Source organism: Blennius ocellaris, assembly GCF_963422515.1.
Source record: "Blennius ocellaris genome assembly, chromosome: 3".
Taxonomy (NCBI): Eukaryota; Metazoa; Chordata; class Actinopteri; order Blenniiformes; family Blenniidae; genus Blennius; species Blennius ocellaris.
Window position 1 is genome coordinate 16,088,378 of NC_137652.1, and position 144,179 is coordinate 16,232,556.

The following is a 144,179-nucleotide window of genomic DNA, read 5'->3' on the forward strand; positions in this document are numbered from 1 at the left end:
TAAGCTCTTTGGCTGTAAAACTTTGCACTGTGTGACTGGTGAGGAGATACAATCAGTAGCTACGAAGGCCTGCAAAGTATTTTTTTTTCTCTCCTAAAACGAAATAATAACCCGTATTATTGCGACCTGAGCTGTTAGTAGTTTGATTGTTGCTGTTCGTCCTGCAGTACCGCTATCTGCCGCTGAGTGCCGCTGATGGAAACCGATAGTTTCCACTGTCCGTGGTGCTGAAATGCTTCGCACAGAGGTATATCCACAGATACACTATCATAATGTAGATCTAAACTTGTCATTCAAGGTTTTTTTTAAATTTAATTTCACAATTGTATGAGATCTTGCTATAGCCATAACCTAATGTGCCTCTGAAAGAATTCATTTAAGCAAGTTTTATTCAGAATGTTGGACCCCCTGGAAGCCACCTTGCATTGTGAGTGACAGCTTCCCAAAGAAATCACCTTTGGAAGGGGCCGCAAGGGGAGCAGATATACTATAGAAAATTGGTTAATGCTTGACGCTGAGTGAAAGACAAACACAAAACGTTGAGGTTTTGAGTGCCGTTTAAGTGCTTTTCGTGTCACAACCGAACAGCCGCGGCCGGCTTCATGCAGCGGTGAATTCAGCCGTGGAGGCTCTGAACCCTCAGGATCTGTCCGTCACTGTGTGGCTGGTCCAGAGTCAAGTCAGCCAGAGGGAGCTGGATGCATGCAGGAAACCAGAGGATTGGGCCTTCCAAATAAAAGAACATGTTGAATTTTTGTAGCACTAATCTCAAAATAGTTATCTCACTGACAATTGCATGAATCGATCCGATGCATGTGCAATCATCACAACATGTTCAGAGCAAGAACTCGGCAGCTCTGCCATGTTGAAAATGAAACGCAATAAACAGTTTAATGCTAGTAATTTGACAATATATTGGAACATCATGCAATGTATATGGTAAAAAATATATATTGTACAGGCAATGATTACTCGTGCGAACAGACTCATCAGTGTAACAAACACATTTGGTAGAGCTCTCTAAGTATTGTTTGCAAGTTCGTTGTTCGTGCGTTTTGTTTTAGAAAAAAAAACAACAATTGCTGTTTCAATGACACATAAATGTTTTTCTTGGTGAACATTACATTAATACATTAAATAATTCATCCAGCCACCCGTCTTGCTGTTATGTTTATTCATTTGTTTGTTTGGTATTTATAAGTATTGCGGCCACGGACGGAAATGTAATATATTGTTTGACATCACCTGATCGGCTTATATTTAATGATTTGCGGTGTTTGTGCGTAGAATGGATGTTTAAAAAGTGGGCGTTTTGAGAAAGGGGGTTGGATACTCGTAATGTGAAGGGACGGAGCGGACGCGTCGTGCGTAATGAGCGCAGCCTCTCTTCGCGGAGAAGTGAGGCAGTCGAGAGAGACTGTCGGACTCGCCACAGTCGCGCTCGCTTCTCTGGGAAGTTAAAACGTCCGCAAACCCGACTCTCCCCCTTTTAAACCCTCCGGGGGGAAAAAGAAACGCATATTTTACGCGACCGACACTTTTACGCACATATGTGAGCACAACGTTTTTTGTTTTGATTTGACTCCAGCTTTCGCCATAACCGGCGGCGATTTCTACCCACCGATTGTCTTTATTTGTCTATGGAATAAGGCTTTACATGACATTTCCGCACACAGTGAAGGAGTGTTTCTGAATGAAACTTTCTTCCTTTTCTCTTGGAGGACCGCAGTAGCGCCGCTGGGAGCTCTTTCTTGTTTGACAGCACCGCTGTGGACCGCTGGATGGGACGCGGATAAAATGTTTGGTCACCTCAGGTTCGGGGGGTTAACAACCATGTCAGGGGTCGTTCGTTTTAGAAAATGATTACTGGCAGAATCGACGGTAAAATAATGGTCAGAAGATGTCTCGTGACGTTCAAACCGTTCAGGTAAGAGACAAAGAGACGATTCGCTTCACACTATCCCGTCACCACTGGCATTGTGACTGCTTTGTGTGCATTCCTCTTTACTGATCACATGTCCCCCAACCACATTAAACCAAGTTACCTCTCATCAGGCTACACTGAAGCCTATTACTATGTGTAGACTACATCATAAGGTGTGTGTGGGTGTGTGCACGTGTGCTGTTACTCAACAAAGCAGCCACACACCAGATGTTTTGTCTCCCAGATGAACGAGATCTGGATAAAGAGACAGCTTGCATCTGTAAATCTTGAAAGAGCCATTGTAAATAGCTCTACCAACCGAGCTCTAACTTAGTTTCCTGCTGCATGGATAGCTACATTATCACAGTGCAGCCACGCTTTGTTTGAGGATATAAATCGGAGACTTTAGGGGATTTCTTACACATGTTAACCACAGTGAGAGTTGATACTTTTCACTCCATTGAGCTATGCTCAGTCAGCTTGCTTTATTTGATTTACTGTGACAGAGGAAGAGTAATGGCAGAATTTAAATCATAAAAGTAATTCATCTTTTTTCCCCATTTTTCCCTGGAGGGTGGAGATTAAATGTAGTTGAGAGTCACATTGTTGCTCCAGCCAGAGGACCGCCACCACTGATTACTACCAGGTTTCATTGTCTAACATTGTTACATTTTTAGAAAAAAAAAAAGTGTTTATGTGAGGCTATCAGAGTGCAAAAGCTCTGGAGCAACATTTATGGGGGGGGGGGGGAAGCAACATGGTTCATGCAGTACAGTAAAAAAAAAAAAAAAAAAGCAGACCTGGCCTTTCAGTTTTTGATAAAACTGTGCATGTTTTGACATCACAGACAAATAATTGTTTTTGATTTTCACATTAAAAAACAAACCAGATCTCTGGTTTAGAGCTTTATTTATTCACTCCATCTAGATTTCATTACAGACAAAAACAAATCAGGAAACTCAGTTTTCTGGCCGGACACATTTCGTGGTGTGATGCACTTAAGATTATAGCAACAGAGGTGTTGAGTTTTGGTCATTAAACACAGATAACTATGGCTTTTTACAACAAGAATGTTAACTAACATGACTCATAGTTTGATAAGCCAAAGCACAACACTGAGGAAAATCACTCTATTTATGAAGCACGTTAGATAATCTTTCCCAGAATTTTTTTGGTAAGTTTATGTGCCAGAAAGGAAAAAAAAAAAAAAAGTTTCTTGGAAACACCACAACTAACAGCTCACACCTCCACCCAAGCTCCAGCACGTCGGCCAGTATTGCTCTCTCTTCAAAAACCATCTACCTCGAGGCAAAATCAGATAAGTCCATATGTGTGAGGAAGCCAGTTAGCTGATAGCACATCTCTCCCTCTGATCCAATTAGAAGGAGCAGAGCATTTACTTTAAGCCTGTTAATTAAAGACTCGTCAGGCAGGACCAGCACATAATCCTCTGATATCACCCACCTAACGCCACTTCGGAAAAACGGCTAAATGATAAGAGAGGAAACGATTGCCCTAGGACAACATCAGGCCAACTTCTACACACCCACACAAGCTGCATATCTCATTTCCCTCTTTTCTCCTCTACATCACTTCATTTCTCACTCATATTACTGCCCTTGCATCTGTTCTGCACGTACATAAACACACACGATTATTAATTCTTTGATCGATGAAAAGAAGAGATAAAGTGGATTAGAAAAAAAATAGCTGCAAAATAGCCAATTTTCTCTCTTGTCCTCTGGGTAACCTCTTTATCTCTTCAAACCTATCACTGGTGTCTTTCCTCTTTCTTTTCTCCCCGCATTCATACAAGTGATTGAATAAGCCAATGAAAAATAAATAGCTGAAGTAAACAAATCCAGGTCACGTCATTCATTTTGATTTTCTTCTTCCTCCTACTTGGAAGGGTGACCACATGGTGGTATTGTAGTAAGTGTCTAATCTCTGGCTCATACTCTCATATTAATATTAAATAATCTCTTGATCGGAATTAGTTCATGTGATTGTATTCACATGTTTTGTTAGTCTCAAGTTCTCGGACAATGATGGAGCTATTCTAGTACAATCCACAATATGCTAACAGATGGAGGGACTATCAAATGTAATATTATTACATTTTGTGGGAGATACATAGAGATGAATGAGAAGGAGGAGTGGATGACAGGCAGCGCTTTGAAACGCAGTCTCTCATTTCTTCATGTTCTATTGTAGAAATTGGTAATGTAATGCTGCATGCAAGAGCACTCATTGGCAAGTTAGCGCCTCATTCTGAAGCTACTTGCAGTAATCCTGATGGTCATAGTAATGTGAAAACGCTGTTTGATTACCCGCTTCTGCCACCAGAAAATGAAGTTATTACTAAGAACTGAGAAGCCTAATTTCAATACTCACAAATTACTGTTCTGCTTCTTCCAAGTACGTCCTCTATTATAATTGATTTAATATAACTACGGCTCAGAATGTGTTCTAACCTCTCACTTCTAAAGTGTATGGCAAACAATTGAGACAGCTTTTCTTTTTGGGGTAATTTCGCAGCATTTATTAGTGTAATCGGTTAGACTCAGGTCTTAATTCTGATTATCAGTCAATGCCATATATTTTTGTGTTGGGAAATTTTCCTCCTCAAGGAAACTCTGTTGGCCGTCCTTGAAGTCTCCGAAGTGTATCATGGCTCAGAACAAGACACGTTGGCTCTATCCTGGAATATAAACTCACCCTGGGGGCTTGCCAAAGCACCGTGCTCTATACTTAACAGATTATTTGCCATCATCTTGATCAATTTGGGTCAATCACATCAGTTCAATAAATGTCCTTTTAAGTGGCTATTCTTTCTTGATGTTGATAGAAACGTATTTCTTACGGTTTCATCCATATTAAGAGGTTACATTGAAAAGTGTGCGTGACAGGAGCTACTTACCATTCCAAAAAGGGCTGTCAGACTCCCCACTGGCTAGGCATTCAAGCAAACAGCTCTTTGCCTTTCCTTTGGAGGGAAAGCAACAGTTATGAATAATTCATTCATTTGTTACGCTAAGATTAAATTTCTCAACCTCTAGTGTGCAAGTTAAATGGTTACCTTCACAGCTGCCTTTAAATTACATTTACATGAATTTGGATAATTAGATCATCTCAAAATAGAATACCTTTTTATTGCATATATCTTCTGGATATGTTTCTAAGTTAATATGAGAAAACAAACTAGTTTCGGCCTCTTGAATCGAAGTCAGATTTCTTTATTGTCACATGCTGTCAGTTCGTCTTTGTGCTGCACTATTTCCTCAAAATGTCTCATGAAATTTCCTCTGGGAGTGAGCAGTGGTGCAGAATGCGTTTTTAAAGTAGGACTTGACTTGTTAGTCGTGGAGGCCAACTGGTATTTTGTCCACTGGATGAAAATCGCAGATGGCTTTTCCTCTCGGTTTCCCCAAAGAGTCTTGGAATAATAAGATAACCCCTGATCCAAAGACACTGAAGAGAGGAACTTAACTAGGGCAGGATTTACATGGACACAAAGACCTGATTTTCAACTCTTTTAAATGAGAGATCTGCTTCAATCACAGCTGTCTAAGAGCGAGTCGACACTGAGTCGCGTTTTATTTTTTTCCCTTTGAGGTATGCTAGCATCTCAAACATCTGTGCCACAAAGCAGGGTAAAGCAGAAGCAGCGTGCTATAAAACTGGGCCCGCAAAATCAGATTTCAGTGTGCTTTCTAGGTGTATTTCAAAATTTGACTGCATAAAACCTCGATGCTTTGTCATTGTTTAACATGGAGCATAGATGTGACCCAAGAAGTGCCCTCTGAAAATGGTCGTACTTAATAACTCAGGATGACACAATCTTGACGGTATTACATAATCTGCTGACCTGGTTGTATGTGGCTCAGGACTGAGGGGGTGACTCGGACTAATCTGTGTTTTCAAAAATATACTTAGTATTATAACACTGTTTTCCTCCTAAATATCTCATGTCTGGATGCCATCTGTCCTCTCCTTTCTTTATCCCCCAGTACACCTTCTCATATTACATATTTCCTTTCACTTTGGCTACACTTAGGAAAAATTGCTCTGCCTTCTGTTGACACTTGTCTCCCATGTTCGGCAAGTGATATCATCACAACACGAGTTTGTTTCAAGTGCCCTCTGACTTCCAAGATTCTACTTTTCTATGTGCGATCATTGCTCTATTTATGCTCTGCCTTCAGGAAGTGATACTTCTTGCCTTTTCTTTGCAGACTTCATTTCTCACCTCTCCACTTTTCTTATTGTCTCATCTTCGCATCTATATTTTCCCTCTTTTCTGCGCTGTCAATCATTTTGTCTTGCAAGTGTCTCTTCTATTTCTCATTGCTTTCAACTGCCTGCATTTCTAATTTTGTTTTTCATTTATCGCTCATTCATTTATCCACTCCTTTGTCTGCCTCCACCTATTTCCCCTTCTACCTCTCTTCATTTATTCCAACTAGTCACCCGAAGCATCTATTTACCTGCCCTTCCCAATAAATTTGTCTATCCGTCTCAACTTTCCTTTCATCCATAGCCTCTCTCCTCCCTCTGTGTTGCAGGATATTCGTGGTGGGAATAGGCTTCTTCAGCCTGTGCTTTCTAATGACCTCTCTGGGGGGCCAGTTTTCAGCAAAGAGACTCGGGGACTCCCCCTTCACCATCCGCACAGAAGGTACTGACATGTTTTGTATGTGTGAGAGAGACTGCATCTCCGTCTGTTTATGTAAACACCTCTTTCACCCAGATTTAAAATGCTGCGATGTCACTGTGAATTGCAACTTGGTAACGCTCCATGGTATGGTGTATATCCTACTAACAAAGTTGAAAAGTCAAATTTTTATAACCTTTATATGAAAAAAGAACTCTGTTAAAATAATTACTCACGTCAAGTTGAGTTTCGAGTTATTGAGTTTTAATGTCAAATATCTGAGTGACAGTTTTTGACCTGCCTAGTACTCACTGATGACTGACATCGACCTAATTGACTCCATCAAACATTGTGAGGTTGGGAAAATGATCCAGCATTAAATCTCCACTTGTTGTTTGGTGTAATTAATTCCTTACTTACATGTCGAGAACTGATCTTTTATTGGATTAATGCATTTTTAACATACATGTAACATTTTGGTAGTTTTATTACAGTACTAGTTTTTTGGGTCTATTTTTAAACATTATTTCAGTATGACACCTTTTTCAAATTGGAAATATAATATTCAGAATAATACAAAAAACATTTGATGATAGCAATTTTATTTTGAGTATTATAATTATATTCTGTCATGGGGGTCGAGCTAGTTTCTTATGATAATTTTGCATGTTCACCATATGCCTGAAAGAGGTTTTCAAGTTTGTTTTTTTTCCCACAATCAAAAGACTTGTTTGAATGTGAATGTGTCCAGTTGTCTGTCTCTATGTTCAACACCCGATGAACTGGCAGCCTACAAAACCATTTCATAAAGGAGACATTGTTGTTTTACAGAAAATATTTAGTTTGAAGAAATGTTTTTCATAAAATTGTACAGCTTAATATTATTCAAGTCCACACTTGACAGAGGTGAAGTGTTGATAAACCTGCTACCACTGTGGCACCCTTGGAAAAATCATCATTCTTCTAAACATCTCTTGGTCTTTGCATCTGAGAGCTCAACTGGCTCTCAAGCTGATGCATGCACACCACAGTCAGTCAGTCCCACTGGGACCTTGAACCCTTATTACCCTTTGCATTCCACATTCAGGAATCACATGCTTGACCCATATGTGGGTTCACTGTATGATCTTTCCGTCAATAGCAGGAGATATGCCTGAAGGACTGGATTAAATTTATATTAATAATCATGGGATTATGTTATTATTTGTGAAGCTGAATAGGTAGTAGCAGTAACTTCAGAGCAAACAATTTATCTAACCTACTCAGTTATTGCAAGTATCACACAGTCTGAATTTGGTGATATAAGGCATTTTCTTCACAGCTTCTATGTTCTCTCCTGCAACAGAGACAGACATGACTGTAAAATCCAGTAGATGTTTGTTTTCATCCAGGAAATGTGCAATCAACCAGCCCTGCTTTTACATTCAGTGTTTCATGTGCCTCAATGTAGATTCCCCCATTGTCTCTTCAAAGATCGCAATGTTGTTGGTGAGGTCCGGATCAGTAATTCATTGTTCCACAAATGACAGACCTTCCTACCCAGCACTTCATAGTCCAGTCACTAACAAGTGGCAGCGCTCGCACAAATCTGTACCTCACTGCTGTAATAACTGGAAAGAAGTCTGAGAAGGTGTCACCACACTTCATATTGCATTTGAATACAGAGATGAAATGAGAAGGAGAATTCACAGGAGGATCCCATGTTGCTGGAGAACCCTCCACAATATGCTAATACAGACTCAATCGAATGGTCTCCTAAAGCACTTGCAATCAGAACTTTACTATTGTCTTGTATGCCAGATATATATGACAGAAAATATAGAGATATATATACAGGTAGTGGCTAAAAAAACTACTATGAAAGCCTGTTGTCATTGCCTGGTTTCCTTCATTAAATGTAATCTGGTTTTATGAGTTTATTAAGTTCCCTCAAGACATTCCCTCTTGATATGGTGCTCTTTGTGTTCTCAGGGAGCATTACATCTTTGGTCTTGTACTTGTCCACAGTACGAATGTGTCACTACTTACCTTGCTTGCAAAAGTAAAGGACATGTTTTTGTCGACTTGTATTTTTTTCTACATGCACACAGTTTATCTTCCTCCTTATTCTGAGATCTCTTTTAAGAAACATGCCTTATATTTATTAGTATTGTTGGTAGTGTAGCCAACGGAATTTGTTTGTCAAAGTAGCTTTAACAGACACACCCCAGTTTTCTTTTCATTGATTGTACTTTTTCCTTGACTTGTGAATCCAATTAGTTTTTTGGTTGATGTCATTAGCCCCAGGTTGAACATATTTCTCCAACTTACATTATACATGTATTCAAAGCCCATAAGATTTATAACAAAGTGTGGGCTTCTGTCCACAAACTCGAATAGATCTGATGCCATTATTAATAAATTCCCATGTCATTACCCCCAGAACATAGGCTGCTGCATGGACACTCACGCCTGTGTCTGGTAAAGCCATATCTCACCAGTGAATTGCCATTATTACATTGACCACCCAGCAGTATCACATGACACAGTGTGTAGGCTGAGCGCCAATGGCAAGGCAGGAAAAAAAAAAAAACAGTGCCTTTGTAATCTCTTGCTGTACAGGGTGTGAAGATTGAAAGCCAGAGGTCATTTTGCAGAAGCCAACCACTTCCCACTCCTGCGAGAGTTAAAATAAGAAATTCTGTGATGTGAAAGTGTGTGTGTGTGCGTGCGTGTGTGTGTGTGTGTGTGTGTGTGTGTGTGTGTGTGTGTGTGTGTGTGTGTGTGTGTGTGTGTGTGTGTGTGTGTGCGCGCGTGCGTGTGTGTGCACGCATGCTCTACAGCAGCTGAAACTGGCCATGTGTCAGTCTGTGTGGGTGTGCAAGCAAGTGAATCTCAAAGCACAGGTTACAGGAAGTGTGAATCACTCAGGTGGTCCTGCACATTGTTGTGTGTTCGCATTTCTAGATGGATTTTCCCAAAAGGAAAAATGAGCTGTTGAAAATGGAAAAGAGAAAAGACAGGACGTAAATGACGAAAGAGACACAGAGGGATATTGAGACTGGAGCTGCGTGTCAGGGATAATGGGGGTGGGGGTCATATGGGATTACTGTGTTGGTGATGAATTGAGATCACTGTGTTTGTGTAATAAATTAGGATTTGTGTGTACATGCTAGTGTTTCTTCGTAAAATGTACTTGATTAATCAACTACTCATGCATTGTAGCCGGGGAGGACATCTGGAGCAAGCTCATTAAAAGCTGTATAGTGTCCAACTGTGCTTACCCAGAGGAGTTAACTGTGTGTGCGTGTGTGCGTGTGTGTGTGTGTGTGTGTGTGTGTGTGTGTGTGTGTGTGTGTGTGTGTGTGTGTGTGTGTGTGTGTGTGTGTGTGCACGTGCGCGCAGGCGTGGTTGCATGTACTTTGCATTGTTTGCATTCTTTATGTATTTAAATATCATTCTGCTTGTCTGTGCATAAACGACACCCCTATCTCCATCATCTCCGCTAGCTGCATTAGTTTGTGTGTATGCCTTTCTCCCCTTGATGCCCGTCTCTGTGGTCTGTTACCTCACTCTGTTTTTGTTGCATATTCCCATTGTGTGTATTTGTGTGAGTGTTAATGTGTGTTTGTGATGAGCTGGCAGGAAATTGGCTGTTAAATGGGGCGACAGCGGCAATGTGGGACAAGATTGAAACCACAGAGACTGTGAGACCGCTCCATCTGCTCTCTGCGAAATCGGCCCCGCAAAACAACTGGCCCTTTCATTAAGCCTTCACTCGCCACCTGCAGAGAGCACACACACACACACACACACACACACACACACACACACACACACACACACACACACACACGCTTTCAGAAAATGTGCAAAGTCATCATATTATAACTTTCCTATCTGATATTGGACTTTATTTTTACTGCACAGCAAAACTGTTACTGTACATCCGTGACAGTCTATTTTTCTTTTTTTTTTAATTAGTATTTTATTGTGTTTTCCAAAATGTACAACAGTCAATCCTTCACAATACAAGCACATTTCTCCCAAACTCAATGTCCTTTATAATATCCATACTTGTAATAAAAGGGAATACTCACACAAAACAAAGGAAAAATAAACAGACAAGAAAAAGAAAAATATAAATAATACAGAAATACAAGAAACAGTTGTAGCTCAGAACCAGGGGTAAAAATTAAGAAATACTTTATGTATATATATATATATATATATATATATATATATATATATATATATATATATATATATCTACCTGGCCTCTGTAGAAAGGATTTCCGTCCTCAGACATGCATCACTCAGACAAAAATAGTCCACAAAAGCATACATACATTACAGTAGGTCCTAAACAAAGTCAGGTCTATGTTGCTGAATATATTGAAGCCATCCTTTCCAGTTATCCTTGAATTTGTCAACTTCCAGTCTAAGAGACGCAGTCAATTTTTCCATATTATAAATGTTTAACATTACATCCATCCATTCATCAACAGTAGGCACCAGATCCTGGCGCCATCTCTTGGTTATTGCCTTTTTACCAGCCAACAACACAATCCTCAGTAATTTACCATCTTGTTTATTTTTCAAATTCAAAGTCTTTAATAATACAAAATACAAAATCTTAAAACTAGTTAGAATCTTAGTTCCAAAGACCTCCTCTATTATTTTTGCTATATCTACCCAGTATTGATTAATCAAGGGGCAACCCCAGAATATGTGGAAGTGATCTGCTTTAGCTTCCCCACAGGATCGCCAGCATTTGGTGTCCCCGTGTTTTCTCTGTGCCGGGGTCGCAAAGAACCTTATGGTATTCTTCCATCCATACTCCCTCCAAACCAATGAATTTGTAGTTTTCCACTGGTAATTGCTTATCTCCTCCCATTCCTCTCCTGACAAAACTATGTTAGCTTCCCTCTCCCATTTTTCTTTTACATATTCTGTGCCATCTGCCTTCAGATCCTCTATTGCCTTATAGAGTCTGGCGATTGCTTTCCGCACTACCTTGGAACTACATGCATCCATTAAAACCTGTATGATGCCTGACCATGGTGTACCCAGATTAGCTTTTTTAATTTCTTGTCCTAAATAATGCCTCAGCTGTAGATATCTGTGAAAGTCCTGATTCTTGAGGCCATGTTTATCCTTTATGTCCTGAAAACTCATCACTGTCCAATGTTTGATAACTTCCCAATGCATTTTTGGACCATTCTCCCATAATTTAAACTACTATCTAATTTGTTGGGAGCAAAATCCAAATCGTACGCGATCCATCTGAGGAACCTACATTGACTTCCCAAACTATTTTTCCTCACAATATTCGACCATATTTTGAGTGATACCCCTAACCATGGATTTAGATATTCTTTCCACTGGGACCTCAGTTTCTCATCATTTATTATTGTTTGTACTGGGAGCCCCTCAAATAATCGTTCCTCAATATCTTTCCACCTTGCGGAGTATCCTGGGTCACAGAGATATATCAACACCTTTAACTGTGTGGCTTGGAAATAGCTTTTTAAACATGGAAGGGCTAGACCGCCATCTCCCTTTGGCAATTGTAATGTTCTATACTTTATTCTGGGTTTTGCACCTTGCCATATGTATCGAGATATTATTTTGTCCCATTCTTTAAATTCTTTCGTAGTCAACTCAACTGGGATGTTTTGAAATAGGTATAGTAGCCTGGGTAGTATGTTCATTTTGACCACCCCTACTCTTGAAGATAAACTCGGATATGGTATTAGGTTCCATTTGTCCAAATCGTTTTTTATCTCTGATATTTTGTGATCATAATTTGAGTATTTTAATTTTTAAAGTTCTTTTGGTAAAATGATACCCAAATATTTTATAGTGTCCCGTTCCCAATTGAAATTGTAATTTTGTACTACTTCTGGATTAGGCTCATAATTAAAAGACTCACCGAACACCCCTGACGACACTCCCGTTCTAGTTCGATCCGATCAGACAGGCTTCCATTAATCGTGATTCTTGCTGTTGGATTTGTGTACAAGGTTTGGATAGCCCCAATACATTGTTCGTGAAAGTTAAACTTCTTCATTACCCTGAATAAAAATTCCCACCTCACAGAATCCAATGCCTTTTCCGCGTCTATCCCCATTATAACTGCTTCCAAGTTCTTATCTTTGATGTGTTTCATGACGTGTAAGGTCCGACGGATATTATCATGTGTTTGTCTATGCTTAATAAAAAACCTGTTTGATCCAGACTAATAATTTCTGGCAAAACATTTTCCAGGTGACGTGCTAGGATTGCAGTAAGCAATCTATAATCTACATTGAGCACACTTATTGGCCTATAGTTTGAACACAATGATTTTTCCTTGCTCTCCTTTGCAATCACTGAGATTATTGCCTCCCTCCACGAATCAGGAATTGCTCCTCCTTTCATTATCCAGTTAAAAGTTTTATACAGCATTGGGGACAAGGTTTTCCTATAGGGTTTATACCATTCCGAGGTATATCCATCAGCTCCCGGGCTTTGATTGTTTTTTAGTTTGGAAATTGCTTTGTTAATTTCTTCTTCTGTAATTTCTGACACCAATAGCTTATTCTGTTCTTCTGTTACATGAGGCAAATTTAGACCATCCAAAAAGTTATCTATTTGGGACTCATTTTGGGCGTCTCCCTGAGAGTATAGCTGTCTATAGTAAGATTCTAAGCACTTATGCATTTCTTCTGTTTTGTAAACTATAGAGTTTGTTTGTGAATTTTTTATTTTGTAAACATGGCGCACTTCCTGCTGTCTTTTAAGCCTATATGCCAGTAATTTTGTGGATGCACTCCCAGCCTCCCAGTACCTTTGCTTAGTGTAAATGAGTTTATTCTGGATTTCTTGTGACAAAATGTCATTAATTTCTGCCCTTTTCTTTTTAATTTCAGCAGTGATTTTACCATCTAATGTGTCTTTATGTTCTCTCTCCAATTTTTCCAAGTCAGTTTGTAAATTTTTAAGTGTTGCCTGTTTCAATCTTTTTTTGTATACCGATCTTGCGATTAGTGTCCTCCTCATAACTGCTTTGCATGCGTCCCACAGTACCGACGGAGACATCTCCCCATTGTCATTGTGTTCCATATATTCGCAAATCTCCCTCTCAATTTCATCCTTCATTTGACCATTAAGTAAATTTGAGTTCAGTCTCCACAATGTTGTTTTCTTCTCTGTGCTCATAGTTAACTCCAAATACACCGGACAGTGATCTGACAAATCCATCACTCCGATGTTTCAGTTTATTACCTTATATCGATCCTTGGTATAAATTAGAAAATAGTCAATACGTGAATACATTGAATGTGGTGCTGAAAAGTAGGTGTAGTCTCTTTTAGATGGATTAAGTTCCCTCCATATGTCCAAAATTCCTAAATGCGTTATTGTTTTTTGAATTTTGTTGCCAACAACATTTTTATGCTGTACTTTTCCAGATTAATCCAGATGTGAATTCAGCCTCTGATTCAGATCACCTCCCCCTATCAGCATCCCTTGTCCCTTTGTTGTCACCATAGTAAAGATTTGTTTAAAAAAAGTCCAATCTGACCCCGGGGGCGCATAAACATTCAGTAAGGAAACCATTTCACCGTCTAATCTTCCTACCACCAAAATATATCTCCCCTCTTTATCTTTGAAAAGCTTCAATTTTTCAAAATTAATTTTGTTTGATATCAGTATAGACACCCCTCTTCTATGACCTGATTTATTTGATGATGAGTATTCCTGATTATAGCCGTATCTCTTTAACTCTTCATGTTCCCTATTTGTTAAATGTGTTTCCTGTAGGAAGATTACCCCAACATCTTCTTTCTTCATTTTACTGAGGACCATGCTCCTTTTAATTGGGTTACACAATCCATTAACATTATAGGAGGCTACTTTCATATGACCATTTTATATATAGTTTTTTTGACACAGCTCTCTGAACAAAAACACTTTTTACCCCATATGCTACAACAACTGAGAACCAAGGAACAATAGTTAACACAAGAACATAAAAAAGAAAAAAGAAAAAAACAAACAAACAAGATTTCCAAATCTGAGGTCTCACAGTTTCCAACCTTTTTGAGCCATTTCCCAGCTCAGAGGGAATATCCCCACCCAACTGGGGGCCCTCGTGACCTTTTTTGGTCCTGTTCATCTACACAGTCTAATAGAAAACAAGTTTTCCCAATTGAACTTAACTTGGAAATCAGAAAATTGATCCCATCTATCTTGTGCTGGAACACTTGTGCTAAGGGTTGCCGTACGTATAGCCTCCCCTTAGTCCTCCTCCGTAGGTCTTCTAAAGGCCTGTAGTTTCTCCTTGTATCCTTTTGAGGAGGTTTGCCCTCTCCTTTCTTTTTTCGCCACATCAGATGCAGGATCTTTTCCATTGGGTCCTCCGCTGGTTTGATGATGTTCACCCGAAACCCTCTGTCCACCATATCTCTGGTAGCCTCTGCTGCTGTGGTGTACAGACGCGTCTCTCCCTCGTAGTAAACGCGAAACTTTGCTGGGAATGGTGTTTGAAATCTGATTTTCTTCTCCCTTAATGCTCTTTTTGCTTCAGCATACTCCTTTCTCTTTTTCATCACCTCAGGGGCATAATCATGATCCACGTAGACCCTCTGTCCATCACAGAGAAAGCCCTTTTTTTCCCATGCTTTCTTTCTAATTTCTTCTTTACACTTGTAGCTTAAAAATTTTACTGCAATTGATCTTGGAGGTGCATTGATGGGCCAAGCGCTCTGTGGGCTCTCTCCACACTCAGCACATATGAGGTGGGTAGGGCCAGGTTCTCTCTGAGTAAGGCTTCGACAAAAGCACCCACCGACTCTGCTCCATCCTCAGCCCCTTCTTTGACCCCATGTAGTCTAATGTTATCTCTCCTGGCCCTCCCTTCTTGATCAACTTGCTTCTCTTCCAACTTTTTATGAAGCTTAATGAGTTCACATGTCGCTCCTCCGCCTCCTCAATCCGACTCTCTGCTACGTCAATCCTACCGTTAGCCGTTCTAAGGTCCTCTCGGATGCCGTGGAGGCTGTCCACCATCTCACGTCTAAACTCTCGTATCTCGTACAGGACTGCGTCCAAGTCCGACATTTTCTGGTGTGTTTTGGTCGTTTCGGGTGCATTCCCCTCCGCCTGCTCAGGCACCTCCGACTCACTCTCCGTCGGGCACGTTGTTAGCTTAGCATGCTCCTCGTCGTCGTCATTTACTGCTCCGAGTCCAGCCTTCGCCGTCAACCTTCTGTGTCTCCCTTTTGACATGTTCACAGCCCCTGATACTGATGTAAACCATCTATTTTAACCTCCGGCTGTAGACTTAAGGGGCTTTTTCTGGATTCGTATCGGGGAGCTGTGCTACTAAGCTGCTGCCATGCACAACCCGGAACCGGAAACAACAGTCTATTTTTCATAACATTACTATTTAAGGTTTGTTTATATATTTCAAGGGTTATTAAATTTGGGGTGAACCTTATTTGAAAAATATAATAAGAAAATCATACAAGTGGTTTGAACAGGTTTGAGTCGAACCTGAAGAGTTTGCATGCTCTCCCTGTGGATGCATGGATTTTTCCACGGACTCTGATCTGCAGTCCAAAAACATGCATTTGAAGTTAACAGGTGACTTTAAATTGATTGTAGTAACAATGAGAAAATCCGACTTCTTTTGGCTCAAGTTTGGCTCATCAGAGTTTTTTTTCCTTAAAAATCATCACCAAAAATAATGTAACATTTTGTGTTAAATGAATGATGTAGAAATATATTTAATGAATATTCATCTGTTATATAACTTAGTATATACAGAACGAGAACAAGAACAAGTGAGAGAGTGGGAGGGAGAGAGAGAGAGAGAGCACGCTAAGGGAAGGATCCCTGTGTTGACTTGGAAAAATTACAGTAGAAAAAACAATAACAAAAATGGAAAAGTACTGCAAATGTCCAATGAAAACATTGGGAATTCTATTTATTTGTGAATGTCGACTTGGTTTTTAAGTTCCATCGACTGTTGACTGATCTGTTTGCTGTGTTGATGATTCAAGAAAATGTTCAATTTACAACAGAAGTTCTACAGAAATCTTTCGAAGAGAAAACTCTCAAGACACAAAACCATGGTAGAAAGCCAACAGATTGTGTTCAACCATGTATTTGTTTATTTTTATTTTTTGGTTTATATTATTTGATTTTGAATCACCAATTCTGACATCACTTATTGTAAGCAGTTCTGCAACATCACTTTTGTTTAAAGTACAGACTCGAGAAATGAAATGACCGGTTTGTGTTCAGAAATATTTGCTCTGATTGATTGTGGAATTTGTTTTTTAGTTTTGTCTGCAATAGTTCTTAGGTCATTTCGTATTTGCTCAAATGTATGGGACAGCTGTCATCTAAAGTTAATCATTTTACACCTTTAAAATAATTAATCGTTTTTTGGGGGGGAGGGGTTTACTATATGAAACAAGTTCAAGAGAACTCATCCTGCTTTGTGTCATAGTCATTTGTACACAAAAATTAGCCTTGCTGCTTGCACACAATAACAGCCAAATTCATGTAAGTCTTTGTCACCTTCCTGAGAGCTGCACTGATAGCAATTGTTTGGGTATTAGTGGGATTTCGGCACCACCTCTCGCTTTGTGGATTATCAGCTTCCACTGGAGGTTCAGAGCGGAGGGTTTTCACTCAAATCCCCGTCTCCTCAAACTCTCACTGACTCATCAAGGTCTGCGAGCCGAAGATTTAGAGCCTGCATGGTGAAAATGGAAAATTGGGGGACGGAGTAGGAGGTGAAAGAAGATTAGGGATTTTATGTACAGTATGAGGGTCTGATTAAGCAAGAAGAATTAGATTTCCGGAGCTGGCATTGCTCACAAAAGAAGCTGATGAAAAAGGATAAAAAGGTACATAACCAGATTTTTGTCCCTCCAGATTAAAATAAAGAAAGAAAATGCGGGAATGGAGCTTTATCGGAGGCCCTCCCTATGGAGCTTTTTCATATTCTTTTTAGTGTTTGTACCCTAAGCACATTTCTCACATTGACACTCTTTGTTGTTGCAAAAACAACAAAAGAACTTATTTTCTTACTATTTAAGTGGGTTCTAAAGCAACAGCAAATGTAACTTAAAAATGTTCCCTAGGTTTTTAATTTCGCAGCTTTCTTTTTTATTGTATATCAGTTTAAAAACCACCAGCTTAAAAACATTTTTAAACCATACAAAATGGGAGATTTACAATTGTCTAGAGGAGAGCTGTGCTTGGAAATGCTGCTGTGCTTAGATCCAGGCAGGGGCCGAGACTAATGGTTGCTTGACTCGCATTAAACTGAGTTCAGTCGTGTTTGCCTGAAAGTTTTCAGGCCGTCAGTCAGTTAGAAAAAGACTCATCCCAATGTGTCACATTCCCGAGAGATGTTTTTACTGCCGACCTAAAAGGACCTCAGATATGAATTTGCCGTTGGAAAAGTAACTCCGGCTTGCACAAATATTTGCTCTAATTATGCTAAAGTCTGTGATTCAGTGAGTGAACATTTCAGCACATCAGTGCACAGTAGCCAGTACTAGTTAAGCACATCACACACCCCCGCTCTGTGGTCCCCTTTCATGTTTTTTTTTTTTCCAAGTTGGATGTTCGTCTCTATCATACATTCCCCGCAGTTATGTTTCCTTCCCATCGCTTCATGTTGAACAAATCTGCCATGACAATCTTCTGCATGTCGCTGGTGCTAGGTGCAGCTGGGAAATCAGTCAGGGAGTACACTTTATCGGTGCACTCGTAGCCTGTGGAGTTTAAAGGGAGTGTGTGTGTGTGTGTGTGTGTGTGTGTGTGTGTGTGTGTGTGTGTGTGTGTGTGTGTGTGTGTGTGTGTGTGTGTGTTTGCATGGGTTGGTGAATCTCTCTGGATGACACCATCAAGCAAGTGCCAAAAATATCAAATGGTTTGGAAATGGATGAGTGAGCATAGTGAAATATACTCATTTAATCTAAGTATGTGTGCCAGTGTGGAGTCAGTTTTTATATTTACAATCATCTTTCCACATAAAATGAATTATTGGATCAATACGTTTTCAGTATAAACTTTCTGAAGCACATGGAAACATCTCTGCATGTGCTTAATTCATGCACTATATATCAAAAGAGGGAGTATAAAAAATTTAACATCGCCTGCACTCATTCAACACGTTTTTGTCAGCAGAAATCTGTAATCCTTCTCTAAATGTATAAACAGAAATACTCAGTATCTTGTGGCAGCAGCAATGTATATATCACAAGTTTGAAATCAGTCTTTTTTATGCAAATGTGTGACTTAACGAATGTGTAATTCACAACTTTAAGACTACTTAATGCCATCGGAGAAGATTTATGAGTATATTCTTGTTAAGCGAGGAACCCCATCCATAGACTGAGCTAAGAAAAGCTACAGTAAATGTTCAAGCATAGAGTCAAACTGTACCAAAGGATATGAGAAAAGCAACTACTGTTTTTTGGGGGGTTTTTTTTAGATCATGTGTAAAAACAAACAACTGCTTCATATTTAGATAAACATGACGTTAAAGGGTGAGACTAGTGGGTGGTGTAGAGATACAAAAGAATCAGGGATTGCTGTCAGATTACTACTGTGAGGCAGGAGCATATTATGGGAGTCATTCAGACCCATACAGACACACGTTGAGCCGTGAGATAATGTAGGCATTTTAAAATACATGTGAGCAGCAGGACACTGAAGAACGGTGCTGTCACTGTGATGCACAGTGTTCAAGCTATGATTTGAACCCTGTACGTATGAATTCCTTTGCAGACGTATCTCAATGGAAAATTGGAGAATGGGCGCTTACTAATATCCACCACCCTCTGTCATGCGTTTTTGAGAAATGTTAAGAACCTGCAGCCGCGCTCATGAAATTGCACTGTGGGGAGGCATAGGATCTTGTGTTTTGTACTTAACAGCTTTGAGGTTTGAATATGACAAATAGCTGTACAAGTACGGAGAACGGCTGAAATGGGAGCGAGAGAGCTCCGTTTATATTATGGAGCTACACAAAGTGCATTTAAATAGATAGCATTTATTGGCATTCACAGTTTTATTGCTGGATAGATAAACAAAAAGGACCAAATAGCTTCCATATCATTATTTTTTATGTTCAACTTGCGACAAGGAACTGACCATCCTTCATAGAAATAAACTCTGAGTGGAGTTTAAACAGATCTCCTGCAGTTCTAAGAACAACAATTCCTCAAGCTAAGAGAAATAATCTTGTCTTATTCTCCCATTATTTGTAATGATCGAAATCTTATTATTATTATGTTAATAATAGTAAACCATGTGTCCGGCATGAATATTCCATGGGGCTATTTTCTGTTGTGTATTTTTAGGCAAAAGCAGAGACAAACATTTCAGATATATTCAAGCATTGTTTTTCATCTCTGTTACACCCAAAAAACTAACTCAACAAAACTAAACTAAACTAAACAGAGGGGTTATACTTAGTGAAATAATAACTTTTCAAGTAACTGTTATGTAAACTGTGATGTAATGTCATGTTTAACTAAACAAGCCAGTAGTATGTAACCTGAAAAAAGCAGCTGCAACTTCAGTTTGATATTTTGTTGATCTATCCATATACTCCAATCCTTTATTTACACAGAACATATGACTCTATATCCAATATCCAATATTGATTTCAATCTCATTTCAAGTGGTAGCCATTGTGTTTTCTGCAGGGACCTTGTAAGTCGCCAACAGGACTTCTTTGAAAAGTTGTGGTCAGTACAAACAACATATTCCAATAAATACATTAATAAAGAAGCCCTTTGTATTATTTGGCACAATTAAAATAGTTCTTACTTTCCAAAAGGTCAACAATCCCTTCTATAGAGTTTTGTTTGTCATATACAAAAGAAGAAGACTGAAGAAGGGTGTAGCTGAGGAGAAACTTTCTCCGCTACCCCGAAAGCTATGCGATGCGCAGCCTGCATCTATTTAACATATCTGTACAATCTGCATTGATAAGACCGATGCCCAACTTTGTTTTCTCTTCTCTGTAAACTTCTGGCCATCCACTGTTATTCCATCCTCAGCCCATTTCTAACACCAATACATATTAATGAAAAAGCCTATCTAATTTCCAAGTAAAAAGGGCCATTGTTCTGACCTAAGTGCTATTACCCTGCAGTAAATGAGAAATTTCTCCACAGCACATTATATTATGGTTGTGTGTCTCAGGGAAGGTTACTCTGCAGCAATATGCTGTCTCAATTACCCAGCGTGCATCATGCTTTGTCTATAGGTCGCCATCTCATCATTTCCAATGCCACAAGCTGGTTATTTCCCCAACTCCTGATAATGTCATACTCAAGTGTGCTCATAGTTTCTTTCTGCAGATATACACTAACGCTGCAGAGCCATAGCCCCTGTTACCTGACAGTTTGGGAAGATGACTGAATGTATTGTGTCTGTGTTGACAAAAAAGCCCGTATTCGTCTCATTTCCTTATGGGTATAGGCTGATAACAACAAGCAATATTCAAGATTGCTCCTTTATAAAATGAGAAAAGAAAATGGAAAAGGTTCCATTTTTCTTTCTCATTCTATCATTTCTTCCATTCAGAAATTACTGTATTATGTCTCCAGTGTGAGGCTGAATAATTGCATGCCACGTGTAACTGTTTCCTTCTTATTTCCGCTTTCTCTTCCCCATTTCTTCCAGCTTTCACATATTTATGTTGATTGCCGTTAGACCTCTTATCCACAGCCAAGAAAAGACTTCCTTGCCATTGTCTGAAAAGTGTCACTAATGATCCCCTGTGTGCAACAAAGTAATTTTATTCAATGTAAAGTGTCCTTCAGCCTTTGATTGGACTGGTACACCTGTAATTTTATCATTGTGTTGCAGATTCTTAACCAGACTGGAAAATGAGTGGCCCCCGACTATTTATCTTGACAGATCATCTGTTAATGCTTAAGTAACTCCTACCTTGTGCTATGTTTTAGCCCTGGTAAAATAGTTTCACTGACATGTTCTGAAGAGGGAATCATGGGTAAAGAATGAATAAATTAATCTCATTTGAATTAAAGGGACACATAGAGCCCACTGTCTCGTTGGGCTTTATGTGTCGTGGCCAATAAAATTAAATATAGATAATGGCTCTGAATGTTTATTCTTGTTTTTTTATGCAAATAATATGGGTATATTATTAAAAAAAAAAAAGTTATAGCTATATTTAATTATCTTTTTATAAAAAATGAATAAGATTAGATAGTTTAAGAAAAATATTTGCAATTTCACCATTATGCTATTTTTCACAATCTCTGCTCAATTCGGTGAACAATACACAACTAGCAATCGGCTCGCATAGTTTTTCTCATATTTTCTCAAAAATGTAGATTTTGACTCGACTCTGCTGAAGATCTGAAATCCTGTCTGCTGCTGCATTGCTCTTCGTGATTAATTTTTTTATGCAGCTTCAGAGATTTCTGCAGGATTTGTGCAGCCTTTGGCATGCATGTTTAAAAGCTTCACCCTCACAGTGTAGCGTTAATGAGCTTTAATGAGAATTCAGAGGTTCAGTTTCATTTGGCTTTGCACACAGTCAACTAGCAATTAAATGATTTGGATAAAAATAACCGGTCCAAGCACTGTTCAAATTATATAGCTGACAGAAAAATGCTACACACGGAGGAGCAATAAGTGCAAAAATATAAGAGAACGTCTCAAAATGAAGGATTTGAATATCACAATTTTGAGTTTATGTGTATGAAGTGTTTGAATACAAATGTGGTGCAATGTTGCAGCATATGTACAGCCAGAAGAATTAGGGCCTAACAGTCTGGTGGGACTATCAAAGTAATGCTACTGTTTTGTTATGGTATGTCTAGTTTGCATGGTCATCAGATCATTTGGTCGGCCAGTTTATCTCTTTCACTATTGGCAACAAACAGCATCAAGGTTGAATGTGTTATAGGAAACAATCACTTTAATGTTAAATAGAAAGAAACATTAGGCGCACGACATACCGGCAGTCATTGTCTACATTGTCTCACAGGCATTATGGCAAGTTCTTTATCTTCAATAATTCAATAATGTCTGACAGTGTAAAATATCTATAAGGGCAAGCAAAAAGGCTAAGTGCTTCATTAATGCACATTATTGTCCTATTCACAAAGTAATGCACACAATGGAAATAAAAAGAGCCTTTAAGGAACTCATTGACCTATAATACTGACATGCATGCCACGCTGTGACCTTCTATGAAACAAAAATAAAAGTGGGCCTGGTGGAAATGGGTAGAAAAGCAGAACTAAGCTGATGTGATAAATGCAGGCATAAGCTACCATAAATAAATGATGTGCCCAACACAGATTTTAGATTAGAGGCCCAGTAAATCCCACACACTGTATGCACTGTATCTGAAAGGCTTTTTGTTGGATACTGTGCCTATGTAGCCGTTCAACGCCTAGGAGGGCACAGTTGCTATTTCAGGAAAATGCTGCAAGGAGGAAGTGACACGTCTCTCAGGGCAGCAGAGATGCAGTATAGATAGACAGATGAGGAGAAAACAAAGGGATGAGAGCGATTGCTCAAATACCAGTTAACTCGGCTTGTTTGTTTCAGTATGCAATACATGCTCGTTAAATTTGCGCCAGTTCCTTGATTCACACAACAGCTTTCTTTTCATCTCTGCCTCTGTCCCTTTCTTTCTCTTGTCCTTGTTTTTTTTTTTTTTCTTGGTTTTGTTTTGTTTGCTTGTAGTTCGAGATCATGAGCTGTTAGTCAGCAGCTTGCCACAGCTTGAAATTAGTGTGGAAGTCTGAATAAAAATGTCAGCTGATTCGATTGATTAAAAATAATTAGCTTGCAGTGGTTGTCTGTGTGCTTGTCCTCGAAGTTAGTTAGCAGGAACAAGATCGCTATTTCAAATCAATAAAGTTTCAAACAGTCAATGGCTTCTTCCCTTTGTTGCAAAACAGCAGCTCAGAAATATTTTCCCATAAAATTGTCAAATTAGTGATCCATTGGTTGGCTGGCAGTGCATGGACAAAAGAATACCCTTCTCTATTTTCAGCTTGTGCTTTTCATGTGGAGTTTGCATGTTCTTCCTGTGTGCATTGATTTTCTGCAGCTATTGTGGTTTTCTCTCTTATTCAAACTAATTTAACATTTAATGATGTGATGTACTGCCCCTTCACTCCAGTAATGAAGCCAAGATGTTTTCTCTGTTCTGGTTTCATTGTTTAGGATTATATCATTGTAACCCGCTTAACTTCTGCTTCTGGTCTTGTACTTTTTTCTTTTTAATGAAACTGACTTTTCATTTTTATTTGTACTAATGATGTTTAGGAAAATATTTCATGTTTATTGTTCTACCTTGCTGCAACTCACTAATTCACAGTTGAACAACAAATACAGAAGACATTTATTTTTGGGAATGAGGGAAGCAGTCTGACCATAGGGGAAAAAAGAAAGAGAGAAAGGTGAAATTGAGCTCGTCTGATTCTCGCCACACACCAGAGAGGTGGTTTTAACCTCATCCTGAAGTCTGTGTGCGCATGTGTGGAAGGCTTTGTCTGCAGCACTGAAACCGATTAATTGTGTCTGGATTGAGTTGTAAAGCAGAGCTCACATAAAGAGAGATGGGCAGTATCAGAGTTGAGAAAAGAAAGCAAAAACTGGATGGTTTTTACTTTTTAACATAGATACATATGGAGGATGTATGTTAAAAAAAAACATGAATACAGAGACTGCACAGACAATGTTCACTTGTTTCAGTTTAAATTGCACTCAGGATTTCTGCTGTGCTTCATTCATTATCCGTTTACCACAGAACTCAAAGATAAACAAACCACCCAACCTTGATGTGTATAATCATGTGCCAGCATCATTTCCATCCAGTAGGATTGATATTATTTTGCTGTGCATCTCTCTGCAGTTTTGTATCATTCAACAAATATACCAGCAAAAACACCTCCTGATACTTATCAACGTGAGCATCCAGTTACTGAATCTTGTCTCTGCTCCTATTGCACACAAAAAAATGTAAATTAAAATGGTTATGAAGGCAATTTTATGCAAACCGTAAGAGTCAACACTCATAGTTCAATTATGTTAATTTTGTCATTCTGACTACGTATGTTTGAATTCTTTTTTAAATGAGAGATAAATACAGGGAAAATGTTTTTATCTTGCTCACATGTTTCGGCTGCAACTGCAGCCTTCCTCAGAACGTCATCTGACGTGTGATGACGTGTCACGAGATCAAAAAAAGGCACAGCAGAACAAGAAAACGCTAAATCAGCCATCACGGACCACTGCAAAACACACAACCACATCATGAACTGGGATGAGGGAAGGGTCATCATATCGGAGGAGAACAAGTTCAATGGGACACCATCAACCAGGATGGGGGGGCCTACATCCTGTCACACATCTGGGACTCCATCCTCCAGAGACCACTGGATGGCGGGTACCGTGGCCCGACCTGACAGAATCTGACAGATCTGTCAGGCCGGTCACTTGATAAAGACCGACATGTCATCACATGTCCGATGATGCTCTGAGGAAGGCTGCAGTTGCAGCTGAAACATGTCAGCAAGGTAAAAATGTTTTCCCTGCATTTATCGTTTAAAAAAGAATTCAAACATACAGAGTCAACACTCCTCCGTGTGATTAAGTTACAGATGTAGGAGGGCAGTAGACCAAGCACGGCCTTAAAAATTAAAGCGTACCAATGACTCAGCCTCCTGGAGGACAAAGAAGGCCATCCCACTCGAGGATACAGTTCACAATGATGGGTCAAGGTCCTACAGTTAGTAGAGAAGCATGATAAACAGTGTCAATCAAGGTATATGAACGTTGCGAAAACCACTTGATTGTAAAGGAGTATAACCGTTGTTTTTTTTTATAAAAAAAAAAAAAAGAAAAGGTAAGTCAGCCTTTAACTCACTTATGTCGCAAAACTACTAAATTGGACCGTTTACATTAAAGAAATATCATTTCATTAAAAACATGTTTTTAAAAAATTCATTTAAAAGTTTCTCCAATATGTGCAAAAGTAAGCTCAGCAAGTAAGAAGCGTGAGAGAAAATTAGCGGTGCATCAAAGATGGGGTGCAGTTTAGCCGGTCGAAGGCTGTGTTAGTGTTGAAGCCATACTTGTTTCCAATCCATCCATACATTGCATCCAGGGGCACTGGGTGTAATTAATTTTCTCATTAACTTAGAGTAGATGTAATTTCAACATTTTATTAATACCAAACACTATGCTGCTCTACCTTGTGTACATGCTTTCTGCTGACAGCTTTCTTCTTGTCAAGTATTTGTTTAGAAGCCTACTTTGCTGATCGCGTACAGCATGTGTTATACTGCCAAGCCTTGAGCTCTTTCCCTCTCTCTGAGAAAGTATAAATGGCATTACCTGTCAGCTCGGATGATAGGGCCCATCCGTTTCTCAGTAAATAAAAGACACACTGAAGCACAACAGTAAAAGCAATTTCTCAAAGGTTTTCCCAATTCTCTCATTCTTTGTTTCATGTCATGTAACATTCAGTGGTCTGGTCTGCTGAGAAATATATCATGTTTAAATGAGTGTAGCTTCAACAAGCACATCCATTTTTTTTCCCGCTGGAAGAGCTCACCTTAGAAATCGATGCAGTTAAGTACAAACTCTTTCCTGGGCTTTACAAGTGAAGTCAGGAGATTCCTCTTGTTCTCCCGACTTCAAACAAAACATGTCAACCAAAACAATGAAACATCAGCTATCGGTGCCATCTTGCTTAAAGTTGTATCCTTTTAGACTTGGTTTGCTATGAAGAACAAAAAAGTTGGTCTGACATTTAAAACTTAGGTGAAATATGCATGAATTACGTTGGGTGAAGAACGCATTTTTAAATGTCAACAAAAAAACTCAATAATTGCTTTGACTGAAAGAAAATTTTACTGTACATGGTGTTGATATCCTAGTTCCTGGAGGGAGAGTAACACACTACAGTACAACACAGTTTTCAAATGAGAATAATTATAATCATTTTGTTGTCACAAACACAAATACATTGAGTGGTAAATGGTAATTCATTTCTGATAAAACTGTTTGACGCATACTCAGGTTTCTTTTTGGGTTTTTTTTGTACCGTACTTAAGTAACAATTGCTGCAACAATAGAGTTGAATTTAAGTCTTTATTTGTAGCATTTTGAATGCAATTTCAAAGGCATTTGAGCTTTTAAGGCTTCCCCTGCACACAGTTCCTAAGACAGGGTGTTCTGGACAAAAGTCTACCAACCTAAAACTACCCTAATATGATACATTGCAAATACAATGAGTCTGTTTGGTTCAATAGTGTGAACTGATTTAATAGATAGAAAACATGCCAAGGACACTTCTAAAAGCAGTCGGGGGGTGAAGCCATGGCTTGAAAACCACCCTATTCCAGTGGGTTTAAAGTACTTCATGGCTTTTGATCAGTCCTCCCACCTTTCTTCTTGAGCAGCTCCAAGCCCTTGATAATTAGCAACATGCTGCTCCACCCCTGCTGTCCTCTACGTGTCTCAATGTACAGTACACATACTATAGGTGGGCATGCATGTGAGAATGAAGGTCCTGATTTGAATTTCTTTATTTTCCTTGAGAGATCAAGTTGAATTAAATATTTTGATTGATCACTCTCATTTCGTTAATGGAAGCTCTCGAGGCAGCGTCAGTACTCTGCGGCTCCCACCAGGCTATCAGTTTAAGAAGAATGAAATGTGTCCGACTCAGCAGCTCGTACATCTGGTACCTCATAACAACCAACGGGTCTTATTATAGATTGTAAACACATGCAAAGAATTTAGGATATATGAAATGTGTTGGGTGGAAAATATAGGACTATATAAGCAGCAGCAGCAGCCACTGTGCTCTCTCTCTCTCTCTCTCTCTCTCTCTCTCTCTCTCTCTCTCTCTCTCTCTCTCTCTCTCTCTCTCTCTCTCTCTCTCTCTCTCTCTCTCTCTCTCTCTCTCTCTCTCTCACATCTCAACGCACCCGCCAGCTTTCGCGACGGCTGCACTCAAGACAGTTTAGCAAGTCAAGGAAAATCGCCTCATACTCCTCAGCACAGCTCTGCTCAAATGAATTCCATGTTACATTCATATATGTGAAAAATGGTTACAGCAATTGTATGTATTTTCCATCTACATTTAAAAGCAACCAGCTGTCAAGTGGTTTCTGTATCTCCTTTCATCATCCCTTGAGATTGTTTTGGCACCAACAATTATACATCTGTTTAATTGTATCTTCCCCATCGTGGTCATGAAGTCCATATTTATTTTCATAAAAGTCTGTAGTTGTCCCTTTTATTAATTAATGTACACTTTGCAAATGTGCGTGTGATTCTGCGGCTCTCTTAAAGACTTAGAGCTATGTTTTTGGTCAGACTTGTATTGGCACAACCTATAACATTTTTTTTTTAATTCCACGATCCATGTCGAAGTATCTTAAAAATCATCACATCCATTTTTTTCTGACTTATTAGAGTGCTTCATGTATTTCTTTTTAATTGCTGCCGTCATAATGGAGGAAAAAATCTGCGGCCGTAAAGTGGACCAGTGTTTGCTGTCTGCAGCTGAGCAGATGAATACTCTACAATTTGTACCAAACCAATCAGTGTCATCACCCTTAATGACGAGACAATAACTGTTGAGGTGAAGCAGTTTTATGTTTGTGAAACTCATGGTGCAAAAGACATTATCCTCTCAATTTATACGTTGGCGTTCTCTGATATGTTTGTGTCCTTTGGGAGCAGATGGATGAGTTTTGATGTGCGACAATTTTCAAAATCAAAGATGACCAACTTTAGGTGAGTTGGACTATTTGTTCTATACAGCGGGCCCACAGTCATGGGTCGTGGTTTTGTGAGGTTGTTTTTTTCTCTCTCTGCATGTATGTATGCATAATCCTGCACAGAACCGTACAAATCAGATCCAGCACTATAGAATATGGATGATATAAAGAGATCTACAGTGTGTTCCCTGCTTTTCACTTAATGTGAGCTGGTTTAGGCTCCAGGACTCCCCGTGACCCTACCTGTTACAGATGAATAGATATATATGTACTTCTCAATTGATGAGTGTCATAGCAGTTTGCTAGGCTTGTTTGAGAAGCCACGATGGCCTGGAAATGAGTGAAGTGAGCTTGTAACTGTAAGGTTTAAATTTGGTGTTGAAAATAAAGGCTTTGTCCTCGTCTTCATATCACCGGGCCCTTGAGCAATGCTCCTTAACCAATGAATGCTCCCTGAGCTGCTGGCTGCTGTTTTGAGGCTGGGTAAATGCAGAGGATAATTTTCACTTTACTACTGTGTACATGTGATTAAAAAAAATGATTTTCTTTATTTTCCTCTTCTTTTTTTCTTACACGCCAATGAAAGCAAGCAAAACAAAAACCGTACTATCCTTTTCATGTCATCCCTTCACTTTAATGAATTATTACAAACAAGCAGAGTAAAAATTTAATTCAAGTTAGACATATATTATTCGTAGTTTATGTGTTTATGTTTTGCAGTAACAAAAAAAAAACATACAAGCAAAATCTTTTTAAATATTCCACACTGAAGAAACTGGTAATATGATTATATATTTATTGTCCTTCGCATTCCCACACGTAGGAATAACACAAACTCAGTTGGCACTGTCTCATTGCAGTCATCAATATTTCAACAGAACATCATCATCAGCACTGGGGAATAAATAAATAATTGATTGGCCATCCCGTGGGGTTTAATATGTGTGTTGTTTTCATGCATGGTGTGAGAATCCGCGTGTTGTGTTTTCTGCTAGCTTGTGACTAATGTGCACATTTTCAGTTTTTCCCTCAAAGTCGCCAGTATTGTTTGTCAGTGCAGGACACAGATTACGTTTTGAGTTTCCTCCCTGTAATAACTAACATTGTCTCCCCGCATCACATCATCAGCAGTATAAAACACAGCGGTGTCTCAGGTAGTTCGACGATAATGCAATTAGAGGGCTACCGCAGAGCCTCAGCTGCAAACAGAAGCTTACTGAGGCTGACATGACTGTCAGATTAAGCAGGGAGGGAGACAGATCAGAGTTTGTGTGTGTGTGTGTGTGTGTGTGTGTGTGTGTGTGTGTGTGTGTGTGTGTGTGTGTGTGTGTGTGTGTGTGTGTGTGTGTGTGTGTGCGTGTAGGCAGACACAGCAGCCTGCCACAGATTACACAATGCAGTGTCAATTGGGAACAGAGGTCACTCTTGTCTTAGTCGTCTTGAACACACACCTATTAGGACCTCTGTCATTTGGCCTCATTTCTGCTTCATAGTTACCTCCGCTTCTTTTGCTTTTTATGTTCACTGGGATTGTTGTTTTGTTTAGTTATTTACGTCAATACCCGTAACCACAGAGGATTCACTGTGACTCTTGAGAATTTTAGAAATCAAAGAACCATCATAAAGGTGGAAAATCTGTCCAATACACAACGCATTTCAATGGTCTGTATGAAACATATAAAAGAATATCCTCACTAGAACCTTCATTACCATAAGAATCAACAAAAACAGCACTGATAGCCTCAATTGGTCAAAGCCTATATTTGTCATGACAGAGTGTAAAATATACAGGGATGAATGTTGCTTCTGTGATGCATAAAATCAGCTTTTGAGATGCTGTGAGCTGTGTTTCCTAAAAATTTAAACAATGTGCTCCGTTTTCTGTTTTACTTGCCTTTGAGAAAAACATTTACTGCTTTAAAATTCCATCAGTGACTACAACATTAGAAGCTGGTGCTTGCAAAAATCAGTCATGGCTTTTCCAACAGTCTTTAGTTTTGGCAGTGCAACAAAAGCTGAGTGCTCACTAGTAAAATGTGAGTTCTTTAAAAGTATTCAGGAAGTTGTTTTTTTTCTGTTGTTATTTCCAGTCCACATCAAAAAAAAGAGTACACAATGTGCACATGCCCAGTGTATCATTAGAAAGAAAAACCTATTTTATGGGTTAAAAAGTATTTTTATTTTTATTTTCCTTTTCAGCTGTGGCCCTGTAGTCCTCTGTTATTACCATTGGCTGGAAGCCTTCGGCCCTTTGCAATGTTGACCTGCCCAAGCTGTTCATTTTGACCGTAAACATTCAGATGCCCCCAGTTTGCAACTCATCCACCCAGTATCACAAGGCCAGATGTCTATTCTGGCTGCAAGGGTGGCATGTCTTTCCCCCTCTCACACACAATTTCACCAGTCCTTTGCTTCATTACCTGTGAGTCAGAGTAAATAACAGGATGAGCAAAGGTGCCAGGGTACTGAAGTGTGCCACTGAGCAAAAAAAGAAAGAGAGAGAGAGAGAGAGAGAGAGAGAGAGAGAGAGAGAGAGAGGGAGAGAGAGCAGCTTTCTGCCAAAGCTCTTAGGACAGAGGAAAGCCTTGACAGATGCTAATTTATCTGCCGAAGGTTGATTTAGAGACAAACATTATAGAGCCACGGAGAGAAAGAGTTGTACACTGTTGGATAAGGATGTAAGGGAAGTGACAGATGGCAGAAGAAAACATCTGGAATGGGAGAGGGAGTCAGAGAGCACAAATATTTGAAGGAGAAAGAGAAAAATTAAGGCAAAGAAGAGGTCACAGAACACAGTGACATTAGCGAGTGAATGTACTAAAAGTATCACACTGTCCTCTCGTCTATTGTGCAGAATGAATATATGGTGTAGAGGTTGAATGTGAAACTCAGGGTCTTTTGAAAAAAAAAATGTAATTAAAAAACTGATACAAGTTGAACAAAATATGTACTCTTGCAGTACATAGTAAGTCCAAAATGGAGGAATGAATCACTGTAATTCATTAACATGAAGACAGAGTTCATTGACTGGCTGACAGATTCTAATTAATACCAATTTTACAGATCATTTTCTGCCATGACTGCTTGACAATAGTAAATGTGACATTGTTCTCTCGAATGTTTCATATTGTTTTACTCAAATACCGTAACCCTAACCCTTGAGGCTGACCATTGAAATCTACTCGTCCTAAAACGGTCTCAGAGTCTCCTCCATCTTTTCCCGATCCTTCCCTCGGGGCTGCAGTGCAACAATGTTTCATTGTGATGTTGATTGATGTGATGGCTTCAGGTGATGTAGTGAAAGATAATGGAGAGACGAAGAAGACACAGCTCGTACAATAATTGCCTAAGGCATGGACATCATCCCTTCACACAGCTGTATACGATGTGTCCTGAACATGAACAGCTTTACCTTTTTCCACTCTGATTTCATCCTTTATTAAACCCGCTAAACCTATTTAATGTGTGAAGTCCATTTATGTCTTTCCAGACATTTTATTCTTAGCCACATGAGGTAACAGGACGCGAGTAGGAGTACATGACTCCTAATATTTTATGTGTGCACATAGATTTTCACTGAGGTAATTTGACATGCCTACCATGGCCAGGTTATCAGTGAATGAATGGATTCCACAGTTTTTAAGATGGTGTGTTACTCATTGGGTGCTTTGTAGTCACAAAATGTTTGAGCTTTCTTTTCTTCCACTCAGCCATTAATAGACTTGTGAATAGGTTAATTTGACCACATTGAAAAGAATATTTGTCTCATCAGAGAAAGGTTCAATCTAAATATCAGGATTTGTCATGTAATTCATTCATTCTTATTCATCGTTAGAAGGAGGTAATGCCATTTTCCTGGTGGACGGCTTCCAAGTTACAAAAAAATCATAAAATGAGAGTTATACATGACAAACCTTAACACCGGTGACTGCACAGACGAACAAGTTGAATTGCTATTACGGGACTGTCAACTATACTACCAAGGCCCAGGGGAATATTGACTGGGAGTCATTCCACTCTGGAGGCAAACATTGTTGTTATTGCCCATCTGTTCACGCATGTGCATAATGCTTTTTTGCTACGATTGCGGTGCGCATGCACAGTACCGGTGTTTCAGAAAAGTTGCATTTTCATGGAGCCGGAGTATTTTCAAATAATTCCACATTGGAAGCTATTTTCAAAACATTTTTATGTAAACGGACACCCAACATGCTAAAAAAGTCCTTCGTTTTCATTAACCCTAGCTAATGTTAATGTAAACCCATCCAATGCACTTCAGAAGGTGTTTGTCATCATTCATTAATAGTAAAAAAAACAACTGTTGAATTGTGTACATTTTGTCATTCAAAATACATATGTAGAGACTCTTTTTTTAATGATGGGTAAACGCAGGAAAAGTGTTTTGACAGATCTGTCAGGCCAGTCACCTGATAAAGACCGACACATCGTCACACGTCAGATGATGCTCTGAGGAAGGCTGCAGACGCAGTCAGCCAGGTAAAAAACTTTTCCTGCATTTACATGTCGTTAAAAAACAGTCTATACATAAATTAAACAAAAACAACAACTTTAAAATGGTTTACTTCAAGAAAATATTACACAATTTTATAGTGTGTGTAAATACTAACAGAAGCATGACTTTGCTTTACCGAGACTTTAACTCTAAATAAGCCCTGCAATATATTTTTGTACTGAACAAGGCCTGCTTAATTTGTTCCCTCTCTATTTCACTGGAGGCATGTTGGGAATGGATATTTTAACTTCCATTGTGAAAAGGAGGAATGATCACAGCAATCAAAACCTCCTTCACTGTAGCCAGAGGCCTCTCACTCTCAGATTTTCATGTTGGTTTTATAAGCTCATACTGTCATTTAATTAATGTAGCATAATTCCAACAGTCTTCTGTGTCCTTAACCTGTTTTGACCAACTGGGGAATTTTACGTACTTCAACAAATAGAAATTCAAAAACAGGAATGCATTTTGTCTGCCCATCCTCTATGATTGGAATTTGCAATTAATCTAATCTTCATTCCTTAGCACTGTGTAGCCAAATATACATGTAGAAAAAGCTCGTGTTTAACATATTTTCCATGTAAATTTTGTGATGTCTCCTCACTCTGAGTCTCTGAGCCCCTCCATCTGAGTGCACAGCAGAATGGCCTGTCCCTCCAACATAAATTGACATGGTGGTGGTGAAAGCAGTCCCTGCAGCTGTATGCATATGTTCTCTGAACAGCTCAGCTGTGCTGTAACCGGGAAAATCAACAGAGAAATGCCGTCTGAGAGAAAGTGGCTTCAGTCAGGAGTGGAAATGGTTTGGAGGGCCACAGCTTGTGCCTGTCCAGCTAGTGAATGAAGATTAGTGTGGCTGTATATTTTCAAAGAGTCCAAACTAATTGTCTCACAAGGAGCACATATTTTCTTGTTTACTTTGCTCATCACTGTGGTAGATGAAGCAGAGCCTCTTCCAATGCCAAGATTGGTGGTTGAGTCCCTCTAACTCGCCCTGTCAACATGTCGGACGCCCGTTTGCAGAAGAAATGGAAATTGTGGAGGAAGACAAACACCAGAAATGGATGAGCTAACTCAGACCAACAAAGGCTTTGTGCGACATTTTACAGCAGGATGGATTTAATCTATAAGTGATGGGTGAGTGCTAGTTTTTTGTTTTTTTTTACTTTCTCGAGATTAGATTGCCGACTTTTGGCATTTGGTGCTGTTTTTGATTGTAAGTGGTGTTTCCCATACAACCGTGCACACAGACAGACAAGCACGCATGCATGACAGTAGTGTGCATGAGACTCATCGGATGCTATGAACCCCCCCCCCCCCCTTCGTGCCAACCTGTGGGAAACACTGGAAAGATGATCTGATGGTGAAGCTGCACAGTGGTGTGTTGTAGTTGTTGCTCAGCTGTGATGTTGGTGTGGATTAAGTACTGATGCATAATAGTTGCCTTACATTGGATTCGGATTGTTTATTTACTGTCATACATAATGTGTGGCGGGTTTGTGACTGCTGGCCCTAACTGAAACACCACCGCACGCTACGAGCTAAGACACAAAAAGTGCAGAGGTACAAAAATAAAACACAGTTGAACCCAGAAGACCAACCCATTCTGTCAAACATGGTGGTCCTTCACTTATGGTTTCTACAGGCCTGTGGACCTTGCATGTGACATTTATTGATGACCTCACTGTTCACAGGCATAAGATGAATGTAGAAGTATGAAGGAGGTTTCGGCGTACTCTGAGTGAAATGCACCAAAAGTCAGCGATCAGCATTTCATCATTTTGCAAGAAATACATTCAAACACATACAGCTAAAACAAACAAATGTTTCCCCGAGTAAATGGTAGAATATATTTGATCAGTTGGGCAACATCTTACTGGATGTAGACTACTGAAAGCAGAGTAAACCACAGCTTAGTGTTTGTAGTCGAAATCTGGTACCGCTAATCTCTGGGTTGATCTTTAGCCCAACTGATTTTTCATAAACCTTTTGCTCATTTCTTCTCGTGTTGAGAAAAACCTACCTATTATTGCACCTTGAGTGTAATCTGCTGGAGCACAGAGCCTGGACACAGAAAAACATGGAACTGACAAATATTTTATGTCTAGACTCTAGTGTGTGTGTGTGTGTGTGTGTGTGTGTGTGTGTGTGTGTGTGTGTGTGTGTGTGTGTGTGTGTGTGTGTGTGTGTGTGTGTGTGTGTGTGTGTGTGTGTGTGTGTGTGTCCTAGAGGAGAAGGCCATCCCTCGACAATGTCACCCTCCAGTCCAGCAGATAAGTACTGCATTTCTCATGTGTAATTTCAAGCACAATAATGATATCTGATGAAGAAATTCATTGTTTTGAGGTCCATTTGAAATTGTGGTCTGAAAAATGGATCCTATCACACCATTTCATCGCAGTTTCATCAAGAAACAAATACAGACACACACACACACACGCATACACGGACAAATGATAAACAATATTTGAATAGAGACTAAATTGCATCCGGGTATATGCAGCCTGAAAGGCTAATCTTTTGACAAGCTCTGTGTGTGTGTGTGTGTGTGTGTGTGTGTGTGTGTGTGTGTGTGTGTGTGTGTGTGTGTGTGTGTGTGTGTGTGTGTGTGTGTGTGTGTGTGTGTGTGTGTGTGTGCGTGTGCGTTCGTATGTGTGCGTGCGTGCGGGCGTGCGAGCAAGCTCCCTCATGCTGTTTTTCATCTTATGTCATCATCATGAGATAAACTATGATAAATCAAGATGACAGAGAAGGGAAAAAAAGATAAAAATTAAACAAGAGTTAATGCAGAAAGATATGAGAAAGAATACAAAAAGGGTGCTGCCAAAAAAAGGGTAGAAAATACAGAGAGACAAGAAAGATCTTGCCCACTTTGAATGTGACATCTTCAAAACAAAAAGTGAAACTCAAATGGAGCTTACAAACTCTGTGAGGAGATTAAAAATGGAGAAAAGAGAAGAAGGGTAACAAAAGAACTGAGTCTGAACTGTTGAGACACAAAGAGATGGATTGCAGCTATACAGCAAGTCTTTCTTCATCCTCTTCTTGATCACTTTAAAACAGGGAACTACTCAAAAGTGAAGTGGCAGAATCTGTCAGTATTAATAGGCATTGTGGCTGTCTTTCCTTCGTTCTGTCTTTTAATATCCTCTCATCTGTTCAATCTTCTTTCATGGAATCCAATTTGCTTTGACATGGCAAGATAAATGGAGGGAAAATGTCAAAACCAAATGAACAATAAATATTTCAGAAGCCCAACCAAGAGAGGGAATTATAGGGGAGGATAGTATTTTCAGTAATTTATTCTACCATTGCCAATTGGTTTTCTTCTATTAAACTCAATTCTCTTCAGTTCTGTAGGGTACAAAATAGTTTATTGATCATTCCATCATTTTTGGTCTTACATCTTATTACATTGTCTTTTAGATCATTGGTATTCATTGTGTTTACTTTATTGCCAGTGCAATATTTCACTTCCTTCATGCTTCATTTGCTGCATTTTCATTTGGCTGAGCTCTGCTTCCACCCTATACCTCATTCCCATTGTTCTGCTAAAGGGGGGGGAAAAAGAGCATCCCACTCTTTTCTGTCCACACTCAGTCCTCGTGTTTTTCAGCTAATGAACAGTAGATCTTCTACACCATAATAATTAAACTGCATGTAATTTGTAGTAATTGAATGTGGGTGTGGAAATGTGGAGCGGAGATGTACTGGAAATTGGAGTGGTAGCGGCGCATTAAGCACGAGTCTCTCTCTGTCTCTACATCTGTCTGTCTGCCCACTGAGTCAAGATAGTCTTTTTTATTTGGATGACTGTTGTTGTTTTCCTTTCTTCCTACTGCTGCAGTGGAGATGGAGGGTGAAGTGGAGGGGCGGGGTGGGTGAAGAATTAAGTGAAGGAGGGAGACTAATAAGGTAAGAGAAGGGGAGATTTGTGACAAAAAAAGGGAATTCAAGAAAAGGTGGAAAAGATCAAATGAAATGGATCGAAAAGTAAATAAAGGATACAAAATAGTTTCATGTGTGCCAAAAGTGAATGTTGTATGAAGTACATATGTACATTATATGCATAACTGAACATTGTTAGGTTTCACTGATATCTTACGAAAACATTTAGCACAAGGGCAGCAAAATATAATGCAAATGTATTGTCAACATTCATGATATACTTGTCACATACCCACCATACATTCATGCTCTGCATGTGAACATTTGTGGCCAATCAGATCGAGCCTTGCTTTCCTGGACATGTGACAAGTGTGACATGTCCACCTTCAGTGGGAACTGAAGGTGGACATGTCATTGAAAAAAAAAAGGGAAAAGGATAATAATATGCCTGTGTTTATTTTCATTTCAAACCACATTGTGGTTGCTATACTCCACAATATTGCAGCTTTAATCAATATCCTGCAGCCCTACTGAGCATGTTCCCCGCACAGGGAGAAGACCCTGGTCTGAATCCACTCTCTTGTTGTTTCTTTGTGGAGTGTTATTCATCAATACTTCAGCTTTCTCTCACAATCTGAAGACCTACTTTGATTAAATAATAACAACATGTTGGCCGTAGATGTGTATGCGGTTGCTTTGTGATGAACTTGAGACCTGTTCAGGGTGCACCCACTTAAATAAGTTTGATAAAGTGAGTGAAGAAGGCACATTAAGTCTGTGTGTTACCCCAGGTGTTGAGGCAGATTTTGGTGGTGATGTCATCTTAAGGTGAAGCTGAGAGCTGACAGTGAATAATAGGGAACAGCAGGCAGGACACCGTCACAGTACCCATGGCGATGCTATGATGTGGTTGCTTTCTGAGTCGCAGCTGGACACACTCTTGTCAAATTACGCTCTGTGGGATAGAATATCTCAAACAAAGCACTTATATGAGGTTGCAAGCTATTTGGCACTGGTGAAATGTCTTTATATTGTATCCTACACCATCTTTAACTCAGGCTTTAATGCTCTTTTTGTTGTGTTTGAAGGTGGGAAACAATATCTAGCTCTTGTTTCAAGGTGGATTTTCTTGTTTAAGTCTGTCTAGCATGACACAATCTATGTGTGCTTGTGTCCCCTTTGTGTATGTGTGGGTCTGTGACGAAATGACATCGGTTTCCAGTTAATTTAGCTGTGTCAACTCCTATCCAGCAGGCCCCTCTGTCAGCATTCATCAAACCACAAATGGTTTTCGTCTCATGAATATGCAAACACCCCTCTAGCCAATCAAAACAGCATCCTGTTCTGGCACTCATAACTCTGTGTGTGTGTGTGTGTGTGTGTGTGTGTGTGTGTGTGTGTGTGTGTGTGTGTGTGTGTGTGTGTGTGTGTGTGTGTGTGTGTGTGTGTGTGTGGGAGCACACACACACACACACACACACACACACACACACACACACACACACACACACACACACACACACACACACACACACACACACACAGGTGTGTTCCTTGAGGAACAATCATTCTGTTATAATGGAGGCAGCCCATCTGTTTCCAAACCATTCTTTCATTTGCTCTTCTTCCTGTTAGCTTGTTTTTGCCGAGCATTCAACTCTAAATGAGGGCTCTGTCGTTTGTTGCCCTGCACTGGTTACAGTTCATGCTTTACTGCCTTATTTTTCTGCCGGTGCAGTGATCAGTGCAAGCAGTGCCATGACTGTTGTAATTAGAGCGTCTATTGAAATCGACGTTATGCACATCTGTTGTATATCTACGTAGGAAAAGAGTGCCAGGCCAGACGCTGCTTTAAAGTAATTGTGAACATGTATATATAGGTCACATTGCTGTGTTTGAATCAGTATTCTGTCTTTTTTTCTTTTAATGTTGATAATACTGCTTGTCATCATTTTGTTTCCCACTTCCTTTTTTGTATAAAAGCACAGTTCTGACACCATACATGTTTTCTTTTTCTTTTTTTACCATTTATGGCATGAATTAAAATAAAAATGAAAAAGAAATGGTTCCATCGATGTCGTGTGTAAAATGTGCAAAATACGGCATCAACATTCATTTCTAATATAATTGTACACTATCTGCCTCCGGCTACAGATTTAAGGAATCGTATTGTCAGTTTGTACCATTCAGCTCAATTCAGACACTAATAACATTTCCTTGAGAAAGCATTGCCATTTGTTGACTCGCTGTTGTCATAAATCACTGTGATTGGCACTGCTGTCAGAAAGTGGTGAGACCCGCTACATGAGTGGCTGAAACTGAATTTGTACCTCACCATGCCATCTAATCTGTTTCGCATTCCAGTCAGCATGTTTTCACTTAGTGCTGCTGTATTTACTGAACATGTAGCAGTATGACAGGTATATTTGGAGCGTGAACACGCAAACAGTGATAAGTGTGATGAGTCAACAACGGTGCAGATGCACTAAATGCACCTTTTTACCAGCCTTTGTTAGTTTTTCACTTTTCTCATGTGATCATCTACCTCTGGCAACAGTGTCCATCTGCAGCTCAGAGGCTGTGTTCTTCCAAAGTTTAAGTTTAAGTTTAAGTTTAACAGAAAGACCTGCCTACAGCCCTTGCTGATTTGCATTGTATTGCTTTTGTCTTTTCCTGACGGCTTCACTCATCGAGTAAATGCAATGACAAAAAGTAAATGGAAAAGACAAGACAAAAGACAAACAGGGGAATTATTGACAAAGTGGAATAAGCAAAGACAATACAGAAAAAGAATATGACGACTTTGTATATTTTTTGTATTATTGATTCTCTTTATATTTCCTTTTCCTGTGATTCCATAACGTGTAACGGCGAGTGTGTCTGTTTCTGTCTGGTGGCACCATGAGCTACTCCTTGCAACATGCTCAGGAAGTACCCCGCCATCGCCCATGATCAGCTGGATAAAGCAGTAAAGAAGATGGATGGGTCAATGAAATAATGCTCGAGCAATTAATGTAAAGCAGGATCACAACTCTTTGGTATTCTTCAGTCTGTTATTATTTCTTTTTTTTTTTGGCAACATGTATCTAGCTGAGCAGATGTCTCTTAAACAATGTCACAACTAATAAAACGCATAGTAAATGATGCGGTTATATAACATAAGACCTTGAAGACCTTTTACTGGGGTCAGCTTTGCTCCGTACCTTCTTTCTCCTCTATTATTAATCTCAGCAAAGCAAAACTGGCAGCATTTCAGGGACACTAGCAGATGAAAGAGGGCAGAGTGATTGATGTCAAACATCGCGATTGTTACATTATCACACTTCTTTTCTGTTGTTGTTGTTGTTGTTTTAGTAAGTTAATATATCGCAATATCTAAGTGGAGCGTTACAATTGTGAAGAATTTGATTTTTCATGGCTCTTCCATTGAGACAGTGACATCAACCTGAATCCATATGGGAGGACATCTAATGTTGGAACGGCTTCACTACCTCCAGAAATGTGGCATTCAAGAACTGCACCTGTGCTACCTGCAGCACACCATGATGCCCTCACAGACTGATTTGTTGCATCCTCTGGTAATGTACTTGGTAAACAATATAAATAGATGCCGAAATTGTTCTTTGAAAGTAGTAGTTGCATACTGTATGGGCCCAATATTTGTATTTTAGCCACTTCTGATCAAGACATATGTGACACATTTGCTTACACAGATGCAACTATTGTGCCCTGCTCGCAATACAAGTAGTTTTGTTTGGTAGCAGTTTAACAGTCCAAAATTGCCGTGATGTTGAAGCCAGCGGCAGCGATTTAACCGATCTTTTCCAGATGTATAATATTTAAATCAAAGTGCTGGTTCTGTGCTCTTTTATCGTTCCATCAGTATGCTGCCACAGCCACTTTTGGAGAACAAAATGACTCACTTGCACAAAGTAGTGGACGACTTGTACCCGTGACCAGCTTTTCAAAATGTACTACGCTGACCACAGGATGCTCACTTACTGATTGTAATCATGCAGTTCTCAACATGCCAGAGTCCTACAGATTCCTTCAACCCTTCTCAGCTGCTCTGCGTAGTGCTTGGCTTTTTGAGTCAGTCAAAGTACACACATCTATCTATCTGGTTTCTGAGCAGAGATGTTGATGGTTTTGTTTCTGACAATGTCCACTAACATTACCAGAATGGTCTCAAACTGTCTCATGCATCCTCCTCTATGCAGAAACAGTACATTTGTGTTCCTGCAGCATTGGAAACAATATCCGTCATTTGGAACGACGTATCAATGTGGTACTATGTGGATGGTTGGTGTGAAATATAACTGGATTCTCTGCTTGTTTAATTTTAGAAGTGAAAAATATGAGGAATAGTTGATGATGATGATCTATTTAGGTCAATATGCATTCATATGCAGATTTTATTGTGTGTTCATCCTAGATCCACACTGACGTCTGTATAAATACTTTGATTTGAAACATTCGATGGTGAATATTTCACACAGATGTGTCATCGCTCTGTTGTGCTTGCAGTGTGTAACCAGGCTTATTGTCTGCTGACAGCTTGTTTTTACTCAGTGCATACAGTGTTCTCGGCAACGTATAATTTTCCATCGTGGCTGCGAATGATAGATATCTGAAAGATCATGAAGGGAAGTCAATTGTTTTTCAATTGGTTGACTCCTAACATTATGCCCTACTGTTAAATCTAATGGTTGGGTGGACAATGCATATTTGACCTCATTAAAATAAGGTGCATTCATTATTACATGTATTCATTGCTGCATCCTTCAGCATTTCCAAGTGAAGTGGAAGATTTAATTTTCTGTTTTTTTTACACGATTTATATGCAAACAAGGTGAGTTGTGTGTGTGTGTGTGTGTGTGTGTGTGTGTGTGTGTGTGTGTGTGTGTGTGTGTGTGTGTGTGTGTGTGTGTGTGTGTGTGTGTGTGTGTGTGTGTGTGTGTGTGTGTGTGTGTGTGTGTGTGTGTGTGTGTGTGTGTGTGTGTGTGTTCAGACTTCACATGCTTGCTCGCATTCACACATGTAGTACACAGACCGTCTCCATCTCACTCATTGATGGACTATTTAGAGATACTAACAAGGATTATGTTTATGCTTCATGCATTTCAGTCTTGAGGAGTAATGTGATGTGGTGCTAAATATTCAGCACAATATGGTGGCTAATGTTAGTTGTGTGTCTGTGTGTACAATATGTGTGAGCTGATTTCTTTCCACCTGATGCCCACAGGGGAACAAGGTCACAACATGTAATCATATGCCACAAATAAACTCATGTTGGCTAACTAACTGCTTTTAGTACCATTTAATCTTATACACAAGTTTTTAGTCGTTTAATCAAGGTGATTCTTTCATGTAAGTTAAGAATCCAGCAGCAGAAGTCCGACAAAAACAAATATCTGATTCGATGCCGGTTCAGAATTCTTATTTTCCATATCTGTTCGTTTAATTGGTATTATTTGGGTCTTTTCTGCATAATTGGAACTGGAACTGAAACATCACACTGCTTTTATTAAATGTGTGCATGCATTGATTAGGAGGCACCTTTGACAGGTTGTCCATCATTTCAGTATGTCACGACACATCAATCATAACTTCACAATTAATTTACTGCTGCATGTGGTGTTTCCTGACATTCTTTTTCTGATGGAAGTGATGAATGTCAGAATGTAATGACATATGTTAAAACTAATATGTCTGGCAAGCTTTGTATTTTCCTAAAGATTTGAAGTCACAGTGTGTAATAGAGCAATTAAAACGTTCATATTTGAATACATTCATAATAAATGCATCCATTACTTTTCCAATATCAGTCCTTTTGGAATCAACACAATATATCATTGATATACAGGCTATCCATTGTTTGTTGTCATTTTGTATTCTCCTTTGATAGTTAGTGAAATGATTGTGATGCACTAGTTTTTACCGAAACAATAAATTAACTTGTTACAGACTGACGATGCATGGATGGGTGGATAAATTCACTTATAGCATTCCTTTTTTTCAACCAATGGGGATGGCTGCTTTGCAAAGTGCTCAGCCTCCATTGAGAGACATTATGGATTCAGTGTCGTTCCCAAGGATACATGGGTGGGGTGTCATGGGGGCTGAAATTATCAACCTTGTAATGGAAATCAACCCACAGTATCAACTAAGATTTGAGGGGTTTCATCAGATGACAGATGGCAGCAGTTATTATTGTGGAAGCTACACTTACGTTGAGTTTCTTTGTAAGAATATTTAGAAAATGACAGCCAGTTAGTTTTGTCGGACACATTATAAAAATATATTGTATCTCCAATTCAATTTTTTTATTTTTTTTTAAATTAAGAAACCACATAAAGCTCTAACAAGGATTAGGCTTTCTAAGAGAGTCTTGATTTATTTCACTTGGTCATTTACCCTCTATGGGAGTGAAACTTGAGTGACTATTTCTGACACTATGATTTGTCAAGAAACAGACTCACTGTGAACAATTAGCCCCCTGACTTGAAATGTCATTTGATGCATTAGACCGTGGGAGCACATGAAAGATCTATTCATTAACTTTTTTGATCTTTCATACCTTAAGGCTTTGTTGAATCATTCCCATTTGCTCCCTGTGCAGCTCTGCTGAACATCCCAGCAATTTCGGGCTAATATCAGAAATTTAAAAAAAAGAGTACTGCAATGCAACTTGGTAAGCTGTCACTGAAATTTGCATAGCCTCATTTAGTAGTTCATTACTGGCCAAGACCAAAAGGAATGAGCAATTTAAGGCTAATTCACAATCAATTTCGTGATGCAAATCAAGTCAGATGAGTGTAAAATATTTAGTTTTAACCTCTGTCAACACTATAATGTCTATGAGGATTGTTCAATACACATCTTCTCATTAATTTAAATCTTATTTGAATTAGCATGTGGGATGATGGGTAACACTGATATGGATGTTATCCATAATAAGCCAATCACAGAGATGCCAACAGAGCGACCCACCAAGCAAACCCTGACATAGGAATCTATCATCAACAAAGGACATGACACCGTCAGTCTCAGATGAATACATCTGTCGCCATGACGATAACTCACTGAACTTAAGAATCTTCCTGCTGCTGCTAGAAACCAAGGCAGACAATGACCTTGTGCTGGATCTTTTTGCACCGGAGCCCATTGGCTGTAATTGCTTGTCAAGCAAGAGACGTGTGGTTTGACAGAGTGGTCGGAGAGCATAATCCAGGTGTTTGCAACATCAATGTGAGCTCTACTGAACACTGATTGAAGACTATAAGAATACACCATGACCTCTATGCTTTATAAACTGCATCATATTCACTGCTGCATTTTTACTTTAGATTACAATTTGTAGGACAGTTTAGTATATATACTTGAGAGCATCTTAGGAAAGTTTGTTTTATTTTCACAATTTCAGCGATGCTTCCTTTTATCTGGACAACATGACCCAGCACATATAACTTCAAAACCTGCTTATTCTACAGTTCAAGTTTTTTAATATATATTTTTTTTCACCTGGCCTTGGTTTAGTTGAATTTCAGAAATGCTCAATAGAAAGCTTTTTATAAAGCCGGAGGCAATGTTTATGTCTGCAACCCAATGTTTTTAATGTGATGTGTTCAAAATGCTATATCAGAATTTTTTAATCACACACGTTAATTCACTCAAACGTGATTAGGTTGTGTGACTAAACTCAAACCTTCAGTGTCACATATTTATAAATGTTAAGTCTTAAAAAAAAGCTTACTTACTCCAGAGCACCTTGACAATCAAATAGAAATTTAGCACACATGCTATTCATTCAAGACTGCTTGTATTATGTTTTTCGGGGCAAGGCAGCTGATTTGCACATGCGCACAAATTAGGCGGAGGAATTACAGGACGTCTTCTCATGGCCTCATTGCTGTCACTCAATTTGTATAGTACCAGACATTAGGACCATTTATTGCAATCATTGTGGAAAAAAAACAAAAATTGTTCCACGATTTGATCACTTGAATGGGTATGCCAATCTATAACCTTTTCATGCACAATAATTTTACGACTATTAATTGCAAATGAAGAAAAAAGTACATTGTACTTCTTCTTCCTCTACTTCATCCACAATTTTATCTCTTGATTCTTTAAGTTTGTTTTTTTTTGTTTGTTATTTTTTCCAGAAACCCTGAAAGATGATGATGATGATGATAAGCATAGTTTGAGCTTTCACAACTCATAACTCGAGCTTTCATTCATAGTTTTAAGTATTTGTGGCCGTATTCAAAAGACCGATGGTGACATTGTCAGTGTAATTATACTAATGAGGTCTGGCCGACCTTTTAATGCAGTCAGTCAATATTATACCTCTGTCCTCACTCTCTGTGTGTGCGAGGGCCTGTGGGTGCATGCTCATTTATCCTTGTGTTATGGTTCAATTTTCAACACTGATGGCCAGCATATTCATCTTTTGGAATAGACATCCACATTCACAGGCCCTTCTTTTGACTCCCATCCCATTATGTGTGCTATAGGTGAAATAAATAAATTGGCCTTCACACATACACAGACTGAGAGAGAAGGAGGGAAGTAAAAGAGACAGAGTGCCACGGCATAATTAGTTACTGGCTTTTCATAACTCATATCTTGGTGGAAGGCTCAAGCTCATATCACCATATCAAAGGGTATCAAAGGATATAAAGATAAGTCTGCATTCAGACATCAGACTTCAGAGTGTCTGGTTGTCTGGCCTGAACAAAACCCAGTTAATGACAGGAGATCACAGCATGACTCTGGTTAATGTGCACTGCTGCAGGCAGAGGAGAGAAGATCAAGCTTTAGACATACAGGTTAAAAACTGAGATCATCAAAATGTTGGCTTTTCAAACCTTAATATGAGAAATAACACACCGTCTAAAGTTAAGAGGCACTGCTCTCATAAGACCATAAGTAGGATGCTATATGAAATGGATATCATTGTGGAAAGCAAGGATTCTTAATCTAAAGTTCAACTTCTCTTCACCATCATGCATTCAGTCTTCATACCAATATGAATAACATCAATTTGCATGTTTGCGGCCTGTAGAGTTATAAATGACAATGGGAGGTCGGATTTATTAAGTGAAGTACCATCATAAACTGCCAGGTATACCTAATACATGGTTATTAGGGACAAGGGTACAAAATCATAGTATTGTGACACCACTGATTAACTATTCACTCAGCAGAGTTTAGATCTATTTCAGTCTTACATTTCCAATTCTGTGTTTTAGCTTTACCTTTGAGTTAAAAGTGGTGCTACACTGAGACTTTCCTGATAAACCTGATGAAGGTATTCATTACACAATTCAAGGTACTCAAAAACACATCAGGACAGCTGCAGTGTTTCCTCACAAATGTGTTTAAGGACTTTTGCGATAACTGGCACAAAGCAGAAAAGGCTTTCCTTTTGATCTTCACGAGTGCATAGAGACAGTTGTCTAAAACAAGAACCCAGCCAAAATCATCTGCAGTGTGGAGAGCCAGAAGGGCTGCAGGCATTCTGATTAGCGTGCATGCTGTTCTGCAAGCTTCACTTGCCTTTCCGTGTCCAGCTCCCCATTCATTTCCTTCATGTTTTCTCCTTCATGTCTGTCTTTTCTTTCCGCTCAGTGCTGGGAGGTGTGGAGTCACGTGGCGTGCTGAGGAAGATCAGTGACATGCTGGAGGTGATTCTGAAGAGGATGGACAGCTTGTCTAAACTCGACAACACCTCCTCCACAGATGCCAAGCGCCTGGATGAGCTCAGCTCTGCCATCAACAGGTACGTTGAGATTTCACTTTATCTACGCTTCACTTGTTGGATGTGTCTTCGTAAGTCGTATGTTTTTAATTCAAACAGTTTTTGGTTGTTAAAATAGGTGTACCAATTCTAGAAGTAAAACCTCCATTAACATGATGTCTCACTTGCTTCCTCTATTGAAGAAATGACTGAGGATATATAATATCATTACCACCTAATGGGGAAGAATTCTAGTGGCTGGTTTCCTTTAACGATCAAAAAACTGTTGCATGTTTGATATTTAGAGGACTGTTAGATGAAAAGACACATCTCACAGATGCATTTGTATGGTATTTGCAAGATATTTTTCACTTTTTTCACCTCTTAAATGAAAAAAAAAAGGTTCATCGCTGGCCATCTAATATATGGAAATCAGCTTTTTAACTCCCAGAAACCTTCAGGTGTGCAAACAGAAAGCAGCTGGAGAAGCTTTTTAATATAACGCAGATAACCCTGAAACACTGTAATGGCACTTTGGGCAAAGATATGTTTCTCAGTGCCATTCTTGATGTACGTTCCCTTCCATCCACACCAAAGTCACGACTTGAATCTTTTCTCCTTTTTACTCCTTTTGCAATATTGTATTTTCCTCTCATGCTCTCCCCTTTTCCATCCTTTCCTTTTCCAGTCGCTTGTGGAAATTGCTGCCTATTACCTCAAAATCGCTGCTTCACACAGACAAGTCTTGTATGACCTTGTTGCTACAGCTTTTATCAAGCTGCTCCTTGCTTTGCCCCGTTAGCGCCAAAACATCCAATTTGTCTTTTCTATCTAACGTTCTCTTCATTCGAACTTTCATTTTCAAACAGGACTGACTAAACTCAGCGGGAGTGATGTGATACACACTGACAGAAATCCCCTCACTTCCTCAAACCTTGTTAAATGATCCCAGATAAGCGCTCAGGTTCTGATCTCTACAGAGGCACTGGAGCGGAAGGATGGAACGATTAATACGGTCTGACGTCGGTGTTAACTGCAATCAATGTCTAGTAATGGGCTCTTTAATGCAGAGGAAGCAGCTCTACTCTTCGGCCATTACTGAGAATCACCCTGCTAAGAGTGTAGCTCTGTATCATCAACAACTTAAACAAGGGGTGATACACTCGTGCAATGTTTAGGAATGTGTGCCAGTAGAAGATATTAGGGATGGAGAATTATAACAAGAAATGTACTTCAAACATGGGCCAAAATACATTTGGTGAAACCACCTTTTTTCTAAAACATGGTTTTCCTTCCAGTTTTCACAGATTTGCAGATGGATAAGTTGCAAATGTGCGGCAGTGTCCCGGCAACTGAAAATTGATCATTGTTAGATAAAAATGATAATTATATTATGAGTTGAGCGAGTTCACCAGTAAACTGGACCAAAACGCATCCCATGTTTAAATCGAAGTAAAGCAAAACTCGTACATGAGAAGTGAAACTTAAGAGATTAACCATCATGTACAACATTTTCCTCACAGAAAAGTAATTTCTGGCTTAATACACAACATCTCGATGATATCCAGATAAATTCTTATTCAGATATACACATTTAGCACAAAGATTCCACCATACTTCTGTAATAAGATGTTAATGAATTATACAGTCACACAAAATTATGTGTAACTGTGATGCAACCAGCATGTTATAAATCAGACATTCTACATGCTAATGAATGCATGTCTGCAAATAGAGCAATAGATGTTATGATGAACAGGGAGCATTAAAACATCCAAAATAAACTTTCTTCAAGATCAGAGTTGAGCACAGACACATTCAGACACAAGCTGTGGACCTTGTTTGTGCTCGAAAAGTACTTTTCTTTTGGATGGCAATGCTCAGTGAACAATATGAAATCAAAATCAGTGCACAGTACAAAAAAAAAATCCATTTAGTTTTGAGTATGGTGTTTTTTGGTTTGGACTGAATAGATCCTCAGAGCAAAGCTGCTATGATAACCAGGATAAAAGGCTTGATTCAGCACACAGAATGAATGAAAGAATGAATGGATATTGACAAAGAAAACTGTGGTGGGCACATAAAAAATGTTGCAGTCAGACAAACAGCGTCTTCTTAATGATGCTTCCCTGGTGAAGGAAGAAATGTGTTTAACACATGAATGTACTCTGTTTGAAAATGTAACTAAACTGCATATGTGTGCCTGTGTGTGGGTGTATCTATGTGCATTAGTTCATTCAAGGTGGCACTTCTTAAATTGGAAATTGGTGTGAGACCAGAGCACATCCCTTTGGTGGAAGATATAGCCTGCAGGGATTAAGTGTACACACAGGCACACACACACACACACACACACACACACACACGCGTGCATGCACACATGCAGACTGTCACAATGGGGATGACTTAAATGCTTCATTGGTGGAGTGATTTTTATTTTGTCACTATTTGCTCACTGCAACCATTCCTTTCCCTCCATCTTTTTTTTTCACTGTCGCTCTAATTTCTTTTTGTTTTTTTTGTTTGTTTTTTTATACTACACTTTATCTTTCACTTGTTTTCATACATTTATAGACAGAGTGTGAGTGTAAGAGGTAGCAACGTATGAATGACATGGGGAAGTGTGATTTTTGCCAGTGGGGAGAGGAGGCAATGGGAGGAGAGAGCTTTATGAAAACATATCCCAAATCCAGGCCAGTCATGCACGCATTTACACACACACACACACACACACACACACACACACACACACACACACACACACACACACTGGGCGGCAATCTCATCTCTGTGTGAGCTTCATTGGCGCTGACACACTCCCATGTAGTGGTGAATGGGACTTGATGTCTGAGGCCCCAGCCTGCGATTCGCCCACGAGGCAGCCACTCGTTAGAGCAGAAAACGGAGGGAAATAACAAGGGAAGGAAAGAGAGGGACAGCAAAGCCTAAGAAAATGAGGGAGGGCAAAACGATGCAGAGTTGATTCACTCCGTTTTACTGTGCAGTGGATAAGAGAGGAGATTGGTAAGTCTCCCCTAAGGCATATGCTCTCTGAAGATCAGTGCTCTGCCTTGGCTTTACCTATTTCTCCTCCCTTAAGCACCCATTTAAGCTCTGTCACTAACAACATTGATCCCAGGGGTCCTTCTTCCACAGTCAGTGTCCTTGCTTTCCTGAAAGCAGGCAGCATCGAAAACATTGTAGATTCTTATTTTATGTCTTTTATGTGTTTTTTCATTTCTTCAACCTGGAAATGTGTTTGTATGATGTGATGACATATTCTGCAGGTAACAATAACAACAACAATGGTTTCAATTTACTGTGATTGCTTCCATTATGAACATAATGCAGGTCTCCTGTGTTCTTGAGTAGCCTTAAGAGAGTGCCTTTGTGTTGGTCAAACAGTCACAAAACAAAATGAATAGACAGGAGGATGTTGACAAAAATAGCCAGGAAGATGATTTTCATTTATTCATCTCTGCATGTTTTCACTTTCAGGTTTTCTAAGCTACTGATGTATGTAAATACTCTTTAATCAAGCTTGTTCGTTTTAACGGGGCAGTTGTAGGTTTTCTTTAGCTTCCACAATCCCAGGACATGGATGTCTGGTAATTGGTGACCCTAAATCACCTACAGGGTTTTCTTTCCCCCTGATATGTATCTCTGTGTTTTCTCTGTGTTGGACTAGGCAACCACTACTCCTTTATGTCAGCTAAGATAGGCTTTAGCCACTGCAACCCTAAGTCAGATAAAGCCGGCATGTAGGATGAATGGCTGATCCTGTTTGCTTTTGTTCATCACATCATATTTTATTCAAGGCAAATTTCAGTATAAGATGAATTCATTCCACCTCTCTCAATAAAAGTCAACTGTCTGCTGACTGACCAAGCAAATTTTCTAACACATTGAGATGGTGGGAAAGTCTGCATCTGGGCAGTTTGAAAAGAAATATCCCCCCAACTATACATATGAAAGTATTTAGCTTGAACATTTCCCTTGATGCAATCACTCCTATTTGTTGGTATGTGTAAATGTGTGTGCTTCCATTGCCCTGTGACAAACACGTGACCTGTCCAGGGTGTCTCGGGTCGATCTCCAGGTCACTGAGATGCACAGGGGATCTGCTCCATTGACTTTGTGTTGATTAAAGTAGTTTAGAAAATGGATGGCTTGTCCAATTGCATTCAATTTAATGTATATAGTGCCATCGACGAGATAGCCATCTCACAGCACTTTCACCAATATACAAACAAACAAACAAAAAAAACAATCTTTCTACAGAACGAGGATCAGGAGGTGGAAGACCTTTGCTTCACTGGTTGCTGATTGGGGGAAAGTATGTGAGTAATAATTGTAACAAGCAGCTGTAGACTTGAGATACAGAGAGAACAGAGTACAGTTGATAAGCCTATTGTAGGTAACATGTTATGGAAAGATAGAAATGCACGGAGAGTGAGAAAAAGAGAAAAACTAAGGTCTACCACCAGTTGAAACCTATTGCAACATTACTTGAAAATTAGTCAACTGTAACTCTAAATATTAACAAGTATGAAAGTATTAAGCCTTATTTTTAAAGTATGGACTGTGTTAGCATCCTGAAGTCAAATTGAGAGCTTGTTCTCCAGTTCATGAACCTTCCTCACTTGATTGTTTTCTTATTTTCAGTATTGTGAAAAGGAAAGCTGCATGTCTGCATCAACATGATTATTTATATAAAATGTAAGTGCTGGAAATAACTGCTGGAGAGGGAAATGTTTGAACTTAGTGACTCTTGATGGAATGAGTCAACATGCACTCAAAAGAAACAAGCTTAAGCCAAACGGAGAAACTCTCATATTGACACCTTGCAATGCGCATCTCCTGCACACTTTGGTTGATGGAAACAGCAACGTTCCTGCGAGAGGATGAATTCATTAAGAGAAGTGGAGACAGAAATAAGAACATGAAAACACATTTTTCATTTGTATCCTTAGAAAGTCTTCCTCTCATTAACATTGATTCTCTCTGGCTGCTTCTTTTCAAAGTGCTCCACTTCTACTTGGCATCTGTCAGTGGGTTTCCTCTTGTTGTTTCTTCACCCTCCATAGTTTCCTCCCATTTTGTCTCCTCTTTGCTCTTCTTCATTTCTGTTTTGTTCCACTGGTTTGTAAAAGAGCCAACTGTCGACATGCATCAAACGGGAGGAAGCTTTATTGCGAGTTGCCTGCAACAGTAGGCCATCAAATATGTATATCCTTGTACTTCTTTGATCATAATCATTGTTTAATGTTTTAGTCAAGCTGTTTTGTTGGCTTCTACAAGAATGCAGAGGAACTCTGCATTCTTTTATCCTCTCTCATTGGTAATGCTAAGGTCCCCCTTGGTACACTTCCTGACAGTTTGTATTCCACTTTTTTCCCAAAGCTTTCCAGAGTGTGTTTTTCCTCATCTCAATATTTGAACCTCACTGTGCAATCCCTCAGTCTTCCATACATGTCAACCTTGGTCTCTCATTCTGTCTTTCTCTGAATATCTCCTTTCTCCTTCACTATATGCTCACCTCTGGGGATGAGTTCACATTGTAACAGACATTAAAGCTGAGATTAGAAGCTTGAGCTCTATAGAAACCAGGAGGCTTTACAATACCAGGGGTGACTCAGATTATAGGGCAAGCCATTTTGTCCTTGTGACCAAATGCACTTTAACCATGTTTCAGAAAGGTTTCATAGAAGTTATCATCCTCTGCAGCTGGTAATTTATGTCAAATGTTCCATGTAATAATGGTAATGTTTGAATCAAAATACATTGCCTAATAGGATGGTATATCTAATTATCAGACACTACAACGTAATAGGTATCCCTGATGTTCTGCCTGCATTTGCCTCAATTAGGTTGTATGCTTTTATAGAGATAACAGTTTTAGGGTGTTTGTACTCCCAGTGTGTTCAAAGTGGTTAATTTACCTGACAGAGATTGTTTTCTTTCTTGTTGTTTGGTGAGGTGAAGGGTGTTTATGTTATTAAATAATGATAATTGTCTCTTATTCAACATATAATCCAGTGAACAAAACAAATACTTTTCCGCATATTGATGTGAATTTCTCACAGCTCATGCGTTAGACATTTTGGGAGCCTTTGCTTTGCAGACAATGAGGTGAGAATGTGCTGACTGACACTGCTGATTTGATGTTAACCCTCCTGAATTCCCAGTGAGAAGAGGTTTTCTGTTAACGAGAGGGTGTGTGGAAATCATTGCCTTTTTATGTGCGTTACCACTGTACCATTGCAGACAGCTCCAACAATCTTAACTTGCAAACAAGAGGGTATGGAAGATGAACAGAAGGATGGTTGAATTTACCCCTCTGAACCGAACCAAGCTTGAGACACAATATTTTCTAGATCAGTCTTTCTACAATGTGGTAACAGCTGTTGGCCCTGAAATTAACAATTGGAAATAATGTTTCGGTTGTAGTGAACATATTGAAGAGGATGTAAACACATGTAGAAAAGCTTGCAAGTGACACTTACAAGCAGTTAATGGGGACTGCCCCAATGTGTTGTTTCCAGATTGTGAAGCAGCAGAAACATTTCCTTTGTGTATTTCTTCAGCCTTGTGATATATATATATATATATATATATATATATATATATATATATATATATATATATATATATATATATATATATATATATATATATATATATATATATATATATATATATATATAGTTTATTACACTCACAAACACACACAACAATCAATATGTCTGATCACAGTCTCTGATCTGACGTGTTATTGCACTGCATTGTCGGCCTTTGGCTCTAATGAGAGTTAATACTATGTGCTGATTAGACAATACAGTGAGATGGAAGAGCACACCCACACACAGAGTCACAATGCACAAGGAAATTGACTCATTTAAATAGACGTAATGGGCACAGCAGTATTAGTCAGTGTGTGCAGCCTTGGTTCTGAGTTGCATGATGTGCACCCATGCAGTGTGGTGCTTTGCAAATATGAGGAACTGCAGTGAATGCATGAAGAGACACACACAGAGTAGAATATTGCACTGATTTAAATCAACCTTGTATGGAATGAGATTTAACTTCGACTTTTCAATGTCAAATGTGACCTCATCATAAACTTAACGTAAGATGTCTTACATGTCTATTTAAATATTTGCTTAATGGAGTCAAAATTTTTCTCCTCACAAGGACAGAAATTGCCAATAATGTGAGAGTGTAAACAAATCTGAGTCTCACGCACACACACACACACACACACACACACACACACACACACAACTTATTATGTGAACGGGAAGTCTCTCACCCCGGAGAGGAAGTGGTATTAACAGTGCAGGTCTTTTTCTATTTCACGCTCCAACCAAGTGTCTACCAATTTGCATCTCCCACTAACACTTCTACATCTGTTGAGAAGTAAAAGGGGAGAAAGGCAAAGCAGAGTAAAAGAGGCAATGAAGAGGAGTCAGGGGTGGGGCACATAGAGTGAAATACAAGTGGAAGTGAGGGAGTAATATAAAAGGGGAGGTATTAGCTCTAAAAAGTGGAGAGGGAGGCTGATATTTTAAAAGGAAAAGAAACTTAAAAATCATGAAAAGAACATGCAGGTGATACCATCAGAATAAATGTTAATTGGTGTTTAAGAAATGTTGCTGGTAAAAGATTTGGGTCCCAGATGTGTTGCTCTGATGATGAGGCGCATGCTATTCAATCCATACTATTTTTGCTTTTTATTTATTTCATAAATAAGCAGTCACTCCTTCACTCTACATTTTTGTGTTTTATGTGCAGGTTTCAACCAGCCGGCCTGGTGGAGAGGATCCAAGCTATTGCCCAAAATGTCTCAAACATGGCCATCAGGGTGGAACAGATACTGCAAAACAGCATGGTGCAAGGCAGAGGTACAGTATCATTACAACCTCTGTTGTATGCTCCTTAACCTGGGCTTACTCCTTTATATATAATATACATCAGACTTGAAATATACATTGGCGTAACAATGTCCTTGAATACATTATCCAACATTTTCAATCACCTCATTGCTCAAATGTGCAGTTAAAGATAACTTGCAGAGGCTTGAACCTGTGTCTATCACAGCACCTAATAACAGCAAAACTCAACAGTACTGCTTATTCAAGTGAAATGAAAAAATATGTCTTACAAGAAATAAATGTTTAGCTTAAATCTCTTCAAAAGAAACTAAAAAAGTGACTGTTCAGTAATGATAAACGTAAGGCACAACTGGACTCATGCCCAACTGTCAGCTTGTTTTGGAGTGAAATGTCAAGGAGTTAAAAAAGAACAGCGGAGGGAAAATGCATCAGACCTATCGACTCACACACACACGAGAGAGTGAGGAGAGTGAGAAGAGTGAGAGACAGACAAGCACCGTCAGAGATTTTAGTAATCAGGCTGATTTCCTGACACAACTCGCATCTGCTACCTTGTTGAAAAGCACTGTTTCTGTTTGACATGCTTTTTTTTTTTTCACACAAAATCAACAAATTGTGGAAAAAGAAATATGAGAACAATGTGTCATTATAACACTCCAGTTAAAATAGGTTTTCAAAAACAACAACCTAAAATCTGAAACAATGCGAAGAAACATTGACTCACCTCAAAACTTTGAAATGTACATAGTTATAGAAGGCAGACTGATTTCGCCTCATTCTCAGTCATTACTTCTCTGTACACCTCGTCTTTGTCCAGCAATTTAGTTTCCTGTTGTTTTTTTTGCACCACATTTTTAATCAAAACCTAAACAATACCCAGCATTATTTTCCTCCTAACTCTCCTTACTCGCTCCAAGTCTTTACACCAGAATAAATGAGTGTCTTCTTTTGTTTTTTTCTCCGCTCCACTACATCTGCAGGGACAATGGCACACGCCAAAATGAAAACATTGCTGCTTTCTCTAATCACAGATGAATTGAAACACTGCCGGCAGACTTTATTATCATACGGCTCAGTGGTGGTTTATTTATCTCGTGGTCAGGCATGTGCGGGAGGAACCGACAGGAGACAAAGAGGAGGGAAACGTGATTAGAATTTCCTTCCCTTCAAGCTCTGACAAAGCTTTCATGTTCTGTCTTGCGGGCGACAGGAGTCAAGTTTTTATCCAGTTAGATGACCACATTCCCAATTGTTGCTGTAGCACTTGCTCTCATAATCACATTTGTACGCAATGTGTGTCCTCAGTCAATGGAGAGAAGCCCCAGGGAAGAGTTATGTGGAGAAATGTCTCCTTTTCATTAGGCAAATGGAAGCAGACGGGCTCTGAGAGAAGGCAAATTTGCTGGTTCAGAGAAAAAAAAAAGAGAAGAGACAAGGAGGGGATTTAAAACATGAGAAAATGGTGGGGAAATGAAGCTGCATTGGTTTCTTTATCAGACAATATGATTCCAGTTCGCTCCTCCCTCTGTCACTCTTTTCACTTCGGCAGCAGAGAGGCAGTTAACTAACTCAGTGGAGCAATTAATGCACTGAGTGCAGCCTAAGTGAGCAGACGTACTTGCTAGTGTAACCCTGGCCGGTTGGAGCAGCAGAAGACAGACTGTGGCGCTCCGTCAAGCCCAGAGAGTCGTGTGGACTGCAGCGGTGCAACAGGGAGGAACAACAGGAATCTGTAACCTGCATACTATAAGGCAACACATGTAACATACATGAATGACAAGGTTTGGCGAACAAGTGGAAATCATTATCAACTCGCCACACAGCTGGTTATAGAAAGGCTGTTAATTTGAGTACATTCAGAAGTCAAATAGGTTTAGGCCTGGACTAATTTTGTGTTAATGGACTGATTAAAAGACATAAAATGTGAATTTCAAGGAGATTGCTATCAGCACCATGTGGTGTTAAATGGATCATATTGCTATATGTGAGTGGTAGAATAGTTGCTGGAATTGTAATAGTCATTGGAGAGTAAATATTTATATTACATGCAGGTGATTGAAATTGGCTGTGAGCCAGTGACGTTGGTGGCTGGAGTGAAAACATTTAACTTACATTATATTAGAGGAGAGGTCTGCAGAATAATTTGTTTTGTCACGTCAAAATAAATCAAATAAAGTTCATGTGGGAGGCACAAAATATCTTTTAGCTTAAAAAAAGAACATATTGCTTCGTATGATATTATTATTATTATTATTATTATTATTATTATTATTATTAGTGTTATTAGTGTTGTTGTTATTATTATATTGTACATATATATACTTTGTTTTAGAAGATACAACTGTATCTTAGTTTACATATATACAGTTTCAATTTTTTGTCGTGATTTTTAACATTATAATTAGTTTTTTTCAGCTGTTTAACCTTTTTTAGCCATTGGTGTTATTCCAGGCAATTCTGGATATTCGTGGAAAATTTGTGGGCAGCCAAAAAGCATCTTCAATGAATATCGATAATGTGATCGACATGCCAACTTAAGAACCGTATTCAGATGCATTTCATCACATAAATAATGGCAGGCATGTGCCACGAATTATGGGAAAATTATATTTGTTGCACATCTTGCCTATGTGTAAGCACTGCATAACATACAGGTAAGCCAGCATCATTGGCAATGAAAACAGATGTTCAATCAACCTCTCGACTCTTTGGAAAACATAATTTTTTGGAATTAATCATGGTCAGCTTGCCAAGAGGCACATGCAAAACCGTAACACTGATCAACTGAAGTACGAGGCAGATAGGCTAGGACATATAATTTAGTTCACAAACTATTCTTTAATTTAAATGTCACATTTGTTGCCTTGAACTACTCTCTTGGAGAGCATTCAAAAGAAAATTTTTGTGGCAGCTTCACAGACCTACTACAGAGATGTTAAATAGCTCATATATGGCCACCGGTTGCAGCCCAGAACACCGGGCCATTCATCCAGTTATTATTTCAACCACAGTTATTTTTAAAATTCGTGTCAGGATGCTGGCTTGTCACAGGCCTCCTGCTGAAAGTAAATTTACACTCACTGTCTCTTTTCAGCAGTGAGAGATGGTACATCAAGCCAGTGTGAGGTACCAAGAGAGCCTCGCTATCCAGAGTGTCCAGGAAAAGTAGATGTGAGTACTTGTTTTTTTTTTTTTTTTTTTTACTATAAATGTAATTGGTGCCAGATTTTGAAACATGTTCCTTTTTGTTTAATCTTCTTTTCGTTCTTCTCGTATGCATATGTTTCACCTGTTTTAGTTTCCAGCAACAAGTGACGGAGAATGTGGGCTATATTAATAGCAGCTATGGGTTACTAGCAATCCTTAATTGAGTAACTTTGTATTTATCTTCCAGTGGATGCGTGCACGGTGGACATCAGACCCTTGCTATGCCTTTTACGGCGTTGATGGCTCTGACTGCTCCTTCCTCATTTATCTGAGTGAAGTGGAGTGGTTCTGCCCTCCACTGGCCTGGAGGAACCACAGCAGTCCCCCCACGCAACATACACACCAGTCAAAGCCCCCCAAGCGACAGGTGAGTGGTGCCGCAGCAGACACACAGCACCGCGGATTGATCACAAAAGCTAACATCACTACAAGTTGACACACCAACAGATTGGTTCACAAATGCATCAGAAGTGAGAAGTCTAATCATATATTTTTAAACTATTTATTTTGTGGTCTTTTGTGTAATGTATAACTGATGAGATTTAAGTAGATTTTTAACATATTTTAGCCATTTTTCACATTTGAGAAATGGCTTTTTTTTCTTCTTGTGTCACTTGTTTCTTTGTTTTTACCAGCTGTTACCACACAATTTATTTGAAAAAGAAATATCCATCTCAGTGACTGCAAACTTCTGAAATCGTGAGTGCATTATTTATTTTAGAATAACAATCAGTCACGACTACACGGCCAAAAGATGTGGCGCTGCAATAAATTGATGCTTCTTCACATTTCAGTCCCACCACTGCTGGTGAAAAGATCGTGATAGATGTTCTATTGTGAATAATAAAAATACAGCTTCATGATATTTGTATTCACTGTCCCATCCTTCTTGAAATTCAGGTTTGTATTCCTGGTTATTGCTGCCTTGAAATGGTGATTACAGATCTCTTTGTTGAATTCAAAGGGGTGAAAGTTAAGTCAAGAAGTTAAATAATCGCCTGTCAGAGAGGAAAAAAATGAATTGAATACATAATTTTTTTTAACTGAAACTGGGACAGATACAGAGGCCACATTTGAATTGTAATTATAGTCTTTTGTGACCTAAAATATTTTTCCTCACTCTGTCATTTTTTTTGCCTTTGTAACACTGTTTTACAAATTTCACAATAACATAGAATTAATAGCAGAAGATAGTTAGTAGAGGTCCCTAAGGTGTCAATCACATGCCCAGACTGGCAATCATAAAGATAAGAACAATCTTTTTCTGAGAAAAATACTGTTGAAGAACATAATTTTCTAACCTTCATTGGATTCTCTTTGCTTCCTATTAATTGGAAGAGACTTGATCCTTCCCATAATGATCCTCCAGTCTTTTCTTGACATTGACTTAAAGCTCATAGAGGGGTCCACAAATTATCCCTTTTTAAATATATTCACACCAGCTCTGCATTTATTTGTGGTATGGGGGTGTGTAGACAGATTTCCTCAACCTTGTCTTGGTTTTTAAACAGATTTCATCATTTTGTTTGTCTACTTTTAGTAAATTAGCTTTTAGGGTCAGTTTCCAGCTGCAGCAGATAGGATGAAGTGAATTAATCATGGTAGAGTAATTGGCTTGCAGTCCTTAATGCAATAAAACTCAGCTTTGATAGTTAAGTTTAAAGTAAAATGGGTTTAATTGGGAAGCCACAACAAAGACAAACCTGCTTGTGAGCATTCACCTTGCCTTTTTTTTCTTTTAATACATTTAATAGCAGTGGAACTTCCAGAAGGCAAAGCAGAATGGCTGTGTGGATGATGGCTGATATCTTAATGTTAATATGAGTCTATTCTTCCACATTTCAATAATTGCAAACCAAGGTGATTTTCAGAGGAAGAAAGACCTTGGTGTTTATCGCCTTCATTAGAAAACACACTAGATTTCAATGTAATTTCTTTGCTTATATTTCATTGGCAGGTGAGCCTGAAGATGTGAAGTGGCTCACTGAAGAAATATTTCTATAAATAATCCACAAAAGTGTTAATGTCTAAAATGTATTTTGCTTAAAGAGCTAAAATATTGGAGGATTTCCATCATGTAGGAAAGGAAATTTACTCCGTAGGTTTCAATAACCATATTAGTACAGGTTAGTACTAAACACTTGTGGTTACTTACAGTTTTGCTGACCTTCTATCTTTTCCCATTTTGTTTTACTGTCATCTTTTGTCTTTCCAGGCTGCCTTTCGCACGGACCTTTCTGTACTGCTTGACCAGGTTGGAACAGGAAAAGAGTCTCTCAGTTTCATGAAGCGTCGCATTCGCCGGCTCGCACAACAGTGGGCCACAGCCGCCAACCGCCTCGACGCTAAACTGGGACAGCGATGGAGGGACCAGAAGAAGGTAAGGAAATCAGGGGACGTGAGATGAAACTGATGAAAAATGCTAATTTAGTGAATGAAAAATGTGTTTGAGTGCGCACTATGGAGTAGATGTGAGTACTATTGCATCACTGCGAGAAGGGACTGTTTTGATTTGGAGCTTTTAGAAGTTTGCATGTGCTCTCTGTGTGTCCATGAGATTTGGACTCTGATGGACTGAAGATAGACAAAACCATAACCATAAGCATAGGTCCTCTAATATTTCTTGTTAAATGCTTGAGAGCAGAAGATTAACAATGAGAGCATTTAAAATACACAAAGCAAAAAGAAAAATGGTTGGAGGAACAGTGGAGGAATACAGCTATACAACGGAATTCTGCAACAGAAAAATTACAAACAAAAGTGGGAGGCAGTCCTAACAGCTTGTAAGAATAATGCACAGTGGTTAAAGTAATTTTCAGAAAGGTATTTTCTTCTCAAGTAGTTATGCATTAAAAAGGCTTTGCTCTGGTGGTTCTTGAAGGTTCTCTCGATGAATGATAATAGCTTGTGGGAGAAAAATGATAGACGATGTAAGGATAAGTAGTCGCCCATCACTGCGGTCTGTATTTTACATATATAATTGTCATCCAATCCAATCCAATCCACTATATTTGTATAGCACATTTTAACAACAAAGTGTTTCCAAAGTGCTGCACATGAGACTGCACATAAAAACTAAACTAAACAGTCCAACACTAAATAAGTATAAAACCATAAAATAAAATAAAAACAGATTAAAAACTACAAACACATTAAAAAACTACAAATAAGAATAGAACAATTTAAAAGAATAAATAGAAATATAAAAATGCTTAAAAAGCAATAAAATAAATAAGAACAATAAAATAAATAAAAGACACAGGGGACCACACGACTCACGTGGTGTTAAAAGCCTGAGAATAAAAGTGGGTTTTAAGACGCGATTTAAAACAGTCCAAAGTAGGGGCTGTTCGGACGTGGAGGGGCAGAGCGTTCCACAGCTTAGGGCCGACAACAGAGAACGCTCTGTCCCCTCTGGTTTTACACTTAGTCTTTGGACCCACGAGCTGGAGCTGGCCCTCAGACCTCAGAGCGCGCGGGGGTTGGTAAATTTGGATGAGATGTGTGATGTACTGAGGGGCCAGTCTATTCAAAGCTTTAAAAACAAACAACAACATTTTAAAATCAATTCTAAAATTAGAAGCCGGTGCAAAGATGCAAGGATTGGGGTAATGTGTTCTCGTTTTTTGGTCCCTGTTACAAGTCGTGCCGCAGCGTTCTGGACTAACTGCAAGCGGGAAAGTGCTTTGTGGCTAATGCCCGAATAAAGTGCGTTGCAGTAGTCCAGACGAGAAGAAATAAAAGCATGCACGACTTGCTCAAAAAGCTTAAAAGATCAAAACGGCTTAACCTTGGATAAAAGTCGAAGATGATAAAAGCCCGATTTTAAAACGCCATTGATCTGTTTATCAAATCTAAAATCACTGTCTATGGTTACGCCAAGGCTGGTGACTTTGGGATGCAAATCATTTTCGAGTGATCCCAAGTCCGTGAGGGCTGATCCAAATACCATAATTTCGGTTTTCCCTCATTCCGTTTTAAAAAATGCTGGGCTAACCAAGCCTTAATGTCATCTAGACAGTCGAGCAGGGGTGTCAGGGGGCTGTGGTCATTCTTGGCAATGGGCATGTAAATTTGGCAGTCATCTGCATAAAAATGGTAGGACATTATGGGTTATACATTAGCCCTTTTGTGTTTTTGAAAGCTGCGCAACTGTATATATTTTTTTTCAACTACTGCACCATACTGTTAATCTTGAGTAATTTTGGCAGATGTTAAAGCTGTTTTATACGTGCATCTACGTTTTCTGGTTGCTCCGCATGGATGGATGCAAGAAATGAATTTCATTAAGGAGTGATAATAATGACTGATTGGGATTATAACCAACTGTCAAGCATGTGCCAATGCAAGAGGGAAAAGAATAAAGTGAGGGAGACGAGGGTGGAGATGGAGCGCACCGTGGAATATGGATTAGGAACAAAGAAAGAGATTAGAAGCGAATGAAGCACCACTGAGATAAGCGAGACATGGCCAAGGTGTGGTTGTCGAATAAATCATTTTTAAAAAATTGTTTGAATTGTACAACTGAACTAATTTCAAAGCTTACTTTTGAAATGTCGATGAAATGACTAAAATGTCAAGAATCTGAGAAAACTTGCTGAGGGTTAACTTTTACATTGCCACATTTTAAATTGTTGAGTGTTCCCAGATATCCACCACTTTTTGCTGGGAAAGTGGCGATAAATTAATATCGTAATGTGCAAAGGCAGAATTGAACCCAAACTCTTACTGTTCTGTTCAAAATATTTTTCTTTGGCCTCATCTCTTTCTAAAATAAGTTAACAAGGGTGGAAATAGTCCTCTGTCACAGTGATTGATGTTCCCTTTTCTTGTACTGCACTGAGGGGATTTGTTATCCTCTATCGTGGTTCCATGGCTGCTTGAACTGCCTATATAAGCTGTACAAAGTGCTGCTGCTACTATCTCAACAGCAGATGTCCTGGTGTTTGTAAGTGTTAGCCCTGGCTGTCCAAAGCTGTTTATCACAATAATTAGAAACGGAAGTGGAAACGTGTGTGTTTGTGTTCTCTCTGTCACTGTGAGTGGTTCTGTGTGTATTCTCCGCTGCTAATTGGATACCGTAGCAGTAAACGCCCACAGCTAAACCTCATACATGTTTTTAAAGTAACTCAAAGTGCACACATTCTAATACTTGAAAATTACAATGCAGTTTCCAATAAAACTTTTAAGTTTTTCTCCTGGCATTGAATAAAGGCCAGCAATACTCATTTATTTGAATCATTGAAATTTCATTCGGTTTTCAAATCCCTTTAAGCATCTTAAATGTAGCTACAAAGTTGCTACATCACTGCTCACTTGCAGCTCAGACTTACTTGAGGGTCGCTCACTCGCTGATTAATGAGATTCTTCATATATATTTAATATATCAGTCCCTGCAACACAAGAAAAATTGCTACGGCAGCAAAATACTGTATAATCTGAGATTTGGGCCCAGACAGGTTCTCACCTTGCATGTTGATTTTATCAACTCTCATTTGTGGCTTGTGTTGTCACTTAGCCGTACTGGTGGATTGGGAATGAGGTGCGCACGGCCGGCCTCACGAGATTCTCTAAGTTGTGTCCTCGTAGAACAGACTGTAATTGTGTTGTTTTGCAAGGTTGTTTGACTACGTCAACTACAAAAACCATCAGTCATTGTGATACTCAGTATAACATCCATCCATCTATCCATCCATCCATCCATCCATCCATCCATCCATCCATCCATCCATCCATCTATCTTGTTTACCACTTCATCCAGTTACCGAGACAGGTTGCCAGTCCATCACAGGGCCAACACATTGAGACAGATACAACCACACACATTCACATCTATGGGCAATTTAGGGTACTCAGCATAACATTTTACACTAAAATATAATAAGTGTGTGTACATTGATAAAACAGTCAAATGGCAGTATATGTTAATGCAAAGAACATAAATCCATTCTTTACTCATTTGAAGTGACTGCACTTTCTCATATCTTAAAATGCATTCATTTGATCATAATTTCATGACCTATATATGGACTGATTATGTATAATCAGTAGAATAAGTCGGGAATCACTCATTATAGGCGGGGTGAACTTGTAGAAATGAGTATCAGGAGTGATACGTAGTTGAAGAGTCCCATAGCTAAAGAAGAAGGTCTACAGGTTTGGGTTTTGGGATAATGACGCTGGAAAAAAAGGCAGTAGGCTGAACTAGACGGGAGAGAGCTGAGGATGTTGAGGTTTTAACAGGGAGTGACCATGATAGACAGGGCTAAGAATATGTACTATATATCAGAGGTAGCTTATGTTGGACAGTTTTGTGGGAAAGTGAGAGGGACGAGGTAGAGACGGTTTGGTCATATATTTGGAAAGATGATAGCTATGAAGGGAAGAGGATGCTGCAGGAGAAACTAGACGAAGAGAAGAGAAGGGCCAGGAAGTCCATAGATGCAGTAAAGGAGGGCATGCAAGAGATTGGAGTGGGAAATGAGGATCTTGTAGATTGAGGATATGAGAACAAGATGACTGCATATCCAAATGGGAAAATGCTAAAAGAAGAAAATGTGGGGGTTAACTGTGATGCATTCTGATCACAAACTGCTGCCTGAATCTATGTTTTGGCTGTCATCTCTTCCAAAGAAATAATGCTCAGTTGCTAAGCTGAGCTCTCATTTTACTCAGGACATACCTCCTAAGTATATAAAAACAACATGAAGACACAGTAGCTATGTTAAAAACTGGATTTTCTGCAAAGGAGGACTTTAAGGTAATCTTACGGCATTGAGGAAAAGACCCGTGTTAGATTTTAATTAAGTCTGACCGTGGAAAAAACATTGTCTGACTTCAATTGACTACAGTCCTGCACTCACCTAACCTCCGTCTTTGACACAAACCCTGCTTCAAAGAACAACTTTAGTATTCTGCTTGAGTATGCAGTATTTGCTATTCCAATGGGGTACTGTTGATTTAGTTCTGTTTCCTTGTTTGGCTTTCCCTTTGATTGTAAGCACACTGGATGTTTACTCTGAAAAAGAATAAATTAGAAGAACAGAAACGTAATGGTGGAGGAAGGAAAGATCAGAAGGGATAGGAAAATTAGACATAAACCTCGAAAATTATTCTTTTGTTTATTTCTTTGCTGTCATGGGCAAGGACAAAAAGATCTGAGTGTGCACACGTCAGATGGAGCATAGACACTTAAGAAGTACAATTCTGAAGGATTTTACCTGAAAGTCACAGCAAAAGAGATGTCTTGTACTCAAGTATATTTGCAGGTGAAGGATATTTTATATCCGAGTGAATAATGAAGAACAGCCTTGACTGAGATATTCTACAAAATCTCCTGTACTTTGTCACTAATCTATCAATTTTTTCAGCGTTGTGAGGTTCAAAAAGAAAACAGTCAACCTTTTGCGGCACTTCACTTTCAAAGCAATAATACATTTGAGAGAACCTCTTTATTTTCCCGGCAGCACTGTTATCATTTTAATCAAAAGCCAGGGTCAGCTCATTCAGGCACTATAACGAAGCAGCTTTTCATGGAACAAATAGCTTATTTTTCTTTTTTCTTGACATCAGAGGGAAAAGGATATTCAGCCTAGTTGAGGTGTGATGGAAAGGTTTTTTTTTAAATGGTGATTGTGCAGATTGAAAGACGCTGACCTCATCCTGTTGACCTGTTACAGTGTATTCACAGCTTGTCTGGTGTTAGTTTTACTATCTGAGCAAGTAACTCTCTGCCTCATCGTGTGCGTTCAGCATGCACATTTAGTGGATTTGTCAGCATATGCTAAACTGTTAATTTCCCTTCTCCCTGCTGTCTGCCCCCTTGAGAGTTAATTGACCTCTGACTGATGAAGTGTAGACAGTGTCGGAGTCTAATCGGATATGGAAAGTGAAGTGACGACTGAGGAATCAAAGGTGGGGGGGAAGATTGGCACTGTATGGAAACAAAGAGGACCATCTTAAATGGAATTTAAAAAGGACAGAGGAGCCTGTGGAGACGGATGAGAGAGAAGGTGAAAATAAGGGGCTGGTTGTCAGTGCCAGCTTGTGTTGCCTCCCGTGGCCCTCAATTGGACAGCTGCGACCTTCTTGAGGGCCACAACGCATGAGAGAACAGGGTCACACACCCCCGGACACACATGCCTTCATGCGGAGTCGAGCGCTAACAGATGCTGAGACAAGCATTAGCATTCCTCTGTCGTTAGCCTGTTAGTGATGAGTGGAGCAGAGCAGAGTACAGGAAGCAGTGCGACATACTTGAGAGCCTCTTCTATCCTCCTGCTCTAATATATACGCACCAAGGACTTTCCAAGGATTTCACTTCTATACACACTCAAAGGATTCCTGATGTTAATGCTCAAAAGGCAATTGATTGCATTTCCCAAAGTTTGTTCCAAGTTTTTTTTACATCCCTGTTAGGCTGTCTAGGGATCTATAGGGTTTAACAGAAAGGGAAAATAACTATATGAAGAAAAGTCACGAACACAAAAAAGTGACTTTCAAAACTTTGTCAAACCACAAGTGAAGTGGATTTATAGTGAACAATATCTAAAACAAGCAAAGATTTCAGAAACCCTGGGTTCAAAAGAATATACACATTTTTTACTAAAAAGCCACTCATCTGTCAGTCTTTTGTACTCCTTGATTATAGTTGACAGTACATGCAACATGCAACATATGCATGCAACAGCCCATTACTGTGCAAACATATAGAGACTTATGATCAAACATGTATAGATTCAGATCTATAAGCAATTTGTTATCACATGTATTTATACTGTGGGAGTATTCTGGTGAAGACCAGGTGAAAACCTTCCAAAAACATGACAATGTCACACCTGACCCACATTGAAACTCGGTATTAAAGAGAAGAATGGCTCTATTCAAGATGTGTCAAAATGAACACAATATTCAAAACATGAATTATGTGGAAATGTCTCAATTCACTGCAAATTGAGAATTTAATGATATGAATCGTGGATAAACAAATGTGTGATACCTGCAACATTGTAAAGGTGAGCCAGTGATTGTGCCTCTACTTCTGCCTCTGTGGGATTGGTGAATCTTTATGTTGAGTCCCAGTGGGATGGTAAACACAGAAAGTAGCTTTAGATCTTCTCGAGAATCCCTGAGCTCACAGGAACTGAGCAAGCGTTTGTGCAGAACACAAGCACAGAGGATTCTGTCTGGAGTTCAATGATGTGTCAGTGTGATATGAATGTACACAAACAAACAAAACCAAATACATTTCAGAATCCATAAAACACACACACACGCACACACACCATCTGGGAGTACCATAAGTCCATTGCATAAAGAGTTATACTCTCGTGTGTGTGTGTGTGTGTGTGTGTGTGTGTGTGTGTGTGTGTGTGTGTGTGTGTGTGTGTGTGTGTGTGTGTGTGTGTGTGTGTTTTCCAGTAAGTGTCCTGAAACAGTTGAGTCTCCATCAATGATGTGATTGTTGAACTCAACTGCAATCATTGCAGTTGAGTTCAACTAAAACATTAACATCATTAAAACATTAACATGTTTGATTAACATTAAAAATTAACATTTATGAATACACTCAAATACTACCTATTAGAATGAAAGTAAAATCATGTTTGGATCGTGATTATGTTGTCAACGCAACCTTACCTTCCTTCCTGTCAACTCTGCACTCACATGTGGATCCATTTCTATTAGGGATGTCGGCCGATATTATCAGCCGATATTGACTTAAAAATGTAACATTTGGAAATATCGGTATCGGAATTTTACAACCGATATTGGAATTTCCGAGTCTGCATGAACGCAGCATGGGACGTTTACGGGCGCGCGCTTGATGACGTTTAACAACAACTAATACAACATGCTGGACTCGTGGCTAAGAAGGAGAAGCCCGGTGAACGAAATGTCCATGGAGTACTGGAGGCTCAACCAGGCCCTCTTCCCTGCTGGTACCAGTACCTGACTGCACCCTGCACCAGTGTTGACAGTGAACCACTGTTCAGCACTGGTGCCCACATCATTGATGAGAAGAGAAATCGCATACATTGCGACAATGCTGAGATGCTTGTATTCATACAGAAAAATCTACCTCTTACACATGAGGACATGGGGAAAAAGAAATAGACCAGTTATATGGACGAGTCAACTTCAGCCTTTGTTTTTGTTGCACTTTAAAGGAGGGCTGTTTTAATTTTGTGAGCATTTCTGTGCCTTTCTTGTTTATATTTACACTATTTTGTTACTCTTAAAAGAGATTGAGCCCAGTTTGAGTATATTATTTGACAAGTTTTGGCCAGTTATTCATTCATTGACTGTTTACAACTAATGGACTGCAGATATGCCTCTTCCTTTTTTTTTATATTGTCTGTGGTGTTGTTGAGTTTGTTGTTGAGGTTTCTCTCTAACACTAAATAAATATGGCACTTTTTTCCAGAATTTAAGTTGTTGTTCTCTTATTTTTCTCAGTGTGTACATTTGGAAAGCCATGTTTGATTCACATATGCATCCAGTGGGGCATCACAATAAAATTAGGCAAAATGGGTTAATTCCACAGTAGGAGTTATTTTATGTTGTTGTTACCTACCAGTTTTGATGTAAAAAGCCAGCATATATCGGTATCGGTGATATCGGTATCGGTGATATCGGTATCGGAAATTAAGAGTTGGACAATATCGGAATATCGGATATCGGTAGAAAAGCCAATATCGAGCATCCCTAATTTCTATAGAATCAATATAATAGTTTTCACCTCAGTTGCATGTGTAATATATTCCACATATTCATTTATCAGTTGTACTGCACAACAAGTATGCAAGTTTCAGTTCCATCTGTCCCTATTTTTGCATGGTTGCCAGTGTTTGTGTGATATGCTGTATAACCAACACCACCACCATCATGCCAAGAGAGTGAATGGTATTGGAGCGATGTATTTTCACTCTAGCCATCTGCCACCCAAAGTGTAATTAAATTTCACTTATCTTCTTTTTTTTTTTTTTCTTTTTTTTTTTATGAAGCCAAAGTTAATAGAGCAGGTTTATTAAATCAGGGGATTTTTCACGCCAGCTGGAGTCTTACTGAAGCTTAACTCTGCTGCATACGCATCACTGTCCACTATTTTATACATACATTTTACATGTGGCAATTACTTTGGCAGTTGAACTGAATACCTAAGTCGTATGATGCATGCAGATTGCATGATTACAACTTGACATAGGTTGCTTGTATGTCTGGAATCTAAAGATTTTTTTCTTCATAGTTTGTCTAGATATGAGGTCGTCCCCATCACATATACAGACAGAAGTAGATGCTTTGAAAATGGGGCTAACACTCATGCTGTGGACACACAATGACTCCAAACAAGGAACATTTCCCTCATCGTCGTTAAAATGTGATGACGTGTCAATGTTTATTGATCAATATTTTCCTGAATAACAGATATTTATGAATGCCATTGTTGATGCTCAACCTATAAAATGCATAATATATATTTTAGATACTTTTCAAGTTACTCAAGTCATACAAAATAAAATAAATATTTTAAAATCCAAGATAATCAAACATGTACAATGAATAGATACAGTATCTGCTTATAAAATGCAGTGACGCTTCCCTTGACAAAGAGTGAGAAATCCTGAACAGATTGAGTTTGACTGTGATTGAACGTGACAAGGCCAGTCAGTATAGTAAAGGTCAGGGGTGAATCAATTCAAGAGTTGTGGGGCAGGTTACCTCAATGCTCTGCTCCTCATGGTAGTGACGGGTGAAAAGATACAGAAGATGTGAGAGTAGAATAACATTCTACTGCAGAACCTGCGAAATAGGCTCATGGTTTCGTATGTTCATCAGAGTGGGCGTGTCTGCCAAAAATTGTCCTCACTTTATAATTTGGAAAATTGAAAGGCGGATCTGCAGCACTGCTTAATGGAAATTCATGGGCTTCCACCGAGAAACAGTCATGAAAACAATTTACTGAAAAGGGGGAAGATTAAAACAAGACAGGATGCAGTTTCGACTGAAAACTTTCTGGCAAACTTCTCACAGCTCGCTTTAAGCTCATTATGCATGTTGCATGGTCAAAGCTGTTGGTTCCATTTGCCAGCAAATGCAGCTGGAGGTGTTCATGCTGCGTTAGATAATCAGGATTACTCAGAGGAGCAATGTTTGGACATGGCTGTGTCTAATCCACTGCGAAAAGTAATGTGTTGCTCAATTCTCAGTGCGTTGCACTAAATATGAAGTTGCTCGGTGGACATGCACGACAGGACTGTAGCTTGTATGGAAACATTTGCATAACGGTACTACATATAGGCTATTATAATGCCTCTCCGTGTCTCATGATGTTTTAAGACCAAGAAGATTTTCCTTTTGGATTTTCCAAAGGAATTTGCTACAGGGAGTTATCTGTATAGGCATACGGTGCTTATGAAATTAGTTTTGCAATAAAGTACATAATGCTGGATTGTTTCATATGCCCGCTATTCCATTGGAGCATAAGGGGATAACTCATTGGGGATTTCAAGGAATTACTTTTCGGTTGCAATAATTTCCTTCTCGTAGAGTCTGCAATTGCAACGATTCTAATCCTCAAAGTCATTAAAATGTTTTGCATAGCAGAAGCTTAACTTTCAAAGAGATTAACTTTATCTAGTCACCAATAGAAATAGTGTCCTGTTCATCAGATTAAGGCAAAGCTACCTTTTAACATTGCATTCTTTTTTTAATGTGTTTTTATTAATTATTACGTCATCAGTTCAACTTATTGCCTTTAAAGTCTGTTACTCAATTGGTTGGTAGCAGGTAACACTCATAGTCTCAGAGTGATAATATTCCTCATGAGCTGGGATTGGATAAACCCCCATCTCCCAATGAATCTAATATCTGATATTGTTTGCAGTCATTTGAACATCCAGGTCAGTTACCTCCTGGTGAGGGTTTTGATACACTTAGTCACTATCAGCATCAGATTGTCCGGTGACCTGATCCTGGAAACAAACTACCTCCTAAACAGACAGGAAAAATTTACAAGTTTGGCAATCTGGGCTTTTAAGGCAATATGGGGCGGAGGGGGGGGGGGGGGGGGGGGGTCTTGCCTATATTATTTGATTTGACTGTTTATCTGTTTATCATGTTCAGTATTTAAACTGAAAAAAACAACAACCTTTGCTCATCACTGTATGTTGTGGTTCAAGCTGAATGATGATTATTGACATGTATTAAGTAGATATATAAAGACAATAAACAATCCTGGTTTTATCATCCAAAGCAATTTCAACTATTCTGCAGATATTAATTTGAACAGTTTATGTCAGTGTGTCTTTGTCTTGTTTCAGATCCTGGTCCATGTCGGCTTCCTTACAGAAGAATCTGGAGATGTTTTCAGCCCCAAGGTTCTGAAGGGGGGGCCTCTGGGAGAGATGGTCCAATGGGCTGACATCTTGACAGCCCTTCATGTTCTGGGACACAACCTCAAGATTTCCATGTCTGTCAAGGAGCTTCAGGGGTGAGTTTCTCATTTGCCCATTCTGACTATATTGAATGTTTAACTTGGTTCTTAGTCATTTTTAATCCTCATTAACGACCTTCCCAATTCCCCGTTCATCAACTCCATGTATCTCTTCCAATTAGCTGCTTCCTGCTCGTATGCAAACCAAACTATGCCTGACTTTATTGTCAAAGCTAATTTATTAAAGGGGCAACAAACATTAGATTTAATGAGAGTTACTACTGAAAAGGCCAATTTCAGTTCTTAAGCTATCAAAGCACAGTGGGTTTTCAAGCCTTTCAGTCTCTAAATGAGTATTCTCTTGTTCACATCCACCCAAACAGATGCACACACCAATGGGGACAGGGCAGTACTTTACCCCCATTAGAAGTAATGTTGGGTTTGGTACCTTGCGCAAGACACCTTAGCACTTATATAAATGGATCCATGAATAGAAACACAATGATCAGTGAGAGCCATAGCTCGTACAATATTAGACCCCAGGATTGTTCGACAATCAGCTCTATTTGCTGAGCCACAGCCAAGTAAGCATCATTAAATTTACTGATTTGCAATGTCAAGTAAACAGTTTGATTGTTTCAGCAAAACTGATCCAAGAAATGTCACTGTCTTTCATTCTAAGATTCATCAGTAACTATGTCACAGATGTCATGTCATGTCATGTCATGTGTTTGTTATGTTCAAATTAAAATACTCCCCACACTTTGACCCTTAATGACAACATTTAAACCAAACAGATGACCTGCTATCCTCCTGCTAGCATCAGGTAGTCAACATGAAAGAGGTCTACACTCTGATCATAGCTCGTTCCCTCTTAACCTAAAGATTAGACACGAGGGCGTTTAGGTCCTGTTGATTTATTTGTGGCGGTATTGATCGCATATTGGCGTGCTCCACACTTTTCTGTCAGTGGGATTGCGTCGGCGTGTCTTTTTAATCCCGTGTCAGCACGCTTGTATGCTTCTGCTGACGAATACAACTGTAGAGCCAACATGCACACGCGCATGCATGCACGCACACACGCGCATGCACGCACACACAAGTGGATGGATGTAAATCTGCCGTGTTGAGAAAGATCCCTTCAGGCTTGTTCTGACCAGTCTATGCTATCGACTCCACAGTGGAAACTGTGTAAATCACAATCTTGTCATCTTTGCTAAAGATAAATGGATAATGTTGTACAAGAAATTATGAATGGCCGTAGTGTGAAAAGACAAAACCGAATCATACAGGGTGATCTCTTTGTTCAGCCTTGATTGGACCAATAGTCTTTGTCTTTCTGCCCTCGTTGATCACTGTGATGACAAGGGTACAGGATATAGATCAATATAATGATGCCCACAGAGACCCCACTGTTCCCTGTATTCCAGTCTGCACTCGAACAGCGACAACTCGCACAAATCACAGAAGAAGTATTGTATTGACGCTTCGCCTTTGGCAGTCATTTTGTAGACATATAACACTTTCAGAGGGAGCGGTAGAGAGTGGAAAAAATCCAGAGGAATTCTGTAGTTAAAAAATGACTTTAGAGATGGCAGGGACATCCACAAGGCTGAGGCCGCTTGTCAGGTTTATAATGGATGGTGGGATCATTTTCACTACAAATGTATCATGGTGGTGTCCGGCCATTCACAATTTGAAGATAGAATTATAGAAACTCTCTCCTCACATGTTGTAAAATCTTAGGTGACTGTGCAATGTCCTTATACATAGAAACCAGCATGGACAATTACATTATCCACAAGGTCCCACATGAATTGGTTTTGAAAGGAATAAAAAAGTGTTTGTCTCACTATTTTGAAAACACTTTGTGAGAAACCAGCGTTGGCTCCTGATGTTCATCTTTGCACATGAATTGTTGCAGGAAAGTGAAATGAGGAAGGATTATGCAGTTATCATTTTTTTGTTGATGTATCGCACTTTGTTCTCACATTTTTCATTTCCCCTTGGTCCCGGCTTCCACTGAAACAAAAAACATTGAGAGTTAAGGTTGCACTGAGGCGATAAGGCTGTCACAGAGATGTACTGTGAAAATAAAAATGCTCTCCTGTACTTTGTAATGCCTCATACAATTCTTTCAAACCTGGTAATAGTTTTATTGATCTGTGGTTTATCATTCTGTGTAGAAAGCTTTATAGCTACAGTGGAATGTTTATAGTGTTCTAAGTGAACCTGATGGTAATATATTACAAACGATAATGTAATTGTAAAGAGTCCATGTTGTTAAACTATCAGGTAAAAATCAATTCCAGTCAAATAAATTCTACTCTTAAAGGCTGCTTTGTTTTAGATATGGTGCTATTGTAAATGGTGCTTATTGGTGCTATGCTGAAACAAACAGTGCTTGTAAAATAAATTGTAGTCACCATATTTTCTGACTCACATGGCTGAAACAAACAAAACTACGCTATAATTCGTAATTTCAAAGTGTATTTACTAATTTTCTGCTTGTTGACACAATGGAACACACATAGAATGAAACCAGTGTCTGTAAAAGAAAACACTGGTCAGAGTTCGTTCTTGAAAGCAAATCGGGATTTATTTCATAATTATCATAGATTATGTGTCTATTAACATGTAAATCACTAAAATAGCATTTGAAATTATGACTGCAGATTTTCTTACAAATATTTCTTCTCAAACATTTTTTTTTTAACTGATTTATTCCAAAATTCAACATGTTGAATGTTTCTGTCTTTGACAGTCAGATGGCTAACATGTACAAAACAAGACAGATGCTCATGTCAGCCAGAGACACTATTAATTAAATCCTGTGAACTGTTTGTTCAGTCTGGACAGTCAAGCTGATCAAGGCAAAAGGAAAACCAGGCAGTTGGACAACAATTGCTCCAAAGAGGCCGCTGAGTCAAAGTTAAGTCTAAACACAGACTTGGAAACAGCTTTGCTCTCCTTTGGGCAGAGTGCTGACCAAATTTTAAACAAACAAGAACAAAGAAGTGCCCAGGGTCCATCCATCTCCCCAATTCTTCGACTCCACATTGGTTTCTGTGTCCACATGGTGTGTACACCACTCAGATAACTACATCAGAGAGCTGTGATTGGCTCAAGAAGAGGCAGAGGGTAGCTGTAATTGGCCACTGTGGGGACGATTAGGTCTGGAGTTGTGTTATTGTGTATAACATACACACTGGTTTACAGTTTCTCATCAGCACTGCAGTCAGGTGGGGAGACATTATTCACCAGAGACAGATGCCGAGAGCGTGGAGAGACTCACAATGGACAAGAGCGACTTCACACTGATATAACTCTGGGTACAATAAAGTGTGCTCCACTGATATTAATAGCCTTTGTCGTGTGGCCTGCGGGTCATAATGTTATCGGAATCATCCGTTTAATTCCTCTCACTGACATACAAATATTTCAATCTCAAGGTTGTCATTGTGCACATGATGGGATGAAGAGAACGTGGTCATGTGGAGAATTCTCATGGCAAAAGAAAATAATGTAAGGAAGTACAGCAAAGTGCTGAGCTTGTTTCTATTGAATGAGAGGCATTTTGTATTCAAATATGCAAACATGTTTTAAAGGCTCACTGATAAATGCCATCCTTTTGTTTTGAATCCTGCACTGCCCTTCATTTATGCATGAAGCTGATTTTATAGCATCTTTCACTTGCCTACACAGCAGCACACAAACCTGACAGGTTTTTTGCATTCCACCTTCTCTGCTGAATGTGCATTCCTCACAAATGTATGCTTACTAAGTTGCTGAAGTTGAAGTTGGTGCCAGTTGCATCAGTGAGTTACAGGAAATGTATTGGTGTGATTGGAAGAAAGGACTGGAGCAAAAGTGGAAAGGTGGATGAGTAGAATGTTCAATAATACTGGGAGATGAAAGAACCTGGCACAGGCTAAGCACTAATGACATTTTGCAGTTCACAACCTGTATCACACAATGGACAGATTGAAGAAGTAGTTATTGTACAGTGAAGTAGCCTGGAACCGCTGCTGTTTTATAGTACTGGTATAAAACAACTTGTGTGGGTGTTACAGGAGAGTGGACAGAGGTGACACACATAAAGGAAGCAAGCTGTAAAAAATAAATAAATAAAAACAATCAAATAAGAATTTATATATTTGAAAGACGTGGCTGCTGCTGTTCAAAAAGTCTTACATTCATCAGATGTCATTGAGTTGTTTCTGAACATCTGTCACATTGTATTTGCCAGCCTTTCTTCATTGTTCACTGAAGGGTGCAAAACCACACTGAAGGCTGGCTGCAGGGTCCTTGCTGGTGCTGTTTATTTTTTTTTCTTACTGAAAAAACAAAACAAAACACAAGACTTTCAATGAAGGCAGAACATTTTTTTTAAAACGTAGTTGTTGGCTTAGTGTGCACAATGTGCAAATGAATGGGAAATCTTGGTTGAAATACACTTGACATCTTCTTCAACATTTCAACAAAAAAAAATTTCCTTTAATATATAACTACAATTTCAACAACACTGGGGCAAAATAGGAATCTAGGCATCTCAAATTCACATGAAGTAAAATGTGTTTTCAGCAGATCATAGTCAGTATATCTAACGTTAAAAAGCAGACAAGTTTAACTCAATACATCTTAAAATTCTAACAAGGCTATGCTTAGTATTCTATAGAATTCACATCACTACTCATGGAGTGAAGTGAACAGTTGTATGGTGGTGTGTTCAAACTTGTATTTGAAGTTAATTGGTGACTTGGATGCAAGAGTGAGTGTGTGAGATTGTGTCACCCAGGCTACACACACAATGTCTGCCTTATTCTCTTCTCTGTAATCCACAGGAGCGGCATTTTGCACATTATCCAAACTTCTTTTTTTTTTTTATTACATATTATAGTGCTTTACATCGATGAGATGGCAATAACGTGTTGAATATAAATTAACAAAATGTTCGTAGAGATTTAACTTGAGCAATCTCTTTAGGTTTGTGGACTTTCTTTTGATACTTGTGACTGACTATCATATCCACTTGGATTTTATCTAATAAAATGTATTGATTTATTGTCTAACTAAAGTCAATCGCCCTCTTCTTATCTCCAATAAACTCAGTTGTCATGAGTGGTTAGATGGCAATAACGTGTTGAATATAAATTAACAAAATGTTCGTAGAGATTTAACTTGAGCAATCTCTTTAGGTTTGTGGACTTTCTTTTGATACTTGTGACTGACTATCATATCCACTTGGATTTTATCTAATAGAATGTATTGATTTATTGTCTAACTAAAGTCAATCGCCCTCTTCTTATCTCCAATAAACTCAGTTGTCATGAGTGGTTAAGAATCATATTACACACTGTAACTGAAGCTTCTCAGGTTTGATTGCAGTCAAGGATCATTATTCTGTGTCAGTATCTCTTTGTTTTGCCCCGTTGCTTCCTAAAACATTGCTGATTATGATCAGTTATCATAACCAGAAAACTCACTTCAAGGTTGTTGGGTTTTTTTCATCCCCTCACAAATTCCTATTCCCTTTTCCATTTCTTTTTCAAACCTGAGACATCACATTTCATGATCTTGTCCTAGTTGATGATTTTATCTTGGAGATCACACTGTTCGACAAACTGACTGAGGTGTAAAACCACAAGTGTTCAACATTTTCAGTGCAGTGAAGAAGAAAACCGAAGTACTGATCAGTATCAAATTGTGAATATCCAAGGCACAACAAGATACACAATGAAATGCAATTTACAGTGGCGAAATATTTTGTTTGAATAGTGTTTATACAGTGTATATTAGATTTATTGGCACTATTTTGAGAATATTTGGCCTAATTTTCAGAGTCACAGTAAAGCTACCGCATTGTTTTATTTCCTACAGTCCCACAACTCATTGCTGCTTAATGCATTTAATCAAGATTTAATGTTGTTGTTATAAGTTAGTGCTGATGTTATGATTTGATGTTATGGGTAAATGCTATTACCTAATCACTTTTGCATTTTACATTATTTGTTTAAGTTGGTGTGTCAGGGAGTCCTCTGCCAACAGGAGACGAGATAGTTGTCAGTTTCACTGACAGTTAAGAGTTTCTACAACGGCCAGCTGTCCACAAATGATTCACACTTTAAAATCCAGCTGCACCATAAAAGCTCATTTACTTTTTATGTAGGAGTGCAATGGATTATGTCTGTATTGAAGGCATTTTTACCTCCGCTGTGCTTAGTTTTTGCTCTTTTCCTTTTGCCGATCAAGATTCGCATTTCAACCAATCAGGCCATTTCTCACCATTCTTCGATTATCATGTTTCAGGACTGTGGGGAGGAAATAAAGCACTCACAGTAATCCTGCACATCCATGAGGAGAACATGTAATTTCCACAGAGAAAGATTCTGAAGCCCATCCCAGACTCGAACTCAGAACATTCTCACTGTGAGGCGAGAGGAGTAACCATTACAATACTGTCAATGTGTACTGTACCTCAGTTCCATTATGAAAACAAAACGAGGTCCTTATAACTAAAACAGTACATTTTACACATTAGTAGGTTTAGTAAGTCGTAGTTGCAGAGTGTATTTGTCGTGTGTGTTTTTTCTATGTTTACTCCTTTGTTGCTTCATTTATTCTCACTGGAATCTCAGTATTTTAATGTCTCACTTCTCTGAGTAAAGATCAGCCCTGCTCTTTAACAACTTTTGTTTGTTTTTTATTCCTGAACCGGTCATCAGTATTGATAGCCTATAAATCCTCGGGTGACATGTTAAAGCGAACAGGGTAACAGTCACTTTTATTTTAGGATTTTAACCTTTTAACCCTGTTGCAATGTGAGTTTTCCATCACTTAGTATCGACAAGTTCTTCAGTCTCCATCAGTCCTCCATTTGTTTTAACAAAACTACAAACCCCAATGAGGTTTGTAGAACAGGGTAAATTATTTGTTCTCCCATTTTTGAATTTATTGAATATCATATATGGCCTAATAGCTATAAGTATGTCAGATTCCGTTAGTCATGGCCATATTGGAATGTGTTTATTTGTGAAAGCCATCTGTAAGAGATACTCAATGGAATAAAAAAAACACTACTAGTTTGCATCATAAGCTCATTATTTTAAGTCAAGCATTTCTGATCAGAGATGGTTTGCATAACAGGAGAGATTATTGCAAACTGTGCTATCCACTGATATTATGTCATCTTGAATAAAACTGGATGTGTCTTCAGATTCTCTCACTTCTCTCACTTGTGCACTTCATGTTTGCTGTCTTTCTGTATTGATGAACATTGTGGTTCTGCTCGCTCTGTGGATGTTTCACTTTCCGTTAATCAATGTCGTTCCCTCTTTATCAAACTCATGTCATTCAGTATCCTGTTGCTCGCAGCAAGAATTTGATTTTGTCAAGAACTATAGATGAAGTTATGAGCTGTAGAACCTTTGTAGTTTTACCAAAGAAAAAATATATTTTTGTCAAGGTGAAAGTAACCATTTTTAAGGTGTTTTGTATTTAGTTGTTAGATGTTTTTTTATTTTTCCAAAAAAATGCCAGGAGATGTTGCAGTGTTGTTCTGGGTATCTATGTTCCTCACATCCCTTCTCAGTTTCCTGGCTTTCACTTTGTTTCTCCCAGAGAGCGACTGTCTCTGCATGTCTCTCCTTCTTCCGTCACCCCCCATCAGCTCCACTTCCTCACCTTCCTCCATCATTACGCTGAAGCCTGGAGAGAGACTGAAGTCAGTGACCTCAGTTCAACTCTTTCCTTTTCACAGGCTGACTATGGCCCGTCTTATTATACCTGCCTCAAGCAGATAAGAGCATACGCATGCCCACACTTCCTCTTTGAACACCAGTCTTGTTTCCCTTGCCTCTGTCTCACAATTAGGTTGTTACCTCTTTCCTTAGATTGCTGCTTTCTCGTTTTTTTTTTCATTACCTTTGTGATTTCTACTCTCTCTGACTCTATTGTGCAAGCAAGACAACTTGTGAAGCAGCTGACTCAAAACATTATTATACAATAGGCTGGAAATGCGGGAGAGAAGCGTTTCCTATTAAAAATATCCAAAGTTTGAGCTCTGAAGGGAGTGTGTATGCCATCTTTTTATTCAAGAGAAGCTGCTGAGGTGTGTGAAATTCCTAAAGAGACTGTGAATTTGATTCATTTTTAAGTGAAACTGTAGCATATTAACATTAATCAGCTGTGGGAGACAAGATTCTGCATGTGGCGTGTGTGAGAGTGAGCGTCAGCTTGTCTCTTTGTTAAAAAACTAGAGCATAGAAATGAGTGGTACGCTTTACTCTGCATCGTTTTGTCGGCTTTAAGTGACTGAGTGAGCGAAAAGAAATCACAAGCAAGCACCTCTCCTCTCATTCTTTTCCTGCATCCTTTACACTCCCCTCCTCTCCTGTTTTGTGTCCCCAAGTCTTTTTTTTTAACTTCCACTTTGTCTTTATCTCCTTGCTTCTTGTCTTTCTCCCTACAGCCGTTCCCCTTTAAACTCAAATCAATGTGCTTGTTAGCAACTTTCCAGATGTTTTTTGTGTATTTCATCACCCTTGCTTGTACATCTAACCCCTAACAAACACAGTCATCACAGTAACACGCACAATTGGTAATGATTTCCCATTTCCTCTGTCTCAATTCACCAAAACTGGGAAAGAAAAAATAAAACAATCATGGCCCACAGGCGACTTCTGTTATTGGCGTTCCTTTGACTCACATCTCATGGCATTGCCTCTAATTGGTCTGCATGACACAACTGGGGCACAGACAAACACATAAGGCAAACTGCTTCTTATGCTTCTTTAGCTGCTTTGGCATGAGCCTCAGTCTACTTACATGAATGTGGGAGGCTACTGGTAAACTTATCCTCATAAAATTATATTTTTAGAAATATGGGGACAGTCTTATAACATAAAAAAAAAGCCTCCATCTCAAGTCGTGATTCAAACTGAATATTGTGATATGAGGACGGATCTCTAAAAATCCACTCATGTATCAAAAAGCACAGAACAGAATTGGCTCACAGTCTTCAAAAAAAGAGTTTATACAAGTCAGAGGTTCAATACATTATTTTATGGCTGTTAGATCTTCAAATAATATACCACAAGCAAAGCCTTCTTTAAATGTCAGTGTCACTATTACTGTATGTTTTAGAAGATCATGTTAGATATGCATGGCACACTAATATATCTTGTTTGTGATTGGTGGTCATTGATGCATGATGACAAGTTTATGGGTGGAAAGCTAATTTTTTTTCTGTTTTGAGGTAGTTTATGAATTGTCAAAATGTCATAACGCCTCTGTTATGGATAGAAGAAATACCTATTGCAGTGTGTTGTAATAGGAGGCACTATTCTTGGCAATGTGGTCAGAGAGAAACAGATTATCATCAGAGGAAACCCTTTTTATTTATTTTTGTTGACTCCCAACAGCTTCCACTGTGCTTGGACAGGTTCTAACTATAAACAGACAAACATTAATTAGCAATGCAGCCACAAATGAACATTTGATTGTATAATTATAATATGTATTGACTAACTATCTTTTTTTTTTTTGGATTGATCATAATAAGTCCATGCTATGAGCACTATGCTATTATTACTTATATGTTTAAAAAAAATTTAAACATTTCTTGTTTTGTTTTTTTTCACTGACATATTTCATTAAATTGGATTTACTTACTTGTAAGGTACTCTTTTTAAATAGCTTTTCATTTATTATTATTACTTTTACATCGGTAGTGTTCATTCAAAACTTGTGAACATGTATTTCAATTACAAAAGTACCTGTGCAGCATGTAGTACAAATATGGCTACAAGGTGTGTTTGTTCATCCAGACTCAGTCACAGAGGGCTTTTTATTTACCCTTACTGTAGAATGGGAGCAGATGAGTGTTCTTACCCTAAATAGATGACCTGGGGACACATTGAACCAAGCTTCAGTAAAACCGACACTGTCGACCATTTATCAGCAGCCTTTTCTGCGTCGGGCTATATTTCCCACAAGACACTACCTCCGGCCACGAGAGACACAAATGAGAAGTTGGACAACGTGTACTCTAATTTCATTTCATGTAGTTACACATTCTCGTAAAGTGATCCGTGCATCCGTCTGGCCCATCACAGGTTTCGCTCACTGACACTTAACTAGGATGTTGACGTTCTCACAGTTGAGTCATGTGTCATGGGTCTTGTGTCATGATAATGAACCCAAACCTTGAAAAAAAATATTCTATTCTTGGGTTCAGATAAATAATGAACCCTGGCTTGAAAGACTATGAACCTAAATAATGATTACTAATTGGTTCTCAGTGCACTGGTGCATCACCATTGCTGATAAATAACTATGCAGCACCTGCTGTGCAAGCACATAGTCATCAATTTTGATGTTGGGACAGGATGCAGCCACACATTAAAAATATCTATCGTTACTTCATCAGGTATATGCATCATGAAGCTAAACGGGTGAAGATTGCATACTTTGTAGTATCTGTTCAATCATCCCTCTCTATGGATGTCTTATCATTACCCTTCCCACAAGTTATTTTATCATGTGCATGCACATTTGTTTTCTATTCTGGGTCAGACCTTTATTCTTTACTGAACCATGAGAAAATCTTATATCATTTTTTTAATCTTATGTATTGAATGACACAGCAACCACAGGCACTGATTAATCACATGTTTTCCTCAAACTGCTACAATGAGGTCAGGAAGCTCTTATGGTCATTTTTTTTTCTGAACACGGCATTGCTTGTTTGTTCCGGTAAACCCTCTTGTGTCTTTTGCTCAGAGGCTTGCTACCTATGTACTTGGTGAGGCATTGTCTGAGATGTTAACCCGGAGAACCCAAAAACATATTTTGTACAATGATACTCTCTGTCGCTTCTCTGTAATGTCACATTCAAGCTCAGTACATCTGATATGTCTGTGCCCTCTGCAGACAGAAATTGGGCCATTTTAAGTCATCCAGCCTTGAAATGAAGATGACTGAGGGAATGTGTTGATTTCACTAAATCTAAATAGATTGCTATCTCTTTCCTCACCCTTACCTTTGTCTTCGATTTTCCACTTTGTTTCACTTAAGCCTTTTTTTCTCTCTAGCTTTATCTGTGGTTTATGCAGGAAATTCAAGGTATTAACTAAAGTCAAGGACAGAAAATCACACATAAAGCACAGCGGCAAGTCTCTTTGTGAATACTTACAGTGTCACTCCAGACAAATGCGGCTCTAACAGCTTCTTTACTGCTTCTTCAAAAATCACCATTATGTTCCTGCTCCATTTGTCTGATGGAGATTTGCGAGTCACATCTATATCCTGCAAAACAATTGGAAAAAAAGGTTTGTGCATGGTGTCCAAAACACAAAACTATAACATGAAATGAATTTAAACCATAATGAAGATAGTCAATGTTCTGGTGATTGATTGGAAATGTCTTTGTTAACTCAAATGCTCTTTAATGATTTGGGAATGCTGTAGTTTAATTCTGTATTTTACCAAACACCAGTAAAATAAGCCTCCACCTGATATTATTATACTGAGTATTTGATCATGTTTTGATCATGAATTTGTGTGTAACAGTTAATTTGTCTCATCTATGGGAAATTGATCCCCAGAAACAGTAAAAAAGGTTTTTGAAGCTCTCTTCTTCAGCCCATTTATGTAAATAAACACAATGAACCTATGTTTGTGTATTAAAGCATACCTATGAAACGTGGGGTTGTATAGCACGACATATTTCTAATGCCTTCAAAGACCTTCAATGGGATTAATGATGTCTTACCACACTGGTGCCTCATAATTAGCTACAAATAGCTTCACATCATGACAATAGGTTGTGAATTGATCCAGTTTCCAATCAAGCTTGATAAACTATTCTCCCTCTGGACTGTGTTGTCAATGACTTCCGTAATATGGACAGTACAGTCAATCCTATTTTTAGCTTATATCAGTCTTTTTTTTATTATTCTAATGTTCACAGTCAAGTTGAATAACATTTTCTATCCTGCATGTTATATTACTGCAAGCTTGCCTTTTTATTGAGTGATGTGAACAGCAGTCTGGTGCTGAGAATATGGGCCTGATTTACTAACATTCTGTACAAAACGTGCTGAATTTCATTCTCAAGAAACTCGATGCTTACTTTTTACAGGTGATTCAGAAGTATTTAAATGATAGTTTTGTGTGTAATATTGCTCATGCTCATCATGGACTGATTGGATGGAGTATTACAATCCCACATGAGATACCATGAAGTTAAAAGGTAGAAGTTATCAAACATATTGCACAACGTTGCAAGACCTAAAAATGGGCGCAGCACAGAGAATATCTCAAAATAAAGTGTGCAAATAAAACTAATTGGGAGCCGACTGAGCAATCAGATCCCCCCCACAATAACTTGGCAATTTGCACAACCTTTTCAAACATGTTGAAAACAGATGCACTCACATAAAACACAGTATTTTCTCCCACTATTTCCTTTTCATCTATCTTCATTATAGCTTTATCCTGTGCAGGGTCGCGAGCTGTCGCAGCTAACTATGGGTGAGGGCAGGATAAACACTGGACAGTTAACAGTCCATCACAGAGCAAACGCACAGAAGAGACTGAAAACCACAAGAGAGTGCTAACCACCCTTTACACACATCAACTATTCCATATGCATTAAGGCATGCAATATCAATATCCACTAATATCTTTAGTGGATCAAGCCACATATCATCTTTTTCACCAATAGCTTGTGTATTTCCAAGGAAAATGGACGCTTCCTCTTATTTGTAAGGCTTGTTCGGGTAGTCTGAAAGCCTCATGAAGAGCCACAGAAAAGTTGTCCACACTAAATTAAGCACAGTTATACTTACGGCTCAATGTTATTGCTGAAATGTACAAAGTGAACATGCTAATAAGAGGATGTTTAATCATGTGTAATTGCCTTTGTTACATGCTTATTAGTGTTTCATCCAAAATACTGTGGAAACGGATGACACTGTTTGGTTAGTTGAAAGTTGTTCATCAGAGTAAAAAGAAACAAAAGAAGGTACTTACACATTAAGCTACTATAATTTTATCCTCATGCAGGCTTTTAGCTTCACAAAAAAATTACATTTTCTTCTCATTTATAGTTGATAGACAAGTGCAATAATTTCTTTAAATGTAACTTTATCTGCAAGAGTTCTTTATAATTTCACTGTCATTTCTGTATTTTTTTCCTTCATTTGGCTATCAGCATTACACCTGTGATACTTGGCTGACCTCTTATCATATGAGCTCCTCACGTGCTCGAACAGGTTGATAGTTAAAACATGACAGTCAGGCCTCTTCTTAATGAAGAAAACCGGAGACACTGAAAGGCTCTCGTCTCTGGTGGCAGAGTGGGCTCGATGGTCTAATTTCGGGTGTGAGCTGGAAGTTAATTCAACCTGCCGAGTGCTGCTTTAGATGGTCGATGGCCTCCAACACACTCCGATAAAAATTAGTTCTCAGCCGGTACTCTGCCCTGTCAGTGGGGTAATACTAATGAGTTCACTGATGTGTGTGTGCGCGTGGCGTGATGTGGGATGCTACTTGACTCCACACTTGAATTCAGATGATTTGTGTGAGAATTTGTTCCTCCATCTTCATCCAAATGCGTGTGTTCGGCTCACAGTTGAGCAAACGACATCTGCCTGCTGTATCACTTCACTGACTCTCTGCTGCCGTTTTTTTTTCCTTCCTGTGTGCCGGTGGCAGGTTGGAAAGTGGAATTATCTGATCAGTGCCATATGTGAGAGCATAATTATGTGTACATCTGCAAAAGTATCTGTTTACACACCCAGATCCAACTATGTGTATTTCATACCATTGTGTCGGTGTGTGTATGCACCTCACACGCATAAACCCGCCGTGCATTTTCAATTCCCCCGACTTCCTCCGTCACAACCAATGCCGACTGTTATTCTTCTTGATTTAGTAGGATTAGATCAGAAGTTGCTGACGATAGGAAAAAGAGCGAACTGCCTGACGTCTTTGGAGACAAAGCAAAAGTAGGCTTTATTAGCAATAGGTGTGTGTGTGTGTGTGTGTGTGTGTGTGTGCGTGCGTGCGTGCGTGCGTGCGTGCGTGCGTGCGTGCGTGCGTGCGTGTCAGGCTTTGGAGGTCTATTATCAATTCCACTCGTTACCAACCTCACCGGGACTTCTAAACATGCATAAATACCCAAACCTACACATATATTCAGAGTCATACTCATAGACAGACACACCCACATACACACAATGCATTTTAATGCACTTAAAGGCTTACGCTTACACTTTTGCACACTCAAAACTCAACTGGAACTTCAAGTCAATCTCACAGCAAACAAATAAACATCCACTCATTAAAACTTACCGGCCATTTAGAGCTATTATTTAGCCTTAAATGCATGTTTCAGATATTTGGGGTGGAAACTAGAGTACCTGGAGAAAACCCAGGTCCCAACATCCATAATATATACATATAAATGCACTGAAGCTCTGATAGCTATTAATCTAAATATCTATTGTTCACCAGTTTCGGCATCTATATCTTTCCAAATCGCGTTACCAAATTTTCCTCTGGCCCACTCTTTCTTCTTTCCTCTCTTCACCTCTCCTCTTCCTCTCACGCACAGTTTCACCTCTTCGAATACCCGCTCCATGAGACAAACTTATCACTTGTTTCTTCTTTCACCTTGCTTCCTCATCCTTTTCTCTCTCTCACTCTCTCCCTCTCCCCCTTGCCTCTAATTCTCCCTCCCTCTGCTGAAGCTCTTCACCCGAGAATTTTATCGTCTCTGACAAGAGTGTTGAATTTTTCCTCTTCCTTCTTTCATCTCTGATTCATCCTCTCTCGCTCTCTCTCTTATACTCTCTCTCGCTCTTTCTCTCTCTCGCTCTCCCAGTTTTGGTGTTTATGATGCCTTGCGGCCTCCTTATCTCATGCACCCTGCATTGGCTGATAAGTAGCTCCTGTCAGCTGTCGCTTGAGTGGCCGTATATGCATGTATGTGTGTTATGGTGCATGTGTGTGCATGTGAGACAGATTATGCTTATGTGTGTGTTTATGTGTATGAGAGGGACAGAGAAGGACAGAGAGTGAGAGCGTGAGAGAGAGAGAGCATTACGTAGTAGAAACTTTGCCAGCATCCAGACAGATCGCCATCCCTTGCATGTAATCAGAAGGGATTTTGGAAATAGATGATTAAATTCGATAGGCGAGTGTTTGATATTGGTGTGTGTGTGTGTGTGTGTGTGTGTGTGTGTGTGTGTGTGTGTGTGTGTGTGTGTGTGTGTGTGTGTGTGTGTGTGTGTGTGTGTGTGTGTGTGTGTGTGTGTGTGTGTGTTTTTTGTTGGTTGTTTTTTTTTTTTATATCCATGCGACACTATTACATGAACACACAAACACGAAGGTAACTTCTTGACTTGTAAATTGTCCTGTCTTTCTAAAGTGAGAGTAATATGCTGCTCACAGCTGCCTGCAGGATCCACACCGAAGACGATCAAGCCGGTGTTGCGAAATTTTCTCATCATGTCACCCTGATAAAAATGAAATTCAGCCCTGTGACTTTTTAAAGGCTGACACTTTTTGATGTTACTTAATGCAATACCAGTGCAACATTCTGATGACGTTTAGGACTATGACTTCTTCACCATTTACTGTTTGCAAAATCCTTCTTTCGAATTGAAACTAGTTATAAACTTCACCTGCTTTATGTCTATAGTCTTTAACAAACACAACACAATACAAGGTGCACCTTGGACAGGTCACTTTGTTCTTCTCCTTATTGGACTAGGAACAGTCCTGCAGTGTTGCATGTACCACCACCTTCTTTTCTTTGTATTTCAGGAAAAAAAACATCAAATTAATTGTCGGCATACAGTGTGCCAGGGTGTAACGGATATTACTTGTGATGCCAAACATGATCATCAGTCAGTTGTTTCATGTTTTCTGAATCTTTTGTGTATTAGCTTGCACATACTGGCTCCATGCAGCGCTTGTCTTGGTCTCAGCTGCGACCATCTCTTTGTCACTGCCGACCCTTCCTCGCCCTCTTGTCAACCACGACAGCGGGGATGACATTAGCTGACGGCACTGACTGCAGTGCCCTTCAACTTCTGCGCTGTGCCGATAAACACGCACACAAATTGCGGACACACATGGGTACCCTGAAAATACATGTATATTCACAAATTGTTTTCACACAGACGTGCACACACTCGGCCTCATATCTCCATAGTCTGTATGGATAATCTGTTCACTCAGCGTCGGCCGGCTGGGAGGCACAGTTTCACCTCGCTGGGTACATTTGCATTCAACTGTTTTTGTACACATTTTAATAGAAACAAACTGAAAATGTTCCACAGAGCATTTTGATGCATGAGTGAGTCGGAAATTTTAAATGTGTCATTTAAAATAAAGTGCAACAGAGTGCAATGGAAACATATTCAGTGAATTTGTTGTAATGTTTATCTGACTGATGCTTCCACCGCACTGAGGACAGTTTTAATGTGTGTATAGTAGGTAGGTAGGTAGATGATAGGCAGGGCGAAAGAATATGCATTTCTATTAATAAGGACTAAATCCGGACCAATTATCTTTTCTTTTGTTCCTCAACAAAATCCCTTTAGATTACTAACTTCACTTTAGTTCACTAAAACAAGTTCCCTATGCTTGATATATTGTATATATGCTGTATAAGTGTACAATAATGCATAAGTCAAAGTGTTGTACTTCCATTACATTTTATAAAATGTTGTGTAGATATTTGTAGATATATTTAGAAGTTATGTCCCTTCATCTTGTTGCCTTTTCAATTATTTCATATTGTAATAATGTCTTCTCCTCCTATCTGTTAATGGCACCCAAATGAAGAAATGAATGGAAATTCTCCTCAACTGGTTAACACAAAGTTGATTGAACAGACTGTTTTCTCAGTGCAGGCAGATAAGCACTTTCACCCACATTCTCACAAGACTGAGCCCAAAACAAAAGATATCAGCTGTGACAATGAGCAGAGATGAAAAGAATAAAATCTTTCTGCTCCTCTTGTCTGAGACCTATTGGCCAAATGACAGACATCATTTTTCCACAAGCAATATGGAGTGTTAATGCTCACTTTGTGCTTTTGTGCATCTAATAACACCCTCCCAATTGCTCCTTAGGAGATCGATACAGGCATTTTGTATTGAGCGGAATTTCTATATAGCCCCAGACACAGGAAAGCATAACTCGTAACACCCTCACAGACAAACATGTACACAGAAAGTGCTGATATTTCACATATTGATTCATGATGTTTGATGGGTTTAAAAGATTTTGATAGTTGGGTGGAAAGAAAGTACTTGAAATATGTTCTGATATGAAACCATCACAAAGGTCTTTTGATATTATTGAAACTCATAAAGGGACCAAAATTAACTCAAGGAAGAAGGTATTCTTTTTTAAAGCCTTTTATGCAAACTCGTGCTGTAAGTTTTTTTTTTTAATCTGGAATTCTATTATTACATTTAAAATTTGATCTAAAATGAAAGCTGCATCAAGTTTTAAGATGTGACTACATGAATTGGCACAGGTGAAAGAAGTCATTGCTTTTTTTTTTTTTAATGCATTTTGATTTGAGAAATGGCTGCAGTTATCATGTCTTTCAAACGGTCTTGTATTTACAGTATGTTCTGCTTTTGCTTCAACTCAATAAAAGTGTGTAACAAGCAGTGATCTTTGTCACAATCAAACTGCAGTAGGCAGTCAAGAAAAGCACGGAAAACACCAATGAGGATTAGTCTTTTCCATTTTTTATTTATCTAAGGTTTCTTTATCTATGTAGACTTTATTGTATATATATATATATTATGTATTATGGAATTGCAGTGTGTGTGTGTGTGTGTGTGTGTGTGTGTGTGTGTGTGTGTGTGTGTGTTCATTCAGAGTGCTTGTTGACTACATGCCAGCCAGGTGACAAGAAAACCTTGGGTAATTGGACTCCTGTGTAGAATAGTGTCTGGGATGACTGCCATCCCGTGTGTGTGTGTGTGTGTGTGTGTGTGTGTGTGTGTGTGTGTGTGTGTGTGTGTGTGTGTGTGTGTGTGTGTGTGTGTGTGTGTGTGTGTGTCAGGCTTTGGATGTCTATTATCAATTCCACTCGTTACCAACCTCACGGGACTTCTAAAGTGCGTGCGTGCGGCTCATGTTTGCTTTGAATCAGTACATTGGGCAATTTTAGCATAATATTTTGACTTTCCCTGGTTTACTGTGTGATACTGAATGTGTAGATCCGGTTTTGGAAGTCTATCTAACATGGAGATTGATATTCTCTTGCCAATTAGATAATACTAATCACCAGTATACAATAAATTCCAAAAATTGATTGTACTGTTTAGTTTTGGTAATCTTTTTAAATAATTACTTCATGAGTTAATTCGTTTTCCCATTAATGCTTTTTTTTCTCTTGCTACATGTTTGTATCCTGCTCATACTTTGGTTGTATAGCTATTGTAGTTTAGGATGTGGTTGAGTTAGGTTTCTCTCTCAGCTACAACAATTTAATTTCTGTGAACATTTATGAACAATTTTATTCATTGGTATGATTACCATCTCCTCTCAGTCTCTGCAAATTAAAAACATTTTTTATTTCAACAACTTAAAAGGGCTGAATCAAAAACACAAAGGTGCCAAGGTTTTCACGGTAAAGGTTAGCAATAAACATAAGTCAACAGTTGTAGTTAAGATCTCTGATTTTGATTATTTCTCACAGAGAAGTTGAAGTACAATAAAAAAAAAACTAACCCTTCCCTACCCAGTCTACTGACACAAATGCAAATTCCCAAATCCAGAGCAGCTGAAGTCCTCTCTCAGGAACATCAGGCTTTGACAGTGACACACACCAAGGCTCTGACACTACAGACATTAGCTACCACAATGTTTGTTTTCTGGCCTACCAACAGCTGGCTCTATGTATACCATTAATTACCTTGACAGTTCATACAGAAATGTTTTTTTTTTCTCAGTAAACATTAAATGTCACCAACAGCACTTTTACATTGAAGCCATGTGAGGGATTCAATTTCCCTCACAAATAAGACTAGCAGTATGAAACCCATTGAGACCATACATTTGTACTGCTGTTAAAGATGAAAAAGCTATATAATAGCAATTTATATACAATTTCATACTCTATGTCTACAAGGTTGTTGCAGATGCATATAAAACCAGGAGTTTGTCGGGTTGCTTGGGCACACATGATAGCTATTTTGAACATCGCCTGCCACTAATTAGCAACACACAAGATTATATTTAAATTAGCACATTCATTTTGCTAATTCAACTGCAACTCTATGTGCATAACTCACCAAACCACTGGCACAACTTTCATAACAGCTGTGCTAGAAGCAGAAAACTTTATTGACAACAAAACAGACTTTGCTTGTTTGCACTGTGTCCAACATTCAGCTGGATGCTGATAAACACACATTGAAGGTATGGGCAGATTTTTGTAGTTTACCACCTTCCATCAAAGGGCAGCTTTAATGGACAGCTGCTTCAGTGGAGCTTTGTGAAAATAGAACAGGCACAGGTCAGGTATTCTATGCAACACAATTTGGCCGGCCATTCTTTAATAAAAAGAGTGAAAAATTACCCAATAGCAAGAATAAATAAATCATTTTCTCTCTTGGCCGATGTGCTATGGTTGAATAGCTGCCAAAGGAGAGGGATTAAAGGAAAAGAATGAGAGAAACAGGCTGCTGATGGGAAATGAGGAACCAAGGAGCAGGTTGCATTCTGCCATGCTGCTGTTTTCTCAGCTGGTACATTACAATGCCTGTTTTTCTTTCATATTCCCCCACGATTCATGTGTTTACTTTTCTCCTTTTGAGTTCCCGCAAGCTTCACTATCTAATCAATTTCCCGGTGCTGCCATTGTCACCTTTTACTCTGTTGTGATGGACAGACTGTTAAATAGGGGGACACTGATAGACATCTGTATGCAAACAAAATCACTGTCTAAGTTTCAGCACTGCTTAATGAAAATGGATTTCACATATTATCATAATGCTGACTGGGTTTGGTATAGCAGTCATCGTGATCATCATGAATTACAGCTTTTTCAGCTTTTCATGGGACATTAAGTCTATTTTGCTACTGTGACTGTGATGCATACCCAAGCTGGATTTCCATTTTTATACAAGTGACTTATAAAAATTGTGACTGAACCTTTTCTCATTGTCACACTTCCTAACTTTTCAGATCCGGGTCATGAGGTTTGAGGACTTTTTGAGACTCTGTGACTGAAGGTGTTTTATTTTTATTTAGGAGAAGAGATGTGAAAAACATTGAATCACTTAAACCAGTGGGGGACAAGTACCTGTCATATTTTGATTCGGAAATGGACATACAGTATACATATGGCTTCACCTGTTACTTATTGGCATTTAATTGTTAAATAACCTAAGTGTGAAATATTCTCCACAGCTCACTTTTGAATCCCAATGATAACTGTGCCACAACTAGACAAATCTACAATAATACAAATGCAATTTTACTTTATTTTTTGAAAACTTTACTGTGAAATTTTCCTCCAAAACCCACTACATCCACAGATTTTGTCAGTGACACCAATACAAATACACAGCTACGTAACAGAAACTTTGAAAAACAATTCCTTAAACTCTAAACTAGTCAATATTTTTCTCAGGCATTTAAAGTGGTGTAGTGGTTAACTTTGTTTCCTCACTTCTAGATCATCCTAATTCAGTCTGAGCGTGGGGGTCTCTCTCTGTGGAGCGTGCACATTCTCCAATTACCTGCATGAGATTTCTACGGGCACTCTGATTTTCTCCCACTGTCAAAGACATGGATATGAAGCTAATTGGCAACACTAGGAGTGAATTTGAGTGTCTGACTGTCTGCATGTGATGGAAGGTTGACCTCTCCAGCATATACCGTACTCTGCCTTTGCCTGATGTCAGATCAGCTCGAATGCATCGCCAGTTGGATAAAGCTGTAAAGACAATGAATGGATGGATGTTTCTTTTTAATATTGTGGCTGAAAACACAAGATTGTAAGGCTGGCTCTGAAAATTCCCCAATGCCAGAATGAGTGCCAGAATAGATGCAACCGACATGATTCAACAACTAGTTCAGTGGTGGTGCTCGAATTCAGCCTCTTTATTTGGGCAGCCTTCTAAAGGTGGGGGTGGGTTGCATTTTAACAGAAAATACAGTCTGGTCCAAGTACAAGGACACCCGAATGGTTAGGATTGAATGTTGTGTAATGTGAAGGAGCACATTGTAATGAAAAAATGTAAAACCTTTGCATTAAGTAGAACTACTGTTGTAGAGCAATCACTTTAGCCTCTCATTTTGGAAATGTTGATTGGTTCTTATGGATGAACCAATGGGTATCCATTATCCATAAAGACAAAAGTAGATGCATCACTAATGGAAACAGGGCTAATTAAGGGCACCACACTCCAGGTGGAGTGCACACTTGAAATCCCATCATGTCTTTCTGTAATGTGTTACATCACTTCTAACCACAGACGATGGGGACCTGCCAATATGCTCGAATTCTGCAATGTCACCATTAAGATTTTAGAAGTGAATGATGGCACCATTCACTGTTGCGGTAATTAAATGTGTGATGGGAATTCATTAATCCCTTTACTGAAAGCAGTTTTTTGTATTTTGAGAACAGAAATAATTTAGATTTATTGTTTTGACATATAACATGCCACATGGTTCATTTTTATAATTTTGACACCACTGGAATTTTGTACTTTACATTTACATATATTTTAAATGTCTGCTACGTTTGTACTTTTTTAATTAACCTCTGCAAAGCAGGATTCATTGTAATAAATAAAACTGCACAATTACAAACAACTTCTCTAATTCTGTCTGAACTGTCAGGGTTTTTTGATAATCATCCAATAGTGATCATACAATGCCAAAGCCACAGCTGGAATGAGCCAGCAGTGTGGTTTATGCATTATGATGGCTCTACTAAGCTACCATATAGTATCCTGCTTCGATCTATAGTCTTAAAGGTTCCATATTATACAGTTTTTCTACAGTTTTGCATAGTTGTCAGAGGTCCAACAACATTGTATTCAAAATGTATTTCCCCAAATTAGCCCTGAATTTCAGCCAGTCTAAAGTCGTTTCATTGAGCTGTACTGAGAACAGGATGTTTCCGTGTCTGTACCTTTACACACTAATGAGTTGAGTCTGTCCACACATAGGTAGCATTTGCAAGGAGAAAACAATTGTGCCTGCTCATAATTTAACTGTTAGAAAACCATCATAAAGAGAATTCTTGAGAATATAGGACCTTTAAGTCTAGTTTCATGAGAATTTTGCCTCTCATTTTGGCTGATTTAGCCACCTTGGTGGTTTTATTTTTAATGTAGTCAGGCAAAGCACTCCCAACCCATAACACCATGTCACAGCTGCTGCTTTACAGCACTAGTACTTTTTTCATATTAGTTCAATCACTCCATGGAGCCATCTGTGTGTTTTCACTCCTGTCTGATTGTGGTTAGCACCTGCCAACAAAGCTCCTGAAAGTGCTGCTTTGCAGCACGATCAAATTACTCTTTAGATAGGCAGTGCAGCCACTGAAATTCCAATGTAAATCCAGCGTACCAAGATGAAATTCACTGGGGGTACAAATTGTATTACAGTATCCATTAGCCTCTGGCTTCATCTGTCACAGAAATAAGAGCAAAGTAAGAGCAAGCAGACCACTCACAGGTCAAATACTCAATAGCCAGTCTGTCAGAAGTGCAGAGAGAGCCACAGTTAATCAATGAGCTGAAAAAAAGTCAAACAAAGATGTGAAACCAGACACACCACACTTTTAAATAATATATATAATTTCCTTTGGTTTGCTCTGTGAGTGTTTGCTTCTCTGAAACCTTATTGTATTCTTATTATTAGAGTCGACTTTTAGGAAGCGTATGTAAGTGTGCTTTGACAGGTTGATGGTTGGTTTCAACAGCACAGTGGGTGTTTGTTATACATAAGTTAGTACCTAAATCACCAAGTACTTGAGACACACGCAGCGCAACCTCACTGCATGATTTAAAGCTGTATCTTTCTCTATCTCAAGTTTATGTCAGGGAGGATACCAGTGCATACCGAAGCAAATACAGTCAGTCTTAAATGCACATTTTTAATCTACCATCCATATTTCATTCCACTTCATCCAACTGTGCTGTCACTCCTTGAAAGCACCCCCCCCCCCCCCACCCGGATTCACACAGAGATAAGGACAACCTCTAGGATGAGTGTGCATACACACACACACACACATACACATACACAACACATACACATACAGATACACATACACATACACATACACATACACATACACATACACATACACATACACATACACATACACATACACATACACATACACATACACATACACATACACATACACATACACATACACAAACACATTCCGAAAGGAAAGTTGCAGTCATCCATCGACAGCAAAGTGCACGGTGTTTGTACCATAGGAGGAAACCAGAGTACCTGTGGAAAACGCACAAACACACAAGCAGGAAGAACATTCAAACTCAGTATAGAAGGGCCCCCTGACTCCAGACATGGTTGTTCTCATTGTGTTGCTAATCACTACACCACTATAAGGTCCTGCAGTTTTGACAATTACCATTAGTAGATTTGTGTTTTGTTAACGCATGTGTTGACAGTCTTTGCTATTTCTGCCGTACTATGTCCTTCTTTATTTTTATCATGTAAATGTTCTTTATTTTGTTGAATTGGAGTTGGAAGACATGCTCCTCTTGACCCAAAGGATTTAAAATTAATTTTATGTAGCACATTTGCCAGGGGCCTGTACTGCGAAACTGAACTTCCACTTACTGAAGTAACTTCAGGGATCAAGCCAGGATTTTGTGTCCAAAGGTTCACTTCTTCCCGGGGTAAAACTTACGCTGAACCTCTAACCTCTAACAACAGAGACAACGTGAAGAAATAAAACCTTGTCACTGAGCACTTTGAAGGATGTTTTTGTGCTTGTTCTTGACTTGTCCCCAAGTCCGTTTAGCTCCTCTGGGGTTGCATCTGAAATAATGAGGTTTATAATAATGGTCACTAAAGACACAACCGCAAAAACATGAATTTATAGAACACAGAATTACTTGTGCCGTCACGGAGATGAATTAATATTCCAGCACAAATCAGGCTGCCATGCAGGGGATGAGCCTTAAACGAACTCAATGGAAAATCTAAACGAAGGCAAGGGCACTGAGAAAGCGCTCTGCCCAAAAATGTCTGCGCCGTAATGAAGTGAAATTGAGTGATCAGATTCTGTCTGTTTATACCGCATTGGCAGATGAATTAATATTGAATAATCTCACAAAGTTATGCATTAACAGAGTCTGCAATTTTCTGCCAGCATTCCTTCTTGACTTTTGCTGAGGCAACAGAGTTGCTTTTGGCCTGGATAAGGTTTTTGAATTCTTCTTATTTTTGAAGAATGATTGTCTCCATGGTAAAGTCGGCTGCTCTGCTGGGTTTCTCCATGGTTACGACGGGACAGATGCTGCAAACTCCTCCCCTTTTATGTGAGCATGCACTGATCAAGATAGGAAAACTCTGGGTTGAGCTCCTGAGTTGATAACCAGCTTGGTAGTACCGCTTAGCAGGATTGCGAATGTCCCACAGATGTGCAGGAATAATCCTGAAGTCACACCGGGCACAACTGCACCGCTCTTGGTCCGATCCACAGTCATACGACGATGACGTTCGTGTTTCCACCAGATCCCACTAAATTATTTTACATAATGTATTTGATTGCTGATTGTTTGACTTTGTGGCACAAATATAACACAGTGCCACTTTAATCAAGAGCAAACACTGAACAAAAAAAGAAACTCGAGACAGAGCAATGTTTTTACCATGCACTGTTATGCACGATTGTGAGCACATTTAGATTTTTCTTCAGTCAGTTGTTGTTTCTATCCACCAACAACTTATCCACAAACTTTAATGTCATGATGTTTCAAAAATCATATTCAGGTGCTCAAAATATGTTGTTTCCTCATGATTTAGGCATAAGAAAACACCACACTTTTCATCCTGTTTGTTTGAATTATGTTTTGTTAAATGTCTCCCAGGCTCATATCCACACGTTGGTCAGGACTGCCGTTGGCATATTATCTGATAAATGGAAATGTTTTAACTCACATTATATCTTTTTTGCTTTGCAATGTGATATTTATATATGATATTACAGAAACTATATTTTATGTTTCTCATTATTTCAAGCACCAGAATATATTGAAGGTAATGTTTTGTGGTTTTTTGCTTTATGCAGTTCTCCTTTTTATTCAGAAAAATTGGCAAACGGTCAGACCCACCAAAGGTGCTGGATAAATGGTCACTAACTTACCAAAAATGTATTCATAACAGCTTATATAACAGTAAATAGATTTATGGAAGAAATATCTTGAAACTATCTTATCCACCATCCAACACTGAAACTACACTGTTACATCCTGCTAGTATCTGCACCAAAAGTAAACCACAGTATTTTTGTTTGCATTAGTGATGAACACAGGAATACTTGACGAAGCACAGACTCACTATGTTTCCAGCACGAAGCTCCTGTTTCCTTGGCATGTCATGATCCTGTGTGTGTATGAACCGAGTGTTCTGTATGTGTGTGTTGCAGATTTCTCGGCGTGCCTCCAGGCAGAGGCAGTTGCCCACTCACTGGTCCATTGCCCTTTGACCTCATCTACACCGACTACCATGGCCTGCAGCAGATGAAACAACACATGGGACTCTCACTGAAGAAACACAAGTGAGTGGCTGAGAATTCTATTTGTGGGTTTATAGATGTGCGTGCGTGTGTGCGTGCTTGCGTGCGTGCATGTGTGTCTGCAATTTTCCAGGCAGTTAAGCCACTTTATTTATTGGCTGTGTTTATGGATTAATTATTGCTGGTAATAAGGTGTGGATGTCTCCATCCAGATGTCCCACTGTAACTCATTCAACCTGTTGAAATCACGCTCTCATTTTGTAATACAAACTCATTGTGACATGCGCACATATATACAAATACACACCCTGCACCTTAACAGGCCGCTAAATACATATAATGTCAAACATGCATGACATTGCTGCAAAGGTGCAATGGTGTATTGTGACCTGTACACACAACATGGCACTGCACCACGTGTCATGCATCATTACTCTTCATATCAAAAAAAGTGTGATGATAAACACTACTTGTACTACGAGATTGGAGGTGTATGATTTATTGGCAACATGGGACACATTTTTACACATGTTCTAATCATCTCTCTCAACCCCATTACCTGCACAAACACATATGCCTCTAATCATCTATGCACCATTTCCTATTAACACCATATTCCAGCAGACTATCATTACTGTTCCAATGTACTGAAAGACTCACTGCCGTTAGGAACACGGTGGTTAAATACAGAAATGAAGAATAACATAAAGACAGGGACAGCACAGAAAACATCTGCCTCGTGAAAAAGAAAAAAAGGTTAGAGGTTTTTTTTGTTTTTTTATTCTGCTGGTACAAAAGTGTGCTTAATGGCTTTTGGCATCGCTACAAAGCTTCAGCAACTCTCGAAACTAGGCCATGACAGTCATGAGACCGAGGCAACATAAAACAAAGTAAAAGTCACAACACAAATTTAAAGTGCCACAATGCATCTGGAAAAGAAAAAAAAAGAAATCAACTATATATCCCTGCAGAGCACGGCAATATAAACTCACATTATCTGAAGTGTTTTTTTCATGTTGTTTTCTCAGAAACAAATGTGGCTGAAACTTCAGCCTTGTGCTCCATCTCCTTAAAAACAGCTTGCCGCAAACCCCCTATGTCCCACTTTCATGTTTCCTGGTCCAGTAAATTGGCAGCTTTGTCTACTGCCCTGTGCGTGATGACATCAATTGACATTTTGCTTTCCTTGTTCCTACTCCCGGCAAAAAAGAAAAAACAATGAAAGATAAAAGATGAGAGGGCATGTGCGAGCAGGAGGCCAAATGAAAGTGAAACAGATAGAGGGAAGAGTAAGCAGGAGATAAAATGGTGGCGATGGCAACAGTGGAGAACAGAGCGAACAGCCAGAGAGAGACCCCAGAACGGCCCAGTAAAAGGGATCTGGAGTCAGCCCAACACCAAATATAAAGGGCCACTGCATGTATTTTTAAAATCCAATTATGAGTGAAAGAAATGCATTACTGGTGGGCGAGGGAGCTATTTCCCCAGCACACAACCTGCCCAACTGTCTTTCTGTTTCTCACGATTTGTCTCAGTCACACACACAAACCCACATTTCCACCAGACAGTCAGCGCCTAATTGCTTGCTGAGGTCAGCAGTTCTTGGCTCTGTCATTACCGGGCGAAGTCTTGATTTCTGCTTTGCCTAACAGGATGTGACTCTTGGTGTTCATAGGGAGAGAGCCTTCGGTTCAGCCAGCAGCCCACTTTGAAAGTGTTATCCGAATGTTTCAGCAATACAGATGGAATGAGGAACATCTATCTTCACTTTCTCTAGTGGATGCACTTCAGTGATTCCAAATATATGATGACGGATGTTCAGGACATCCAATTCTTGTGTGGAGTCGGGTGAATGTTTGTGATCACACTATAAGCTTTTTGGAATTCATTCAAATTTACAGTCAGATTTATCTAATGTAACATGCACTATTAATTCGTATCAATGGGAATCCAGGAAAATATATTGGGTCTTTCCACTCCCCTGTTTCCCCCTGACTGCTTCCTTCTTTCATTTGAACCCACTAATTACACTATTCCCCACAGGTTCAGGATAGGTCAATGACTTACCTATTCCACCACTCTCTCTCTCTCTTTCTCTCTCTCTCTCTCTCTCTCTCTCTCTCTCTCTCTCCCCTCTCCCACCTTGTCTGGTCTGGTTGAGTTGTATGCGCTGAAAGGAATCATTAATCAACTGCTCTGAGCTTTGGGGCCCTTCATCTCCCCTTTAATTACTTTTGTTTTATGTTCCCACCAACATCCACAATAATTTATTATGCCTGAACAACCCAATGCTGTCCTGTTTGCTGTGTTGCTGTGTTACATACATACCATTATCCATGCACCTTCATGTGGACGTCCATGTGATGGGTGTGTTGCTACAAATGTGCTCCTTTTGAAGATACTCAAAGCTGATTGGAGATCTGTTTTCAATCACATGCACACATCTGATAATCGGCCTGGCATATTGATTTCCTCTGCATACTAGATTTACTGCTTTGAACGGAGGAGCTCGTAAGACAAAGGCCTGCGAATAAACAAAAACGCCCCACAGAAACTCGAGTCCTGACAGATGGACACGGCTGTAGTGTGCACACCTACAAGCCTTCAAACAGTGGATTGTACTGGGTAATATGAAAGGATGAAAATAATAACACCCAAGAGTAAATATCTATTTTTCTCTCATCCCAACACTCCCCAAGAACAATTGTAAAACTTAAACACTCATGTTTAGTTTTAATTGTGTGTCTTGGTGCATGCATACCACAACTATAAGGATGAGGTGCAGAAATAATGTAAGTTATTTCTAAACACAAATATAATCCAATGTAATGTACAGAAAAGTAATGCAATGCAGAACTGTAAAAAACATATATATTATGTGTATGTGTTTTAGCATTGCTGAAGTATTTCCATGAAAATGATACAAGAACAAACGTGTATTTACACAACTTTAATGAGATCATACACAGTGCAAAAGATGCAATCGACTGTTTCATTTAAACAGTTCAGTATAACATAAAATTAATTGTGAATGTCTGTTTTAGAGATGTAAACAACAAGTGATGGACAACAGGCGGTTTACTGCAGTGATGTTTCTCGATCAGCAAATATCTTTGCAATGTAAAATGTTCACTCAAGCAATGATGTGATTTCTTGAATGTGACCTTATTTCTGCATTGGGTGTGGTGTGCAGATGTGTGACAAATTGTTTGCTGACAGTACACTGTGAAATGAAAATAAAAGGCTCCAGATTTTTGGGCCACTTTAATCAGGCAATGAAAAATAACTAAAAATATACCAAAATTGTATATTAAGTAGAGACATGTAAATGTGTACATGTCGTACAGTGTTAGATTAAATCCCGCCATTGTTGATGTATGCAACTTCAAAGATGTTTTCTCATTTAAAAAAATACCCACACAGTTTTACAGAGTGCCTATTACAGCTGACTCTTTGTCACTGTTACATCAAATCAACAAAGGAGGCCTTCTGCCAATAATTTAGTCATCACACCAGCTACCCCAAGGTGGCTGGGTGCAATAGTGGCACGTCAATATGTTTTATAACTCAGATGCATTCATTTCAAAACCACTTATTTATGCAAGACTCACAAAGAAGCAGGTCAGAGATGCTGTGGTTTAATTCTGATACACCACCAGGTCGAGGAGAATCCACATGAGTTGAATGTGTTGCATTTGAACAAAGTGAGTGTATGTATTTCGACAATTTCTCATGGCGTCAAGTGGAAGTTTAGATTTTATGCTGTTCACAGAAATGCATTTCCCTCCAAGTGCCCACATTTACATGTTACGATTGCAGATGACAATGCGCCACCCTGCCATATTCCCTTCACCCCGGAGGAGTGTTGAGTCTTGCCAAGCAGCCGTTTAACCCAGATTAGCCCCGTGCTCTGATCTTCCGATAGATATTCAGCTGAGCTACTCCTCCGCTTATCCCCTCTTCCTCCACTTTCTCCCCTCCCTTCGGGACCTCTTATCTGGTTGCCGAAACATTTTCTCTGTTTTACAGAAAGCAATAAGTGATAGCGCACACAGACAGGGTGAATGTAGCATTTTCTTATTATTAATTCCCTGTCAGTTTCTGTGGCCCTCAAAAAGAAAGGGCGACACAACATTTTGTACAGAGCTCATCCTCGATGACTAATAAACATGACTCTGATCAGTGCCAGTGTTTTTGTCTTCCAGATAAGTTCTTCTTTTAGATATATCACTGTCACTTTATTGGTTGGCCTCTTGGAGACAGCAGTGACTGACTGAAATATCTGAGAAGTGTCAAACAAGATTGGGGTGTCACCTTGTCTCCAACAAATATGAAATTCCATCAGCAGTGGGGGGGTTTTTCATATTGGTTTTTTTTCCCTTTCACAGTATTAAAACTCCTAAAATTGCGTGAGTTTTTGGAGCTCAACTAAAGGAAAAACAACAAATTGGATTTTGAACTAGGTGACTATGAAAGCTTGTGACTTTTGCAGGTCACATTTTCGCTCTGCATGTTGACAGAGTGATTGGTGCCTCGAAAAGCAAATATGTCCGAGGTTCAAGGTTCCTAATTTGCATGTTCTCCCTGTGCATGTTTTCCCCAAGTAATCTGATTTCTTCCATTCCAAAAACAAACATTTGAGGTTAATTGGTGACTATAAATTTCCCCATGGATTTGTGTCTGTGACTCTGTTTCTTTGGGTGTACATTATCTTATCCATCGCCAGGTGGGATTGGCTCCACTCCCCCTAAAATTGAATTAGAAGAATTAAATAAAGTGTTGGAGAAGATGGCGAGAGCGATAGATATTCAAGCCATTCAAAACTACGAAAAATACAGTTGTAGTATTTGCACAAGAATGAAATATAATTAGATTGAATACATGAAAACGTTTCTTTAAGGCCCGGTAAGGCATGGTAAGTGGTGACTTTAATGATTGGAGGACTCCATTCTGCCTGAAATTGTGCTTAAATATCCTTTCCTCGATGAACATTTGGCATTAATGTAAAAATGCAAGACAAAAATCCCTCATCGACTGACCAACGAGAAAAAAATGCCATAATACATATTGTGTATTTGAACAGGAAGTACGGCTGCAAGCATTGTTTCATTAGAAATGCGAGGTGTAAAAGGCAATGGTCACACAGCAGCTGAAGGCAAAAAGAGGATGGTTTTCTGTCGGCAACAATCTCTGAAACCTCATTCTTGAAAGTTGAAATAGTGGCCACAGTAAAATAACAATGCATTGACTGTCTTTTAATTTCTCTCTGACAAAGCCAGCATTCAGGGTCTGTGTGCTCTTTGTGGCCAGCAGTATGCCTGGAAACACAGAAACTACTTTTTAATGAGATACGCAGAGGCATTACCCTTTGAGTGCTCTTCAGACACTCAGAATATTTTTATAGGACTGTCTCTTCCTCTTATACACACTCACACAGACACATACATGGTCATCTGCCAGGAACGAGTCTCAGAGCTGAGGATGTTGACTCTCCCACCTCTCACTGTTGTTAACCTCTCCTTAGCGCACAAGCCAGCCCGACTGGACGCAGTTGTCAGGTGCAGATGAGCTCTGAGTGTGAGCTGACGAGAACATGCATATGTCTGTGCCACAGATGCACTTATTTACCTCACAAATCATTTGCCTGGAAACTTTACTTATCATCACTGCACTGCATCTCAACCTCCAGTTTCAACATCGAGACGAGGGGCAGCCAACATAGTACCCCTGAGCAGCTTTTAGCCCTTTATGAGTATCCTAAAGGGCATGGTAGAAGAAAAATGGTTGGCACGAACAACATGACTTGAATCTGGAATTGTTCAGAACTTCACTGTTCACAAATAAAACTTTTATGCAGTACACTTTGAGTGACCCTTAGATTAAGAAAGACCCATGATTCAAGCCCCAAATATGTAAATGTTTCTATCTTTGTCTTTCTATCAAATTCCACAATTATTTGAGGGAGTTTTTCTTCTTTAATTCCATCTTGTCTTATGGATGGATGGATGAATGGATGGATGGATAGATGGATGGATGGATGGATGGATGGATGGGTGGATGGGTGGATGGATTTGCTTTTTGGACTAATTTACATTTGGATTTAGCAAGAGATGTAGTGTACAAATTTGTTGCCACATTGAGAAGCAATTGTTTAATAAAATAAAGTAATTGTAATCTACTATGAGCATTAATTGAAGCCCACAGTGTTTATATAATAGATGATAATAATAGGTTTGTTTTATAAACAAATTTTTTATATATAAAGCACTAATGAAACTCCTGTTACACATTTAATGAAAGCTTGTCCAATCTTGCTAACATTGGGTGATATAATTCAATGGTACCCAGCTACATATTATTCTCATTTGCTTTAAGTGGTAGTAAAAGATGGTCAGTTATCAGAAACAGAAATAGATCAGAAACACCAGCTATGTCACACCTCTGCCACAATTCTTTACAGTTTATAGTTCTCATGCTTCACCTCACAGTGTCTTTAGGAGGGCAGATTTCATACTGGCAGGCATGTACCTAAATTGTCACGTGACAGACATATATGTTCTGTATGCTGTGCAATCTATTGATACTACCTTCGGCATCTACCACATGTTTGGCACCACTGGTGTAGTTTATCACATCCCTATCTTGAGTTAAACCATAAAAAATTAAGTGTTTGTGTTGTATGTTTTACAGATGCCATATCCGAGTGATTGACACGTTTGGAACAGAGCCAGCATACAATCATGAGGAGTATGCAACTCTGCACGGCTACCGCACCAACTGGGGCTACTGGAACCTGAACGCCAGGCAGTACATGACCATGTTCCGTAAGAACCGACTCACTCCGTCACGCTTCACTGTTCACCATGTCAGCGTTACTGATTTTTCAGAAAGGCTGCAAACGGGTCACACGCTTGTATTTTCTCTGTTAAAGACATGCACACTTTGAGACACTAAGACGTGTCACCGATTGACAGCCATTCAAAATATGATAAAATGTCTTTGGCACACTTTCTTTGACAGGTCTGGCTGCATGTTCTCATTAATTTAGAGCAATTTGTTTAAAGTTATTTTCAGCAACAGCTCAGCTTCCAGCTCCTCTTCAAGTTGTATCTGTGCCTCGGCTCCTCTGTATTACTTTTGTTCTGTTATATGCTACACATTATGTCTGATCTGCTTTTTTTTCTAGGCCGTCATTGCGGTCTGTCTCACTGTCTGACTAAGACATTGACTTCTTAACTCTCTTGTGCGCACACACTGAGCTCTCAACAGTGTCATGCTCATTCAGCTATTGTTAGTGCTCAACAGCAGTATCATTATACCATCAATATGCGGCCCGCTGTATTCGCCCACATTTCACTCGGTCCAAAGCGATAATGAGTGACTCAACCTTTCAACTGCATCCTACTTGATAGCGAGCAGCAGGAACTCTTGTTTATTACACCCCTGCAATACATGAGAAGGCACACTGCACAGAATAAAGAAATTAGCCGTGACTGTGAGGCAACAGAAATCTGGTTTGGACTTTTCTACATTTCTACTCCTGTTGACTCATCAGTGTTTGGCTCTAACCAAGTGAAATACCTGAATTCACAGCAATCCCCTCAAAACTACTCCCATAAATACTTTTATTAACCATCTCAGCCAAACATAGCCAACAGCAGCTGTCTATGTGACATTCACTATTTATAATACTTAGCGCAGCAATCTTCACACTGACGGAGCCACTGAGCTGAAGCACGCAAAGATGTTTTTTGTACTTCTTCACGCACAGTGAAACTTTCTTTCTTCCTTCTCTCTTTTTGTGCACCATTTGCTCTTCTTTTCACCCTCCCTTTCTACTCATACACACGCACACCTACTCAGCTCACACACCAGACAACTCGTTCATGGGCTTCGTTTCGGAGGAGCTGAACGAGACGGAGAAGAGAATCATCCAGCAGAATAAAGTCAACAACATGGCTGTAGTTTATGGGAAAGAGGCCAGCATGTGGAAGGTACAGAGAATTGCTCACACATATCAATTGATATTTTAGTTGATGCTTCAGATCCTGTCTTTGCGCAAGGTTTCGTTTGGCAGCACTTGTTTTGTGTCTACTGACAAGGCAACAAACACAATGCTGAAAAGAAAGTCTTTGTTGATACATTTGGAGTTATAAACATGAGAATGCTGAAGTGTGTATATCAGATGAACAAATCCATGTCCTGTATGTAGGTGGATGTACGCCTATATTTATATGCATCTGTTGCTGTATGCAGGGTATTTTAATGAAAGGGGAAGGGGGCCTGTTTAGAATGTAAACGATGGTAAAAAAAAAAAAAAAAAAAGCAGTATGACGAGTGTAGAAATAATACTAATAAATACTTGTAGAAGCTACTTCCTCTTTTAGTTTGCAGATGTCTTACGTTCACAAATTTACCGTAGTTTCAATTTATATGAAAGCCTTTGACTTCCACTTATCAACAGTGTTGCCAGATAGGGCAGATTTTCACCCAATTGGACTTCTTTTGGAACCTGCTTGCAATGACGTGTTCTTTATTATGCATGAGTTTCGACAGAGGTTGAGGTTTTGGCTGGTTTTTATTGAAGGGTGGGGGGTGTTATGTTATGTTTGAGCTGGAAACAGTGAGTCAGATATGGCAGCCCTGCTTGTCAACAAATGGTTGTGAAAATATAGAACTCAATCAAGATTCAACCAAAATGTTTTAATTGGTGTGAGGAAAACGGTTGACAGCTGATCACGTGAGTTTCACCCCCTTGCTTGAAAGAAGTGATCAATGACTTCACATTTTTAAAAACATTGATTTTACTTTCTTTTTTTCGTTCTTTTTTTTCACCCAATTTATTGGCGAATCAACTGTAATTAGGATACAAAGAGATATATTTGAATCCCCTCTCGTGGTAAAAGTAAGCCTACAGAAGTGGGGATACGTACACAGTAAATCCCTCCCAGCAAAGCATACCCTGAATGTGTACATATATCGCTTGAACACACAAGTTTACAATCCTGTATATCTGCATGCATTCTCATAAACCAGCATCTAATTAAAAAAAGAAGAAGAAAGACTGCTATGTGTTGCGCAAATGTTTGAGGCAGCACAATAAAGTAAAGATTCAATTGTTTGTTGTTTATGTTCAGGAGTCTACTCTACAGAAAGAAAACATTTTGGATTAGATTTCGTGTCGCCACCTTTTGCCTATAAAGCACTACAGTTGTTTTTTATGGTCATTGATATATACTGCACCTTCTTCAAAAGATTTCAAAGGAATTGTCACATCTTCTGTGGATTCAGATTATCTGATTCCTCTCTCTTTTGTTGTTCCCTGACTGACTCTAAGACGTTGAGATCGTGGCTGCGTGGCGGCTGAACCATCTGCTGCAAAACTCCTTTATGCGACTGATGATAGTTCTTAATAATTCTAGCTATTTTTATATATTTTTATCTTCAACAAGACCACCAGGGACTTATATATATATAGATAGATAGATAGATAGATAGATAGATAGATAGATAGATAGATAGATAGAGAGGTATATATATATATATAGATATAGATATATATATATACACACACAAGTCCCTAGTGGTCTTGTTGAAAATAAGAAGCCAAACATTTTTTTAATCCTCTACAGTGTAAAACCATTTGCACGACACTGGAGTTAATGCTCACCTTGCAGTTTGTTATTTGCACAAATGTCCTCATGTAGCTCTCCATACACAACTGTACTGTAAAGCTTAATTTACAGATTCTATCTCTCAAAGGTAGCCTTCTTGTTGTTCCATTTTATATGGAGAACCACAGTGGTGCTTTTATTGTTAAAATGATTATAGAGATGTTGTTCAGTGCAATTTCTTCTGCACTCAAGCTCAAAGAGGTGATGAGGGGTTTAAAAGTGCAAAACATGGATCTTGAAAAGCTTGGTGAAAAATGTAAAGTGTATTTTTTTCCCCTCACATTGACCTATTGCTGTATTGTTGTTTGTTCAGCTACACTTATGCCTGGATTCATTTTCTTTCTATGTTTCCTTCTTTTCTGGCGCATCATTAAATCTGACTGGATACTTTTTAGCTTCAGGTAAGAACCTACTTCTTTCACAAACTACTGCTATTTTGTGTCACAGTCTTTTCATAATAAAAGAAAAAAATACCCTTGTTATTAACATTCCAAGGAAGGCAACCTAATTGCTGTCTGGTGAAAGTGCAGACTAAATGGGCTAAACTGCTGCTGGCCTTCTTGCCAGTTGGACTTCAACGACACATCATTTTGCTGCTGTTCTTTGACCATTTCAACATTTTTACCACAAGTATCGAATAATTGGAAAGTGGTTTAAAGAATTATATGAGCACACATATTCTCAAAATGTTTCTTAGTTATTACAGAAACTATTTTAGTAACAGGCTCAAGGACTGATCAGATATCTGAGGAGCCTACATATCTAACAGAATATTCATTTTCTTCTTGAGGATGCATACACCTTCAGCACAATTAGTCCAACAACGGTGGATGAGGTTTAGCAGCAAGGCTTTGTTCATTTTATTTTCAAATTGCCCTGCAAACAGGAATTGACATGTTAATATCCTGAAAATCCTTTTTCAGTTCGCCAATACAAAAAATGAGGTGAGGCAGAGAAACCAGCACAGCAGAACACACTTATTAACGTTCCTAATCGAATACATGTTAAGAGGTAGCTCGGACACACACACACACACACACACACACACACCGTTCCAGACAGAGACTCGGAAGTGCAGGTTATGGAATCTGCACTCCTCCACGCCTCTGTTTCTCCTGCTAATTCATTGTCGTTGTCTGCTGCACTTAGCGCTCCAGCTAATCTCCTAATTGGCTGGGAAAATCCTCACAGAGGAAGCTATCGATTGCTACAGCCTCCAATTATGGCCCTGCAGGGCGAGGGTTGACACAACAGCAGAGGGATACAGTAAGCTGCTTAACACCGAGCGGTCAATACTCTGGTCAGGGTTATGCTCTATTCACATTATTAGCTTTTGGTTGTTAACCAAAGTCAGTTGGCTTTTGTTCCCTTCAGTCGTCAGGCTCAACTTTGACTTTGACAGTGTGCCCCTCCAACGCACCCAGAGAACGTGCTGCTTGATATTCTCTGGGAAAATAAGCAGAGATATGCACAAATGTGTCAGTAATGCCCACAATTGTCTCACAAAGCCGCAGTGCGGAGATTAAAGACATTTTATATTCATCCTTTTAAATGATTGTTTCTTTATTTTTTATAAAGAATCTTTTGATTTCATACATGAATGCTCAAAATCGTCAAACAGATCTTTGAGCACAGAAGCTATTCAGCAGGTCATGAAAACCTTGTCACTGGTGAAACTGAATTTATTATTGGTGGAATAAAAACATAACAACATAAAAGTGTTTTTTTTTAACCTTGGCGGCTAAAGGGAAATGACAGCATATAAACAAAGTAACGAAATGTATGCTCCACATTTAGATTAAAATGTGTCCTCAAGACCATGCATACACATAAACATACCATTAACACATGAATTCACTCCTACTCGTCGGCTATGCACGCATCTATGAGCTGTGATGAAATCACCTATGAGTGTTTAATTAGACAGTAGGAATTGTGTTTTGATTTGTAGAACCCTATATTGTGCCTATAATTATACCAGTTTGAGGCTGCAAAAATAATATTCTTAATGTGTTGGATATAAACGTCATGTGCTGAAAGCCACGTGCTGAAATGGCTCACTCAAAGAAGAGAAAGAAATCCAATTTGCCACTCTGTGCTTGGATATTAAATGGTTATCTATATTCTAGTCTGTGCTGTACTTCGCTGGTTCATTCCTCTTTCTCACCGCCTCCTGTCTTCATCCTCGATCTTGCTGACCCATCTTTGCCCCCTCTTCCAGCAGGGCAAGGAGGGCTTCCTGGAGATTCTCCACAGGTACATGGAAGTCCACGGCACGGTGTACTATGAGACCCAGAGACCTCCAGAGGTCCCGGCCTTTGTGAAGAACCATGGCTTGCTGCCCCAGCATGAGCTGCAGCAACTGCTGCGCAAGGCCAAGGCAAGAAACTGAAAAATATGTGACCTATACGGGTGCTTCATCTCCTGCATGTCGAGAGCCCACAGGCTGCTCATCTGCACCTGCAACTCTCTATTTCATGGACTTGCACTGAATGTTTTTCACTTGTTTCTTTTTTCGGTTGTCAAATTTAAAACATGCGGATGCGAATTGCTGCTAATTATATAAATTTTATAATTTCGCAGCTCTTCATTGGGTTTGGGTTTCCCTATGAAGGCCCGGCGCCTCTTGAAGCAATTGCCAATGGTTGCATCTTCTTGCAGCCCAAGTTCAACCCACCTCACAGCTCTCTCAATCATGAGTTTTTCAGAGGCAAGCCCACATCAAGGGAGGTAAGTTCATTATATAGAATTAACTCTCATTATCACACACTTATTAACCAGTATATTTTGCCTGAGTAATAGATAATCAGACTTTCAAACTGTAGATGTCGAAGACTGCTTTCTTGGGATATTAAATGGTCTTAATGTTTCACTCTTTGGCACTGTTATGTTAAGAGAATATACATTCCCTGTAAAATTAGTGTTTGCTCAGGCAAAATGAAACATGATTAATGTAGATTACAAATGAGATTTTATCATGATTCATCGAAACAACCCTGTGATTAATCTGATTAAAAATTGTAATTGTTTGACAGCACAAGTTGCAATGAAAACAGATTGCATCACATTTTGTAACTTTATAACTAACATTATTTCCACAGTGCAGAAAAAAAAGCATAAAAATCTCAAAATAAATTGAAACAAACTTCAACATAATGCTTCACTGAAGCATTTGTATTTTGTAAATCACAATTCATGTTACTATCACGATACAACATTATTGCAAACACGCCATACTGTTTATTTCATGAATGAGGGTGTGTTACTTGACTTGTCATCTGTGTGCATTTTGTAGGTCTTCTCTCAGCACCCGTATGCAGAGCAATACATCGGCAGACCTCACGTTATGACTGTGGACTATAACAACTCCCTGGAGTTTGATACTGCTATCAAAGAAATTATGCGGACAAAGGTATGTTCAGTCACAGGGAAAGCATGTGTGACAGCAGATATTGAGCTTCATACTCTTGTTGTAACTATCAACCTTCATAATTGTCAGTATCACTATCTCCACTTCTGCATGTGGCTTCACAAATTATATTTTTCTCATGTATACATGAGCCAAAATCAATGTATTCCACTCAGTATAGTTATACTTCCAGACATTGTCTTCTTCTTCCTGCCTGGAGTGCTGGAGCTGCTGTGGTCACCGTGAACCTCTTGAATTATTTTTAAACTTCGACCGTAGGCACAGTCGCTTCACTACCAGGGTTCACAGCTAACTTTTGCTCTCCAGCCATTGTGACTATTAACCTGCTTAAAGTTTATTACAGTAATAACTTTAAATGTTTCTCTAAAACAAGATTTATCACCATTTTGTTGTTGGTGGCAGTTAAAATGTTACTAATCTTTAAATTCTATATGTATTTTTTATATTTAAATGTATTATTTGCCCACTCAGTAGCATTCCTGTAAATCCTCCCCACCTTCAGGCCTTTTTTATTTTTTGGCATCTACCTTGGATCTAAACATGTTCAGTGAAAGTATGTGAGTTCACTCATTTAAAATTATTATGAGGGCTTAGCAATCAGCAGTTATTATAAGTTATATACATATATTTACATTCAAATGGAGGCCATGATTCAGGCACATTTAATAACTACTATTTGAATAGCAAGTTACTTGTTCAGAAAACAACCCCACTCATATCATATCACACAGCGCTTCATAACAAGTCTGACACTTTGATGGTGTGAACATGTTGTCCATCTGGGTGCAGCAATCCCACAACGTTCCCCTCTTCCTAGGAACACTGTGAAGACATGGAGTGCAGTTGTGGCTCATTCTAGTACAGCAAATTGTCCCTCAGTCAGAACGCTGCAGGTTCAATTCCCTGCCGTACCCTGTCCCTGAACAGGACAGTGAACCCCAAGTCGCACCCAGTTGCTAGATTGTTCATGTGAGTGTGAATGGGTGAATGTGATTAACAATGTGAATGGCTTAAGAGCTGCTGAAACAGTAGAGAAGTGCTATATAAATGAAATCTATCTACAAGTTTTGTTCAAAGTATCAGTTTTGGCATTGGATGAGTATCACTGATGCTTGGTATCGGTTCAGAAAGAAAATCTGTGGTATCATACATCACAAACTTCTACAAACTCAAACTTCTGATCCATCAACACTGCAGCAGGTTGCTGACATCAGGAAGCATGCCAAAAATAAAGCAATGAAAAAACAACAGCTGGCATTAATAGGACTTGAAGTCCTTCACGGTTGCATTGGCTGAGTGACTCGCCCAGGCCATTTGGTGGGTTGGTGTTAATGATGACCTCTGTTCACCATTGCAATGAATTACCTACAAATCGAAATATATTTCAGCATGAAGGCTGCTGCCTGCTATCACAGAGTGCTGAACAACTTCAGATGGAAAAAATGGACTGATGGTGAAATAGGATTCAATCAGCTGCCACGAGTCTGTCTGGTAGAATAGAAACAAAACAAATGGCTAAAGATTGAAAGTGTGTTAAAAAAAAAAAATGATAATATGTATTGCACTTTGGAAATGTTACTGGGCCAAGATATTGTTTCCTTAAATTAACCGCTATTTTTAGAGAGTGAATTAGTAGCTTCAGGAAAGTGAGATATTGAAACAACAGAGTTGTCGGTGGATGATTAAGTCATCAAGTATGCCTCATCGCTAATGAATTCAATCTGTATTGTCAAAGTTATTTTTAGATGTAAGGAAGTGATATATTTATAGCTGCAGAAAGCATGCTTAGTGTACTCCGTATTGTTGTTTTTTAAAGTGAAATTGCCCTTCATGTTCTGCATGGAAAATACTGCTAGTCTCCAACAACACATCAGTTATAACCACATGAAGGGAATCAAGACGTCATGTGCAACATGAAGGCATCTGTCTGCCAGATACACTAACATTCTATAATAGTTAGTGTAGTCAGAAGATTATAGGGGGTTTGTATGGACATAAGATAAAAGGTGAAGTCGGAAATACGTGTGTGAGTGTGTGCGTGCGTGTATTGTCAACTGTTCTTGTCTGTTTTGTCTGACAGACTACTGTTCAGCAGCACTATCTCCATCTGCATTGACAGACCACTGAGAAAGAGCTGATGGCCACTTCACCCTTCACTGGTGGCACAATGCCGCAGTTAACAAGCAATGCACTCAGAAAGATACACACACACACACACCACACACACACATGCACGCACGCACACACACACACACACACACACACACACACACACACACACACACACACACACACACACACACACACACACACACACACACACACACACACACACACACACACACACACACACACACACACACACACACACACACACACACACACACACACACACACAGAGTCAGATAATATTCAGTTATCAGGGCAAACACACAACTGAGACACTAAAATTGCATGGATCAGACATATCAGCTCATAGCCATTAACCTCAACACACACATAAACACACATTGTGTGTGTGTGCGGGCGTGCATGCAGGCGTGCGGCAGAGGATCATGCGCCCTCATGCAGGACAAAGCAATCTCTGGCTGTCTGACAAGTCATCATGTTCCAATAAATCCATTCTCCCAGTCTTTCTCCTTTTCTTACTCCATTTCTGTATCTTTCTTTCTTTCTTTCTTTCTTTCTCTCACCCTCGTTCTTTTTTCAAATAGTATTTGAGTAGTGGTAGGAGTAGTAGTATTTTTCATTGAGAAATCTTTCTTTTAAATAATTAGAGCTCCACTGAATAATCAATTGAGTCATTAGTTAATTGTTAGAATCGAACTTATTTAAATTAATTCGTTATTCACATTTTTTTTTTATCTGAAAGCTTCATTTTACATGGTTGCTTAATTACTGCATTATACTACACCAAAATGTTTTGTGGTAGATTGTTGATTGGAGTAAATCATCTTCAGCAGCAAAAAAAAATCAGTAGTGCAGGTGGATCCCGTTACTTTGCATGAAAATCAGGTGTAAAAGAAAGCAAGCATGTGGTGCAACATGTAACATAATCAAGTGTCATCTTCCCACAGTTTGTAAACACTGGGTATAGGGCTGCATTTTACATAATTTTCTGACATTTAAAACCAAATTTACTTAATCTCACCTTACCCCTCTTTACAAACTGCTTCAATAATGCGTTGGAAAACAGATCCCTGATCTCTGTTCGTCAGACTAACAGCTCACCGCGGTAAGCAAGTCACCCAAGATCGGGTTTGCTGCTGCACTCGCGTCACTCCCACTGAAACACATCCTATTAATCCTGGAGGTCATTCTCTCACTTCCTGCCTCCTCCTTCTGCAAACCTGTGAACTAACCCACCGCTCACTGCCACATGTTGCCCACAGCTCCGCTTGAAGCTGTACCTGTAAATCAGAACATGCCCTGGGTCACCTTGCCTGATTAAATAATGCTGAACCAGTAAAGTGGCAGAAAGGAAACACTTGTGTACCTACATTATTGTTCAAGTGTTTACTTCCCGTTCAGGCTTGCACTGTAGATTAGCATAGGCTTTGATCAGATTTGCAATGTGTGTAACTTTTTGTAAATTGCATCATCTCTACATACTTGCTTCTCAGTCCTTCTCTCTTGAAATGGGCCAAGCCTGATTTCACACATGGGTGAACATTAGGCTGCTTTGATTTCAGATTGGAAGTGCAATTTAGTGAGTCAGGTATCATTTACAGAAGCAGGTCTTTTGCACTTGGGTCACGCAGACAATCCACTTTGATCTATCTAAAGGCTTGTATTTGTGGATGTAAGTGCAGAGAACTGTGTTACATCGATGCAGCACAATCCTTTAAGTACATTTTAAATCTGTCTTTGTGCACTGAGGCCGAATTTAGATCTCAGCTATACAAAACCAGTTTATTAAATCAGCTGATTTCTTTTTTCTTTTTTTTTTTTTTCATGAATCATAGCATTGGAGCTGAACTCATTTTAAATGCATTTTTGTCTCACTGTCTGTCAGTCTGTATTGAACATATTGGTATTACTGAGCTGCACAAAAAAGATATATAGTGTTTTCAGCTCATCTCTAATTAGGCCAATCAAAAGTGTGCTTTAGCTATAAAAGCGGCACATCACAGCAGGGGGATGATCTATTGGTATGCAAATAAAGCCTAATGAGTTTCCAAGTAATGACATACTGTGATTAGGCCTGGCAGAAACCTGACAATAGAATCATTCATCTACTGGAATTAACAAGGAGAGACAATTTATTGCAATTAATGTGAACAATGAACCAAAAACACACACATGCATGCTCTAATGTGGACAAAAAGTGAGAATTATGCTTTTTTATAGATTTCCGTGTGTACGTGTGCTTGATTTTCAGGTTGAGCCATACCTGCCTTATGAGTACACCTGTGAGGGGATGCTGGAGAGAGTCCATGCCTACATACAGAATCAGGTGAGGTCAAGTTTATATCAGTACAAAAGCACACAGAGTACTGCACAAAACAAACACATTCAAAAACTGTACTTCAGTCACTGGTCCTCTCTACGTCTGGTACGTACATGCTTTTCAGAAGCTTGCAAATTTCCTACGTCTCTTAATATTTCATGATTGTGTGCATTCAGCACCCAGAACATGGTGTATTTCAGTTCATATCTGCGAGTGTGAGCGAGAGAGTCAGTGTCTCTGTACTCCACGTATGTGGACTTGTGATTAATCTAGATGATAGCTCTCGTTACGAGCCACATATCTACCCTCCGGCTTTAAAGCAGAAGGTCCCCTGACACTAATGAGAAGGCATGAGTAAGGAGAAACAGCACAAGTGTGAAGATGATGATGATGGAGGACGGGGATGAAAGAAAGTTTTTTTTTTTTTTTTTTAATGATCCACCCTTGAAAAACTGCAGAGGGTCTTAACAACGTTCTGCTTCTGACCTCCAGCTGGTTTGTACACTGAGGTTGTTTATCACAACACAACATACACTACTCACAAAAAGTTAGAGATACTTTGCTTTTAGATGGAATTTATGGAAAACATAAAAAGTTCCTGCTACAGTTATATCATATCATGAATGTAAGGGTTTTAAAATAGACAATGTATTGAAACAATAGCCAACAGCAGTGGAGTTTAGTACACAACAAGGAATATGTCAATTTCTCAATAATTTGTCTTGAGGCCTTGAGCATCAATTACAGTTTGACAATCGCTTGTCGTGCTGTTCACAAGTCGACTTATTGTCTGTTTAGGCATGGCATCCCACTCCTTTTTAACAGCAGACCACAGGTCATTGATGTTCTAGAGTACAGAGAAACGCCCACTCAGCTGAACTCTTCAGGGATTCAGGGCTGGAGAAGGTGCAGGCCACTATATTTTTCACTTTGGTGTGTATGAGACCATGTTAATATCCAAGTGGCTGTCAGTCAGCTGAAGCGCTGCAGTAATTGAGTGAGACAATGGAACAAGAACCCTAAACATGCAAATAAATCCCCCACGGATTACTGAAAAGAGACAATCCTCCATCTTTGAACGACCCAGTCAGAGCCCATACCTGAGTCCAATGGAGGCACTGTTCAATGTCCTCAAGAGAGCCATTGACACTAGACATCCAAAGAGCATGGAGGAGCTGAAGCATTTCTGAAAAGAACAATTACCAACATTTCGTACTGAGCATTGTGTATCTCAGATCAGCAGTGACTTGAAGTGCGAGGTGGAAGCTATTGCCGCTGTAAGGAGGCTCAACTACTTATTAAAAACAAGGATTGTCTGAGTGGTATTATGTTAAGGATTTTTGTGTTTACCTGTGTGTGTGTGTGTGTGTGTGTGCGTGCGTGCGTGCGTGCGTGCGTGCGTGCGTGCGTGTGTGTGTGCGCATGTGTTACTTGTGATTAAGTAGAAATTGGATTCCATTTAATGGCCATTTAATGCAGGAAAATGAGAAATTCCAAAAAGTAATATACTTTGATAGATAATGAAACACCGGCACGTACAGTACTATGGTACATTTTACTGTAATGTCTTTTTTTTCTGCCATACATTACCTTTACAGTACACTGTGTCTCGTGTTAATTGCTTCGTGCTTTAAAAGGTGACCGAAATAATTGTATTATTAGGTTCAACAATGCCTCTGATGTTCTAAGTAGGGAAAGGACATTTGTACTTTCGTGGTCTATTTTCATTTAGCAACATAAAATGCCATGGCAATCAACGGTCACCGTGACAACCACAACTATCAAACAAAACAAAAGCTGTATGGAAGGAATGTATTCCGGTTTCTGGGCTATATGTAGCTTCCACCTCCACACCAGCAGTGAATTCAATTATGGTCCTGGTCAAAGTACAGGTTAATCAAACTCAATAAAACATTCACAGTACTCTTCACAATCACAGTTTCAATTGCTGTATTAGTTGCTGATTTATGAATTTCCTTTTAGATGCACCGCAGTCTATCTTAATTCAGCTTTAGCATACCTTTATCACCTCCACCAAGGAAGTTATGAAATCACACGCATTTATTTGTCTCTCTGTCTATCTGTTAAGACGATATCTCTAAAACTAATGGAAGATCTTCATGAAAATGGGTACACAGTTGCATTTTGACCAAAGGAAGAACCCATGTCATTTTGGTGGTGATCTGCATCTAAATAATTGTTACAATTGAAAATTTTAATTTTGCAATATGTTATTTCAAATCCTGAAATAAAAGATGTTAAAGATGATCACCAAACTACATAAATCTGGATTTCGAATATGTAATTTCCTGATGTCCATGTCTTTCCTTGCCAGACGTCAGAAATCTCTTACTGCTCTTGTTGAATGTGTTTCTGCTATCTGAGGTGTTTGGTTGCATGTCGCTTACCTGTCACACTGATACCTGCATACATCTGAAATTATCACCTGTGATGAATAAATCTGCATTTAGTTGCACATTTGAACCCATGTCAATTCACCTCCATTTTACATGTTACTGCGTGTTGCAAGGCTAAAGCTGATGTCTGAATGCCTTTGGGCACCATCTTGAGTGACCTACTCTCCACTCTGCACCTCGAGGCATCTTGGTGAGACACAAACTGATGCGACTCTGCTAATGAGCTGCTTATGCTTCATTTTGCGTATGGGCACACTTTCAGTGCAGTTGGTTTGTAACTGCAACCTACAGCATAATGATGCAGCTGATGGTTATGGCCCGGGGCATGTTGTGTAGCAGTTTTAAAAGCCTCCAGCTGATTCAGAATCCAGAATCTTGCTGCTGAAAGAACTTGTAATGGGAATTCTACTAAGCTGTGCAAAGACCGTAACCTATTGGAAAATCTAATAGTGTACAAAAACTAATTTCAACATAAATTTCTTTTCAGGATTTCTGTGCCCTGGAGCCTTCGTTCATCGGAGCCAACCTCTCCAGACAGGGGTCTGCTGGTGGCAACAGGATGACAGGCCCTCTGTTTGTGGCCCTGCCGAACTCCACAGCTCTTGGCTGGGCATCCAACGTGACGGCTCCAAATGCCTGGCCTCCTCTCAGCTCCCTCAGGCTGCTCGTATCTCAGGAGGGCCAGTCGTGTGTGGACGCCTGTCACTCAACTGGTTTCATCTGTGAACCTGCACACTTCCGCTTCATCAACAACAAGGAGGCCCTGCGTGGGTAGGTCAACCAAAAGAAATGTGATGAGACTGCCAGCTTAATGTCCGCCAACCAGACGTGGAAGGCAAAAAATTACTCATAATACTATTTTGTACCTCATTACAGATTTGCAGTATTTCTTTTTTTTAATTTGTACTTCTTACTTTGTGCATGTTTAACTGCTTCGCTTGCCACTTTAGATATAATCCCAGTATCACCATCTGATCGCCTGATCAAGTCTTAAGTCTGTTCAACAGGTTCAATCAAGATCTCAGTCTCAAGTTCAGCCTGTACATTTTTCCTACATTTTTAAAATATCTGCACCTTTGGCGCATGTATTTCATTCGCCACTGCTGCCAACTTTATCTTAACTTTCTTTTTCAAAACAGTCCACTCATCTAGGAGACGACCTTTGTGAGCTGCTATGTTTGAATCACTGCAAATTAATGAGCATACATATTGAGGGTTTTTTTTTCCCCTGGATCTCAAATATAAACTGTGCTCAAAAAGAAAGGAATTGTTTGTCTTTTGTTGTTATTATTGTAAGAATGCTTCCTGGAAATAAATTATACCCATGGTAAGTCTGATCCCTTACCTTGTAAATGGTGCCTAAACAGTAGAGCTGAGTTCGTGGGTTGTTCCCATGAAAAAAAAAATTAAACTGCCAGATTTTCTCTGCCAGTGCCGGACAGATTCTCTATAATGTTGACTCTTGTTTGGTATTCATTGATGGCTTGAGTGATTGAAGTTTGATGAAACAAGACATATTAGCAATTTAAAAAATCCCTTCAGCTAACAAACAAGAGCTTCAGTAAAGTTGGAAAGAACCAGTAAAACCCCCAACAACCTGGCACCTCCTCCTCACAGAGGTCACCAGCCCTTCTTCAATCAGGATTCGTCACCGGTCCGCTAACATGTGTTCGTTAGTTTTGAGGTCAGGACTGCTGGTCATCCCACCATATCCATTCCCAACTTCAGAGGTGATATCTGATAAACCCTGCTTTATGGGGTGAAGATTCAATCATACATATGATTGTGAACAACCGAAGAAACCAGAAGCTCAAAAACAAAAGTCAACTGCAGCAAAGGATAGTAGCAATCAATAATGTCAGCTGACACTCATCCCACAAATACATGCCCTTATGAATGTGGCCACATGCGATATTATATTATTACAACCAATAAGCCAATGCACCACAAGCTTTCTGATTTGTGTGCATATTTTAAAATAAAGTTTCCCTTGTGGAAGCACCTCGAGCCTTCTGCGGTGCATAGATGGATGATTCTGATATTTTCAATAAAACTGAACATTATACTTGTGACAACATTTGGAAGGTACGAAAATTAAAAGCAATCTAAAGAAATATTCTAATCCAACGTAGCAGTGAGAATAAGTCCTCCAGGTGTTTAAGTCCTCCAGGTGTTTCTGTCCCATTGGTGTGTGAATGTGAGCGTGAATGGGTGAGTGAGCTGATATGTAAAAGCGCTTTGGGACTGCACTCAGTGTGGTTAGAAGGCGCTATATAAATCTAGACCATTTACCATTTTACCATTTATTTAGTGCACTATACCAGCTTCTGGTTGTTTACACAGAATCTTTAGTTTGCTTTGCTGCAGCACTGAGACTTCAAGTCTGCTGGTGTTTCTTCTCCAAACACCCCACTCTTGACTATCTTTCGATTTGCCACTCCTATACTCTTAATCTCTCTTTAAGTATGTGTTGTTGTACTTTTGTCTGTCTCTCTCAGTTTACAGTGTTATTTTCCTTTGTTTCTGTTCTCTTACTCCCTCTCTATTCTCTGACAAAAGTTATCTTTTTCATGCTCAGATCTTATGCCTTTCTCATAATTTTTCAAACTTCCCCGTTGCTTCTACGCTCGCACTGGTTCTGCACTTTACTCAGTCGTTTTTTCAAATTGGGTTTTGTTTTGATGAGAAAGCATTGACAGCTCCCCCTTTTTCTGGCCTCCACTTTTCAGTTTTTTTGGGGGGAGGTTAAGCCAATTCCCTTCTCTTTCCTTTCACTTTCCCCTAAATGAAACATAAATGTGTTCACTGTAGTTTTATTACATTGAAAGCCAAGAATTGTTATTTTACAGTGTTGCCTTTTACCTTTCAGGTTGGAGGTGCAGTGTGAGGTGGTTGACTCGGAGATCAACCACATCCTCCCAGCCTTCTCCGTGACGCGGCGGGAGTGTGGCCTTCAGCGGGATCCGCTGCTCTTCAGCTGTGCTGGACACTCCCCTAAATACAGACGTCTGTGCCCCTGTAGGGACTTCCGCCATGGACAGGTGGCACTATGCAGAGACTGTCTATAATGATGGGACGATTGAAGGACGGACATAAAACAAACAGACACAGATTGGTGGTGGTGGTGTGGTGGGGGGACACTGGAAGGCAGCCACAGGCCAGAACAAGTGCAGAGCTGTGACAAATTACACAATGGTGAAAAGGCGGTCCCTCCCTAAAACAGTAAATGTACAGCGAGGAGGAACAGGCGTGCATGAATTCGGAGAGCTAAGACTTGTATAAGTGAGGATAGTGAATGATTGTAGGTTGATGTAACAGCTGCACAAAGCCGGAGACACTAATCCCTCAGAATTTCTCAACATGTGTTGCCACGATCCCCTCTGGAGGTCTGTTGACCACAAGACAGTTTTCTCTCTGATGACAATATACACAATATTCCAGATTTTAAACTGCAGTCCACAAAACTGGTTTTAACTTAGAAATTACACACTTTAAAATTTGTGACTGCAGAGAAAGTGAATATTGGGTTCCCAGTGTCATTTCATGATAGAGCCTTCAAATACCTTGGTTTGGAAAAGGCAACCTTGGGTCAATATCCAATCTCCTCTTTGCACTTGGACAAAGGATGATGGACAACCAGGTTATCTCCTGAGCTTTTTCTCTCCTCCTCCAATGATGGACAGAGTCATTTATCAGACTGAAACCCAAGTCTGAGGTAACATCAGTCAATGCAATCATCTCTGGTCAAAGAACGAAAGAGGAGAAGAGAGGACAAAGATAAAGGGCACAAGATTATTTTTCAATAAATAAGCCTTTAGAGTGCTCAACCTGATTTTTAAAGAGTCTTCTGGGCTTTGTGATGGAAAAATCATGAAATAAAAAATGTGAATGGTTCAAAGTGTCTGATCTTAACTCAGTTTCTTACCTTTTTTTTGGGGGGGGGGGGGGGGGGGGGGGGGTTAGAGAATTGCCCCTATTCCTGTCTATTAAAATACTCCTATTCACATTCTTCTATATTTTCATCAATCTGCCCACCTCCTGGGAGAGACGCTTGATCTTTTTCACATGGAGTTGACAGGCAGCACCGCTCGAAGCTGTCGAAAGGTAAGGTAAAGCAGTGACAGAAATGGTGAAAAAAAAAATGGATTTAAGTCAGTTTTCTAGATTAATTCAAGCATAAAATCCTGATAACGTCAATTTGGCAAGAGTTTAGGTATATGTGAGGCACTACATCAACACCACCATGGCAGTTATGTGCAGGCATGACATAGAAAAAATATAATATGGCTGATAACAACATGAAACATACAGGACTCAGTTAAGCAGCATCAAGTAGTATACTAGTTAAGCTTCAATTGCTTACATAAAATACTAGAAAAGAGCAATGGCATCATCTGTTATGGCAAAAACAAATATTAATAATTTACTTTTTTTTTTCCAATGTGCCATGAGCAACTGCAATCTGATGCCTCATGCCGCACACGACACAAGCACTTTTCTACACAACAGCAGGGATCAGTAAAGCTGGTTGCTTTGTCGAGGAGTTGGTGTTGTGCAGCCTGTCGCCTGGAGCTCTACATCTAACAGCTCACAGTAGCTGCTATTTTATTCCAGTGCTCCCTGCAATATTGAGAAAGAAAGAAAAAAAAAAGAAAAGAAATGACAGTTCTCCCATTTCAGAAAGTCATTTTGAGCGACAAATAATGGCTTGAAAAAATATCTAAATATGGGAAATGTCTCTAATTCCATGCATCATTTGGTCATATATTAGTCTCATCGTGTTCGCCATAATATTTTCATTACTGATTGGACAACCTTTAATTAATAGTCACAAGATTTTAAGTTACAGAAATGTTAAGTTGAAACAGGAGTTATGAGCAGTGTTGCCACATTTATCTTAAAAAGTAATTCGATGACCGATGACTACTCATTAAAAAGTAATGTAGTTACTTCACTGATTACTTGTTTTTAGGAGTAACTGAGTTAGATTGCAAATAACGTTTTAGTTATTTTCAGCAGTTGCCAACAACACCCCCCCCCCCATCCTCTCAACATTTGGTTTTGCCAAAAACTCTGTGCTTATTACTGCCTGACCTCCTGCTGATACATGTTTAACCTTTGACCTACATTTTTTTGTCGTGTTTATATCTGACTCACAGTTTATTAGATTTTTACTATTACTGGTATTTATTTACCCAGAGATGTATTTGTATTCTGTTGTTGCAGTATTTATCTATTTATTTAGTTGCACTACTTGCTCTATGCAACCTTTTAGTTGCCCCCCATCCCGTGGACAAACTAAGTATTTTATTGAAAGAAGGGAGGCTTATTGCAATGTTAAGGTTTATTGATAATGGTGGTTGGTTCCAATTCTTTTTAGTTACCTGAACGCATCGTTAGAGCTTGTTGACCTGTGACTGGTTGAGCTTGGAGAATGGGAGGGTTCAGTGAGAAGAAGTAGAGCTCCTGTTTTTGTTATATTAGGCCGAAGTGGAGGATAATAAACGAAGATGTGTGACCGCTTAATGTGAATTGCAGAGGTTGCACGGTCACAAAATGTGGGATGCATGCGTTTGACCGCAAAGGGGTGGTAACACATTACTAATTAACGCATTACTGGCATCACTGCTTATGAGAAATGATTGACAGGATTGTGGACGCCAGTTTCTCACAGGGCAGCTTCAGCTCAGCCACACTCCGGGGATGCCACCGTGTCTCTCTTCATGTCATTCAGACATATCATTGGGTTTAGATTCTATCTATAGGCTATCCTCCAAAAGCTGAATTTGAGGTTACTTTGCTATTGAATAATGTTGATGTTTAGGGTTAATTTCCACTGAAGCTAGTGAACAGTCACCTTGACAATATCATGTAATATACTTTGATATAATTAGGAAGTAATTTTCACGTCGATGAAAAGTAGACAGTAAAACAGCCTCAAAGTTGGAACCCAGAGCCCCGGTTTGAGTCCAGGATCAGCTTGGATGCCTTTCCATGTGCGGGTTGCATGTTCTCTCTTGTGCATGTGTGGTTACTAAAGTGTCCTCCTGCAGTCCAAAAATGTAAAATTCAGATGACCTGATCTCAATTGACTGTAGGTTTGAGAGTGTGTGACTGTTTGACTCAGTGTTTGCCCTTTAACGGAAAGCTGATCCATCCAGTGTTTCTGCCTACTAAATTTATAGGTGAACTGATCAGTATTGTCAGGCATTAGTTTACTTTTTCACATGGGAGTAAGACAAAGACCTGAAAACAAAATGTGTTTACATAACCACATCATGTCACTGACACAATAACAGCTGTTCAGAGTTTGTCCATGACAATAAATAACTCCAACAGATTGCTACTAATACATTTTCTAAGTAATCAGTTTCAGTACAAGGAATGCAGCTGAACTTGATGTCTTCTTCTGAACAAAATCTGGGCAAAGAAATGTATGTGCAATACATGATATTCATCACATTAATCTAAAGTGTGGCATAAAATACCTGATCCAAGCATCTGTCATGTGTCAGCTTGCAATGTTTTTTTTATTTATTTATTAATTTTTAATTGTTAAAGCTTGTGGTGGTTTTCACAAGAATTTTGTCCAGGTGGAAGAATTTTTCTTACCATTTACATCTCCATTCTTCAGATTTAAAACAACTGGTTTTAAATCAAGCTTCTGCAATCTTTGAACGTCATTCATCCATCCATCCATCCATCCATCCAGCCATCCATCCATCCAACACACAAACACACAAATTCATACCTACAGCCAGTGTGAGAGCAGGTCTTTACAGAAAAAACAAAGCAATGCAGAAACATTGAGAATACTTGAAGTTTGCAAACTTTTTTCTGTGACTTGACTCCGTCACCTATATTCCATGCTTGATATTGACCATTTCATGCGAATCACTTGTATCGAAGCAGAGAATCTTCAACACATGGAGGGCCAGCATGTACGGGCCTGTGGACTGACGAATTCCCAGAATCTTTCAGATTGTCTCATAACCCATAGCAACACAGGAAAGTCAGGAACTCTTGATCTTGAGTGCAGTGAGTTCTAGTGAAACATGCTTTGAGATTATTGGTTAGACCTTAGATTTACAAATTCTTAACTGCAAGTAAATTTGTTTTTAACACTGTACAGACAAAATAATACTTCTTGTGATACCAGTTAAAACATGTTTCTCAATCTAAATCTTAAACATTCAAAATATTTCACACACTTTCTCTGCCTCATACATTTAGTTTCGTGTAAAGGCTGTTGTTGTTTCAGCTGAATGCCTTTAATGTGTAGCAGCATTTGGGACTATTTATATTTGAATGTCAGTGAGATAAAATTCTGCACAGTAACACTAGATTACATGCATGCATCATTTCCCATGAATCCCCTGTGTGTTAGTAGGCAATTTCCATTCAGTGTGGAATGAGTGACTCAGCAACCAACAATGAAAACTGTTGCACCCTATCAAGAGGTAATTACTGAATGTAAATATACTGAATGACTGTTTCATTAAGAAACAAAGAAAGAAAGATAGAAATAAATAACATTCTTATGATCAGGAAATGCAATGATCAGACAACTAAAATTTCTTGTGATTTTCATACATTTCAGTTTCCTATATTGGCTTATACAAGGCCAGTGCAGTGGTTTGTGCTTTTGTCTCTTAGAGGGAATTTCTCTAGTTCGAGTCTTGTTAGGCACCTTTCTGTGTGGAGTTTGCATCTTCTCCTTGCGCTTGTATGGACTTTCTCCAGATATCCTTGTTTCCTCTCACGGTCCAAAAAACGTGTAATTGAGGTTAACTGATCATTTCAAATTGCCGCATATGTGAATGCAAGTGTGTGAGAGATAGTCGGTCTCTGCGACCTGTTCATGGTGTACCACTGGTACCAGGCCTCTGCTACCCTGATTTGGATAAAGCGGTGTAGGTGTCTCCAAGTAGCAAATGCATACAGTAAAAACCATACAGTTGGTGATATTGCTGTTGCAATCTCAGCATATATCCTTTCAAAGCAGAGAGATCCTTGGACATCCAAATGTCCAGAAACACGGAATCCCTGTCCTCCTTTACATTGCATGTTTCTAAATCCCGGGGGTGTCCCTCTAAAAATCAAAGACAATGTTTTGATTCAACCAGTGATTTTATAGTTCTTTTTCAACTTTTTGTCATATTCTATATTTCATTAGGAACTATAATTTTACAATAATTACTCTCTAATCAGTGTTGAGACAGGAAGGAGACAAAATCATAAAGGCTCCAACACATTGATTTTAACAGTCTGATAACGTTGTGACCTACTGCACTTTGCAACATGGATTTTATAATTTGGAATATGAAAGTAAGTTTGACTATAGCAAGTCCAATGAACGGACAGTGTTGATACAATGATCTTCTGTACACGATGCACGTTGTATCTTTTTCTGCTGAATTTCTATTGCTTGTTTGTAGCTGTTGAAGTAGCAGTCTAACTCGAAGTGAAAAGACCCCGACATTTCTGTCAGAGAGAGTTGAAGCTCTCTGTGGTCAGCAAACCCCCTCACTGCACAAGATAGGACCACAGATTTTGAGTTATATCTATGATCAAAAGTATTGTTGAGATCACTCAGGTTTAGTCTGGCACAACACAAAGTCATACTCACACGTCAGTAGGCTTAAATAATCATTATGGATCAGTTTAGTGTGAAAATTCTTCACATTTTGTGTTTAAAATCCATCTATTTACTTACTTCTATAATATCTTCATCTGATGTGTTTGCACTCTTTCAATCCAGATCTAATCAACCAGAAGGATAGAGCATATTGATTAACAATGAGATGATAACTTTCAGTTAGATATAAACAGTTTGAGATTAGAAATACAGCAGCGTGGTTGGTTTGAATCCGACTGGCGAATGCAAAGTTCAATGAATAATAAATCAAAGGCTTGAATGCCAAAGTACATTCATCAAATCCTCATTGACCTGTGATAGCATGAGAAAATAATGTCACCCCATTCACCGCATCACTGTGATTTCAATTTAACAACAGAGTCATTTTAAATTGCAATGAATACTTTTCATCAGAGCAACTCATCCATCTTCTTGACTGAAATATTTACAATGATCATAAAAAAGCACTTAGGCCCCGTGCAGGAAATCTGTTCCTTCTCTCTCCGTGGACCCATATGCATATGGGCCACGGCCAATGGAAAGCTTCCAGTCACATCTACGAGCGTAATGCTTGATGATGTCGCATCATAAATTCATTCATTCACATGAAGTATGAGGCTAAGCACCGGAGCTGAAAACATTTTGCACTGGGTAAAACTGTTTGGAAGAAAATGCTGCATGTATTATGTATTTAGTTGCTTTCAGAATTTTTTTTCAGCCCTCTTGTAACATAACATGGCAAACAAAGTAAGTATTGATAAATTAACGTGTTGGGTTCTGGATTTCTTCATCAGTGTTTTCAATCAGTACAGCCAGGCTTTGTTACCAACACCAAAGTTTACCCATTCCTACAATGCACAATGGCAGCACAGCTGTTTTGTAGTTTGTGTCATGTGTTTTATGGCCTCACAGTAAAAACATCTTCTGTTCGAAGTTTTGGGTGTTCTGTATGGAGTTTGTCTGTTCACCACCTGCATGTGTGCTTTCTCTGAGTACTCCAAGTTCCTCTCACAAACAAAATATACACCTGTGGTGTTTATTAGTGTCTCTAAATTGATATTGTCCATCCATCTGTCTGTCAACCTGTGAGCCTAATTTGGTTAAACCCATATAGGATGCAGGGATGAACAATGTGTCTTATATGTTTAATGGAATCATTCTCAAAAAATGAGACTGGCATCCCCTGGGGTCACCAGGGAGCTTCGTATAGGGCAGCAGGAAAAGAAATGGCTTCTCTGAGCAAGATATGGAGGTAAAAACTATAAATGCTTTGAATAAAACACATTTTTCTTACTGAATGTGATGTAGGTGTAATGGCATTAAATAAAATCCTGAAATAGGCTTTAAAAAATATTGGTGTACGAACAGTAGCTGGCCATATTTGAACACAGATATTTAAAAAGCAAAAAAGCAAAAGCATCTAACAAGCTGAGAACCTAAACAGCCATTAATGTGAGGAAAGCCAACATCGATCTGTGATGAGCCTGCTCTACAAGAGTATAGTTTTGAAATGTTATTTGGTCGGTTTTTTTGGGTGATGTGCTGCATGACTCTTGGCCCGGCGCCATCCCATCACAGAGTGAAGTTGCCTGGCAACCAGCCAGCTGATATGAATGAGTCTCCGTTCACGTAATGAACCAGCGTATGAGAGGTGTCTTCTCGTCTCACTCCTGTCGCTTCCTGTCCAGATAAGTACACTTCTGAACATTACCAAGAATTTCTTCAGGCTCCAGAAAAGATAGTGTCCATGGTTACGGTGAAAATGGGATACCAAGATGGAATTTGGAAGGATTCTGAACTTGGACACAAGCCTTAGCTGAACATATCAAATACTTACAACTTATTTACACTTTCAATTCAAGCTGCAAGCTATAAATATCACACTGCCTTGTTAGTGGCAATGAATAGAAACCATCAAAGAAAATAAGCTGCATAAAAATAGATAGATGATTGGACAGAAGGTTAATCAGCTCAGTCCGTGCGTGAGTGTGTATTATGTTGCATTCATTAAAGTCTGCTCACACATTTACAATATGAGAACTTGTTTCTATTGAACGGTTTAAGTGTGTTTTAGAGTTGGACTAGGTTTATATTAACATTTGAAAAAGAAAAAATTGAGAGTTGCTATTTTGCAAACTGAAGAAGTTTAATGTGTTCACTCAGAGAGAGAGTGTGACTGTCCCAATTACAACTGACCGTATTCTTTACTACAGCTCTCACTGATCAACGTCATCCCAAAAACCCGGAGTTTTTTGTCTCTCCTTGAGAATTTTCCTCCGTTTTCAGGGTGACTTTCAAACTGAACACATGGCTTCCTGGTGACCAGATGGGGAGATTTTTTTCCCAACAGCTGCGTGTGCCGTTCTTGGATGACCTCTGTCAAAAAGAAACCCCTCCCGACTCACCTCTGAAGGACACGCAGCATGTGTGCGTAGCACGGATAATAAATTTATAACTGCTGTGAAGGAAAAAAAAATCTGTTATGTCAATTACATTATCAGGATGGCAAGTGAGGGAAAAACTAAACCTAAATCTCCAACTAGACAATACAATTTAGGATGAATAAATGTTTTCAGATTAAACTAAGGACAGGGTTTAGTCAATGTTAAGGTAAGGGTAAGCAGTGTGTGGGTGAGTGCGCAGCCAAAAAATGCTTCTGTATTTCTAGAAGTGTTTTAAGGGTTTTTTTGTTTCAGGTTCCACAAAGCCTCTTGGCTCAAGGCTCCAGACAGAAAAGCATCAGACACCAGCAAAGTAAAGTGAAAATCTCAAAAGAAATGATGCTCGTGATACATGAAGCCATGGGAATGTCATTGTCAGCCACTATAATTACCTGCTACTGAGGGGAATGTTTTATTGGTGTATCGAGATTTTAAAATCTAAAGAAAATCTGATGGCAATCAGAACACATTATCCACAGCTCAGTAGAAAAACTAAAGACAACCACACTTTTCCGTTTCCATGTCAGTGAATCCACAAAGCGTTTACATAGAGGATGGCTGATCGCCGAGGGTGACGCCTAATCAAGCCTCCTTCACCGAAAACAGCTCATCTGCCTAATGTCTCGGAGATGCTCCCGTGACTCTCTAAACATTCAGTGTGATGCTGTGTTGTGTTCTCCTGCAGAGAGCAAGAACACATTAAAGTTTCTAATCTCTGCTCTCGCTGTTTTGCAAGTTCCACTGCCATGATTACGATTCAAACGCATGGCAGGAAAGAACCTGTTTTCTCCGCGTGGCTTGTGACAAAGAACGGAGGAAAGAAACGATTCACTGTAGATGCATGAGACCTTTCCTGTTTGTTTGTTTGTTTGTGTGCTGGTGTGTTGTCAGGCAACAACAGAAGGTTCAAACCCCGTTATTTATTTCTGTCAGCCTCTCAACAGTCGTGTGTCTCCATTTTCAGCGTTAATTTTTAATCAACAGACACAAAATTAGTGCCAAAAATTTTGATCAACCATCAGGCTTTCAAGTGTTTTTTTCTTTTTTTCTTTTTCTCAAGCGTGCTAGACATTTGCTCACCGTGGCTCACTGATTGTGAGCATTGTACTGCTGCTTTAATAAGAGAGATGAGGCTTGATCACAATTAGGAGAGTGAAGCGCTTGTTCCACCAAGGGGGGGGGGGGGGGGGGGGGGGATAAAAGTTGAGGTTTAAAAATCTCCTTATAAACATCCTACCAGAAGACACTCAAATGTACACCGTCAGCCAAAACAATATGACCTCCTTCTCATCCCTCCTTTTGAGTCCACTCATCATCCGACTATGTGCTGTGGTAGCTTCCACCTTCAATAGGAAACAATAAGTATATCAATCAGCCTTGTTTGCTGAACATGACTTTGGGAGGAGTTTCTCAATTTTTATGCTGGAAATGTGATTCATCAGGCAGCTTATGTGATGTGGAAACTCAGCAGTGGCCACTGAGAATGGACAATGGGCAGTGCCTTAAATCAAATAGTTTAACTTATGAAAAGAAAAATATATATCATATTCATTTATTCAGTATTTCTTAATGACGGAGAATGAATTTCATACCAGGCAATTAACCTTTTTGTAGAAAGCCACACAAGAAAAATTGTTATTCAAAGTCGAGTTGTAATAAATCTCCAAACTGGGATTTTCTTTTCTTTTTTACTTTTAAATAACTCTGTATTATAAACGTGTATTGAAAAAGACTCAAATGTAGGGTATTCATTATGGAGCCAAAATGGTGTTGTTAGGTTATTTATTGATACATTAATTTGTAATTACTAATTTTATGAGGTAGCTGATTAAGGTGGTGCTAATGGTGATACAATTAGTTGTTACTTTAATGAAAAACAAGATGCAGGAATATATGATCAATAATAGAACTGTAAAGATCTGTTGATTGCCAGAAAATGAACTGGCAAATATACTGCTCATATAATAATCATTATCTTTAATGCATGATTACAAATATCTGTTTCTTCACTGTGTTGACTTTATATGACTAGAAATCAAATATGTGTGCGTGTAATATGGTTGATATGAGAAAATGAAAAATATGCGTTATTCTTGAATCAGAGATTATTTAAAAATTGACTCCAAACCATTTGGAATTTATAAGCATATTTCAATAAAGCATTTTCATTAATGGCCTAAAACAAACTGTAAGTGTGGGGGCATAATCAAGTACAACTTTGTCATGGGTATCCAATGTTCAGTACTTTAATGGACATGCATCTTACACCTTTACGACTAATAGTGTGTATCATTCTAAGTTTTGAAATGTGTCGAGTTTGGTGTTTAGAGGCTGTGTGGGAATGACTGTATCTGCAAAGGAGCATTAATGAGCTTGTTATCAGTACTATTTGGTCTGTCAGCTGTTAAGGATTGTGAATTAAAAACCATGTCTGAGCATATCATTTATGCCATTTATACAATAATTAATCAGCACAGGAACAGATTGATGTACACAGCTGAATAATTACTGAGCAAAAGATGAAAATAACTATCTTGAATAAATCTCGAGGAATTATCGGAAGCTGACATTACTCAGTTTGAGAGTGGGAGCGGAGGTGGTCTGGAGGTTGGTGGAGCGGAAGTTCACATGTTCAGTGGACAGGTCACCACCCTTGACCTCCATCAGCTCCCCGGAACGCCCCAATGTGGCTGCATCCTAGAAACAGGTTTGGAAAATTCAGAAAAGGATGTCTCCGAAGGGGTTTGAATTGATTAGTTTAGTTTAGATGTGTGGTCATACACAATAGTGTGTAAAAGCACGTACACATATCACTCACACCCACTCCAGCTCTGTAAACACACACAAGCACAAATTGAGACACATTTGTTGCCGTTCTCCCTTCAGTTCTCTTTATTTGTGTCCTGAGCATAATTTTTCCAAAAGGTCCTCAGAGGTCCAATTTGCCCAACAAGCCTTTGGTACATTGGTTCTGCTGACACACACCTTGTTGGGTTTTTTTGTTCACCGTAACTGCTGCAGAGTGAGCGTGCAACTACAATGACAGCCCCCACTGATTTCCACTGCTGCACACTACACTGTCCCCATTCAGCCTTTTGTTACACAACTGTGTTTGTTTTTGCATATTAATTTATGTGCCTTTCTTCACCAACGTGCGCCAGCATCCTTGCACGGCTGCGTTGGTGTCTTGCAGAAAACTCTTCGCTGAATGTGTGTGCATTTGTAAGAGCGATGTGAAGACTACAGATGTGAAGACAAACATTCAAACATCCATCTCTTTGTAGTGCATTCTCATGTTTCCTGCCACGACACTTTAATGAAGCCGACATCCATCTGAAGTGGAGGAGGAGGAGGAGGAAGAGGAGGAAGAGGAGGAGGAGTAGGAGGATACATCCAGCAACCGTAGTCATGTGGTCAGATCCCCGCTGGGCTTTTCACATCAAGGTGGAGTGCCCCTATTTCCCCTCACCTCAGATCCGCTCCTATTGCGCTCTCTGAATAGAATCTTTCCCTGCTGTGCCAGTTCTAATTATTTGGAGGGCTCACACTTTGGATATGTGCATTAGAGACGGGAATGAAATGAATTGACTAAACCAAATTGCTGTGAGAGAGACACACACTCAAAACACACAGAATAAACCCTCATAATCCAGAACGATAAATTAATTATGTTTTGAACGTCTAGAGTCATACCGAAATGTGAAAGCATAGCAGTTAAGACAGAATCACAAAGATTTCTAAATCACTTGTGAATGTTGGACTTGTCCAGGGGTTGGCAACTTTCAACTTTCAAAGCGCCATTTGGACCCATGTCCCATTGAACAGAAACACCGAGAGCTGCAAAAACCCTCTTGACATAAAAATTAAGATAATACTGCATATATCGATTTTATAACACTTAGGAATGGCAGATCAAAAACAAAAAGAATAAACAAAACTGCATCTTCTACAATCAACTAAACATGTCTAAATAAATGAATGCACCAATGAGAACTTGATCCCTGGTCTCCCCACACAGCAGTTAAGAGTCACAGCCACTGGACTACAGTGATAACATAGGTGACATAGCTTCCCACAAAAATGTCATCACCATGTCAGTTCATTTTCTTTATGAAAGTTTTGGCCCCAATCAGATTTTCCCTTTACAAAAAACACTACTGAAGTGAGGAGGTTGAGAGACCAACAGCTCCTTCCCCAAAACTATATTTTTCCATTAACCATCTTTATTTTCAAACACCAACTTTAAAGTAACAACTCCTAGCTCTGGTAACCAAGGTGCGAAACACAACCAATGAAATAATGGCCATGAACAAGAACAATGTAACCATTTTCCACATAATGAAGCCAATAATAACAGTCATTTTCATTTGATTAATGATTTTCCGGTGAAACCCCAAGGGTTGGTCAAGCAGAACTGAATGGCCACATTTGGCCCCCAGACGTCATGTTGCCCAAGTCTGGTTTAGACCATCGTGTAGAAGGTGAGTTTTATCCCACTGATGATGTGTTGTTGCAATAGGCATCCAGGTCTACGTATATATTGCAACCTGTCATGACAGTGGTAATTGCAACAAGAAAGAACAAGGGAGATGTAATACTGCATGTTGACTGAGATAGAATGAGAGAATATGATTTGTTTGGATTTATAAAATATTTTTTTCTTTTGAAAAGGGAGATCAATTCCAACCAACATCCTTCCATAAAACCAAATATCCAGTTTTAGTTATTGAGCCTAAAAAAATCATGGCTGCATGACAACGTGACAGACATTTATGTTTTCAAGAGCATTGTTTTGGCATACTCATGTTTCTCCTGCAGAAGTTCCAAACAAAAACATATATTGTTTTCAGAGCAAGTCTACATAGCCATTCTCTCAAGTATGAATAGGAGGATGCTGTGAATCAATGAATGCCAATGTTCAATCACAATTGTAAACAGAATAAAGGTGTGAATTTACATTGTGTGTATCAATCATGGTCGGTGTGGGTCAAGGTGCAAGGTTTGTTATATTGTCTTCTTCACTACTTGTGTAAGAATTTGTCATGTGTTTGTTGAGTTTCCCTCTGAATTATATTTTAAGCTGTTGAGCATGGCAGAATAGTGATTTGCACTGTTGGCTCACAGCAAAGATTAAACATTTTTGGCTCGAGGGTTTCTGTGTGGCTTGCATGTTCTGCCTGTGCAGGGAGATTTTGATTTATCACGGGTGTTTCAGCTTTCTCCTACAATCCAAAGTCATTGTTGAAGGATGATTGATGACTAATGGGAGTGTGTGGCTTGGTTTTTTCTCTTTGTTTGCCCAATGATGGACTGGCAACCTGTGCAGTGGGTACTCTGCCTTCTGCTCAACGTCAGCTGGGATGAACTCCAGCCTCTCACAACCGAAACCTGGATGAAATGCATGTACTGTATATGATGAATGGTTGGTCATGACCTTGTAATGTTTAGCGATGTGATGTGACTGTGTGGTAATTGGTGCTATATAGATGGAATGTAGCTCTGAGAGTAGAGAAGAAGTGACTGAGGTGTGAGGAAATTAAAATGGATCAGAAGATACAGAAAGGTGAAGAAATTAAGGTGCAATAGATCATGTGGTGGGAGGAGAGAAAGGGGGCTAAAGAAAGAAAGAGGGAGCAAAAGAGAGAGGTGAGGTGGCGATCGTAGCCACGAGAGGCCGACGCCATCCTCGTCAATAATGCATACGTTATTGGCTGACTCCTCCTCAGCGTCAATGTGAGCCTGAATAAATAAGGTGGTGTGTAAATAAAAGAGGCGCTCAAATATTTAAAGAGGAGCAAATCAATGGCCGATGCCCCGGGTGAGCAGGTGAGAGAAGGAAGGAAAATCCTCCTCGCTTGCTCGCTCACTTGCGTGCATGCGGCCTATTTGTTTATTTGCATGTGCTTCTTTTTCGTCTTTGTTCTCTTGCCCAGCTCCCCGCAGCAACTCTCCACTCTAATCTCCCTTCTAAACACTTTTTCTTCCTCACCTATGCCATCTCTTTTCTGTGCTCCTCTCCTCTCCCCACCGTTCCCGCCTTCATCCTGCCATCTCTGCAGCTGTCCTTGTTCACTCCAACCTTTTTCAAAGCTGGCATAGGTGAGGCAGGCTAAAACTGATAAGGGTCCCCTCTGGGAGCCGCGGTAATGAGGTAGAGAATGAGGGAGAGACAGAGTCGAAGTGAAAAAGATGGGGAAGAAGAGCAGATCCAAAACGCAGCAGTGCACGTGCAATGACAAGGCCAAAAATAAAATATTAACATAAATGTTACATTCACTCAGTGCCAAAAGGGACAAAAACAATGTAATTTCACTGCATGAATCTTTCAATATTGTTTTGATCTCAACTAAAACTTTATTAACTTTTTGAAACCTTAGTCAACTTCCTCCTTTCACTGCGGCAACAGCAAGTGTAAATTTAAAGGTTATTATAATAATACCTTACCAGTCTGGTCCACCAGGCCCCTACCTGGTACCGCCTGTGGAGGAAAGCTAAGCACAAACATAAAAACTCTCCACAGAACTGCAGAGGGTTTGGAGGGAAACATGCCTCTTATTACTTCCCAGCAAATCATACCTTCGATATAAGAATGGGGTCATTATTCCTGGTGCAAGTCAGTCTTTCAGTGTTCCAGTCACTAAATCCATTAAGCGCATTAAGATTTTGTATTTTTAGCCACCTAAAGTCCATGACAGAAAAATTGTGCGCAAGTATACCAGTTTCAGTGCTACACATCAAACCTGTTGATCTACTGCTGTATTGGACCTTCGCTTATGTGTTGAATCCCGAAATGCTTGAAGATTTCACTTCACCGGAGAGAGCAACTCCCAGCGAACCACTGCATCAGAAACTGACAGTGACTCTCATCTTGATTTCTTCAGGCTCATCAACTACAAAGTGAAGAGATTGCACATATCTGAAAGTCACCCTCCTCAGCCCTGCTGCACCTGAACACTCTGTCTATGAGGATCGCTGACAAGATCACTTACAACAGACAAAAACAAATCACAAAAATACCCCAAATAGTCAAAGTCAAAGTCAAAGTCACCTTTATTGTCAAGTGTGCTAATATGCATGACATACAGCACAGATGAAATTTCAGTCCTCTCAGACCCACAGTGCAAAAGGCATGTACACAATGTCTCTTTTGAGGTAGAGAATGTTCATTTGTGAGTGGGGGGGTGGGGGAGTGGGGGAGTGGGGGGTGGGCATGATGTCAGATGCCGGAGGGGAGGGGGGGTGAAAGGGTGGCTGTGGCAGGGGGCAGAGGCAGAGGGGGGAGGGGGGGCAGAGGCAGAGGGCGGAGGGGGGGCAGAGCAGGGAGGGAGTTGAGTCTCCTGACTGCCTGGTGGCAGAAACTGTCTTTGAGCCTGCTGGTTTTGGCTCGGAGACTCTGAAGTCTCCTCCCCGACGGCAGCAGGCTGAAGAGGCTGTGGGAGGGGTGGGTGGGGTCACCTGCGATCCTGATGGCTCTGCGGGTGAGGCGGGTGTTGTATATGTCCCGCGGGGGGGGGAGACACCAATGATCCTCTCGGCTGCCCTCACGATGCGCTGCAGAGTCTTGCGGCAGGATACGGTGCAGGCGCCGTACCACACAGTGATGCAGCTGGAGAGGATGCTCTCGATGGTGCCTCTGTAGAAAGTGGGCATGATGGGGGTCGGGGCTCTTGCTCTTTTTAGCTTGCGGAGGAAGTACAGGCGCTGGTGTGCTTTCTTGGCCAGTGATGCTGTGTTGTTGCTCCAGGACAGGTCTTCAGAGAAGTGCACTCCCAGGAACTTGGTGCTGCTTACCTGCTCCACTGCAGTACCGTCAATGGTAAGTGGAGCATGCTGGGAGTGTCGTTGTCTGAAGTCAAATACAGATAATCTCAGTGTATTTGTCAACAAGTATGTGCAATTTCCCTGCTCTGCTGGGTATACACATTCTTTATAATATAACATGGTCTTTTCATATCTAATCTCATGATACAGAACAAATAATATTTCAGCTTGAACTGCCTCTCAATACTTAAATACCTGAATTGAGATCCTATCATTAGATTTTAAAGCAATTTTCACTTCTGAAATAGAACCATGTCAAATGGCCTTGTATCAAACTTCAAGATCAGGTATTTACTGGTAAATTCAGATAAATCTATCTAAGAGCTTTGCTTTAAGGTTTCATGTCAGTCAAAAGGTCAAAGAAATCCTGGAAGAGTTGACTCAGCACATAAATGTTGGGTAAACTGGGTTAAGATTTTTCTTGTACAAACGATCTCTTCAGCAAATAGTACCAAAGCATCATTGTAGTAATTTGTCACAAAACAGTCTCTGAGAGGCATGTGTGGCACTTATTAAATACGCACACTGAGGTTAGCAAACATCAAAACAAATACATTTCGAAATGTGAGTCAAGGTCAATTCCGTCACCGGCGAGGATTCAAGAAGAATCGTTTGCAAATTGTCATTCCTCTCTTCCTATCATCCTGTTCCAAGCAGCGAATTATTTCTTTAAAAGAAAAACAGACAGAAAGCATGATGAAAGACAGCGGAGGAGCTGAATGCCGGTAGAGAGGCTGGCCTTCAGCTTCCGTCTGCCCAGTGAGGGTGCTCAGCAGGCGGCTGAGGAGATGAAGAGGCCCCTTTGAAAAGGACGCGAATGGGAGCGTCTTTTAACATTCCTCCAACGCTTTCTGTCTGATCTGCGAATCAGCTTTGAATGCTTGTCACTTCACACACTGACCAGATCACATTAACAACAAAGCAAACAAGTCAGACATCTAAAAGGAGACACAAAGGCAGAAAGTAGCAATTACCTACAGTGAAAAATAGTAAATGGAAGTGTTCACCTACAGACTCAAACTCCCAAGAACTCAGAGTATGTTGAACTGTAAAGTGCTGATCAAACTTCAGCTTGCAGGACATGAACAGAGATCTGTGTCAGCCCGGCTGTGTGCCTTCAGACAAGAGGAAACTTCAACAGAAGATTTAATCTTTGTCCGTCTGGCAGACCTACTTAACATCAATTTGCCATTTCAATCTCATTCTCATATTTTTGAAAAGAAGCTCTCAAGAAATAATGGCTTCTCGTCTCACTGTGATCCCATTCAAAGCTCTTAAAATGCCTGACATTTTTTTCTCCACACATTTTTTATCTTATATTCAACTCTGCAAGGGGTCCCGCAGCAGTCTCGTGCTCAAAGTCCTAGAGTCATATTGTCAGACTTAAATAAAAACATCAAGGTGGAAGATCTAAGAGAAATACTTATTGGTTCAATTGACAGGCACAAAAAATCTTCAGAAACCAAACAATTTGGCCATGACATGTCACTACCTGCATTTACAAGACTATTTGAATTTTCAATTGGCAAACTACAAAGTTAAGTGAGTAGAAAAAAAAGTCATCTTTTAAAAAAAATCTGTTTAGAACATCCAGAGAACTTTTCACCTTTTAGCAATATTACCAACAACATCAGAAAACACAATCATTCAGGTTCCTTTATTATTGCTCTATTTTTTCCATTATGATCATCTGTTTTGTTGTTTAAGTACAGTAAAGGTGAATTGACCTTTCTTCCCACCCATTTGTCTGCCGTCCGTGTTAAATTACTGAGGGAAGAGTGAGAAGTTTTAGGAGATGGGTTCGGGTGAGGATAGAGTAATTATGCAAAGGAAAAACAAAAACCAGCCTCGCTGGGAAACATGAGTTTCTTGTGAACATGTCAACACTTATTTGTTCTTCTGGTCCGCGTCACACTTCACCATGTCATGGTGTAAAACGCTCAGGTGGTGTTTATAACATTAGTAACAGTAAAGCCAATATCCAGAAATGCATAAATAATTAGTGTGTATGTGTATTATTAATCTATGTTTATATTGCTGTTGAAATGTTTCACTGTTCAGCCCAAGTTAGTAAACTGATGTTTATCTCTTAGGTAGCCTTTTTCTGTCTATTGGTCTGAATTCAAAGTTACAGAAAGATGTGTTGCACCTCTGTGTGTCTTTTCTATGTATTCTATTTTCTGCTATCATCAAGCTCATTCTTATTTTATTTTGGAACAAATCTTTTTGTACTTTAGTTTTGATGATGATTTCTTCCCTTTGTTTTATTGATGATCCTAATTATGTCTTAATGGCATTTCCTGTGTTGCGTGTTCATGGTTTTTTGTTGTTTTTTTGTGTGGTGTAAAGCACTTTGGGTTTCCTTCTTGCAGAAATGTGTTAAACAAATAAAGTTGCTCAGTCTTGCCTCATCGTGCCCTTGAGTCCCATTGCAACACTGAACACTATCCTACCCACAATCATCCTTATTATGGACCCAGAACAACTACTAAACTGAAAACACCTCTGCAAAACAAATTTTCAAGTGTTAATGTGTAATGAGGTCAACCGGACTAGATCTCTACAAAAGCGGGTGGATTATGTTTCCAATTAACAGCTGAGTGTGTCATTTTTACGTCTAATTACCTTCACAAAGTCACCTCCTGGTAATATTAGCCTCAGAGGTGGCAGTGCATAAACACCGTCAGTAATCCTGCAGGGAAATAAAGAATCTTTGCACAATAAAAACCCAGCTGTAATCATTATCGTGTGTATTAAGTGTTATAAACTACAACTCTGTGTGACATCCCTCCCTATGTCCTGGATCCAGTGATATTTTTCCTTGGAGGGAAATTGGCTGATGCAGGAAAGTTGTTGATTACTGTAGTTTACCTGGGAGGCCCAGAATATTAAAGATGGTCCACTTTTGTTTTTGCAGCATCTATCCACATTTGTTTGTTTTGTTTACTTGTTTGTATGATTGCTTGTTTGTTTGAAACGTTCACATTTAAAATGACATATCACTTTTTTGTTTGCTAGTTTAAATAGTATATGTAGGCTATATTAGCATTTTTATTTCCAGCTGATAACCCATGCAGCTTAGGTTACTTATATGATTTATGAGTTATAAACGAGCCGCCTTGTGAAGATGAAAAAAGACTGAGTTAATCACAAAGACAACACAAGTCACCTCATGGTTCTATCCTCTGCTCTTTTTATTTGACACTTGGGCCCATGAAGAGATTAAAGTCCATCCACACAGGTGTTTTTCACTTGAATTTTTCAGGAACACTTCGACAGACTCTGTGGGTTTACAGACTGAAATCTCCTGGATTCAACTTTTGCACCTCACGACTGCAAAAAACCATGAAAACAGAGGCCAGAATGAGACGTGCGTGTAAGGTTAATGCGTTTTTAAAATGAAAATATACAATAAGCAAGAGGGGTGGTGTAGTGGTTAGCACTCTGACCCCACAGGGAGAATATCTCAAACTTACATCAGGCGTGTCAAATGTAAGATTCATGGGTCAAAACCGGGCTCCAATCTGGACCTGCAAAACCACCAAGCAAATGATACAAATTTCAAAGAAACAAGCTTCTTAAGAGTAACAGACATAACACAACACTGAGACCTGAGCTGAGATATTTGTGATGCTGCCATAAAAGCTAGATAACTCAAACTCGCCTCAAAGTCATGTTGTCAGGGTGAGTTTGTAAAAACATCCGTAATGCTACAGTTATAAAAATGTGATATTTCACAGTATTTTGCTCCAGAAGTTTTTTTGAAAATATAAAATGCCTTCAAACTTGAAATTCTAATCATGCAATCAGAAAAAGCAACACCGCCAGCGAAATAACTCTTTTAATTAATTACATTTTGTATACAGGTAAATGAAAGGTCCAAGTAAATGAAACAATCAGATTATTAGATCAGAGTGACAAAAAGTGGCCCTGTAAAAGGCAGCTACTGTTCAAAATAGTTGCTTTGCATATTTGTCAAGTCTCACACCTGAATGGCCAAGTGAGAGACATTTTTACCCGTGCACACATTTTCATCGGCACAGCACTCTCCAGTCTCCCAGTCTGCTACCATCAACTAAAAATATCACCTCCCGGGGATATCTCGCACTCCTTGGCTTCCATTTATTTGTTTAGTGAGCTGTTTTCCCGCCCCTCCTCCCTCGTGCCTCATGCAGCTCCAGTCGATTGTAAACAGATAAATGCTTTCACTATGTACAACCCAAACTGTCCCTGAATCCAAAGGCTGCTTTCAAAAAAAGACGTTGATTTACAGTGTGAGAATCACTTTGGCACAGTGTAGAAAATCACTCTGCACCGTAGATGTGTCCAGAAATATAAAATATGACATTAAGTCAATCACTGGGATGTAGTGAACTTCACAGATCTGTGGTCTGTAACAAGCTAAGATGATTTACAAGGGGAATTTCTATAGGAACAAAATGAAAGTTTCAGAACATAAAACCTGAAGTGATCCCCCCCCACCTCACCACCATCACCCCCCTTGTTCCAACTCAGGACACATTTAAAATATTTTTTTCTTCCTGATGATATTTTATATGCAAGCTCAGTTCGTTCATGACCTATTTTGTGTGCTGACCTCTGGTTTATGAAACACTGCAGCGAATCATGTTTTTTTATGTGTGCTGCTCAAAAATAGATATGAGTTGTAATTATAGCTGAGATTGTTATGATGCAAAGACGGTGTGCGTGTGTGTGTGTGTGTGTGTGTGTGTGTGTGTGTGTGCATGTGCGTGCGTGCGCGCGTGCGTGCGTGTGTGTGTGTGTGATGGTGAAACACACACAGCGAGAGACACACACACAGAGCCTGGGGACTCTTCAGCAGCAGAAGAAGCTTTGATCAGCTCAAGGCAACATGGAAAGGAAAATCGTGGATTATGCCAGGGCGGGTAGAGACAGTTGAACTGGAAAAAACACGAACACACTCGACACTCTGAGTGGCCCCATCCATATTAGAAAAACGATCCACAATACATCCAGTATATTCAACTCAAGAGTATAGTCGGTCATGTGGAACGAACGTGGGGAGATGTGAGATGGAGTCTGATGCTCGTATTGACAGGACGGGACACAAATGACCCAGCTATACATGACAGCACAGATACCATGAAGAGATTGCTACAAGCCTACAAACTACCGCTGGGAATACACAAAGAAATGGTGCATTATAGACAAATATACTGTACGTAGCTGTTAAAGCTTCTTGGGCACTTATTTTGACACTTTAAGTAGATATAGGAGAGATTCATATTTTTTTTCTGGTAATAGTTTAGGACCATTTGCTTTGCTGAAATCCAATCTGCTGTTGAATTTCATCTCTGCTCTGTTAACGCTCCCAATTAGGCTCTTTATTATTTTCAGTTGTGTCCCCAGAGCTGATGCTTCTCTCAGGGTGACAAAAACATTAAATATCACTTTGGAGTGATGCGCAGGCTGTTTTCACAGAAATGAAAAGAGCCACAGATGGTTAAAAACTTAACTTTCCAAATTTCATCACTGACGAAATCCCACAAAGACAGAATGATTTTCATTCATTTATTTATTTTTTTATTTTTTTATTTATTTTTATTTACATATAGTCCATTTTGTTTTCTGTTAGTAGGAAATCACTACACCAGCTACCAAAAATAAACATCTACTGTTCAAATTAAGATTGTAAACATCAAACTATGTTCCCCGCAGGTTTGTATGAAGCCACACTTGGTTTATTTGCAGCAATCTTGTTTATTGTTTGCGAGTCCTGCTTTCTCGAGCCAATACTTGGGTTTGTTAAGCTAAACATCTGTCCGGCATTTCATTCTGTAGAGACTAACATAATAACACAACTCAAACGCTTTTTTCATAACTGACATGCATCGAAGTACAGATTTTATTGAGAACTGATTGCCTTCATCAGCATTGTTCCTCTGCAGATAAAATAAACACACCATCTTGAGTAGATATTCATTATTTGCATGTCATCAACAGGCACTTACTACCCACTGATGTTGTATTTTAAGTTACAATTTTAATGATTAAATGTTTGTGTGTCATTGTTTTTCTGTTGAGTCAAAACTGTTTTCTTTTATTCAGATTTGACAGTTTCCATTTTTCGAGGTAACCCTAATCATAAGTGCTCTGGGCTCTGAATACTGATGCAAACTCTAATGAAGCTCATTATAGCTTATATTAAGGCAAGTGTGTAATTAGGTATATTTTGAATGAAAGCCTCAAGCTCCTTAGTTGTACAGTATAGTCCCTGTAGCTCTTCTGTACAAAGCAAGACAGCTGGTACTTCTCAATGTGCATGTTCTTCATCAAAGAGAATACCTGAAATATGCCACAATTGACTGTAAAATGATACAACATGGCCAAAAGTAAATAACAAAGATGGTGCAGAACCATGCCTCAACAAATCAGTCATAATCTGTGGCATGAGTTGACTGTAAATACATTGGTGCATGCTCAAAATATGTTTACACTTCTGTTCTTTTTGGGGATATTGTCACTTTTTTATATGTTTTCTTGCACTCACCTGTTTGAACATTTTGTGGATCATCTGTGAAGCACATAGAAGTGCACTGTATAAAAAGTAAAACAAAAAATAGGCTGTTGGTTGTTTAATGGATTTTCTGATGTGTGTGTTGGTTGGTCAGTCAGTCGGTCGGTTGGTAGGTCGGTCGGGCGGGCAGTCTGTTCACCGAAGAATAAAAATAAGTTCCATAAATCTGGATAAACTGCAAATATTTTGGTCCCATCCTAGGAAGAACAAGATTTTACCTTCTAAAATTGTTAAATCTTTATATAGCAGTAAAGTAAAGCAATAGCTTTGATTTTCAGCTTAAATCCTCCAGCGCAACAAACGATCAATCCGTAAACAGATCCAGGTTTCAATGGTTATTGTTTTATGGTTTTTTTCAGTCGTGGTTTGGGTCATTGTTAAAAATTGATCATCAAAACTTCGTCCTAAAAACTTTGATATCTCCATATCAGATTGCTGACTTCATATCTGTGGTGACTTTCTGACTCTGTCTTCAGTGGATGCAAATATGCTGACGGCATCTGTTGTGACTTGGATGAAAGTTTTAATGAGATTCAAACACGCACGCGCACACACACACAAAAACTTTAACCTGAAGCAATTGTCACATGGAGTGTACAAAACAGTCACTATAACTGCACACGGATATTCTCCCTCAAGGCATTACACAGCACCTCAGTCAATGTGCAGACGCCGGAGGGGTATTTCCTAACAGCAGGTTTAAATCTGTCCATTCTTCTGCCGAAGGTTTTGGCAGGAGTCATCCCTTTCGCAGTCTGTATGGACTTTTTTCTCATCTCAAAGAAGCCAAAAAGGTTTTGCAGGTGTGAAAGCCTTCACTTTAAGGTAACAAGAGCAATATTGAGAGGACAGGAAAACTGCTCTCTGCAAGGCTTCCTGATATCTTGCTTGTATCTCCGTGTCCCTGTACTGCTACAGATAATCCTTCACTCCTTTTTAAATTCTCTTCTCAAGGTTTCAGTTGACAACCTCTGAGCTCAGCAGGCTTTGGTCACTGTGTTGATTTGAGATAAAGGATATCAAACAGTGACAGAGAGAAGGCCGCGTTTCCATTTCCAGACAGCTGCTTCTTGTTAACCCTGCACTCTGTGGCATCCTGTGTACCAGCAGAGACAGCCTCCATCCTAATGAATGGCTTTGGCACTGTCAACACCAGACTGCCATGCTTGTGAAAAGACATTTTACTGTCAAATGCCTCACATACTTTCATCAAACGGCCCTGGGTTGAAGCTATAATGTTTGCACAGGCACACAAAAGCTGAGAGAAGCCACATGTGTTACCACCACCGACATCACCAGCATCAGAATGAAGGACATGTCTCCTTTTGTTGTCCAAATAACTCAATCATTTACCTGATGTCCGTTAACTGTCCCAGTCCCAATGCTGTTGATTTGTTCCGCCATCTCACTCTGCATCTGGGTGCTGAAGTGTCTTGAGCAATGAACACTGACAATGAACCTCAATCTGCTCAATGTCTTTGTATATCTTTGGAAATAGCAGTGCCTAAGGAGTTTGGTATCTTTTCCTTTTACTCTGTTTATATGTTTATGTAACATTTATGTCAAACTTTATATGCTGAGTCAACAGTTTTAGGAAGTAACATCTGCTGGCTTCATTAACCAACAAACTGAAACCGATGATATGCAGTAAAAAAAACAAAAAAAGCACATTTAAAAAAAGAATTATATAGCATGTACTGGATGAGCTAAGTTTAAATTGTTGATCATTTCTCAATTGCCCCATGCAGGTGGATAAGAGATAACCAAAGGGCCCACGTGTGGCCTGCAGGCCCTGCAATGCCCAAGTGTGATCAAGCTAAAGAGTTTGAGCTGATTCAGCACTGACACAGAAGGAGAAATTTGCAGAGCCCAAGAATGTCAAAGTAATTCACAAGCACGCTCTTGGTTGGGCTCCAG

At 39.3% G+C, this 144,179-nt stretch overlaps 1 protein-coding gene across 1 annotated transcript; it reads left to right on the top strand.

The window, feature by feature from the left end:
* Nucleotides 1-1,859: 1,859 nt before the first annotated feature.
* On the top strand, nucleotides 1,860-119,871 carry LOC308149365 (alpha-1,6-mannosylglycoprotein 6-beta-N-acetylglucosaminyltransferase B-like; the record flags this gene model as incomplete). The annotated part of the gene is made up of 17 exons (XM_080521076.1): nucleotides 1,860-1,927; nucleotides 6,490-6,602; nucleotides 46,404-46,554; nucleotides 54,307-54,416; nucleotides 57,502-57,578; nucleotides 57,802-57,981; nucleotides 59,830-59,994; nucleotides 70,937-71,106; nucleotides 96,743-96,874; nucleotides 103,523-103,656; nucleotides 104,696-104,826; nucleotides 108,731-108,886; nucleotides 109,090-109,236; nucleotides 109,802-109,918; nucleotides 114,318-114,392; nucleotides 117,291-117,574; nucleotides 119,673-119,871. The coding sequence occupies 17 exons, from the start codon at nucleotides 1,860-1,862 to the stop codon at nucleotides 119,869-119,871; spliced, it is 2,409 nt and encodes an 802-aa protein (XP_080377202.1).
* Nucleotides 119,872-144,179: the final 24,308 nt, after the last annotated feature.